At 40.0% G+C, this 144,179-nt stretch overlaps 6 protein-coding genes and 1 long non-coding RNA gene across 16 annotated transcripts; 5 read left to right on the forward strand and 2 right to left on the reverse strand.

Annotated features, from left to right (window-relative positions):
* The first annotated feature begins 631 nt into the window (after positions 1 to 631).
* cacng7a (calcium channel, voltage-dependent, gamma subunit 7a) lies at positions 632 to 41,798 on the forward strand. Of its 3 annotated transcripts, none has more exons than XM_051391078.1 (7): positions 632 to 986; positions 10,142 to 10,276; positions 15,982 to 16,177; positions 18,874 to 18,960; positions 23,428 to 23,568; positions 33,988 to 34,133; positions 36,908 to 41,798. In XM_051391078.1, exons 2-7 carry the CDS (start codon positions 10,184 to 10,186, stop codon positions 37,418 to 37,420), a joined length of 1,176 nt encoding a protein of 391 aa, XP_051247038.1. In that variant the 5' UTR covers positions 632 to 986; positions 10,142 to 10,183; the 3' UTR covers positions 37,421 to 41,798. The 3 variants fall into 3 exon arrangements, with proteins under 3 accessions (XP_051247038.1, XP_051247039.1, XP_051247040.1); XM_051391079.1 differs by having other exon boundaries at positions 10,147 to 10,276; XM_051391080.1 differs by lacking the exon at positions 10,142 to 10,276 and having other exon boundaries at positions 633 to 986.
* A 6,325-nt stretch (positions 41,799 to 48,123) lies between these two features.
* LOC127357920 (voltage-dependent calcium channel gamma-4 subunit-like) lies at positions 48,124 to 70,015 on the forward strand. 4 transcript variants are annotated; one of them, XM_051390504.1, is made up of 6 exons: positions 48,124 to 48,219; positions 53,126 to 53,476; positions 58,779 to 59,030; positions 61,899 to 61,982; positions 64,584 to 64,724; positions 65,235 to 70,015. In XM_051390504.1, exons 2-6 carry the CDS (start codon positions 53,446 to 53,448, stop codon positions 66,095 to 66,097), a joined length of 1,371 nt encoding a protein of 456 aa, XP_051246464.1. In that variant the 5' UTR covers positions 48,124 to 48,219; positions 53,126 to 53,445; the 3' UTR covers positions 66,098 to 70,015. The 4 variants fall into 4 exon arrangements, with proteins under 4 accessions (XP_051246464.1, XP_051246466.1, XP_051246463.1 ...); XM_051390506.1 differs by having other exon boundaries at positions 48,148 to 48,219; positions 53,129 to 53,476; XM_051390503.1 differs by lacking the exon at positions 48,124 to 48,219 and adding an exon at positions 48,226 to 48,517.
* An 8,350-nt stretch (positions 70,016 to 78,365) lies between these two features.
* Positions 78,366 to 90,913, reverse strand: LOC127358224 (voltage-dependent calcium channel gamma-6 subunit-like). Of its 2 annotated transcripts, none has more exons than XM_051391180.1 (7): positions 90,821 to 90,913; positions 87,742 to 88,550; positions 85,617 to 85,727; positions 85,257 to 85,365; positions 82,556 to 82,630; positions 80,644 to 80,781; positions 78,366 to 80,516 (listed from the first exon to the last, which is right to left on the reverse strand). In XM_051391180.1, exons 2-7 carry the CDS (start codon positions 87,949 to 87,951, stop codon positions 80,296 to 80,298), a joined length of 864 nt encoding a protein of 287 aa, XP_051247140.1. In that variant the 5' UTR covers positions 87,952 to 88,550; positions 90,821 to 90,913; the 3' UTR covers positions 78,366 to 80,295. The 2 variants fall into 2 exon arrangements, with proteins under 2 accessions (XP_051247140.1, XP_051247141.1); XM_051391181.1 differs by lacking the exon at positions 90,821 to 90,913 and adding an exon at positions 90,358 to 90,591.
* Positions 90,914 to 102,328: 11,415 nt separating this feature from the next.
* Positions 102,329 to 122,144, forward strand: LOC127358261 (neuronal pentraxin-1-like). Of its 2 annotated transcripts, none has more exons than XM_051391242.1 (6): positions 102,329 to 102,389; positions 111,049 to 112,252; positions 115,484 to 116,282; positions 117,025 to 117,278; positions 118,992 to 119,171; positions 119,887 to 122,144. In XM_051391242.1, exons 2-6 carry the CDS (start codon positions 111,509 to 111,511, stop codon positions 120,094 to 120,096), a joined length of 2,187 nt encoding a protein of 728 aa, XP_051247202.1. In that variant the 5' UTR covers positions 102,329 to 102,389; positions 111,049 to 111,508; the 3' UTR covers positions 120,097 to 122,144. The 2 variants fall into 2 exon arrangements, with proteins under 2 accessions (XP_051247202.1, XP_051247203.1); XM_051391243.1 differs by having other exon boundaries at positions 115,487 to 116,282.
* Positions 122,145 to 123,480: 1,336 nt separating this feature from the next.
* Positions 123,481 to 129,357, forward strand: LOC127358210 (C-type lectin domain family 6 member A-like). 3 transcript variants are annotated; one of them, XM_051391148.1, is made up of 8 exons: positions 123,483 to 123,529; positions 123,627 to 123,701; positions 124,212 to 124,340; positions 124,610 to 124,699; positions 125,821 to 125,985; positions 127,277 to 127,428; positions 127,947 to 128,071; positions 129,177 to 129,357. In XM_051391148.1, exons 2-8 carry the CDS (start codon positions 123,641 to 123,643, stop codon positions 129,325 to 129,327), a joined length of 873 nt encoding a protein of 290 aa, XP_051247108.1. In that variant the 5' UTR covers positions 123,483 to 123,529; positions 123,627 to 123,640; the 3' UTR covers positions 129,328 to 129,357. The 3 variants fall into 3 exon arrangements, with proteins under 3 accessions (XP_051247107.1, XP_051247109.1, XP_051247108.1); XM_051391147.1 differs by having other exon boundaries at positions 123,481 to 123,701; XM_051391149.1 differs by lacking the exon at positions 124,212 to 124,340 and having other exon boundaries at positions 123,481 to 123,701.
* LOC127358212 (uncharacterized) lies at positions 128,968 to 130,116 on the reverse strand. Its single transcript, XR_007882395.1, has 2 exons — positions 130,029 to 130,116; positions 128,968 to 129,318 (listed from the first exon to the last, which is right to left on the reverse strand). It is a non-coding gene; the product is annotated as an uncharacterized LOC127358212 (long non-coding RNA).
* Positions 130,024 to 132,642, forward strand: LOC127358211 (cytochrome c oxidase subunit 6B1-like). Its single transcript, XM_051391150.1, has 4 exons — positions 130,024 to 130,177; positions 130,807 to 130,929; positions 132,065 to 132,165; positions 132,473 to 132,642. The coding sequence occupies exons 1-4, from the start codon at positions 130,081 to 130,083 to the stop codon at positions 132,524 to 132,526; spliced, it is 375 nt and encodes a 124-aa protein (XP_051247110.1). The 5' UTR covers positions 130,024 to 130,080; the 3' UTR covers positions 132,527 to 132,642.
* The last annotated feature ends 11,537 nt before the right edge of the window (positions 132,643 to 144,179 follow it).

Genomic DNA, 144,179 nt, shown 5'->3' on the forward strand with positions numbered 1-144,179 from the left:
TCAAAGTCTATAAGATGATCAAATAACAATTATTCCTTCATGTTAGATTTAAACTGATCATGTAATAATAAACTCATTGGGGCCTCCTGACTAACACCACTTTACATTATTGGTCAGTATTACTATTTCATCATAATAGTTACATCACTTTTTAAGTAATAATTAGTAGTTAATGTCGCATTATCCGCGCATTCATTACAACCAAACAGTTTTTTGACTCACGCAGAGGGACATTTTCCAACAGTGTGTCAACTTTTGATTTTAGTGGCTCCCTACAGAAACAAAACTGTCAAATCAAACCATTCGAGTTCGTTTCATTCCTCTGGCTCCCTGCTGGAGATTTATTCACTGCTGTCAATCATTTTCCTCAGTTATTATAGAGGGAAAAATGGACGCACGCTCACACTACAGATCCATGTTTGGGTGTTTTGTTCATTAATGAGTTACACGATGCTAATTGTTGCTGTATGTTTGAATCAGTCATGCTGTCAGCTTGCATGATGTGTCCTCAATTCCAGCCAGCACGCTCTTATGCCATGCTGTCTGTGTGCGTGCGTGTGCGCGCGCGCGTCTTATCCCTCTAGCCTACATCACTGTACCCCCCTCCTCCTCCTCCTCCTCCTCTCCTCTCCTTCACACATACACACACACTCCAGTCCCACCTCCCTATACCCAAACTACAGTGAAGCCCATTCAACCGATTCTCCGCATTGCTGGAAGAGCAGAGTGAAGTAAAGAAGGAGAAGGAGGAGGAGTGAAAGAGGGGGAGAAAAGAGAGGAGAAGAGGGGAGATACGGGGAGACACGAAAAAAAGCGAGAGTGTGTGCGGTGACTGGCGAGAGCAGGAGAGAGGGAGAGAGAGAGAGAGAGAGAGAGAGAGAGAGAGAGAGAGATAAGGGGGAAACTGCAAATTTGGTGGCCAGGCTTCCCAGTGCGCACAGATCTCTCGTCGGCTGCACCGTCCGACCAGCTCTCCGCTCCGCAGGGTGAGTAAAGCTTCTGCTGCCTTATTTTTAACTGCGCCTTTCCAAACCCTTCATTCCACCCATGCAGCCTATCCCTCATCATTTCACATCACCTCACTCTAACCTCCCCTCCTCTCACATCTGTTTTAAAGCCACTCGCACTCTTTGAGCTTGTTGAGGCGAGCTCCGCTTCTTTGGCTGCGCACGTCAGGACTTCTATTTCGGCTGCAAGGATGAGAAATGATGCTCATGCATGTGACTGTGTGTTGACATACAATTTTAGCCTCCCTCGTCCTCCTTAAAAGAAGCCAGGGATGTTGTATAAGAGGGAAGCCTCAAGTCTCTCTCTGCTCACCTCGGTTTGAGGCGAGAGGAGATGTGCGCTGTGTAGTTGACAGCCGTTGATGAGTGTGTCTGCACGGCTGTTTCCTGGCCTGTTAGCGGAGGAATGTACTGTACAGTGATTAGTGTGGCGCATTTGGAAGGAGCGCGCTGTTACACTGTACAGTCAATGTAGAGTCTGGAGAACAGCACAGTAAAGCTGCTTCGCTCCCAGCGGCGCGCAGTGTGTGTTTCAGAGAGAGAAAGAGGAGAGGAGAGGGAGGAGAGACCAGGAGTGAGGCAAACATGTGTGAGGGTGAGACTGTGTGCAGATTTGTGTGTGTGTGTGTGTGTGTGTGTGTGTGTGTGTGTGTGTGTGTCTGCTCTAAAAACTCTTGGCTCCTTCTCGGGGAACCCATCCTGTGATACTGTTCCAGCAGACTGCAGCACTTCTTATTGGGTCCATCTCTCTCTCTCTCTCTCTCTCTCTCTCTCTACATATATATGCATAGTGCCTGTGTGTGTGTGTGTGTGTGTGTGTGTGTGTGTGTGTGTGTGTGTGTTGTGGAGAAGAAAGCAGGTTGAAGAGCTTTTTAATTTCCTGCTATCTCCAGTCGGCATTCTGGTAATTCAAGTGAACTAATGTATACTATTCTGTTAAAGACAAAGGGAATCTGCACAGATGTTCCTGCTCAAAGGGAATCTGCATGTAATAACAGAGCAATACTGTAATATGATTAGAAACTGTGCAAAATTGTGATATAAGTTACAGAATCTTAGAATAGACCTTATAATGATGTATGTAAAATATGTGTGAATGCTATTTTTCCTTCCAAATGTAATGATATTACCCCAATTTTCAGAAAATCAGCAAAAGAGAAATGCAAATATATGTGCGTTTTCATCCACTGCTACAAATATTAGGAGTTGGTTCATCGAGATCTAGCAGTGATGGCAGTAATGCTCCAGTCGGGTGCCATAATACAATTGTAGAAAAAGAGGGCGCAACGAGAGGACATAGTTAGAAGAGAGGCAGTCAAACCTCAAATGAAGGAAAAGAATGATGATGAAGACGGTTACGGTCTCCTCATTCCACACGATGCCTGCCAACATTTTTCGTCTCTTTGGTGGAGCGGACACTTCACTGCACATCTAAAGGACCAGTGGGTAGGATTTAGTGGCATCTAGTGGTGAAACTGCAGATCGCTTCTAACTGAACACTGCTTGCATACTGTATTTGGTTACCTGGGAATGAGAACAGGCGGTGTGTAGAAGAAACTACGGTTGCCTCAAAATTCAAGGTCTTAATGCCAGTGCTTGGTTTGTCTGTTCTGGGCGGTTGAACATGCGGCCTTCCCGGAAGGCGACCTGTGGTGTAAATAAAAACATATCATAATCAAACCGTTATTCAGATGATTATACACACATTATATTCCATTGCTGTCAGTAGATCAGATGTAGAATGCAGAATAGATGTTACACCCTGGACTTTTAAATCACATGCTTCATGTACTTCATGATTCATTTTATTTGCTGAATCTATTTCCATTGCACATATTGAAATTGCGATATTTCTTTTCTTAGTTTCTCAGAATTTTCAGTGTTTCTTCTTAGTTTTTATTTATGCGCAAATTGAAAATGTGCATAAAGACAGGTGGATGGAAACCTGCCTACAGATATATGTTACAATGGAATGATTTAACCTTTAGCTAGTGTGCGAAAGCGTTTTCATTAGCATTTGCATACATGTCATGTGGAATGGAAAATAAAAGATGGTTCTCGTGGTTATACCTCGCAAGCAGTCTAACCTTCGGAAATTATCTACCAGTAAGTATTTTACACACAAATCAATAGTTATCTTGTGTTGAGCTGCACTTCTATGATGGGCAGAGTTGGACGTGAGGGAGTATAAAATACTGTGCAGCTCAGACACTTTTTTGGGAAAATCCACTGCTGCACAATCATTTGAATTATTCTTCTTTGACTTTCTAGCTGACTGCATTAAAACATTTGTAGACCTCCTTCGGGGCTTGTTACAAGTGCAATTAATACACTGAGAAAGGTAACCCTCACCCGGCTATGAGGAAGACCTTGCTTGAGTGGCCTTGTGAAGTGAGAGTGCTTGCAGTCAATATTTTACTTTCTAATATTTCATTTTCAACATCAGTTCATGTGGAATAAGCAGATGTAGATCAGAATAGTTAGCGGGAACAGTAATAGCATCTAACCATGTGAGCATTGCCTACCCTTAACTGCAGAACAAGTTTAAAAATGAATGTTTCAGCCACCTTAATCCTATAAACATCAGGGACTAGTATCAAAGGACATGGTTTTTAACATTGTTGCCATTTTGCAACAATCCAGCAAGATGAAATCCATCTGAGAAGAAGAATTTGAATTCTTCACAAGAAAACCTTTACTGTTCTCCTCTTCATTATTATTACAGTGGCTTTCTTATGCTACACCTAAAGTATAATTCCTAGCTACAGTAAAAGCACAATGACAATAAAAGCACAATTAAGGAAATGTAGTAAACCATAAATTGAGGTAGAATTAGACAAGGTTGGTTGAGGGAAAGTGGGTTTACCTGAAAGACCCATTCTTAAAAAGTAGTAGAATAGGCCTTGAATGAAATAATTAGTTCCTCTTGAAAGTATGAGTGGGTTATTGGGGAATCTCAAAAGCTTGTACAGTGGGTTAGAAGGTCTGGTATAATATACAAACGTTCGGTGCAGAGATGTATACAGATTTGCACAGTGCTTGTATGAGACGTGAAGCATTATCATTGTCAGATGGCGTGCAGCTCTCTGAGGTGAAGGGAAATGAATCACCCACGAACTTCAGTTGTTTAAACGGTTGATTGATGGCATGAGTCACCATCAGTGGCATGGTCAGTGCTTCATTTCCCACTGGGGTTACTCAAGGTACTGTAAAGTCCTTGAGATACATTTGTCCAACAGAGAGATAACAACACGTCTCTGCTGTCACATTAATACCTTGTGACTACAGATTTCGTGTTTTACAGCAAGTTCAGCAACAGGATCATTTGGCTGTGACAAATTACCCCCTCTAAGGCTGATGAAGCCTTATCCAAGAATTTAAAAAGTTTAAAATTGGCCCAATAACCACATTTGTTCTGTTTTTAACCTCAATCCTATCAAGGTCAAGGAGGTCTAGAGCACACCTCATTAAGAAAAAACTCTATTACAAAATAGTCGCAAGTTGTTAAAGCCTGACCCAAGACTGGACATTATTAAAATCTAAACTTGCTACTGAAAATGTTGTTAATTGTTGTTTTTGTGCATAAATTACTGGTAGCTTTTTTGTTAATGATGAGACTGTTTGGTTAAATTCAAATAAAACCACTGTCAAATTACAGCTAAAAATAAAATAGAAAACTACACAGGGACAAAATCTTGCAGTGATTCTATTGAAGCAATGACACTGGAATCAAAAGAAGAAAACATGGATGATAATTTGTGGTTATATAGGAGAAGGCAAGAAGAAGGGACTTGTAGAGACTACAGTCCTTGGAGTCATACAGCAATGCAGAAGTGGTTGATTGATTGAGTTTGTCCAAGAAAATGATGCTGGAAGCGTTTGCTCTGCTATGTCTCTTACTTCCAAGAGACTTAAATTATCCATTAGGAAAACTATTGCATTAGTATTTCTTCAAAGCAACCTATGGTATTTTTATTTTTTTCTGACAAGTGATCTCATGTGGCTGTGTTAATAAGGACTGTAGTAAGCAATTGCAGAAGTAGCTTGATATCACCCCGAAGCATGAGGTTGGGGTGGATGGTTGGGCATACAGAGCACCTCACTCAGAAGTTAGAGATTGCTATTTGCATCTCATTTCCTAACTGTCAGCACTGATTTCTTACAGCCATGGCAACAATCCTCTCCTAATTTTGACCAAGTGGTTTTAGTTGCATGGACCAAACTGAACGGCAAGCACAAAGATGGAAGATCAGAGAACACATATATGAAGCTTTTTCTTTTCTTTGTAACGTTTTTTGGAGGGAAATTGCATGATGTCGCTAAGGTTGAAGGACTTGTTGGAATTCAACATGCTTGAAACAAACTCATTCATATTGTCTAACTACATCTACAGACATCTAAAGCTCTGAACGGCCACATCTGAATGGCAGAGCAAAGAGCCTGACGTCATAGCCTCCTTTTGGTTACATCCCACAGCCTTTCCGATCTCTCTCCAAGGACTGTGTGTTTTGCATGTTTGTTGTCTCAACACAATTAATCCTACAAATGAGGACAAGGGAACACACTTTCATACTGTCTCTCCTCAAAGGCATTCATAGTTTTGCACCCAGTTGTTAATACAAAAAGTGGAAAAAGTAGTTGGAATGACAAAAGAGGGCTTGAGAGAAAAGATCAAAGCCTGCATACTTTCTTTCCTCAGCACACCTTGTCAATCACTCCATGAAGAGGATGTAGCTTTCAGATTTTTGGTTTCAGAAAGTTACAACTGTTGGAATTAGCCCCCCCCCCTTTCTAGCCTCATCAGAGCAATGAAATGGGATGTAGCATATAGTAAATTAAACATACGAAATCCTGAAGTATGGCAAATACATCTTTCTTCTCAACAAAAGCTGTCAGTGCAGTTGCCGTCCAGTTCATTTAATACTGACGTGATGCCGGATTCAACAGAATCACTTCACGAAAACGCCTCAACGGCCAATGAGGTGGCGTTCCTTTGTACAGCCATCGTATCAAACCTACCCCATGTTAGATAGGTTGTGATTGGCCTGGCCAGAAACAGGATGGTCTTGATGGGAGGCCGGCCAGACGCATCTGCCAGAGCAAATAAAACATGAGTTGCAGATTTGTCTGGTTCCCAGGCTTGGCAGGTTCATGACGAAAATCGGTACCTAAAGAGAAATCAGCGCAGTCAAGTGGAAAACAAGGCTGTTTTTTCTGACAAGCAGACAGTTTGGAGATGCAAGTTTTCCACCCAACAGCAGTGATATATTTTCCGTGTTTGTATCATTCAGAGTTAAGGTCGATTCCCCCTCTGGCCAAAGTCAAATGTGACCTCACATTATACAACATTCAAACTGAGTGAAGGTGAGTGAAGACGTGTGTGTGTGTGACTGGGTGGTGGAGGGTTTTGTGAATACTGCTCTGCACAAGTACAGGCATGTAGGATGTGTCACACTTAACACTGCCTGCCAGCTGTGGTGCATGTGTGACGTACAGTATGTGTGTGTGTGTGTGCGTGTGTGTGGTACAAGGACTTTCCTCCATTTTTTGGGCCAAGGTCTTTCCTTGTAAGCTCCCTTTCCTTTTCTTCTCCTCTCCTCCGTTATCCTTTCACTGTATCTCTGCTTATCTCCCCCTCTATTTTATCTACCTCTCCTCAGCACATTAACAGTCTATTGCAGGCATTCCCTCATTTTCACTAGTGTGTGTGTATGTGTGTGTGTGTGTGTGTGTGTGTTTTCTTACCCGCCGCATAAGCTAATTATCTTTATCAGTCCAGCAGTCGTTCTACAGACTACAGGACGAGGGTTTGTTTCCCAAAGCTTTCATCGTCTTAAGTACCGCTTTGAGAAATGAGAGTCCTCTGGCGGCTCCCTGAGACATGAACGTGGTTCAGCATCATTCTTAGGGATTGTCTCATCTGGAGAATTTGATGCTATTTTTAAAAGATAAGTTGTTTTTGGTATTTCAGAAGTAATTACTTTTTCTTGAATAGCAATCACTTCCTCATTCAATCTTCTTTCTTTGCTTGCTTTGCTTTTTCCTCTGTCTCTTCCTTTCTTTTTTCATCCCTTACTAACTTAACTGCTTCCAGCATTCAGCTCATTTCACTCTATTCTTACTTTCCATAATCCCTTTGACCTGTTCTTATGTCTCATACCACTCGCCATCCTACTGCTTTCTTCTTTTCTTCCTTTCTTATTCCCCTTTACAAATGAATGTGGAGTTATTTAAGCCAATAGATGTATCTGATCCACCTCTGCTCATTCCTGCTTCTGTTTCCCTCTTTCCTTCCCCCTGCCCTTCTATTCACCATCCCCTCCTGTATGACTCCTCTCCCCTCTTTATCTTGTCTTCCATTCTTTCCATCTTTAAATATCCATCTCCTTTCCTGCCAGTTGGCACAAGCCAGCCCCTCACTGCTGACAGAGGGACATATTGCCTTCTCAACAGAAAACACCCCCCCCCACATACACACCCCCACACACACACACACTCACACACCCACCCTCCCCCAAAGCTAGCAAGCTAACCTGGGAACGCCATCTGTGAAGCCCCGCCCGGCACCATGGGACGTGTAGTTTCGTGATGCTCAGCAGTTGATTTGCCCCGCTCCATATTGACCGGCCGTTGTTGCAGTCTTTCTGCTTCATCTGATTCCCTCTTTTTTTTTTTTTTCATTTCTTCACTTCCTAATTTTAGGAGCCAAACTTTTAATCCTCTCGGGTTGACTGGTATAGTTAAGTTTCCTAGAGGTCACAGATGTACTTAAATATTGATACATTCTGGTGTCCGGGTGCTTGTTGGATAACAGTATTTGGGAAAATTTCTTTCTCAGTCAACTGTAAAAAATATTGATCAGGTCTGGTGAGGTTTTGTTTATGACTAATGCTCCTTGAGTTTGGCCTCTCCGGAGCAGGCCGGCAGTCAAGATGTTAGAAATACTGTGGTAATAAGTCAAAATTCACTGAATACTAAATCCATTTTAATTAATATAGCTTTCACCTAAGCAGTACAAATTTAACTTATTTAATCTAAAAGTCAATCAAAAGTAAATCAGGTCAGTCAGATCTAGCTTTTTAAAAACATATGCTGCCAAATTTCAAGAAATTACTGAGGACATTACTTTAGTCTCTTCAGTGCTATAGATACAGCCCTGTGCTGGAACTCCGTTATTTACTCTGTTGTTTAACATGGAAGTGGTCAAAGCCCAAGCTTTTTATTTATAACTGCTGTAAGAAACCAAATTCGAGTAGGCCTATCCTTTTTTAGCTGAACTTGTCGCTCAAGTGAAAGTTAAAGTCAATAAAAACCTGGCTTAAAATCCACGTATTTTTAAAATAACGTCACTGATTGTTGCCTGTTTAGTCAGATTGATTCATTTAATCGTATTTAATTGAAGTTTAAAAAAAGGGTTTAAAGCTCAAAAACATTTCTTCATGTCATAGTAAGAAGCTGATTGAGAAAAGAAAAAGTTTTGCTTTTAACAGACTGAGAGGTAAAAGTTGTACCGTGATCTTTTCCCATATGATGACTCATTCACCACTTTTTTCAAATGTGTCCAAATTCATTATATCCTCTATTAATCCTTTATTATCGCTTCATTTTCATCTGATTAAGAATTTAGTTCAGTCCACCTTATTTGTGTCTTTATTCATTAAGTGAGACGCACAATTTTCAACACAAACCCGTCACAATAATCACATAGCTTGTTGATAGTAGATAAAAGACGTCTCTCAGACTATAGTGCACAATGGGCTCTTTATTAAGTAAATGGCCTATTTCCGGAAATTAATTCATATGTACAAAGCTCCTGATTAAGGAAACTTATTATCACTCCTACACTGACAACCGTGCTTTAATGCCTTAATTAGCAACACACACTCACATTCATTAAGTTGGACTTCATTGAAGATGCTTCTAAGCCTCCAATAAAATTTAAATTAAACCGAATTAATAATGAATCCAAATAAAAATTTAAATCGCTGACGACTATTGTTTCGAGCCTGTTGCTTTGTAATGAAGAAGCTAGGAGGTGGATTAAATTTAACCCTTGGCAATGTTCATTTTTACTTTTGGAAACTGTGCTGAAGGGACACAGATGGTTTGCTAACAATGCCTCAGGTCTGTGATTATATAAAGTCATTCCACATACCATTTTATAATCGTTTAACCGGGAAAACAGACAAATACTCAGATTTTGATGTGCAACAAGATGACTGGCAGCAGCCAAAGTAGATAGAAGATAAATCAAATGAAATCAGTGAGCATTTGCCCTGCTGATATGCCTTTGAGCATGAAAAATAAGCACTGTCTTCTCCAGGATATGCGGTACTGCAGCTGACCCCAGACCTCTGGCCTTCCCTTCCCTTACCTCCAGGAAAAGAGCATATCGCAGACATAAGTGTATAAATAAGAGATGTTTACTTCTAAAAATACGTGGTACAGCAGTCTCCTGTGTTCGAGTCAGCAGCTTTGTTGACCTAACTATCCTCCCCAACCTCTTTCACAAGAGGTTTTTTGGTCTTTCCTTCTCAGAGTCAACAGTCAGTATTTACACGGCTACAGTAAACAGGCCTTTTAACTGTTTGGACAAACAAGGACAGTCTCAACAGCGTACAGAAACTGAGACGAGAAAACATGAAGAGGGGACATTTTGAAAGCTGACACAACATGTAACAGTGATTCAGTTTGCAAAACATCAAAAAGGGCTAAAGAGGAGGGTGTGGACGGCCCTGGTCGAGAGACAGAGAGAAAATGAATGAGCGACAGAAAGAGTTTATATTGACAGCAGAGAGAAGGAGAATCAGGCTTGTTGGGTGTTGTGAGGATTTCAGCACCACAGTGATGGACAGCTCCCCAGGAGGCTGCTCACTGCTGGATTCTCCTGAAAATGTTTCTCATGTAAAATGGATAAATATTATTATTATTATAAATATTAGATAAAAAAAAATACCAAGACTTGTGGAATAGAAACATGGCTAGTCTCTTGCAATGCCTAAAATTTCATTGAATTAATTATGCTGCTTCCAAAACGATCCTCCTTTCTCTAGTTCTATAACCTTTCCTCCTTCACATCTTTTACCTTTACACTTCCTTCCTTCATTTGGAGGCTTTTTTCCTTTATTCGATAGGACAGCTGAAGATAGACAGGAAAGGGGTCAGAGAGAGAGGGAATGACATGCAGAAAAGGGCCACAGGTCGGACTCGAACCCATGGCCGCTCCAGCAAGGACTCAGCCTTTGTACATGGGGCGCCAGCTCCACCAGGTGAGCTATCCAGTCGATCCTTTTCCTCAACTCCTTGTTCTTCCTCCTCTTCCTAACCCACCATCTTCCTCATTTCATCAGGCTTCCAACTCTTCTGACCTTCCTCTACACTTTCTCATTTCTTTCCTCCTTCTCTCTACTCCTAAATCCTTCTTCACAAGCATCCACCTTCTCTCCTCTTTCCACCTTCCCTCACCCCTTTTCCCCCACATCATTACCTCTGACTGTTTATTCCTAAGCACCAGTGCTCCATTCATCTGTAATTCATTACATCGCCTCTGCTCTTGGATTCTCCCAGCACACACACAGAGTTAGTTAGCGGCTGGTGCGACCTGGGAATTGTGGTTATTCTCAAGGCTTAAACTACAAAGAGAACCTCATCCCAGCCTATTTGTTGTCAGCTATCTCAGCAAATACAGGCTTGGTTCAGTTATGTGTGTGTCTGTGTGTGTGTGTGTGTGTGTGTGTGTGTGTGTGTGTGTGTGTGGAGAGAGAGAGAGAGAGAGAGAGAGAGAGAGAGCTCTCTAATATTTGATGCACTGACCCACTGCAACAGCTCTTGTCCTCCAAACCCACATTTTCTTCAGGCTTCCGTTAAAGCCACAGCTCTAAGACTAAAATATAAGCATGACTAAAACTGGAAAGATTTATTTTGGGGGATGCAGATATTGTGCTGATCCATCAGAAACCCAACATATTTTTACAGATAATACGGTTCCCCACGTGTAGAAAAGATTGAGGCCAAGTCAAACCATCTGCAGTGGTGTGCTAGCCACGGTTAGCCTAGAGCTAAAACTAAATGTGCACTGATGTCACGTATTTTTTCCCTATAGCTGTTATCTGTAATTGAAAAGTATTAATTTTGATTAACCAAATCTAATTTAGTTTTTTAATCCACTAAACCGAGTGTTTGAGGATAGGCCTACTGTATTTTCTTCTTACAATTCCTTTTGATAATCCATAGACTATAGTATTTGTAAGTAGTCTACATAAATGATATGCCATTGATTTGATTGGAACAGACAGCTTAAGCTTTAAAAAAAGACATTACAACCTTCTTATGTATTCCAAAGTTTGCAGCCTGAAAAATTTCAACCATTTTCTTCTCAAAGTCACTGTTACTGCAATAACTCTGCCTTTTGTAGGGCAGCAAGTTACAGTTTGTGCCTTTCAGAGAAGCAAAGGAGTTATATAAACAACTGGATCTCCAAATTGAACAATTCAAAGAGAACAATCTCCTTCATCCGTAGTGCCCTTTCATAAGTCTGAAAGTTATTATACTATGTATGTTTTAGTCAAGAGAAACAGCATGAATTAAGCTATCTGAAAGCCTGTGGGGTGTGACAGTTATCTGAGTCCTGCAGGTACTCAGCTCTGTCTCTTCTGCTCTAAGTGGAGGATGGATTTGTGTGTTTTGACTCAGCAGCGCTGATCGTCTGACTGCCTCTCATGTTGAGCCTGACATTTCCAGCACTAAGACTGATGCTTATTTACACGAGCCAAGCACAAATCACCTTTGTCTTATTCAGAGGATGTGACTTTCTGAGGCACTGACGTCTCGAAGTGTCGGACGTCTTTCAGTGACGTCTTTGTGGTTGACTCTGCTGGCAGGAGAAAGTCACACTGCTTTCTCTTGCCTCCTTCTTCCTGTACTTTTAAGACAAGCCAACTTATAAAACTCTGCATGTTCTGCTGCAGTTTTGATATATTTCAGGGATTGTATTGAGCTGTAGGCCCTGCTTTGAAATTCATGCGTTGCCTGAAAAAAATAATACAAGTTGGACTGTCTGTCTCCCACCACAAACACACATAAACCCTTTTAAACCACGTTTTAAATATTTATAACTTATCTACAAGCTCAGGTATTTGAGACTCATACATGGTTCTTGGTTGAGGTCACACCACAAACCTCAACCATTTTCAAGACCTTCAGCCAGCGATCAAGCCTCCTCTGGGTCTCTACTTTGTGTGTGTTGTGTGTATGTATGCTGTTCTTCATGTGTTTTGTTTCGGTCACATGTGCACACGTGAGTATTTGCACGTACTCCACTGCATACCTGATGTGTCTGCCATTATCTCTGCGGGGGATTTCGATTGGATGGGTTCACCCGAGGCGAGGGGTGTTTTACCATATCAAATATTTGTAACGCGTGACTCATGTCTGAGTGAGCGAATCCTCTCTGACACCGCTGAATGTGCTCTGCAGCGTTTCGCTTGAGTGATGAGGTCACTCCTCACTCTCTTCCTGCCTGACAGCGACTTTCTTTTTGCTTCTTATCTCTACGGTTCTGATCTTGTCTGCCGAGTTCATTTTGTTCTCGGCTGTTCTCTTATCGGCTTCGCTCCTCTCTTTCTCAGCCTCATAAACAAGGTCTTAAAAGTCACTGAACCTCCTTCAAAATCAATGTCAGGTATTGGTAGTCAAACACGAGGAGGAGGTTAACTGTAAATATTCTTTTAAAAAGGCAATTGTAAAAAAAAAAATGTGTTAATGCACTGCAAACATAGCAGGTTTTCTTATTTACAAAATGACATCATCAGCCTAACTTATAACCTGAAGCACCTGAGTTGTTGAAGTTTCTCTGACTCCTCTTACACTGATTTCAGTTCAAGTCAGTAACTTGTGTGACTTGTGTCCTCTGTGTTGAGTAACTAAACCCCTAAACTAAACCTTTTTCAGCTACTGTATATATTTGGGTAGCAGTGTTGTTGATTGCTTCAGGTCCAAATAATGACATTTTAGTGGCTTATAAATCCTTGAGCTATTGCAATTGATTTTAACTTATGGCTGATCGGGAGGCAGGTGTTGTATGGTGGCAGCTTTCATCACCAACTAACTCCCCCCCTCTCCCCGCCCGCTCCTAAAAAACCTCTCCCAGCTGCAAACTGTGGCCTGCTATGTAGCCGTAGCCTGACACTCCCCGACAGACAGTAGAGAGTTATCCTCTCTGATCTGCTACCTTTGCTTACGTTACAACATACGCACCATACAGAAACTTTAACAAACAGCTGTGAATGTGCTTCTAGTGACGAAGCTCCAGCAGACTCTCTGTTTCCAGTGCAGATATGGAGAGTCTGACAGCAGCTGCTCATGGCTGGTTAGCTCAGTTAGCTCTGACTACTTACAGTTGTATTCCTGCTACACTGAGCGGTGGTCAATCTGGCCGGTGTTACCTCCCACGTCACACACTCTGTAGTCATGCCACGCCCCCTATAGGATTTTCCTGTGCCGTCCTCTGTTCTGTTTCTTAAATTTGTTGAGAGGGAGGGAGCAGAATGTAGGGGTTTAGTACATTTTAAATCTTAACATGAACAGATGAAAATGTTTTAGAACCATCTTTTTGATGCTCTTTAGAGTCTGAACACCTCCTGGACAACTGAAGTCACATAATGTTATAATATTAAAAAGTGCATGCTGCCTGGAGATTGTAGTGGTTATGTCTATAGCACAATTCATGTAAAAGATTCAAACCAAATGAAAACAATGGCATTTATAAAAGCAAAGATTTCTGTGATAAAAGACAGAAAAGATGGAATAAAATACAGGATAAGAAAGCAATGTTTATATGTCTTAGGATTTCATTTAAAAGTGTCTACAGATGTTGAAACCGTAAAGTCAGATAAAGCCTCCCAAAAACCTTAACTAAAAAACAAATAGAAAAAAACTAATTCAGCCACATCTTAGGGGTACCAAATGATATTGATAATATATCTTGACACCCTATTTGTCGCCTTATGTGGTAGAGTTTGTCCATTAATAGCTCAAACTTTATATGTGTCAGTATTTCCATAAATTGTGTTTACTCTCAGCACTGCAGACAATTTGTATTTTTTAAATGCACATTAAGCTCACGGCATGTTCTATTGAACTGTATTAACATGGTCCAACTTCAGCTTTAATTAATAGTTTGTGCTGTGGCTGCAGGTGATGTGAACTGCATGTGGCCTGGCTGTTATTATAATTGTAGACTTGCAGCACACACAGGCAGGTTATATGACTGTCAAGTAATTTATTCATATGAAAATAGTTTCATTGGACACAAATTTCAGACAGTAATATAGAAAAATAAAGGTCTGCTAGAAGAGCTTTGGATTTAGTGGGACCCATGCTTGTTTTTGTTCAGTCCACCTGTGTTTTACCAGAGCAGAGCAGCACTGTGTTTACAGTTTTTGGTTAGCACTACAGAAGTCTGTGATGTTTCACGCTTGCTTCACTTACAGAGACCACATCATGGTGACTGTGACCTCCATTTTGACTGGATGGATGAGGCGCTGTGTGTGTTTTTGTGTGTGTGTGAGAGAGAGAATGCTTCTCAGTGTGTCAACAGCTGAAATGATGCATGGCAGAGGCAGCGTCTCTGCCACCTAGTGAGTGTCAAACTGCACTGCATGTTACCTGGAAGCCTGATAAACTGGTCTTGCCTGCTGGATACCAGCAATGGCTCATTAGAGGATCACAGGGGCTGTGATCGTGGCCAAATCCGTTATGTTTTGTAGTTTAAGACCAAAAGTACTCTTAAAGACTGAATATATTCTATCACCATTCCAAAATTCATTTATAATTTATAATTTATTGTAAATTCTGTATATTTAACATTACTGCTGGTACAATCTTCAATATGTTTTTCTCACCTTCCAGGCACAGTCGAAATCAAGCTGTTTCTTTCTGTCTTTCTTTCTTTCTTTCTTTCTTTCTTTCTTTCTTTCTTGTCAAAGATTTTTGTTTTTTCTTTGTCTCCGGAAGGGATTACGCACTGATTCAACTATAAACAAGATGCTTTTGTTATTTTCCAAGATTCCTGCAGGATTGATTAGAACAATCATTGTCTGGGTGCAGACATTATTAAACTCACACTAAAATATTTGAGTCAGTCAGTGTAAACTAAATATACTTTTCTGCCCACCGTATAATGTAATTTGCTTGCATTCATTACATTATGGTGTCATTTGAAGACTTCTACGCCTCAAAAACTTTCTGTTGAATTTTGGGCTTAAGATGACTCAACGCCTGTTTTTTTTTTAATTCCCAGAATTTCTTAAATTCAGAGCATCATTTATCGTCTCTTGGCCTCCTTCTCTGCGTTGTTGTTTATTTTCTGTTTATTCTATCCACCAGTCCTTGAATTTTACTGGCATTTTATGCTTTCTGTTCCTTGATATGTTAAGAAAAAACATCTTAAATCCTCGGGATTGGTGTGAGGAGCTGTTCAGTGCACTAATTCTTTAAACGATGAGGAGAGCTGGATTATTTTGTTGATATAGGAGTTTGATATTTTCAACACGAAAACGTCCAAGGTTGTTCTCTCTTCTCTTCTTTCATCTGCTCTCCTGTCCGATATTACATACATATTTAAAAGCTGGAGTCAATGAAAGTCAAGAAAGATTTAAATCAAAGGCTCCTTACTCTTGTTTTCTTACCTCCCTCGTTTGCTTGTGCATAATTTAAAATGTAAAATTCAATCAATTAAATCAATCTTTGTCTGTCCCATTACCTCTTCTTTCTTGCATCTTGACATGTTTTTTTGTTTTTGAAGTCCTCCATCTCTCTAATCCTTAAACAAACAGAATACTTTCCTCTGTGCTGTTGTCCCTTCTTCATGTTTACTCATTTAAATCCAACACATTTCTGAATATCCTCTCCTCCTCTTCAGCGCGCAGGCTGAGCCCACGTCTGACTTGCACGATTGTTCCCTTTTTCTCCACAGATGAGTTCATTCAGTACGAGGGCTCTGACGCTGCTCTCGTCGGTTTTCGGGGCCTGTGGTCTGCTGTTGGTCGGCGTCGCCGTGTCCACAGACTACTGGCTGCTGATGGAGGAGGGGATCGTCCTGCAGCAGAACCAGACCACCGAGGTCAAGATGGCTCTGCACTCCGGCCTCTGGAGGGTCTGCTTTGTGGCAGGTTGGTAACAATTTCATGTCACTATTTTCTGTGGGTTTATCTATACATTTGTTTATTTGAATTCTAATTTTATGCTGTTATTTGTGTGGAAATTGTTCATATTTTAATGAAAATGAAAACAGTCCAGAAAACCCCTCTTTGCAAGGAAGAAAAACCTCTGAAACAGCACGTAGACCAAATGTGAGGCTAAGGCTATTTTCACAATGAGTTTGTTTGAGTCCCTTTTCCCCATAACCCCCATAATTATCAGAGTGTGACTGTTTACCACCGCTGCCAGGAGACAAGACTGACACCAGTGTCAACACACAAGTTGTTGTGATGTAGAAAAATGGACAGCACGGGCGGGTGGAGCCACGTGAGCATGACAGAATGGAGTGCAACCAACACAGGAGCACTCTCGTCCTAACCTGCCTGCGCCACATGGTTTGTTACACAGAACCATCAAGAAAAGCCCCTTTGCTCTTCTTTCAATGAAGAAATACTCTCCAGTTCTGATGTAACTAATACTTGCTAGCAACATCTACGCTAACCTCTATGGGTTAGGGTTAGTTATCTTCTCGCTACGTCACACGGGCCAATTGGCGTTAAAATGGCCAATCGGCGTTCTTTCAGGGAATACTGAAAGAACGCCGATTGGCCCGGTACAACCACACCATGACACAAACACATAGATTGAAGCCTGACAAGATGGATTCTCTCGTGATTTTGTCGTCTTGTGAGTACGGCTGTCTCACAAGGTTTCTCATCTTCCTTCATAAAAAAAGTAGATCACGTAGGCCGAAGGCCAGTGAAACTTCAAACAAGTGATCTCAGTGGAGTCGCTGGTGGATTCCCTTGCAGAGATACATTCTGCACTGATACATGGCAGCAAATTCCCGGTGTTGAACAACAAGCGATCTTCACACTGTCGAGTTTGGAGCCCAAAAGAGAGGAAGCTGCCATATTATCTGTGTGTGGCATCATCCGAGTTTACATGTATAAAACCACAGCATAACCCACGAGACAGGGGTCCATAATGTGAATATGTTCGCTTCAATTAACTGACTGAGATTTGAAACCAAGAATGCAACTAGGCACTAAACTGACTACAGTTATTGAATAGTTACAAATAGTTATTGAGTAATTCCCAGTGTGTGCTGGTTGGCTGATTGTTTTTTTTTCTTCTATCTGTTCATCATTTGATTCTTTATTGTTTCGGATTTCCAGTGTTTGATTTCGGAAACAAGGCAATAGACGCTATTGTCTACGTTTCTTTTCATTTTAATGCATGTGAAATAATGTTGCTAACCTTCCTACAGTGCTCATTGAGTAATAAAGAAAAGTATTGTGTCTAACGCTCTAAAGCTTCCAGCGTCATCCATTTTGCAAGACCGTGCAGATTAACTTCGCTGTGCTCCTCCCCGCTGTTGCGACCGGGCAGGCACAAAAGGGCAAGAATGCTGCTAATGATGTTATCGTGACATGAACACATGAGCGCATTAAATGTACTCCTGTGAAAGAGTACAGATTGCATTCTGACTACACAATACCACCGTTTGAATGGAACCAATCAGAGCACTTAGTGCAGGAAGCCTCGGTGGTTCATGTTAAAGTGCCCTTTCTTTTCACAGCTTTTCATTTCAGGGTGACACGCCACTGATTTTCCACGTCTGTTTTGACCTGTCAGACTCACTGCCATTAGCTAACCATAATAACCCTTATATAAGATGTAATGCTAATGACTTACAGCCAAAGATCATGTTTAAATTGAACGTTCAATAGCGATAAACAATGAGACAATCAGTTAAGAAGTAATTTAAAAGATAGATGGATTAAAGATCACGGTGCCCCAACAGAAAAAACAAGGATACGTTTTCATTCAGGCATGTATTCAAACACACACAGCAGGGTGGAGACCACAGATACAAATAACTGTCCTTATTGCACTAGCTGTCTCTGTGTCTCGGGTCATGATGGTGTTGCTCTGGGGAGGCGGCCATGTTTGTGTTTCCCTGTTGTCTGACGCCTGGTACAAAAGGTCAGAGGAGGAAAACGCTGGTGGCATTTAGAACGGCCGTGTGTGTGTGTGTGTGTGTGTGTGAGAGAGAGAGAGAGAGAGAGAGAGAGAGAGAGAGAGAAAGAAATCATGTTTGTCTGTACATGTGTGCATCATTGTGTTGACATTTTTTAGTGTGTGTATAAATGTCTGTTTGGTGTGTGTTTGTGTGTGTGTGTGTGTGTGTGTGTGTGTGTGTCCTCTCTCTCTGTGCCTACAGTTTGAGGTTAATCGTCTTGTCTGTATTCAGCTCCTCTCTCTCTCAGCTAAGACCTTGTTCTTTCCCGCACCTCCTGACCTCCATCTGTCTCTACCTCTAATTCACTTTTTCTCTCGCTTCCATTCTCTGGCTCCCTGTTTTCTCTCTTTTCATTTTCTCTTTTGGGGTCTGTTTATCCTCTCTCACCTCTCTTTTCATTCATCCTCACTAAATCTCTTTGTTTGTCTCCGCCGTCGCTCTGTTTCTGCCTCTCTGTCTGCCCTTTCTCGTTTTTTTTATCTCGGTTTTTGGTTTGTTTATTTATTCTGGTTTTCTTTCTGTATGCAAATATTTCCATATTGCTTGTGACCCAAAGAAGACTCAAATGCCTCCTTCTAGTCTCTTCTTTCCTTTCTTAATACGGTCTTTCTCTGTCTGTTTCTCTCTCTCTCTCTCTCTCAGGGCCAGAGAAGGGCAGATGTGTGGCGTCAGAGTATTTCACCGAGCCAGAGATAGAGATCACGACAGAAAATACAGCCAACATACTCAGTAAGTCGCATCCCCCACATACATACAGCTCTGAAACTATACTAAAAGTTAAATCCAATATATATGTCACTGCTTGTTGTAGAAATTGAGCTCCAGTATAGAAATTTGGTTATCTTTTCCTCCAAAAAAAGATAGAAATATTGTTTATTCTTACATTATTATACAATTTATGTGAGGTTCTTGAGGTTTACTAGGTGCTGGACCTCACATTTAAATACAACTTCAGTACACCAGAATCAGCACACTTATATTCATTGTTCTACTAACAACAAGGCAAAAGCATTAAAGAACACTTAGAAGATCCATATATATATATATAGAGAGAGAGATATTCAAGTAATTAGCTGCAATGTAACATCCTAAAATAAATAAAAGTTTATTAACCATATAGAATGGTGTACAGATTCTGAGGTTAGGAAGGGAGAGTGAGGTCCACCTGTGAAGAGCTTAATAAAAATTGAAAAACACCAAATAAACAAGATTTATTTCTATTTTACTCCCCGTCTGTTTTCTAACTACTGACAGGATGAGGCAGGAGCGAATTCACACATAGTAGATGAGATTTAATCGGGATCAGGGGCTATTGAGGTCTAATCAGGCCGCTGTTTGTCGCCAACAAATATTCCCCAACTCTGTTTGTGATTCTAGTAATTTACTTAGAATCCCAATATTGGTGGAAGAAACTCAGAGTAGAACTATGTTCTATATAATCTGCTTTCATTTGTGGAAGAAGTACTCAGACTGTCTACTTAAAAGTCCAGTGTATAACATTTAGGAGCATCTTCTGGCAGAAATGCATGATATTCAAAAGGTATGTTTTTAACTAGAGAGGCCGCCACAGAGGCCACCATGTTGAACTGCCATGTTTCACAGCCACCGTAGTTTCTACTGCACGTTTGGAATGGGAGGATGAGGCAAGGGGGTTGTTATCAGCAACTTTCCTGCTTAATGCCACTAAACCCTACACACCCTAGTGCTTTAAGTAAAGGCAAAGTAAGAGTACAACAATATTAGCACCAAAATATACCAAAAGTGAAAACAGTCATTATGCAGAATGGACATCTCAGAATTACTATAATTACTGATGCATTAATGTGACTTCAACTTGCAGCTGATGATATATAAAAAAGTATTTATATACTGCTGGGTAGCTTGTGAATTTCCCCCCGGGGATTAATAAGATTGAACTTTTTTATCAACAGTCAGAATCTGCAGAGTAAGTGACTAAAGTTGGAAGATAAATATTGTGAAAAGTAGCAAAAGATTTAAATAATACATAAATTACATGTACCTTAAGTACAGCACTTGAGTAAATGTAGATATATTTTCACTAAACCTTTTACAGAATAATGAATTTATAAGTTGCATTGCTGTCAGTCAAAATCTTTTAGTTTTTTGGTCAACCTGAAGGAAATGGACCGAGACAATGACCCTGCTTCTTAATAAACCAAATAGAAACCCAGTGAATTATCATAAACACTGCTGAAATCAGTCAGACAGTTTCCCGCAGGTCATAAAAAGTTGACATTTTGAAGATACATGGATTTCACAGGACAACTATGATATGTATGCCTATTATAAATTCATTACATTTCGTGATGGTAACTGATTCAGTTTCTTACAGTTTTGTTTGATTTCACAACTGAAAGGTTACCTGAACTCCCAACGTTGGCCAAAGAACCTGTGAAGAACTATATTTATTTTTAAAGAACACTGTATACTGAACTTTTTTTGTTTGATCAAACAGAAAATGAATGTCGAGAGCTCACCGGAGTTCCCCACGGAGCGGTTTTGTCTCTGAGCTGTTTTAATGATTTAAGATGTTGACACTGTGAACTGGCTTCAAAGTGCTCGGTTTGTTCTGTTTCTTTGAAGTAAAGCACAAACTGTTGTTGGGGACACCAAGGGAGGGGAGGGTGGGACATTTGGTCCGTTTAATGCTAGATAAATGTCCTCAGGTAGACACTCAGGTCATAACACTGTGGTGGCATTGTGGGAGAGGTTGCTGAATAAATAATAACATAACCTGGAGTGAGCTCCAACAGACCTCTGGTTGTAAGTATCCAGTGGAAAACTATACGAACTGGAACTCATTTTTTCCCTGTTTTTTTTTAAATAATCATGTCATCAGAAAATAGGTGTTTTATTTATTCTTCTGTGTGTATTTTTTCTACATTTCCCATGCCATGTTTTGCTGGGTAAACACTTGAGTATCTCCCAGCTCTTGGTCAAGTCAAGTTAATGCACTTAACCTTCAAACAAAAAACATGGTAGATTTTTTTTTTAGGTTCATGGCTAGAATTATAAGAAAAGGATGAGTCAGTGTCTTCACACTAGCGTGCTACAAAGCTAATGCTAGGTACCAACAGAGAATAAGTAACATAAAGATACTCATTATTATTATATTCTCAAAAGCAAAAGTGTTGAATGCCATGCATCCCAATGTAGATTTCAACAACAAACCAAACACGTTTGCAGCTAATTTGAGTCTGACTTTAAAGCTGCACTAATCAATATTCCCATATAATCTAATCTAATGATCTAATGAATATGTGTAATATGAAAATGGCCACCTGTAGTGATAAACCCACATATCACCCCAGTCTGGAGTTCCCCTCAGATCTGTTTTAGGGTCATTCAGCTCATTGTTTTGGTTTGACATGAATACAGTTTAACTTGGTTGGACCAAAAAAGCTCAAATAATGGTTGACAAAGTTACGCGACTAGCTTTTTAACATTTAGCAGGTAGATATTTCTCCCAGGAGTTGGTGAACACCAACACAGAGCTAAAAGAAGAGTGAATATTGGACTCCAAATTAATGATAATGCTGATCTGCATTTGCTTTTGTTTCCTTTACTGTAAGTTTATAAGTCGATATGTCAGTGTTGTGTTTATAGCTTTTCTGCTGCCTGCAAAAGACCAAAACACTAACATTAATGCTGCTTTAAGGATTAATCACCAATTATTGATTTTTTTTATTTTAGCCAATTAACCTTCTCTTATCCGGGCCGTTGACATACCGCCATGTTTACATTCCACCATGTTGGATTTAGTACCCATACCATACATCATTGGAAAGCTGAGAATCTCGTCTATTTATTGATCAAAACACTTTTTGGATACAGTCACAACAGCAGGCACAATCGGCGCCTCAAACTAGCGGGCAAGCAATCATAAAATTGAGCCAACTCACCCAAGAAGCCTCATTGTAATCCTGGAATCAGTAATAATCCAACAAAAACAGTCCTGTTTCATTGCCAAAGGTCCAATATATCCACTCCAGTAAGATTTATTGTCCATCTGCATGAGCACACAGATAAATGCCCATGGACAGCTGTTTTTGTCATCTTGTTAAGTGTTATCTTTTAAATGAGACCAAAACCATGCATATACTGCAAATGGTTGAAGAACAGCTTTTAATTTACTGTGGGTAAATGTTGTTTTTAGGCGTGTTTAGGTAATTTTAGCATTATATTTAATATATGCTATAAAATTAGTGATTTCAGTGCTTTAGTAGTTTTATGGCAAACAAAGTTGAAGTTTTGAAAAGGAACCAAACCAACTAATATGTGCAATGACAAGGTTTTATTCATGTTAGATATTTTTATACAAAGCCAGATAATGAGGAGAGATTGAAGAGATTGAAGCCAAATGCATAAAACGATTTCAAGAAATCAAGGCAAAGAACACTGAGAACTAAACACTGGGAACGGCTGGAGCGCTTACGACGAACTGGCATTGAAACAGGGGAACACAAAGACTAAATACACCAGCGAGGGAAGGATAATGAGGCACAGGTGAGACTGATCAAGCAGACACAGGGGACACTGAAAACGGCGGAAAAAAGACGAAGACAGGAAGTGAAGTGATAGTGAGGAGACAGATGATGAGGTCTTTCAACATAAAACGGGAAATAAATGAACTAAAACCCAAAACCAACAACAAATTACAGATTTAAAAAGTTGAAACTGACAATTTTGGACTTGCCAGGCAATGATCTTAGCAGTGGAGGATGAGGTGAGGGATCAGTCCTCTGGTTTAAAGTTGTTTTGATCATTGATGAAAGAAGATAAGAAAGTAAATCATTTTAAATGCAACATCATTGTAAAAATACACAAAATAACCATTTTGCTGCCCTTTTTAATGAAATAGATGAATAAATAAAAGATCAAAAGAAAGGTTTCTCACAAATAACTTTGTTAATATTCATACTTTGTTATGTCAAACTTACTCACATCTTTGCCTTCAACAGTTTGAACACTAATAACTCAAGAAGCAAGGTGATAACATTTTGAATTATTTATATTTTAGACCTTTTGTTGCCTCTTTAAAGAAGGTTCATCTTTCAGCTCGGCCACTCCTTTCAGTTCTTCATTCATAGACATCGTTCTTCTCTGCAGGATCGTATTTTTATCACGTCTGTCCTTCTCTTGCCCTCTCCTCTCCAATTCCTCCCTTTCCTGCAGAAATGGTCCGTACTGCCACTCCCTTCCCCATGGTCTCCCTGCTCTTCGTATTCACAGCCTTCGTCATCAGCAACATCGGACACATCCGACCGCAGCGCACCATCCTCGCCTTCGTCTCCGGAATATTCTTCATACTGTCAGGTACCGTGCACATGGAAGGAGCATGTATACCACAAATCTGTTTGTAGAGAAAAGTGTGTTTCTTCTGTTCGGTTTAAAGTTTTTGAAGTCAGAAGAGACATCCTCAGCCCCTGCAGAGTGAGTCTTGTTCGTAAAGTGGAATCATTCATACAAACCTTGTTTTTTTTTGCACTGAAACAAGGTTTGCAAACAATCAAAAACTCACAGAGCACAAATTTTATACTCTTGTGGAACAACTAGTGACTCCAGGCTTTTCTTGTCACGGTTTGTTTCCATATTTTCCAATTACTCCGCTGTGTGTCGTACTCATTGCAAAGCAGCCTGGGAGACAAACCTCAGTACACAGTTTGTGGAGAACAAAAACATTCTCTAGGAATGCAAAATGCGTCTTGCTCAGTGTATTTATGCCAAAAGTCAAATCAAATGAGCTCAGTCCAGCTAATGGGACGGATGCACCTCCTGTGAGGAATGTCTTTTGGTCTTCTTGGCTGGACATCTACCAGCTGTTCTCAAAGGTTTATGATCAAATAATAAAACATGAACCGTCCTCAGCTGCTCTCGGGGCTCTTTTTCCTGCCTCGCTTTAAATTGCAGGCTTTCCAGTTTGGGATGATGATGTTGAAGACTTAAAACTTGTCCTGTTACTACAGATAAAAAGGCTTTAGGGAGAGTGTTATATCAGAGATTTAAGAATGGCTGACGTTACACTTTCTGGTATTACTTTTTCATGTCTCTGTCCCCTCACTGTATGTTGTCTACGTCCTGCAGCAACACAAACAGTTTGGAGCACGGCTTTTCTTCTTTTTTTTTTTCTTTCAGCCGGTCAGCCGGTCATCCCAGGATGTATTTGTTCAAGTACAAGCAGATTACATCACAGCTACATGTAATATTACCACTATGTGTGCAAAGATGAGTAACACCTTGAAGATAGTTACTGTAGTCCTACTATAATGCAGTAAAATGTCATTTAATCAGCAAAGTGCAGACAAAAGGGTGTGGTATAAAGACTGCTTAGTGTAGTGTATATGAAAAAAGAAGACATTTTAAAGGGCAGTAAAGAATTAATTTCATAATAGGCCAAAACACATTTAGACATCAAGATAAAGACATTGGCAAAATTTGACTGAAAAGCTAATCAGCAAATGTCAGCAAATACATTTTGTGGAAACATTACAAATTAAAAGATGAAAAATATATGCACACACTGCACACACTTACTCATTACCAATTTCTTTGTCATTTTACATGGACATAAAGAAACAGCACCCTTTCCTTAACAAACTGTTTCAGGAATCTAAACCTAGCAGCATGTAGGATGCAGTACACAGACCCTGGTGTGTGCTTCGTCCAACCAACCTTCCAACCTAACCTCCCTTTTATCACTTCTATGCAGTATAAGGGGTCACCCTTTATTGATTTTAAAAAATTTTGCCAGGCAGCAGTGTGTTTCCTTCCAAAAATGTAAATCTGATTAATATATAAAGGTACTTTGTAGGAGACAGAGTTGGAGTTGGAAAGAAAACTTACTGGATCGAATCCTGTCTGTCCGAGTGATGAACACTCTCTGTTACCTAAACAACTATTGCTACAGGAGCCTAGTTCATCAGGACTGTAGAAGCAGGAAAAAAGACTGAGGTATGGTACAAGACCTGTGTGAAAGTGCTGAACTCCTCCCTCACCTGTCGGCTTAAATAAGATGTTAAAAAGCAGCCGAGCAGAAGAAGAGGAGTGAGCTTGTTAAAAGTCAACATTCTTCAAGGTTAATGATAAAAAGACAGCTCAGTGGATGGAAGACTCACTCTGCAGCTCTTCTTTCCTTTTCCCAGTTGACAGCTTGTCAGACCTTACCTTGTTCTTGCTGCTAGCTGAACAGTGAATGGGATTTAATTCCGAATAATTGCTCTCAGCCGAGGGCGCTGCAGGACAGCGGTGATTTGATGTTTCGCTGCAGGTTGTTGGTAGAAAGTTTCAACTTAAACCAAACAGTCTGGAAAGCGACTTTGTTGTAGTTTGACATTTCAATCATAAACTCTGTAATGAGGATGGCTGGTTTCCTTCAGGATGACACCTTTTTGGTCTGAGACAAAAATCTCCCATAATCTCACTGCAGTAAGTGGACTGGACACCAACCGTCAGTGCAGTCACACTATTCCAGCCACGTAGCTGAAAGCCTTAAGTGCTGAGTGGAAAGTTACTGGATGAAACGTTCGATCACACTTATTCTTTTTATAGACACACATGGCAGTCTATTTAAGAAAAGGGAGACTCACCTTCCCAATGTATTAAATTCATCAGAAATGATGTGGACATAAGTGGGTGGATATTCTTCGGTACTCTTTGATTTGGGGCTCTTTTTCATGCTTTTGTCAGGTCCCTTAGTTCCAGTGAAGAGAAATATTAATGCAACGTCATACAATAATATTGTACACAATAGGGAGCGCCTGACTGTGGTAACATTTTGTAGAAGGCCCTTTCTTGTTTTGGCATGACATTGTCCCCCGTGAACAAAGCCAGCTGCATAAAGAAACTGTTTTCCCAGTTTGGTGTGGAAGAACTTGACTGGCCTGCACAGAGCTCTGACCTCAACCCCATCTAACACCTTTGGGGTGAACTGGAACAGCGACTGTGAGCCAGACCTTATCACTCAGCATCAGTGTTGGGCCTTACTAATGCTCTCATGGCAGATTGAGAACAAATCCCTGCAGCCAGTTTCAGCATCTGATGGAAAGAAGACTAAAACTAGAAGAGTGGAGGATCTTATAGCAGCAGATTAATGCCCATATATGCATACACACATATTCATGTAATAAGTGTGCACATACCTTTTGCGTAGTGTTGTTTGTCCCAACAACAACCAGCTAAGCTTACTGGAAAAGGGAACATCATTTTGAGTTTTTGCACTTATACATATAACCACAGCAGAATTAAAGGTATTCTGTGGAGTTTATGGCAACTAGTAGTGTTATGGAACAGTGTTTTTGTGAGTAGGTCCCCATTTTGTGCATGAGTATGCAAGTGGCAAAATATATTCCTGACAATTGCTTCTACTAAACGACAGTCTGTGGTGATAGCATGCCAAAATAAACAAAGCCAGCAAACGGGGAGAAGCTGACTGTAAACAGTGCAGGTTTGGAAATATTTTTCAAAAGTGGGTTTGCAAATATTTTATGATAAAGAAACAGGTTTGTTTGGCCTCAACAACACACTCAGAAAAACCCAAAACTAGGCACGAAAATCTGCAGGCAAAAGGGTCTAAAATAGTCGTCACAGACAATAGTCCTTATCTGTGAATACGATGGCCACTGGGAACGAATTAATTGACATTAATTCAAGTTTACCACAGCCACTGAAAAGTGGCAGTGAAAGGTCTGCTGCTTTCACTGCCACTTTTCAAGCCTATAGGCGGTGAGTCAGTGAGTAATAGATTTTCATTATTACTGTCAGAAGTGTTCCACCACAGTACTCCATCAGTTTACTATAAGCTTGGAGACGAAAATGAAAATGTGATGTGGTTTTAGTCTTTTTATGATGGGTTGTAATTTTAAAAGTATTAACTTTTAAAGTATTTAAGCAATAATACTGGTCACTAAGACTCTAAACAAGCTAAGTATAAACTGTTAACAGTCCTGACGTGCTTCAAATGAAGTGAATAAGACAAAGAAAAGTTCCTCTCCCAGAACAGTTTGCACCTGTAATCTGTTTCACTGAGGATTAACATATGACTAACCAACGTCCCCTCTGTCACGTTGCTGAAAGACCAGAGCTGTGAAATCGTTCACTGAGCTTTCTGTTTTGTTTGTATCAGAGTCCTGTTGGGAAGGAGAGTCGTTGCAGCCAACAGGGTGACATCACTTCCTCGTGTCGCTGCAGGACAGCCGGGTGACGTTTTCTGGTCGGTTACCTCGAGTGCAGGGTCGAGCGTTCCGCTGATGAAGCGGTTGTTGGGTTTCTTTCTCTTTTTTTTTGGACCTCGTTAGTCTCTCTCTCTTTCTCTGAGCAGACAGGATGACATCACTTTCCCATTTCACCCTTTTATTTTTTTGCATGAGGGAGCTTTACCTCACAGATGCTAGCTTAGCATGGTGGACTGCTGACTGGACATTTGGACTGACATGACAACCATTGTGTCATAGGAATGTCACCGAGCCAAGATGGAGAAAGACATATGCACATACATACGCCGTGAATTCATGTGTTTTTCACCCATTCACATACAATGACATTCAGATCTGGACATACAGCAGATCAATGTGTGTCTGCAGATTCAATAACCAAAGAATACATGGCCGACACGTGCATACACACACATTTAAAATCAGCATTTACACATTAAAAATGGAGGACATTAGGTTAACTTCCAATTTTAATTTAAGTTTATTTATATATTATATTGGTATTTTAATTAATAATTGTCTTATTTGATTAAATACTAATATTATTAAATTATAATTAATAATATGACTATTAAAAATGAACAATTCACATAGAAGCATAAAAAAATATTTCACATGTAAAATTAGACCATTTCACATCTGATAGGTCAATTAATATATCAACATAGTGTATGTAGTGTAGGGTGACAAAACTTTCACAAATTTGACAACACTTAAATGAATACACAAACAGAGAAACACACCAAAACAGCTTTGGCAACAGCAGTTTGCAAAGACGAGAGAACATGATTGATATTTTTAAAAGAAAAAAAATCACCTTACAGCAGAAAAAAACAGAATCAGAGAATAAACCTGCATCGCTTTTATAACAGGAATGTCTCTTTCAAAAGGTAATTTCAGCATCAAGTAATTGCTGTGCAGCTTCTGAGAAGAAGAAAAAACACATTTCCTGTCAGAAATAAATCTGTCTGAGAGTTCACGAAGAAAGAACCGAGCCCAGAAATCAATGATTGCCATTTTCACCTATGAAACAGCAGAATGACAAAGCTTAAGCTGGATTTATTTTTTTCACACTTATTTTTTTCTCATTGTTTATCATAAAAGAGAAAGTTTTTCAAAAGGTAGCACAGCAATTATTTCACACACAGCAGGGGAGTTAGAGGAAAACACTGTGGTATTTTACAATGAAAAAAACTGCACTGTTTGTCTCAGTCAGCATGCATGAATGTCCGTCATAAAAACTGCTCATCATGAAAACTGCTGGTCCACAGTGCACCCTGAGGTTACAGCATGGTGGCTGTGGACCAGCTGTTTCCTCCCATTTCTCCTGTCTGTCCTTCCTCCAGTAATTTCTCTCCTCCAATTCTGTCTCTTTTTTTCCCCTCTCTGGTGATTTTCCCCTCTCGCTCTGTGAATATGTGTGTGTGTGTGTGTGTGTGTGTGTGTGTGTGTGCATGTTCAAACACTCATACACATACACGAGGCTGTTGCTGAGATGGGCATTCAGCCACAACACTGCCATCTGATGGCCAACAAAGGGAATTACAGCTCTCTGGTTCATTAGTCTCTCCCCTTTTCACAATAACACCAGTTTGACTTATTCTCCATATTTAATGGAAACGACTGATAACACTGCATTTAAGTAGCAGTTTTTATTATACAGTCCTATCTCTGTGTTCGGCACTCTTTTCATTGTCTGGTCGTCCATCTGTCTGTGTTACCATTCATACTAACCAATCACTTTTCAGCTTTTCTTGAAGCAATTTAAATTAACAGAGAACTGATATTATAAAGGAGACAGTACTAATGTCACACTGTAAAATTACAAGTAAATTATTCCTGCATTTGTCACTTAAGTAAAAGTAGTGCCTATGGAAGTATAATCAGGAAATGTACTTAACGTATCAATGCAGAAAAATGTCCCCTGTGACTGTTTTACTACTATATATTTTATATCATTAGATTATCATGACTCATGCTTTAATGTAAAGGCAGTATTTTACAGTTGGTGGAGTTGAAGCTCAGTTTGAACTATTTTGTACAGTACTGCATAAGGATTATTTTCATAATAGATTAATAGCTGATTATTTAGTCCATTAGCTGATTGTTTAGGTAATTGTGACAGCATTTCTCACTATATTCTGTTTTTTACAAACTAGAGCCCACAGAGACACTTACACAATGCTTATTTTGACAAATCAACAGTCCAAACCTCAAAATCAATGTGAATACTTAACATTTTTTAAATAAAAAGCAGGAAATCCTCACAAAACAATTATCAAACTAGTTACCAATTCATTTCGTAGTAATTCATTTATTGACTGCACTTGTATAAACTGTTAGGTAGTTGCACTTATAAAAAAATACATACATATGAGCTCTTCATATGTTAATTTGTAAAGTAATAAACCTGTAAAACAATTGTAGTAAAGTAAAATTCACAATATTACCCCGCATAGAAAGTAGCATGAAAAGGAAATTTGAACCTACAGCACTTGAGTTAATTACATTCCACCTCTGCATCGCGGTCAGTCCATGATAAAGGACAAATGAAACATAGATTTTATAAAGTGCACTTTGATATGTCAAGTTTTTTTATGTTGGGGCAACAATTAGCACCTACTGGTTAATTGTACAGAGGCTGGGAGCTGCCATGCTCTTCTTTTGTTCTCCAAAATCTTAAATCATAAAGAATTGTGTGAAAGATTTACATTTTGCCAGGAAACAAGAAATGATCTGCATTTTTTTGTAACTGCATATCTACATAATGCAAATATCATTATAATTGTCTGGATAAAGAGTTGTAAAATAAGAAATGTGTCCATGTTACATATCCTATTTCTGGTTTCTTCAACCCGTCTTCACTCACAGGACACATTTGTTCCATCACTTAATATCGAACAAATCTCCTGCATGCCTCCTTAAGGACTATGTGTCTCCTGCTTTGATTAGCCCCATTTTGCACAGCTGCGACACCACACAATGCCAGTGTTGAGCAGGTATTTCCAATCAGGAGCAGGTGGTGCTCTGCTAATCTGTTTTCAGATAAAGATTCTCTGTTGGTTAGAACAGCAATACCTTGTTTTTCTGCGTTGTTATAAATTATGTACGACTGCAGGCAGATCATGGAGCGTTTGTGCATGTTTTTATTAAGATGGCATGTATAAAGCATTATAAAAACTTCTATATGTTTGGGGGTGTCCCTGTTTAGCCCCATACTCTCACTCTCTCGTCTCTCGTATCCTTTGGTTTGCTGTGTGTCATCACTTAATTGAAATAATATATTATTATAAGGAAGGTTTTAAGACTAGACTAGGTGATAATGAACCCACTTCAAGGCCCTTACCAATTCAGTTGGTGTAGAGCTACTGTATAGTGTTGGATTGTTGCCAGAGGAGGAAAATGTACACACATTCTTTACTCAAGTACAGATACTAAAAAAGTAGTGATTCAACTTCTTTACTCGAAAAGTACAGGCTGTGGAAAAAGTACAGGCTCTGTATTTAAAGTATAACATTAAAAAGTACTCTGACTTTCCTACTGGCTGTTTCTGTGCAAAGCTAACTGAAACCTCAAGGAGTGTCAAGTCTCCCTCTCGTGTGCCTCATCTTGTTTTGTCTTTTGCGTCCTTTTCATCATGTTACGTCTGTCATGTGTGATATTCTTCGCCAGATCACAAAGTACAATTGGTAGTGTTACTAAGAAGAGACAAAGACGTCTCTCTTTCGTTCGTCCATGTTTTGCACGGATACTGCCTCCACTGGCGCAGGAACAAGAGGAACCACATGCAACAGGCTGACCAATCACTGTTGTGGTTAAGATGTTGTATCTCTGCAGCCCTGGCATGTAGTTACATTTTTAAGGAGGAGCACAGCTGAGCCACAGAGCCTCTGCGACACCCTGACGCAGGAGCCTAAATCCGGCTTAACATATTTTCAAATGAGAGTCCGTGTAGGGTAGTGTTTAATTATTTCATTTGTCTTTAGCATTGTTGTGCATGTTAACATATCTGTGATCGTTTCTGGGAGAAAACGAGCTGTAAGGTGTCTTTAAGGGGAAGCATCTTTGCTGTGTTTAGTGTGTCAGAGTTTCACTGCTGGAGGATTTTGGAGGTCAGCTGCAGTGGTTAGTCTGTCGACAGGGGAGGAAGCACTGACACACTCCTAATGAGGGTTCACTGTATGCATGTGTGTGTGTGTGTGTGTGTGTGTGTGTGTGTGTGTGTGTGTGTGTGTGTGTGTGTGTGTGTGTGTGTGTGAGGATTTGTATACTTTAGTGTGTATTCCCATTTATGTGTGTCTTGTGCACGAATCTGACCGCAAGCACAAGTGCCTGTTATTGTGTGTGTGTGTGTGTGTGTGTGTGTGTGTGTGTGTGTGTGTGTGTGTGTGTGTGTGTGTGACTGTTCTTGTTTATCTCTTTACCACAGCACAGCCTGTTGTTGGGGTTTTCTCAGCCTATTTACAGTACAACGAGGACACGTTATCATTAGCTATTCCAGCTACAGAGCGCGCGCACACACACGCACAAACACAAATACAAAGAGACTAAAGCCCCGTTCAAATGGGATTGGTATTACAGGGTAACAAGGGTAATGCAATATTAGCCTTGCCACCTCCTGGTTTTCTAGTTATTTGTAGTTTGTAGTGCTTTTGTGAGGGATGGAACAAACAAAAATAACTAAATGTCATTCTCTGCCTCTTCCTTCTCAGTTTGTTGACCTGGTCTGACATTTTACTTATGTTCTGTTTAGCATTACACCTCTTTCAGTCCAGAAAATGCACCCAGGACGCACTTTTACTGAACACAATATTAAACCTACATTTGATTTGACTGTACGTGACTCGACCCATGGTGATTTTTAATTTAACTTGCATGAATTTCGTTTGACCGAAAATCAGGCGTTGAAACAAGAAGATGGTTCTGCCTTTGCCTGGCTCAGAATACAGGAGTTTTGAGTCACTTTACCTCAGATTCACTCCCCCTAATGATCAGAACAGATACTTCCTTGGTCGCTCACAATGTTTGGGACCAGATTATCTGGTAATGGGGGGGGTAATAGATCCATTCTTAAACCTGCAGACCTGCTGGAAGACTCATTACTCATTGGTAGCACACTCATCTCCTGTAGACTTAATAGGTGGCATTATAAATGCTGTTGCTTGCTGCACCTGTAGTAAGCTTGAGTCAGGTGTAAATAGTATTATAAACGATGACTCATTAAGTGTCCCAGTGAGTCTTGTCAGTGAGAGAGCGAGCACAGTACCAGAGCCCCTGGAACTGGCTCACCTAAATGCAATAATGCCATCAGTAACACTATCAGTTCTACCTTTTCCTGTTTGGACAAGTCAGAATGTGTGCTGTGATCAAGATAGTGACCGAGTTTCACTTCTTCTTTATCATCCTACATGCAGTATTTTCCAAACTTTCATATTTTGGCCAAAATATAGTGGAATAGACATCTCCTGATTTGATCCCTGCACAGCTCTGCTATGAACATCAGTAAATTGTAGAGAGAGGACAGAGTCTACAGGGTTCACACAGGTGAAGAGAATATGACTAATGCCCAGAGTTCGAACTGTACCATGGCTTTTGGGGGAGCTTACTTGTTTGTTTTTTAGTTGCAATTAACATTCATAGCTACAACCATGTAGGTCTACTTCTGATATTTAATACTCACATATATACATCAAAAATAGCCTAATTTTATACATAATCCATGATGATAAAGTTACAGAAAAATTCATGGCAAAAATAGCATATTGTCTGTACTTTAGTATTAGTATTGTCAAGGACCAAAAGTTAACAGCATGTTAACTTTTTGGTAACTTTTTGTTAAGAGAAGCCAAGCTCCCCCTGGCTCCCCTGTAGTTTGCACCCTGCTAATGCCTTGAATTAGACCGGTGTTTGGTCGTGATGATACCTGGTTAGCTGCGGGGGGGGAATACTTGTGAGAATGTCAATGTGTTCCTTGTGGCTGCCGCAGCATTGTGTTGCTACGATGCTCGCTGTGTCAGAGACTCGACCTGACAGACTACTGATTGGCTATGACTGGTCCTATCAAAACGGAGGTGCAGGGGACCGGGCTGTGATTGGGAAGAAAAACTGACTTTCTTTCCTTTGTTCACTACACTGTGTTTACAGTTGTGCACAGAAGAGCACTTTGTGCTTCTATTGGTCAACATTTGGATTAGTCATAGAATTCATCTTGGAAGGCAATAATACTCTAACATGCTTGTCTCAGATAAAGCGTCCACTATGACACACTGGGCACAACAATTTATTGTTTTATCACGTGCAATGCCCGTTTTCATTCCTGATGTCCTTTAGGGCTGTTATTGGGCTGATATCATGTAGTGGACAAAGTAGGATCAGCAGCATTGATAAAGCTTGCATCCCCTTTTTAAAGGCAAATGGGAGAGAGGACCTCCTGAGGGTGCAGTACATCACCGTAAAACCCTCTGTATTTGTAGAAATAACAGTATGAATACTGTATGTGTGTGTGTCTGTGTTTGTGTGTGCGCAGGTCTCAGTCTGGTGGTTGGTCTGGTCTTGTATATCTCCAGTATTAATGACGAGGTGATGAACCGTCCCAGAGAGCCAGAGCAGTTCTTCCACTACCGCTACGGCTGGTCGTTCGCCTTCGCCGCCTCCTCCTTCCTGCTTAAAGAGGTAATCGAAGAACAATATGCACAGACACACACTCAGATGTAGTCGCACAACACATGCAAATAATCACACACATAAAATCCACAAACCAACACACACACTGCAGATGCGTTCGAGTAAACTCACAAACGCACACAGAGCAGTTCACAGTGACACTAATATGCACTGATGCTTAACATTTACTGACGCTACGTAACGGACAAAGGACTTAATGTGCACAGACACACACACACACACACACGCACACACACACACACATGCACACAGATTGTTGGGAATCTGTCTTGGTTGTCGACCAACCGGCGTTTAGATAAACACACTAAAACATGTATAAACACTGACACACAACTTGCTTGTAGCTTGTTGAAATACAGACTTATTCAGCTAAACACACACACACACACACACACACACACACACACACACACACACACAAATTTAAAAAGTGCCTGCGTAGGAGCCCGTCATCCTGCCTGCATCAATATTCATAAATGTTAATAGCTTGAATACTTGAGGGCAGCAGCTCTGTCGCAGCACAGCTTCATATGCATCAGAATATTCCTTGCTGGGGGGGGGTGCTCTGCTACTCCTTCACAATCCTTCACTCCTCTCTTTTCATCTCTGTCCTCCTCTTCTCGTTCCTCACTTTTCTCCTTCTTTTCCTCCTCCAGTCTCTTCCCTCTCTCTCTCTACGTGTCCTCTACTTTTATCGACTCTCCTTTTTTTCTTTTATCTTCAGTTCTTTAATCCTCCGTTGTCCCTTCCCCTCTCTTTTCTTCCTGTCTTATCTCCTCCCCTCTCCTCTCGCCTTCTGTCCTTTCATCTTATCTCCTCTTTGTCTCTTCTTCTCCCACTTCATCTTCCAGCATTTCTCCCCTTCTCTCGACTTCTCTTCCTGCTCCTTTCTTTCAGCTTATTTCTTCCTCTACTTTTGTCTTCTCTTTTTCCTCTCCCCCTCTCTAATCCTTTATTATCTCTTTTCTTTTTCTCCTATCTCCTCTGTTCTATCATCTCCCCTCCTTTTCTTTTTGTTTGTGTCTTCCCTCAGCTCATATTCTCTACCTTTGTTTCCATTCCTCCCTCGCGATCCTCTCTTGTCTCTTCTTATCTCCTCCCCTCTGTTCCTCCTCCTTTCTTTCTGTTTTTCTTCACTGGTCTTGTTCAAATCTGCACTGGAGCTGCAAAACATGGGATTTTCACACACACACACACACACACACACACACACACACACACACACACACACACACACACACACACACACACACACACAGACACCAACACATTCATCAGTATTCCAAAGTTTAAGGGCGGTTGTAGAGATGATGTTGTGGATGAATAGTGAATGAGCTGTGAATGCTCAGCGGATGCCCGAGTGCAAACATGAATACATTTGTGATAATAGCTCATTCCACCAAGGAGCGCCAAGGCTTTTTGTCAACTCTCTGCAAAATTACTATGGATTTGTTTAATTTTTTTCCCCTCCTGATGGCAGTGTGTTGCAGTGTAGGGAGGAGGACGGTGCTGATTCTGATGTTTTATAAAAGCTTTTTACATCAGGGAATTTGCTGCAATGTCTGCAGCTCATTTCGATTCCCTCCGGTAATACAGATGTTGAGATTTCATGGATGGAAATAGACACGGGTCTCGTCTCTCTCCATCTCAATTTCTGTTTCCCAAAACGCACTCTCAACACTGTTTGATGTACTTATTTATTCATCAGATCCACTTTGTTTGTATGACTGTCTGTCTGGAACTACATAAACAGATCTGTTTATAAAATGTCCAATTACAAATAAAATTGCAGCCAGAAAGTAAAGTGATCAAACTATTTTGTATAATGCTTATATATTTTAAGAAGATAACTTTATTTTGTCTGATTTGTCTGGAGAAGTCATCCTTGCTGCTTCTCAACATAAGAATGTAACATAAAACGAAAGCATAACAGAACAATAAAAGTTTTGTAAAATATGCCTGTAAAATGTGCCTACAGGAGTAATACAATTTAAGAGGGAAAAACCATATTTGCACTCATTCAGTGCATAAAAGCAACATAAAAGCTGTAATAAAAACTAGAAAGCACCCACAAGTACCCAGACCTTCTTCGGGGGTTCATAATCCTCTGAACTTATTGAGTGAATGGAACATTTGTAGAATCTGTGAGTCTGCATCTGGATCCAGTTCTGCAAGGCCATACACAAATATGAAAGACATTCATGGCATACATTTGACATATTTCTGTCAGTCAAGTAAATTCCTTATGTAAGAAAATAAAATAAAAAAATAAAAAATAAAAAGCATTTCCACAAAGTTGGTGGTGACAAAAGAATGGTCAAGTTATCCTTTTATTTTTTTTATTTTCATCCTATTATTCAATAATGTTGTTGAAGTCAAGTAGAGGTGTACTGCAGGGTGTGTCAGTACGCCATAACACCCCCGTTGGGGTGGGTTAGGCTATAACCTGGGATGCCGCCACAGGGGGCAGTGAAATACTGCTTTGAAGCTGGAATTTAAGAACTCTTTAAAGAGTAACTCTAAACTAGAATTAAGAGGGAAAGCATAGCTGGATTGGTCTCTGTAAGTTGCTCTGACAACATCCAATATCACAGCTGTGATGTGTGGAAAAAGCATGTCGCCGACACTAGTTTGCAGGGCAGGCCAGATTAAAAGATGGCTGCAGCTGCTAGAAGATTGATGAGAAGAAAGATTTGAGAAAGATGTATGACATTGCATTAACCATTGTTTCCTGTGTATTTATCAATGTCTCTATGTCCCAGGGTGCAGGAGTGATGTCCGTCTACCTCTTCATGAAGCGTTATGCTGAGGAGGAGCTGTATAGGCCTCATCCCGCCCTCTACCGCCCCCGCATGTCCGACTGCAGTGACTACAGCGGCCAGTTCCTCCACCCGGACTCCTGGCCTCCACCACAGCGGGGCCGCAGTGCCTCTGAAGTCTCTTCCGACATCTCCATCCAGCTCAACCAGACGCCACCGCAGCCGCCGCCCAAGGGGGGCAGCGGCTCCCACCCGACGCCCTCTTCCTCTGGGCCTTCATCAGCGGCCAGCTACCAGCTCCAGCAGGCCTCCTCCTCCTCCACCTCCTCCTCTTACCCACACCCCCTCCACATGGCCGCCACCTCCACCCTATCCAGAGCATCCCACGCCCAAGCCCACCCTCACCCCCACCCGAGCGGGCCCCCGCCCCAGTCCCTGCCCATGGCGGGGCCACCCTCAGCCGTGCCTCCTCCCCGCTATCACACGCACATGCGAATGAGCGCCTCGCCATGCTAGGCTACATACGCAAGGGAAGGGGAGGGAAAACACAACTGGGGGGATTATATTGGCTCCGTTACAGCTCTTACACACCATAAGACAACACACACAAACACAAATCCTGCATCCTCGAAGTGTGTGGGAGGAGGGATGCAGCAGAGTGGATGACGAGGGGAGGTTTAAGGAGATCAAAAAGAGGAGAAAAGAAAAGAGGGGAGGAGGGGAGGAGAGGCAGGTGGGCGGAGGGATGACTCACTGCTGATGCCGAGCCCAAGACGAAGACAGACACTTAACAAAACTTTCAACACGCTGGGAGGGAACATGGGAGGGGAGGAGTGAGGGATACGATGATTAGTAGCAACAAGACGTTTGTGGGGTTTCTGACGGGTACATTCATCATCAGGGCCGTGATACACAGGCAACAGTGTGAAGCAGCACAGGAAACAGGAAACTGAATCATTTCCAAAATGCTGTCCATTCACAAAAACAACAAAGAGGGTAAACAATATATCTGGCTTTAATGTTATTATCCGTTCATCAAACAAGGACTGCTTTTCTTGGGAAAGACTTTTAAAAAATCTATCATTTCATCTTTTTATAATTCCATGGACAAGGTTGGGAAGGTTATTTCATAACATCTTGATTCCTTTTGATTACTTTCTAAATAAATGTTGAAAACAAACTAAGGAGAGCAACCCCTTTAAAAACTGAATTATAGAAGTGTTGCTGTTACTGTGGCATTTGGGTTTTAGGGAGAGGTGGTGGATAAAAAAACACAACAAAAACTATCACTACTGTACAGTACAGGTCCAATGTCGCACACAGCATAGGGGCCATCAAGGGAAGATTTGCTGTCCACCAGCTTTGTACCATTACAATGGGTAATATATACAAATGAACAATGTTTAACTAACTCCATTTTGCCTGCACCCAGAGCTCCCCACTCATTTACCGCTTCATTTGCCTCTCTCGACCTGATGGTCTGTGGGTCTAGGGCTGTTGTTCGAGCTACAGGTTGTAATAACAGCATTTTTTGATGCCCGCCTCAACAGAGGGTCGGATTGAGAGCAAGCACCCAGGAAGAGCAGGAAGAGGAGTTTTATGGTCGAACCGTCTGTTTCATTTCGCTATCAGAATTTGATCCATCCAGTCCGATAAGTGTAGAAGATTTGCAACATTAAATGATTTATGCCCACTCAAATTAACAGAGGGATAAACCCGAAGTTCGGTCACAGTGGCGAATAGAGCGTGTGCCGCTCTTATCCAGGTGCTTTCTTTGCAATGGGAAGTGGCTTTTTTGGCTCGAGCAGCCACTGAGCAGCTTTCATAGGAATGAATGGAGCACTGCCTCCAAACATTATTCATTTGTATATACCACCCATAATCTAAAGATACAAGGCTGGCTGAAAATTGGCAAAAGTTTCCCTTTAAGATAGCGACAGCTGATTTAAAAAAAATGTCTGTTCAGAATGATGTGTGATCGGTATGGAAGTTTGTAGAAATTATCTGTGAAGCAACAGAACATCAAACATTTTCAGAATGACAGCAGTGAATTGTACTGCTCCAGTAATAACAGCCGCATGACGAGTCAGCACAGATTTTAGTGAATAGAATATGTTCAAATGTATTTGATTTATGTATTTATTCTACATGTGCACAGCATTTGAGTCAAAACTGATATTGTATTGCAACTGTGTAAAGAAAACCAAGTTTAGACCATGTTTCCCAGCCCTACTCAAGACTGTCGTAATGATCATTTTAACCATTTTTTTCAAAATGTCCTCCACAATCACATTTATTTTGTAAAAAAAAAAAAAAACTACCATGTTTTACTATATTACTTCCCAACCCTGTTCATGAAAAACTGTATTTGAAAAAAAAAAAAACAATATGATAAGGAATGTTCATATTATTATAATTAATAAGTATTGCTTACAACTTTTGCCCATGTACCATGACCTACAATCACACCTGTTATACACACAATCGGAGGTAAACTGTATATGCATAGAGATTTATACTTCAGCTGTATAGAAATTCTTCTCCCCCCTCTCCTACGTTCTTGCTGAAGCAAATGTTACAAAAACGTAATCCTGTACGACTATCATGGGGTGTAAATACTACAGTATGTTTTAGGTGTTTTAGCTTTTGGATTTTCTAAGCTGTTTGTATTTTGAGGGGAAGCTTTGGGGATGAATGTTCAACATTTTGTGGAAAGAAACCGACGACGTAACAGACTTTTTAAAAGTGCCGAGTGCAGTCGGAAAGCTTCTGTGGTTTCTGTAACATTAACCGAACAGGGACTGTCTGTTTCCTCGGTGATCATGGTACAATCAAAATGGCTGCCTTGGAGTTTTGACGCTGTTGCCATGGAAGTGAGAATTACATTTCTTAGGTGTGTATATAATGATACATGCAGATACAAGAAACCAGAACTCTTAAAGCCGGGTTCAGATTGGATTCCATTTGAATCCATTCAGTTCAGAAAAGATAATTAAACTTAAAACACTTAAACTAGACTTACCTGTTGGCTCTACTGCTCAGTACCTGACTGATTATGAAGTATGTAACAATGGTAGAAAGTCAGTGGAAGTTTCAGGTTTAGAGCTCTTTAAAAAATATATGTTCATGCCAACTCCCATATAGTCAATATCATTGACATATTAGACAGTTTGGAGGTTTACTCAGAATAATAAAAGTTATTCTTTTTACTTATTGGAATGACGATGTGCTTCCTGAATTGACTGATTTGAAATTGAATCTAATTCTTCCTGGTTTTACATAAGAAATAAGGTTTATATAAAGGATAGATGGCACGTTGATGAACACAAGCTTACATGGGAAGCAAACTGAAAACTGTGTGCACTGTGACAGATGGCATTGCGTTCCACTTCTCCTCCTGTTGTTTATTAATGTAATCAGCTTAGCAATCTATAATTGGAGAAAGATTATACATATTTTCACCAAGGTCTTGCAGGGTCCAGAAAAGTCCATATCATTTATAAAATAATAATATAAATAATAATTTATAATTTATTTCAGAGTTGAAAGATCTTTTGTCTGGTGATAAGAGGAAAGATTTATTCAGGAAATGTTGTCTAATATCATTTGCCTGGAAATACCTGAGAATTCAGCTCTGAGACACTTACCATAACCCACAGCGTGGGTTTTTGCCAACCTCTGAAAGACACTCAGCAATCAATTGAAGCTGCAAGCAGCGATGAACAAGCCCTCCCAGTAAGCGTGGATATCATGAGTAGACCATACCATGAAAATCCCATGTAAATCAGAGTATGATATGTCATACAAGGCTTACTTCCTGTTTCCAGTAGGTGGCGCTATCTTTAATGAAGTTAGGGTTTCCTGGAGTGTAGTGATTCTGATTCTCAGCACCTCTAGCTCCTCCAATCCTCGCTGACTCAAAAGTGGAGGTCATTCTTGACCTTCAAAACGGCAGTTGACAAAACAATCAGGGGTGTCCACTTACTTTTGTACAAGTTGATTAACATATTTTATACCTACACACAGAAAATAAATGACATTGACAACAGATTTTCAGTTTGATTCCCATTGAAGTTCTCATGTTGCACAGTGACTTAAGGTGACAAACTTAAAGATTGCTTGTTTTTGTAGCATATTAACGATCGTGCCCAGCATAGGGCATCGTTTGTAGCCATTTTTAGACCTACGGGGGAAAATGTTAAGCTTACAACCTGTGGTACTGTTAAAGAAAAAAACAGTGTAGCAAATTAACTGCGGTGTTAGCATCTTTTATGACTATTTGCTATATGTGGAAATTAAATAGGAAATCATTTAGCAGCTGAGTATGAGAGCTTTTTGCTGATGTTTTGAGATGTTTATTTTAATTGCCAAAGCTGAGCATTCATGCTGTGTAGTGAGCATACACAAGCACCACAGACACACAAACAGACATACACAGATATATTTATGTAGCCGACTTCTGGAGGTTTTTCTCTGATACGAGTAAATCAGAAGCATCAGTGTTGTTTTGAGGACATCACAGCAGAAAAGCAGAACTCTGATGCAGTGAAGCATTTTTTGAAGTGTTTACTTCCTTTGTTCAATGCAGACATTTCTTCAAACTGTGATAAAAAAGGTGTAAATATTCATACTGAACACGCTGTATGCAGTCTACCCAAGACGTGTTTACATGATAAAAAAGGTAGAGAAGTTTACATGGTCGTATATGTTTTGAGTCCAGTGACATTTTATTGACTCAATACCTGTCAAAAATCGAGCATATAATTCATGTGAGTTCAAACAAAATTTGTTTTCATCATTCCTGCAAACGTGCTACTTGCGGGAGTGTGGTTTTTATCTGCCAGCGGTGTTTTGTTAAGTTTAAAACCAATAAAGCTTGCCTGGTTCCAGCCTCCTTATTTTGTTTTTATCATATTTGCTCGTCGAACACACTCATGGGAATTCAAGCAGTGGTTAGAAAGCAAGGTTATTGTACATTATTTAAAATCAGCCGTGTCTAACGTTTTTTGTTCTTTGATGAATAAAATAGGTTGAGATTGCAGCTTATAATGCAAATTAATAATGCCTGTTACAAAATGAATAGGGAGGGAGAAAAACACTATATATATATATATATATATATGTCTGGTTCTTGTCTGTATACTTTTCATAAATTAGTTTAGCACATATTATGTTAAGCTGTATTTACACAAAGTCACATTTTTCAGATTGTATAACTACTGTTTGATAAGTTCAGTCAGGACCACTTTCGTCAAAATATCTTATATTCCAAGCAGAATTACATTTGGCGGTATGGCTCTGTTCTGGGACCTCCTTGTCCTTCCGCGTGCCTACGTGGAAAACCTTAAGGCAGGGAGAGCACACCTCCCTGCCCTTCCATGTGCATACATGGAAAAGTTTAAGACAAGGAGAGCGGCAGCAGAGACCCCCCAGGGTACAGAACAGAGCAAGCATCAATGGCAATCAGAAAATGACATTGATTAATTAGAAATATAAAAAGGAGGAGCTGGGTCGGAGGTGGGTGCAAAAAGGCTTGTAGAGGAACAGCAGAGATAGGCAGGCAGGCTAAAGCAGCTTAAATAAGGCGCCATGTAGATGTTAGCCAATTGGATGCTTGAGGAAATCAGGTGAGCTGTCAGCTGACTGTGCATGGTATCCAATGGGAAGCTTAGAGGAATCAGCTGATGTATGTTTATGACTAGCTGTGATCGTATGATATAGCTGTAACTGAAAGCTAAGCCTGACTTCGTGCCCTGCCTGAACTAACGCTATGCTCAATTTATTGTTCATATTTACTCTTGCATGTTTTACAAAAAAAAAACATTGAGGGATGTAAGGTGCTTTTGACCTATTCAATTAATTTCCCTGTGAATAATTATGATTAAATTGATCCATTTAGCTAATTTGAATTAACTACATGGCTTAAGCACTTAGAGAAATACATCAGGGTCACAGAGCTGCTCCTCATTAGAGATGTTCAAACACTTTCAGATTTATTTTTACCCACTAATTACTGAAATCGCTCCTTGGTACACATCAGAACAGAACTTGAAAACTTAGGTTGATTTTAGATTGCTAGTTGTTCATTTCAGTAGTTTTCATTGTAACATTAATCATTTGGCCTACCCTCTGAACATGTGTAATGCGTTGAAATGCAAAAAAAAAGAAAAAAGGTTACAAAGTGATTCACAGATCGATTAGTTCTACAAACATATGCATGTGGTCGCTTATGTAATAATCGCAGGTAGGAAAATGAGATGCATTATGGTGCATTATTAAAGCATGAGTCAGCCTTTGCATAACACTTTTGAGGTTGTATGCATTTGGAATATTAAGAGATAATGAATCATTATATTGTTTTATTACAAAGCATATCACAGTACTATCATATGGACATATTATATGACATGGGGTGGGCAGCTTGTTACCTGATCCTTGTTATGTGAATTGTTAGTTGGAGAGGTAAACCTTTAATGAGTAAGGGAAGATGGTAACTTCAGAAATAAGGGAAATTACTGTCAATACGTACTGCTCGACTGACACCTAACTATGGCATCCAGAAAAGGATTGCGGGTGTCCCCAGACTGCTGAGGTTTATTAGAGATTTCATATAAAAAATTGTTTTGTTTTTGGTTATTTTTCTTGTATGTTTGCCCAAAAACACATCATGCACAAATCTCTCTCTTCACAAATTAGTCCTTGCAAATGTTTTGTAAACGGTAGTAAATCCAGTGTTTTTCTGCCTAACATACAATGCATTTGTGACAAAATGAGGAAGAAAATTAATGTGTTTACAGTGAAATCCCACAGGGTACGTTATGAAAGGTGTTGCAGGTGTTTTCACTTGTTATTCGACCTCTTAACAGTTTGAACTTGGATGGGTACTGGCTGCAGATAAGCTGAAGTCTGAAGAATCATACAGCAAATCTAACAAGGTGTTCCTGAGAAAAAGTCTAATCAGCCTAAATAACTATCTATCTATAACTGAGAACACCTGTGCTGGTGCGCAGTGTATTCAGGGAGAGCAAACAGAGCTGTTGTTAAAATTCTCTGGTCCAATTTCATTTTGGACAACCTTATAATCCCTCTGTGATTTCAGATAACTGGCCTGACACTAATTATAAAGTTTGCAAGCTCCTCTCAAACTTGATGTTACATGGGAGTGAGAATGACGTAATGCTGTCTGCACCACTGAGCTCCCAGCTGCACTTTTCATTTCAGCAGCAGGAACAGACTCTTCTGATCAGAGGAGGCAGTTGCAAGCATTTTGTGGGGACAGATCCCTATTTTGGCAGCTGGTCTGTCCCAATTTTGGCAAGTTATTTAGAGTAGCTTGAACACCAACTTGTCGCCTTAACGGCAAAAAAGGACTGCTTATAAAATGTTATGCATCCTGATGAGCCAATAAAGGCTGGCTGAGCCAGCAGGGAGCAGGTCACAGGGGTGATTTGTTGATAGGAATCAGGTGTGCAGGAGACCCAAACTCACCAAAGATGCCTCCTGGGTAGATGAGAAAAGCATGAAAATGAACTCTTGACAGCTGGTTTGCCATTCAGGTATACAGGTCCCCGGGCTCACCTGACATTTTTACGTAAAACAACACAACATTTAGAAATGCAATATTCAAACTTAAGGGATATTATTTCTACTACAAAGCTGCAGGTAACTTTAATAAAAATGAGTTTTTGGCATTATTGCTGAAGTTTTCATTGTGTTAAGTACATGCAAACCTTTGAACCGGATACACAGTCCCCTCCGACCCCCGTGGGATCTGTGCCCAGGGTCCATAGTATAGAAAAAAGCAGTTCAAACAAAACTCTTCTCATCTTCACAGTAGGCATACTTTTACTTGTTGATACTTATATATATTTGCATTTAGAAGTTTTTTCTGTGCTTGCCATTTTATTACAGTCTCCTCAGTCTTGTGTAATCTGCTGCTGCCCACTGTGTGACTGGACTGTGAATGTCAGTGGAAGTTCTGGCCGACTGGCTCTTACTGTCGCTACAGAGGGGCACTGCACTTCATTTCTAAATGTTTGTCTTGCTGGCCCGGGCATTGATTTCCTCTCCGTCTGTCTTTATTACTCTGGCTCCCCTCCTGTGTATAACCCCACCACACACATACACACACAAACATCTTAACTCTCCCCTTCCCCTGGCAACCTTCTGATCGATATTGACTATCCGTCTTAGTTTAGCTCCCTCACTGTTCCTTATTAAACCTGTAAAGGCTGTCTTGTTCTACCTGTCTGTTTTCCTTTCCACGCTCATTCTTCTCTCCTGCCTTTATTCTTTCCTAGTAGCCTCCCTGTCTTGTTTCTTCTGCCTCTGTCTTCTCTGCTGGAAGGCAACAGAGAAACAGAGGGAGCATCACAACAGTATGCACCTGACGAGGGTATTAAGCAGTTACATATTCATGATGTTCTGTTGCAGCTGAGACTGTACTGAGGCCAATCCAAAATTAATTTTACATGAAATTTAATTTTTTCACACATAATACAAACATGCAATGAGATGTTGACAACTTTCTGACAGCTTTTGATCAGGAATAGATAAGGCTTCATGTAATAATAATAATAATAATAATAATAATAATAATAATAATGATGATAATAATAACAATAATAACCAACCCAATGTTCTGATCCTGCTGGTTGACTGGAGAGATCCATAGTTATAATACTCCTTATTAGTGAATGTGGTGGTGGAAGAAGTACTCAGCTCTTTAACTGAAAGTAGCCATACCAAAGTGTAAAAATATTCTGTTACAGGTTAAAGTCCTGCATTCAAAAGTAGGCAAGTAAGTAACTCATAATACAAGATGGCATTTCAGTAAATAAACTGTAAATTATACATAGGCCTACAATAACAATACATCACAATGTATTTGCGGCTTATATTTTGCATTCTTTCATCTGATTCTGCAAAATATCTGGTAACTGAAGATATTTATTGATGCAATGCAGCAAAAAGTACAATATTTCCCACTGGGTTGTAGTGGAGTAAAAGTATAAAGTAGTAGTAGTATAAAGTAACGACAACAAGCAAATAAACGGTAGGCCCCTACGTCATTCATCTCATTTATCTTGGACTTTCAATAAACACAGAAAAACGGAGCAGGGAAATACTCAAATAAAGTACAAGTTCCTTAAGTACAGTACTTGAGTAGATGTACTTAGTTACTCTCCACTGACTACTATAACTAGTCTATTTGCCACCAGCAGTTGGTTTCAGTTGAACATTATGTTGCTATAGCAACCCATATCCAAGGCAGTTTAACTGACATTAATACATCCACAGTTTTGTCAAAATTGTAGTTTTCTTTGTCAAATATTGACAGAAATCATTCTATCTACTTTCCAAAAGCCCTTGTTAAAAGAGTATCTGTCAGCACTCTTTATTGTAGCTGTTTGTTTGATCACTAATTTGTGATTTAGGGTTAGGGTCACAACTCATGTGTGTTCTCCCCTTCTTTGTCCAGCCGGGTTGTGACAGTCACCTACATTCAGTCATAAAGGTTAGCTGTGTTGCTACATTCTAAGTAACTTCCAATCCGCTGCTGGGTTATGTGTTATGTAGGCTAGCTATTTTATTGTATTATTTTACTTTTACTCTGTGTTGGTCTGAATGCCCCCTGACACACCTGGTGGAGACCTTCACCCTAAGTGCACAAGTTGGAAGGGTGTTTAGTTTGCTAGCTGTGCACCTATTGATAAAGCAAGGGCAGAACATTATTTTCAATAATACTGTTATACATTAATGTAGTGTAGTCCTAAAACGTTTGTTGATTATGTAGCTGTTTTTCCATTCAGAGCTTTGATAACCCTTGCATAATAACTTAAAAGCATTGCTTTGACTTTGATGGATGTAGATCTCGACACAGTGGCACAGTGTTGACTTTTACACACATTGATTACCTCGCTGTGTAGAACACACTTATTGATTTTCCATTATTATTATCAACCAATAACAGACAGATATTACCAAACACATATTCAGACACAGATTTACATTAAATATTCAAAAACCCGAATAAAGTTTGTGATCCAAATTCCAGAACGTTTTTGGAGCTTTTTAAAAGGGAAAATGTCAGCAGCTGCAGCCAGCAATCACTGAGTGATCATCAGCCCCCTGCAGACAATCCCTTTAAGAATATTAGGCACTCCTACCTGCCCTCGAAGTTCAACCCCACTGTGCTTAATCCATATCTTGATTGTCAAGAGGACATTAAAATAAAATGTAACCCAACTCCTCGTCTTCATCACCTCTCCTTCATAACGGAAGTGGGACAAATGAGCAATGTCTGGTTTGGGGAAAGAGTGGCTCTTAATGTTTTGTCCATTAAACATACCGTTGTGGGTTTTTACTTGGGGGCAGTGAAACATATTTATATATATTTTCCAATATGAAACCTTTAATTTGCACCCTGTAAGTTAGTAGAGAAAAGATTATTAATGTTAACTTTGTTGCTGTTCGGGGGACCCCAAATTTAAGAAAAATTTAAAAAAAAAAAAAATTTTTTTCAAAAAAAAAAAAAAAAAAAAAAAAAAAAAAAAAGAAATCATCCCGGCCACAACAGTGCGTGTAAGATCCAACCAAAACCCCTAATGGCATCACACAGCAAAGCAAATATAAAAGGTTTTTATTTATTAAAAGAAGTGTGCGGAGGGGATGGCGGTTGTGGTCTGAATGAAGGAGCAGACTGGGCCCCTGAAACATGCAGGTCATCACAGCCTTTTGGAGGCCCAGGTTAGCCGTTTCCAGGGGACCCAGAATTTCTAGCAGCCTCCCTGCTGTTGTGTTCAGATTTGACCCGGTTTTCCATATTTAGACCTGAGACACATTTAGACACGGACTTGTCAGAGCTTGTGACTTTTGTCTGAAGACATCAGAAGGATTTTGGTCACACCTCTGTTCACAACTAATATTAAAGCACCTGTTCGCTCAGTCTGCACCCTCCTCATCACATCTTCACTGCCTCACCTTCAGGTACAGAGGCGGATAGAAACTACAGAATGAAGTGATGGACTCTCTCTGCTGGTGTAAATGTTGACGTGATGAGAGAGCTCCTGCGCAATTTGTTCCATCTGAGATTAAATCAACAAAAACAACAACTCATTTCATTAACCCTTCATGCAAACACACACATGCGCACAAAAAAACACATAACATCCAGACCTGACATTCTTCCTCTCCCACCTCCCAGTACATCCCCCCCCCCACTCTCTCTCTCTCTCTCTCTCTCTCTCTCTCAACCTTCACGCGCCTCGCCGCCACCTGCGTCAGAACCGGCTGCAAAAGTTGCTCATGCAAAGGTAAGCTTACAACTGATCAACATATTCATCAATCTGATCGCCAATATCCCACGGCTGCATTTCAGGCATTAACGACGTGGCAGCGTATGAATCGGACCCGTGTACGCATGCTTAGGGCTGGAGAGGAGCGCGGCACATGCACATGTACACATTGTCCTCTCCAAACAACCATCTGGGAACGGCTGCGCACCGCTTTGCATTTGCTTATTTAAAATAGTTTAAAAACTGCTTTTATCAAGCAAAGCTGCTCATTGTAGCTCAGAGTGAAGAAGACGTGCGTGTGAAGACGTTTTATAAGGTAAGAAAAGCTGTGGTGGGAAAGAGCCAATATGTGAGAAATGTAAAGATGCAGTATTATAGTGAAACTGTTAAGAGCCTGTGGAGATGTTACAGGAGATTAAAAAAAAACATCACATAAAATATACATTATGGTCAAACTTATTACCACAGACTCTCCATGTATATGAATTATTAATGTACAATGATTTTTGTTTATTAATTATAACAAAATGGAGCATGACACCATCAACTTGACGGGTGAGTTGCATTTGTTCTGTCCTTTGTTAGAGAACAGGCTTTGTTATAGTATGTGTAGGATCCGCTGTGCAGGCGGGATGTACAGAGTGTGGGCTCCAGCTGGAGTCTGGATTTAGATTCCACTGTCTGAGTATTGAATATTACTGAAGGAAGCAACCTGATCCTCCTTCCTGACCACTGAGTTTATCTTTGCTCCAGCTGGGGTTTGTGCACAATATCCATATATTTGATTCATAACAAAAAATAAAATACAAAAATAACATGAATTAAAAAAAGTTAACTTCTCCCTCTCAACATCCCTTTTACTTGAAGACTCCTATGAATATAGCCAGATAATTTGCATAATGTAGGAGGATGGGTGGTTATTCTACCGTATTATATAGTTTTAGGGGAACACAAGGCACACAATAAATCATTATGATGTTACCATAATACTTCTGCAGGAAAGTCTGTGAAACTCAATACTAACATATTCCTATAAAACCGTATCTATCCCTTAAAATCCTTTAATATTTAATTATCCAAATACCTTAGTATGGTGTAGTATTGCATTTTATAAAAACAGACAAACAGACACATGGTCAGAGAGAGAGATCAGATCTAAAAAATGTTCTCATGATGTGGTTCTGTAAGGTGGTATCATTAAAATCTTTCAGCATGTTTTATAGATGGATATTTTGCACAGTCATTACAGTATTATAGTGTAATTCTAACATGTAAACAGGGATACACCCTTTTCACACACCAAACACAGGACCATTCATCCCATCATGCCTCTGATCTCTCTACAGACTTGCTGTTTGATGATGACTCGCCACTACGGTGCATTATGATCATGACCAATGCTCCAAACAGCTCCTACACTACGTCCATGTTCTGCTGCTGCTCCGTATTCACAGCAGGATTCATATTGTCGCTGCATTCACGATGCAGAGCATGGCTGATTTGTCCTTGAACTTTTATTCTCTGCATTGTGCATCTGTGCTGCCACCGGCAAGCCCTTCCAGCATGTGTTTGTTCCATGTTGTGCTGCGGGAGCCCCCCTCTTAATCAACACTGTCAGCCTGAAAAGGAGGTTAATTTTAGGAGTTTTGTGCACAAAATAACAACCTCTGAGTTCCTGGTTTTGTTTTGTTTGTTGTTACTAATCACAGGCCCTCCCAGGGGTCCTCCAGGCATTTCAAGGGGTCCCAAAACACAGCAATCAGATGAAAGCTGAGTGTAATACTGAACTGTTTTTAGCTGCAGTTCCTCTAATAACCACCAGATGGGCTATTCAATAAAAGTCATACTATATTACTGACAAAACTCTGAAATTCTCTGTTAACAAACAAAATCAAAAATAGTTCTCATTATTAGTTTGATATTAGAGTAGGCTTTTGTCAAAATCCTGTGCATGTCCTATTTGACATAAACTGCCATAACTTGTGTAACAAGTGTAGAGCACATATTAACTCAAAGACTAAAGTTTTCAGCTTCAGTTTGACAAAGTTGGCAATGGTCTGTCTGTAGATAGATGACCTTATATGATGTGTAAACAGCTGATTGTGGAAGTCTGCAGCCACCCAAAGGTTTTGCCACAATTACACTTTTCCCTTCATGGAATCAAACCATTCATCTGATTGTAGCAAACATCCATATAAATGCCTGCAGTAGCTTGCAATAATCATAAGCATTTTTCTCCATAAAATGTAGTTTCTGGTTAGATGTGCTGTCTGTTGAAAGGCTGTGTTGCTTGCTTATCCCACATTTCGCTCCATCGACACTCAGGAAACCAAAAGTCAATCTTCAGAGTTTCTCTTTAGAAACCTGACAGTGATGTGACACATCAGTGGTTTGTCTCTATCTATGGGTCCCAAGCAAAGGATGTGTTTAAATGCTACATGAGCAAACTTCACACTTGCACTTGGCACTTTCACTAGGACTTTTTGAAAGTTTAAAGAGTTTTTCCAGCCAAAAATCATGCAAGACAACGTTAGATGTCTTATTATTCTCTGGTGGGGGTGGAGGTGTTGAAGAGTTTCAGCCAGCGTCAGTGTGCACAGTTTTCTCTGGATGGACTCCTTGTTCACTTGCTGCCATAAAAAAGCTTTGATTTCTGCCTGTAATTTTGATTCCTTACTCACTGTTCACTGAGAGCAGTTCCCGTTAGTGACTCCACAACAGCAGAATCTGCTTGGTCTTATCTAAAAAGGGATGATATGGGAGACTCTTTTCTGTGGTAGTTTATGATCTAGCCTTTTAGCTGGGCATGCTTTAATATAAAAAATAGAGAAACTAAAGAGTTTTATTCCAGAATGACAAGACAAAGACAACCGTTTTATGCTGTGAAAAACTGATTCACTGCATCCTTAACAATTTTGGTTGAAACTATTCAAATCTCAAATATTGCCTACAGGAGTGTCAGTGTTAATATTTCATTACAGAGACAGCTGCTGTGGCTGTATGTGGCTGGAATGTGTCCAGATGTCACACCTTTCTTGCTGTTAATCTGCCACTAACAGTACCGACTAGAGGTCTTCATGGGTCCTCATGGTTAACTAAGACCCAACCCAGAACCCAAGGGTCTTTGGTCTGTGTGTCAATATGTCTAATACCCGTCAACTCAGGTCAGGTGAATTGGCCTAATTATCCTTGGAGACAGGTCCTCAGGTCCCTTTGTCTTCATTTATGCAAGTCATATTGCTCTACTTGTGTACTAGATGTGTTTTGTGTCAGGAACAAAATTTTGGACCCGTGAAGACCTCTACCACAGGCAAACATTTTAACAAATGGGCAATAAGTCCTCCAATCTACATGAGAAGATATGTTTGTAATTGCTTTCCAAAGCAACCCATAGCAATTTGTGAAGGTAAGTAAGGTAAGTCAGACAGTTGATTGTTGAGTCTTATTCCCAGGTTGTGAAACACCTGTGTACCTACCTTGGGTTGGCCCAAAGCGTCAGTGTTTGATGACCTGGGAATGAGACTCTCTTTCTCCAGAATCGCTTTCTGCACCTTTAATGAAAATCTGTCACGGTAGTTCAGCCTTTGCTCCTAATCGCAATTCACAAATCTGATAGAGATCCATTGTCAGTCAAATGCAAACATGTATTTAGGCATTTGAATGTTGTTGTTTTTTCTTGGGAGTCTCTAAAGGCAGGTTTATGGTCAGAAATGCCTCTAAATATGCTGTTGACGTACAAAAAAAAGAGAGAAAACTTGGGATCCCCTGCTGCTTCTGCTGCTGGTGCCTTTCATGTGGATTTTGGGCGCCCTGCAGTTTTGGCAACAGCTTGTAAAAAATCCCGAAATAAAAACCCCAACAAAATCTGACCCTGTGTCAGTGCTGACAGGGATTTTCTCTTCAGCAAGTCTCTGCTCGTTGAGATGTAGGATGCGAGTTCAAGCAGCTCTGCTAAAATGCCCTCGAGCAGGGCATCAAATACCCACTTGCTCCGGATCTTTCAGCTTTGAGAGATCGGCATTGTGCATTTCAAATCATGAAACAGCACTAAATGCTTGTGATTAGACCATCGCACCAACAGGAAGAAAGTTGGATGGATGAAACATGCAGAGACACTGTCACCACAGTGCTAATGACTCACAAGTCTGTCATCTCTCCTGTGAATGTTCATTCTTCATGTATTATAGGCAACCGTGTACATACAGAACATGAACGTGTGTGTGTGTGTGTGTGTGTGTGTGTGTGTGTGTGTGTGTGTACAGGTGTGTGTTTCTATCTGTCATGTATGACATCGAGGCTCCTCTGCTCACCAATGGAATTCACACACTTTTTTATTTTTTTCAATCTCAACAAAATCCTCTCAGCTGTTACATCCATCCCTCTACTCCCCCAACACACACACACACACACACACACACACACACGCACACACAAACACATATACACACATACACGCTCACCAGCTCCACCATAGACTTTGGAATTCACTGTTGCCATGGCAATGGAATAGAGCACGCTCTCTCACATCGCCTGTTCTTTTCTATTGCTTTATCTCTCTCTCTCTCTCTCTGTAGAAGCAAACCAGCTTCTCTTGTTTGACAGGGGGCTCGTTTTTTGCCGTCAGCATCAGGTTCTGGATGTTTGTTTGTTTGTTTGTTTGTTTGTTTGTTTGTTTTTTCAATGACATATTATCAATCTCATATAGGAAACACGTTAGTTTGGGAGATGCTTCGGTACAGGAGCATCCCCTGGTTTCAAGACTCATGTCACGTTCATTAATCGACACCATCCTTTCACCCCCTCTATCTTCTTATCTCTTCCTCTCCCTCATCTTCTCCTTGTTCTTTGCTTCTCTCCCTCTCTTTCTGTTTTTCTTCTCACTCTCTCTCATCTGCTCTCCCCCCCCTTTTCTTCCTTCCCTCAGTAGCTAAGATGACTGCCATGACAATTCAATGAGAGGAGCGGACGCCAAGTGAAGCATCCCCCGCTCACTGAAAAGGAAAGAAGGAGCGCTCAAGGTAAAGAGAGGACAGGGAGAAGAAGAAGAAGAAGAGGAGGAGGAGGACGCAGAAGAAGAGGAAGAAAGAAGGGATAAGAAGAGAGGGAGAGGCAGAGGAGCGAGGGAAGGAGAAGAGGAGAGAAAGTGAAGGATAAACGGTGGATGGAGGCGGCTCGGACCGGGGCTACGGAGCGCTCTTCACCGACGAAGAAGAAGAACAGCAGCAGCAGCAGGGGGGAGAGGAGATGGAGGCAAAAGGCAGAAACATGCCCCCAGGTAACACACACACACACACACACACACACACAGACAGAGAGCAGTCGTGCATGTGGTCTCACACTCACACACAAAGCAAACAACCAGATGCACATGTGGGGTCTTGTATGCATACACACACATGTATATAGATTTTCAAGCAACATTCAAACACACAGACAAGCATGGACAAACACAATCGTACAGGAAACCACCCATACACACACACACACACACACACACACACACACACACTCGCCGGTGTGTGTGCAGAGGTCTGGATTCAGAAGGCAAGTGGTTTTGATTGCGCTGGCATTTGTGTAACCAAGCTAAACGTTTGTTAGATGACAGAAGGGAGCGCTGACACATTCAGGAATCACGCTGTACAAAAAAATGACTGAAGCAGCTTTTGCAATACTGAAATGATCTGCCTGAAAGTTGAAATGTCATTCACTTTTCATAACGTTGTCTTTACATGCACTGTGGCTCTGGACTACAGATATATATATATATATATATATATTTATTTTCAAATACAAAAAGCAGCCTTGGTTGGTTGGATCCCATACATTTTTTTGAGGAGGTTAACCAATCAGGATCAAGCACAGCTAGGATACTAAGTGTTGTGTCACCACTTTTATTGTCGACACTAGATGCAACTGAGTTTTGTTTAAATCAACATTGTTGCCTGAAATGGCTTTGTATCTGCATCCTGAAGCATTTACACATGACAAATATGCTTGAAGTAAAAGCTGGGCTCATATAAACCGGCCATTTAACTGACTTGGGTTTAATATATTTTTGTATTTTACAATTCACCACTTCCATCTGTGGCCATCCTCAAAAATGCTAAACATACTGTGTATTAGGCATTCCAGTGGCTAAGCATCCATGTTGCAGCTTATTTCAACACATAAAAAGCTGGCTTTTGACCAACTAAACTGAAAGATTTGTGGAAACCAGTCTGCTTATAAGGGTTGAAAAGACCTCATTGAAGCTTTTGAATGTCGAGCAGGAATGTGACCAATCCAGTGTAAACATGGAGGATGCCTGTTGGTGCCATATTGCCAGGTTGTTTTCCAAATCGACTGTTCATTTTTAATCTACAATTAACAGCTTTGTCTTATTCGTGATATTTCTCTGTTAAACCACATGATGCTGGTTCCAGTACTGCTGTGATGTTTTGCTATTCTGGGCACTGAATCATTTTTAAATTGATTTATTCATTTCATCCTTAAATCAATTGAATCCAAGCAACACAGTGATTCTGGATATTAGTATCACTGTAGAGTATTTTGTTCCTCAAATTATTGAATAATATGTAAAGATACAGACCGGATTGCAGATTTTGTAAGTGATAAATAAAGACTCAAAATTTTAGAACTTAGAATAGAAAAAATAAAGTTTAAGTAAAGGAATATTAGTAACAGATAACAGTCAGCAACACAAATGCAAACTAAACAATACTCAGGGAGAACTGCATTAATGCATTACAATGAATTAAAAAATTAAAATCAAAGATCAGTTTTAAGCAATAAATATTTCTTGGCATGAAACTATTCACCCTGATAGATACAGTGGCGAAAAGTAACATTTACTCATGTACTGTAGTTAAGTACAAATTAAGGAAACTTGTACTCTAATTATTGAAATGTTCTGCTATTTTATATTTCACAGGCTAAAATTTTACTTTTTGCCTTCAATACATTTCTGCATCAATTATTAAAATTCAGTAGTAACATATGTATTTGATCTAAAATGGATCATGGAGTACTTTTACTTTTGATACTTAGAGTATATTATATTACTATTTTTACTTAAGTAACAGATGGTAGTTCCACCTATGGATTGGTGTTACCGCAGTGATGTCTTACCTTATGAATATTCCAGCAGGCAGGTCAGTTTCAGGGTCAGAGTAGCAGTGGTCTCTGTTATTTTGGGATTTGTGTTGCCATGGAAACACCCCTCAGGCCAGCTGAATTAGCCAAATAGTTTAAAAGCCCACACTTGGATTGATATTCTCGGTGCAATCGATTGTTTACATTAACCTCCCATTTGCCACCGTATGATAACAGATATTGTAGTTCAGGGTTTTCACGACGTTAAATCAGTTTTCATGCATTTGTCCACCATTTGTATTCAAATGGCTGAAATACGAAGTAATTAATTGAACCTATGCAGAACCCCAACCACCCCCCCCCCAGTCGCCCCCTCCACGCTCCTTGGATGTTTCATTTATGTTTCCTGAAGCACAACAGATGTGTTGTAGCTCAATTTCCCTCTTGTCGTCCCTCTCACTGTTCACCTCTCAGCTTCGATTTATGTCTCCTCTCTCCTCTCCACTCGTCTGTTCTTGTCTCATCATCCACTGCTCTCTTGTCTCTTTTACCCTCCTACTTTTTATTAATGTGTATGTAAGCCTCTATACCCTGCTTGCTTTTATTTCTGGCTCCTCTGCAGTTGCCCTTTAGTGTCTTTTCAATTTAAGCCTATTGATCGTATCAGCAAACAAATTCCAAAGAAATTTCTTCTATACCTGCAAACTCTGCTGATATTAACGCCTCTTGAGTCTTTTGGAAATCCAGGTTTTGACAGGAAGGTCAGAGTTAGACTGTGACAAGGTGCTGTGGAATATACAAGGACTATACTCAAAAACAGAAAATCTTGGTGGACTACATTTTACCTACTTTAAAAAAACTAGCTGCATGTTGTCTAGATTAACTCAATTGAACACAGTGCACTGAATACACCTGGTAGCTGCTGGGTGCTAATCAAAGTTACACAACCTTGCCAAGAAAATGATTTCCTGCAGTTTGACCATTTCTTTTTGACATGTAGCAATATCGTTCTCAGCATGGCTTCATGGCATGTCTATCAAGTAAATGTACATAGAGGAACACACACATACACACTCATGCACCAGCGAGGACTGCGTAGCAAAGCAGGCTTTTGCACAGCTACAAAGCTAACGCGCTATAAAGCAATGCAGTCTAAAAAGAAAAGCAACAATCCAACCTACAACTCTAAAATTCTCACACATTCTTTCGACCGTCCCTCATTATTAGTCCAAAATCCCCCAACCTGAGGCAGTAGTCCCTTAACAACATGCTCAAGCAGAACAAAATTCAAAGTTGTGAAAATGTCTTATAGATCACATTGTCTGTTAAACCATACAAAGACCACAGAAGCATATTCATTTAAACAAAATATATTTTAATATTATTTTCACATAATCAGTGTTATTTCTAACAATAGCCTACAGCATATCACTGAACAATTCAATCAGGTCTGCCCCTTCCTCTGTAGAAAATAATGGATTAAGAAGCACTTTTCTCCTTATGAAAGTAACAGCACTGATTGTACAACCAATGAGAATTTGGTTGGACAAGTGGTGTATATCAACCAATCGACCAGACAGTGTCCGTCCTACCATGTCCCTGCTGATAGAAACCACTGATCAATGAAATAATGCATTTTGTAAATGTATAAACATTTTGGTGGAGATTACAGACAGATTACAAAGCTGTGTCTCCCAGCAGTGTGCAGTTCATTTTTGTAACAATATTTTGATGTTTTATATTTTTGTTGATGCGTCGGGGTCGGCATTTTGTTCTTCTGCTGGTCGCCTGCTGCCAACATTTCTTTACTGCTTCAGGCTGTGTACGCTGTTTTTTGATTAAAAACCGCTCCAGTGTGCTCACCCAGAATGCAATGGAAAGACTCAACCTCATCAGTAGCTCCCACCAGTCACCCACAGTAGCCCATGGGGGACAGCAGTTCTATTAATGCATAAATATTTGACAGTGCAATGCATGAATTGTGAACAGGGTGGAATGAAAATATGGTTACGATTCCTATTTTTAATATCCCATGTTTAATTTCATGGGCATTTTTGAACTGTTGTGGAAATAAAGTACTTATACAAGAGTCAGTTTAGTTTCACATAAGCCTGAATATTGTAAGGAATGGACTCTTTGGCTTAGTTAGTTAGATAGTCTTAAAACCAATCAGTAACCTTATAGGGAGTATAGGGTGACCATAACTTTCGGACAGGTTAAAGAATCAGTCTTGTGACCAGAGATTGGATGCCTCAGACGGACATGAGTGCAGGAAAAGACACCACAGCGACTGCAAGCAAAGAAGCTCATCCATAAGTCACATGAAATATGATACTGATCATTGTACTGTGCAGTTTAGGTATAACTGTGTCAAACTTCCATCTGTTATCAGTTACTAATGGATGGAAACAGTAAATAGTGCTCCTGAGTAATCTGGAGCTTTAAACAAAATCACCTGATGCAAAATCAGTGCTTTTTCTCAGGATCACAATTCAATGTAAAGACATCCTTCACTGATTTCTCTGATGTCTATCCACTGTTAACTTCCATAAATCCCTATGGAAATCATATAAGTAAGGCGTTCTTTATAAGTTTAGCTCTGGCAGTTGATTGTTGCCTGTGCATACATGATTACACTGCAAAAACGAACAGCCAATAGAGTTTGACTTTCCATGTTACAGAGTCACCAAGTAATGTTTATGTAATTCATTTTTAAGGTAAAACCACTGACAGTATATATAATGGACAGAGCTTCCAGGTCTCTGAAGATGGAGACATGACCCAACTTCTCACTTGATTTATTAGCTCAGTAAACAGTTTCCTAATGAGTTTATGATCTCAATCACAAGTCCTCTTCCATGCAACACAATGTTCATTCCGTAAATGATGGTCCAATTTAGAGTAGAATAGACCACAAAGCAGGGTATGCTTTAGGGCGTGGCTACCTTGTGATTGGCAGCTCATTCTCAGTGAGTCCGTCCAGCTCACCGCACCAAACTCAGATCAAACTGTCAATCCAGGCTGTGCTGATCAAATATGAATCAAGATTATGTTACTGCATTACCTGTTCCTGTTGAAGGTTGAAAGCCAATGAGAGCAGCACAACTCACATTATGTCACCTCCACTGGCCCTGATAAACCGTCATGGCTACAACCATAATACCAAAATCAAGGCTTTAAAATGATACTCCACAAACCAATGGGTGACGCCACAATAGGTTTACACTCGCACAGGATTTTGGTGTAGCCCTCATGGGAACATTACACTTCCTGTTTCCTGTGTAAATATTAAACATTTGATTTGTGATGAAGATTAAGATTATGCTTTTATTAGACCTTCAGACACTAACCTTGGATCATTAAAGGATGACACTAATTCTGGTCACCTACGGTTGCTTGGCACAGTTACTGCCAGAACTACAGTGTTTTCATGTGCACTGGTATGTGATGAAGAAATATGATTTTGGTGTCTGTGTTCTTGTCAGATATTAGTTTCCTTCCCCGCCCAGCGATGGTGTGGTGTGAGCGGGGCATCCAGGTGCTGCTGACTACTGTGGGAGCATTCGCGGCCTTCGCCCTGATGACGGTGGCTATCGGTACAGACTACTGGCTGTACGCCCGCGCCTTCATCTGCAACAGCACAGCCAACTCCTCCCAGGAGGACTCCAACAATAAAGATAAGAAAGACCCTGGGGCACTCACCCACTCCGGCCTCTGGAGGATCTGCTGCCTGGAAGGTACAGCTGGTTGCATTTGTGCATGTTTGTGCATATGTGTGTGTGTGTGTGTGTGTGTGTGTGTTCGAGGCTGTGGACACCTTTGGATGCAATGGGGGTTGAACTTGTGTAGGTGTTTTCTCATGCGCTGGTCACTACTGGAGGGTCTTGTGGAGGTCAGTGTGCTCATCATTGTAATCAGAACAGACATAAATAGGTGTCCCCTTACTCATGAACACACACACACACACACACACACACACACACACACACACACACACACACATACACACACAGCATGATATATTGCTGTACTTCAACTGTACTTCTGCTCCTCAACCTTCATTACAAGGTGCTGTGCTCATCTGCACATAACCATAGACAAAAAAAAAATCCATGCATCTTTTTCATGAAACAGGTGCCTAAAATAAATTTTCTGCACAGTCTAACTTACAATATAACAATTATAACATGTGACGTTGACATTTATAACATAATACAAATGCAATATGCACAAAATAAATGTTATATTGCAACTTAGATAGTGTGTGCGGGAAGTCGTTTTTGCACATAATCATAAAAATGTGTCATAGTCCACCAGTTCAGTTCAAGAACCAGAGCTTATTTGGTGGAAAAAAGGAAACCCAACTCCTGATCCGCACTTCTCTTCCTAATAGTTCCTGTTTGGAGGCGAGATTGCTGTTGTTTTTTAATTATGTTTTCAACACATTTTAGCTTGGTTGTTGGTCCATAAATCTGTAGTTGTACCTTTAATGCACTATGATACCAGGACATGCTGTAAACATGATAATAAGATGTTCAAAAAGTTAATGTGTGTTTACTATTTTTGGTACATCTTGGCATTTGTGCACAATTCAGATAAGAGGATTTCCAGATAGATCTGAGCTTTGCCTCATTTTTCCCCCTTCTGCACTTGTTCTTTTACTTTGATGCGCAGACACACACAAACACTCATACTATGCATTCAACATAAAGCTCATCATAATGCCCCAGAGCTCAGATATGAGCGGTGACTCATTCAGTGACTGATTAAGTAGTTTTCCTGCGTTTCTGCAGCTGACTGACAGGTTTAATGGGAGAGGACACACACATACATAATAAACACACATAGAAGATGTTTTCAGGAGTTTCCAAGAGAAGGCTATTTATTCTAAAGGTTCTTGTGTTTTTGTTAAATGTGTGACATGTTGCATCTTAACACCGGTAAATTACCACATTCATTTTGAGGCATTAGAATAATTATCATAAACAAGAGACCGGCATCAAGAACACCAGCCTTTTCACTGCGTTTTCCACTGTGTGCAATCAAGTCTGACATGGAGGGAAATTTGTTCATCCAGAATGAGTTCATTAAGTTTAATAGTTTTTGCAAGCTATGTCATATGGAAAGACCTCTTGTTGTTCAGATGCGGCAGAACATTGACTTTTGTTGTTGCCTGGTAGGTTTTTTTTTAGATACTCTGCCCTTCTCTTTTTAAACCAGTTCCTGATTCTATTAGATTAATAATTCTTCACTCTTCCATCCGTGCTGTATGTGATTGCCTTTTTTTAAAGGATCTGTTTTTACTTCATGTTTTTCTTTGTTGACTCTTCTTTTGTGTTAGCCTTAAGTGTCCTTTTCACATTCTTTTTAATGTTTTTTTTCCTCGTATTTTATTGCATGAGAAACATGGGATCTCTCTTTTCCTCTTGATGTTTAGTTTGTCCATGAGATGCAGAAATAGCTGTCAACAAACAAATCAAATACTCCCTGTTCTTCCACAGCTAAAGCTTTCATATTGTGTGGTAATGACACATGGAGGAAGGAGTGAAAAGCCAACTCACTGTACGTTGCCATACAGATGAGAGGAGGAAGACGGCATCGCATTTGTGCATAAGAGACAATTATAGATTATCATTGTTGATTTAATTCTAGTTGATTTAGGCATCATGAAGAATGACTCCAATCTGGTCGGTGCCAGATTTGATAATCAGGAAATAAAATCATATTGATTCAAATCATTTTCCTTCTTCTTCTTCAGCATCCTAATCAAGATTTTTTTTTTTTCTATCACCACCATGAGGTTAGCATTTTGGGTTTTGACTGAAATGTCTTGACAACTATTGGATGGATTGAAATGTATATCTATACTTAGCCCTAAGATAAATTGTAATCATTTTAATTAGTCCAATATGTTGAAGAAATACCTGAAGAAATACATTCCAGTCAGCATCAGCTGTGCTAATTAACAAATGGTAGCATGCTATTGTGCTAAACCAAGATCATGGACATGGTAAACATTATACTGCTGAACATCAGCATGTTAACATTGCCGTTATGTTAGCATGCTGACTTTAGCATTAGGCTCAAAGCATCGTGCAGCCTTCATCAACTATTTGTCTGATTGGCTGGTGACAGAAATCTGCAGTCACTTTTATTTTCCTTACACTCACTGAGAGCTCGGATCTGTCTTTCTGTGTTCATCTTCCACGTTCTGCATCTACAGTAATGTTTCACTTTCTCATTCGTTCATCTGTTTGTCTTGTCTTTACATCTGTTAGCCTGTTTACTCCCTCTTCCTCCTTTTCTATTCCCTTGCTGTTTACATCTCTTGCTACATATCTTTCTCCCTCCCCTATGACTCCTTTTCTTCCCCCCTCTCACCATTAAATTTTTTTCTTTTCTTGTTGGTCCTGCCCGTGTATGTCTTCACTTTCTTCCCCATTGCCTTCTCTCTGCCTAATCTTGCCTTGCCTTGTCTCTCTCTTTCATTTCATTTCAACATTCTGTCTTTCACCTGTCTTCCTCTCTTCCTTCTGGTCTTTACTTTTTTCCACCTTCTTCTTTTTCCGCACCCTCACCTCCTCTTCCTCTTCGTCTTTTTTCAGGCTTGAAGCGAGGTGTGTGTTCCCAGATCAACCATTTCCCAGACGACGCAGACTACGACCAAGATGCTGCAGAGTATCTGCTGCGTGAGTGACACGCACACATTTACAAAAGAACGACAAATGCACACAGACATGCGCTGGCACACACACACACACACACACACACATTCAGCCCGTAACTACACGTAGTGTGCATACACACATCTCAACAGAACACAACACACATACACACACTACAGTCTCCATCACACGCGGATACAGAAAGGACAGAAGGGGATGGTGGGCGGACATCAATGCACGGATGTCAGATTCAAGCAAAGTGTTCCTGGAGGTGTGTGTAAGTGTGTGTGTCTACAGTGTGTGTGTGTGTGTGTGTGTGTGTGTGTGTGTCTGTGTGTGTGTCTGTGTGTTTAAATGCCCAGGTGCATGGGGTTGGGAGTCTGGGGGTGTACAGAAAGCTTTTTTTTCCACAGATGGATTGAAAGAACAGCCTTCACTAATGGATTATTTTCAGCTCAGGATTCAGGTTTCACATCCTGCCTCCATTGTGATGGCAAATTCTGTTCGTACAGCCCTGAACCTTTTGGTTTACAAAGTATATGTTCCATCCATACATTATATAAAGGTATCTATTTCTGCAAAGGAGGCTGTGATGCTATCTTACATTCTCGCTTCTGCTGTGCTCTGCAACCTTGACTGAACAAGACAGCTTTTATCTCTCCAAGGGCTGCACAATCCTTTCAGTCTGTTTTAATAATGGACAATGTTTTAAATTTAGAGTCATAGACAATTATGGGATATGTGCCGCAGATGTTTTTAATTCTAGTGACTGCTAACTGTTAATGAGAAAATAATAAAAATGTTCAAAAATGCCTTAGCTTGCAAACTCTTATATCAGCCCCATAAACTAAAGCTTCTTCCACTGGTCCATCAACTTACTTTCCACCAAAGTCTAATGAGATCTATCTAAGTATTTGAAAGGCAGCAATTATTTTCATTTCCAAAGAATAATCCACCACTTTTTTATTAATAGATTTTTTTTTTAAATAGCAGAGAAAAAAAAGTCTCAGAGCCAAAGGTGATGTTCTCAAATTGCCTATTTCATTCAACCAAAAGCCAAAGATAGTCAATACACAAATATATGTGATAAATGTAGCAAATTCTAACATTTGAGAAGCTGGAACAAGCACACGTTTGTCTTTTTTGCTTGCAAAATGACTGAAACATAATTTTTCTGTTGATCGACTAATCTCTTATTGACTTATCATTTGAGCTCTACTGGTAACAAACAAAGTAGAACTAAACATCCAGCCTCATTGGAGGAGGCAATTATCATTTGACTAATTATTCTGTTGAGGTCCCACATAGTAGGTTTGTCACCTGAGCACCCCAAAGGTCTGAAAATCACCACAAACCCCCTACAGCTCAGCATTTGTTCTCATCATCTACTTATGAGAATATCAGTTAATTGTGCTGAAGAGGCAAACACCGCCCACACTGTCCCTTTTCCTGTTAAAAACTAATTCAGAGAATCACTTGCAACCACTGTTTGACATGTCTGAGAGACCCTCCTATGAATATATGCTCATCACGGCATTATCTTTTCCCTTCAGAGGCTAACACAGCTTGAAAAGTCACCTTGAAAACTTGAAGGCTCTGCTATTCCACATGTCCCTGCCCGAGATGGAGCTATTCAGCATTTTAATCTTCTATAATGTCTCTCTACGTTATCACTACTGCTTTAAGTTCCTGCAGAGAAATGTACTGTAGAGGGGTTTTAAGTGAATCTTTGGCAGCCATTCTGAAGGTCCTAAGCTGTAGGGTAGCAGTGGCTGTGAACTGCTTATTAAAAGTCAATAGATAAGGATAAGGAAATTATAATTATTGCTGATATAGGTAATTGATTTTATGTTTCATACCTGCTGCCCTCGCCCTGTAGTCAGTAGAGTTGAATTTCAGGTCACCAGTATAGGAGATCTACTTGTTTACTGGAAAAGTAGACCAAATAACTCCAATTTGACAAACACCAAATTGCTCCTGGAGCTCGGTGTTCTTCTGTATGTGACACTGTGTTGTCACTTCCATGGAACAAAAAATTCATAGTGTCATTCTGAAACTCCCCACGGCAACAAACATTTTATTATTTGTGGTATTTGTGGTAATTGCCCCTTGGTGAGCAGGGTGATGGTCATGTTGCAATCTACCGTAATATAGACTCAGCCATTATTTTAAGAGTATTGCAGCAGTTTCGAATTGCAATTGTATCAAGTTTGTGGACCTAGTCCCTAATATAGGTCAGTCTCCAAAGACACTGCATTCTACATTTCTAATAACTTACTAACCTAACCCACATGTCTGTAAAACTCTGCAAAAGACATTATGTACTAAATATTATGTAGTAAACTTATATAAATAGATAGCTGCTGTTCCAGAGCCAAGTTGTAGTGTCAGCTATAGCACATCTTGGTAACACCTTTTCTCCCAGAGTGTCACAAGGCTGTTAACTTTGCACCTTCAAATGGTGTTGAACCTCAGAACAAAACCTCACTAATTGTACTACATTAGGAAAGTACAAAATTAGTCATTTTTATACAAAACAAAGCCCGGAGAAAGTTGACAGAGTTGAGAAACGATGACATTTCAGTACACAAGATGACATATTTCTGTCTGTGTCCTCATCTGCAGGTGTGGTGCGAGCCTCCAGCATCTTCCCCATCCTCAGCGCCATACTGCTCCTGCTGGGTGGAGTCTGTGTCGCTTCCAGCGGCTTCTACAAGAGCAAAAGAAACATAATTCTCGGAGGAGGGATTCTCTTTGTAGCTGCAGGTACGACTACTGCGGCCTCTGTTCTTTCACTCATTGTTTGGAGATAGTAGAGATAGAGAGATAGAGAAGTTTCCTGTGGATATTCTTATATATATGTTATATATGTTAAACTATACTATGAGTTTGAACTAAAATATGGGTTTGAATTTTATAAAACAGGAACTCATAATGTCCTATCTGCTTTTGTATTTCAGTTTTGGTTGGAAATTGTGTCTGCTGGCTTTGCCGCCTTTAAAACATGCCTTTGTCTTTCCAATCTGTCTTAATAAAACTGGAATTATACTGTGCTATTTCACATTTAGCTGTTTGAGACCGATCACTGAAATACAGGCATAATAAGAAGTTCTTGTGTATGATATGCAGATTGACTTTAATATTATGCCCGCCTCTTCTCTGTTTAATTGAGAGGGAACAGTTCCAGTATCGCTGCCTGGAAAACAATTTAATGAAGCTGCAGGTTAATTTGTCTCAGGGGAGCACTTACAGTAAAAGTCTTGTATATTTCTTCAGGCCTCAGCAACATTATTGGAGTGATCGTGTACATCTCAGCAGCACTGAGCGACATCTCCCCCAAGAAAGATGAGGACAAGAAGTGGCACTATTCCTACGGCTGGTCCTTCTACTTTGGCGGCCTGTCCTTCATCCTGGCCGAGATGGTGGGTGTCCTCGCTGTTAACATCTACATCGAGAAGAACAAGGAGCTGCGCTGCCGCTCTCGCACCGACCTCTTCAAGAGCACCACGCACGCCATGCTGCGACTGCCCAGCTACCGTTTCAGACGGCGCTCTCGTTCCAGCTCACGCTCCACCGACCCGCCGCACTCGCAGGAGACCTCGCCCATTGGTGCCTCCAAGACCTTCAGCCTGCCACCCTCTGCCCCACCCTTCTCTGTGGCCACCCTGCCCAACCCACACCACACCAGCAGCGGTGGAAGTGGAGGAGGCGGCGACATCTCCATGTACACCCTATCAAGGGACTCCAAGCTGGGCAGCCTGGGAGGCGGTGCCCCACCTCTCTACGGCACGGTGGACCGCGCCACGCTGTACCAGCTGCACAACTACTTCCCAAAAGATTCCAGCAGCAGTGGCGGAGGAGGAGGAGCAGTGATAAGCAGCGGTACACTCCCATCTCACTCCAAGTCCAACTTGGCAGCAGCAGCGGCTGTAGCCCAGAATTCAGCACCGCTGAATACATCCACATCAGCCACCACACCAGCCCAGCCAGCTCCAATATCTACAGCCACCATGGAGCGAGACAGGGACAGGGACAGGGACAGGGATAGGGGCAATGTGGGAACCCTGGACCGACTGACGGCCAAGAGGGACAGGGATAGCAACTCAGATACACTTAATAGGAAAACTACACCAGTTTAAAATTAAACCTCAGAGAGTAGCGAGAGATGATAAAGAGAGAGTGTTGAAACAAAAGACAGGTCGAATTGAATTTAGAGAGACGTTAGAGATGTCTGAGTTGAAAGAGAGGAAGAGTAGGGCTGAAAATGTGTTGGTGACACTTCAATGGTAATGTTTCTGTCCTTGAGCCTGGGGTATCTAGCTGCCATAATTACTTACCAATATCATAAACAGTCATAAAACACCTGATATTATGTGCAAATTCATGACAACTGCCTTAAAATGGTCATGACTTTAGCTTCAAAACCTTGTTTGTAAGTTGATTATACAGCAATGGTGCAGTGGAGGCTTCAGCACAAGCAATTATTTTTTTTCTTTTTATTTCAGCATCACTCCATTTCACACTGTTGACCCGAATCCTACACATACAACTGGGAGCTTCCCAGTTAAACCAGCCTCCCGGTGCAGTAGTTGGGGGTTAAGTGCCTTGCTGAGGGAGAGGGGAGCTCAGTAGTTATTTACTCTCCCCTTCCACATTTTGTCAGCTGCTATGGGAATTTAAACTGAAACTTTAACAAGAAGAACCGACTAAGCTTTGATTTTGTGATTTGTAAGTCACAAGACCTTTCACTTAAAACTCAACTGGTTTAAAAGTGAAAGTTTTTACACATCTCGGCATCCAGTTTGAACTTGAACTTGAGGCGTCTTTTTACCTGCAAACCACCAAACCAATGCTTTCTGGTCTTTAAAAACATTATAAATAAGTGACCAGATGGTGTAAGCCACAGTTCTGTTCACATTTCTGTTTTAAAAAGGACAGAGAGCCACAGACGGGTACATTCAGCCAAGTAACAAGCTGCTCAGTGACGAGTTGACTGTCAATTCATGGTCAACAGTAGCTACTTAACCTCTGGTCCTAAGAGAGTGACCTCAGCCATATCTAACCTACTGACACACACACAAACACACACACACATACGCACAAGAAGAGGCTGACACACTGTGAGCCTATTTATTTTTCATTGTGTGTCAAAGGTAATTACAGTGACAGATGGGCATTCTCCACAGTCCTAGAGAACAGCATAGCCATACACTTAAAGCTTCACGCCTCCTTTCCACCACTGCCAGTTGTCACAATTTGGTTAATCACTGCAACAAATGTCCATCTGACCAAGTAACTTCATCTGACTTTAAATTTCTAGAGTTGATGTTCAAATGTGTGAAATATTTTCGGAATTGTGGCTAAATGGACGTAGACTGCTTCTTGTTTAAGGAAAATGTCATTGGTTTATAGCCAGTTTGCAAAGTTTGACGCAAACTCTATAATGTCTCCCACATTATACTACGGCCATCCATCCATCGCCACAACCCCAAAAAATAATTTTGAAGCTCGTAAACTGCATCTCTATTTGTAAGCAGGTAAAAATGACAATAGTTGAGGTTTCTAGGAAAAAATGATTCAGAAATGTCAGTAGCTGGCCAAGTAATTCTTTAATTATTGGTATTGATCATCAGCACTTAAAACAGCTTGCTCATAAATTATGCTCATTTTGTGTCATCAGATGTTAGAAATGTTGCTAAATGCACCTTCAAAGTCGATGAAAAGGACTTGTGAAGATGGACCTTTATGCACTATGTGATGTTTAATTGCCAAAATTGATCCCAGGTTTTGTATGACTGTTTACGATGATAATTCGATACCGAAGGCTACAAGGCAGCATCCATTGAGTGCTCCTGCAAAGGGCTGCAACCACAGGCAAAGGGGTGGGGGTCAATTCAGTTTACACTCAGGGGGTGGTGTTTTAGTTAGAACTTAGATCAAAAGCTAAAAAATTAAAATCATGTGTTACTCCAATATAAGATATGAACCATCCTCACTTATTCTATAACACAAAATTGAAGCACATTATTTGGTATCAAAGAAGTTCGTTGAACAATTAATCTTAACGGAATTTCTAAAGAACCAATCAGATTTTGAGCGCAGTATATCTTTGAGGGTGTTTTTGAAATGTCGTTGGAGATAAACTTAAGTGAGGAAAATTTTCAAAACGCATGTACTGCATACAATTTTAGACTGAAACCTTTCACATTTCCTAAATCTGACTATTAGACTGATACACTGAAGTCTGAATGCATTTCTGGATCGGCTGCATTTGCAAATGAATCCAAGCCAACCCTGGTTGACGACAAGTTGGAGGAGGGGGGAAGAGAAAAGAGCACAACAGCTAGCTTCAGTCCCCCTTCCCTCCGTCTCTCTTTTAGCTATAACTATATAATATTTCACAAACTAGAATAATAAATGTATTATTGAGTATATTATCGGTCCATTCACTTCAAGAAAAGCACATAATGTCTGTAAATGGTAATCTTTGGGTTGTCTTTTCATTCTGAGTGATTGATCATCTCTAGGTTACATGAGATTGTAACTCCTTGAGTATTAATATCATGTTGCTGGTGTTTCTATGATCGTAATGGTTATTGCAGGGTATTTATACATTTTGAAATCTTTTCTTTTTGTAATTTTTTTATATTCCTTTCAAGGGACAAGGAATTTTCTTTCTCTTGCTTATGTACACTAAAGTCAGTGGTGTCACGTGGAAAGCATGTGCACAAACGTGAGAGGGTGATAATGTGTAAATTCATCTTTGGATCATTTTCATTATTTCACTCATTTTATTTATACAGGGAGAGTTGACTGAGCGTGCATGCTCTTTTTCAGTAACACCCTGCTTCATCTTAACTCTCACATTCACACTGGCACTTGCCCAGTAAGACCAGTCTGCGGCTGGTTACTGAGCAGCTTCCCTGGAACACTTGGGGGCCACGTGCCTTCCTTAAGGACACAATGATAGTTGCTAAAGAAAGCAAAAATGTTATTTCATTTCCTCCATCTTGGTTGTTCCACCCAGTCTAAAGACTTCTAGTCCATTATTTCTTTCAAATATCCCATTCTTTTATTTTTACTGTAAATGTTATTGTTGCACATGCAGTTTTTCTTTTATATTTCCATGTAATTATTACCTTACTACTTTTGTACTTTTTTCTTTAATTTTATGATTTTTAAAATGTTTTTCTTTTTCTTTAGTGTTATTACTTGTATTCGTAATTGCAATTTACTTTGTCTTTTTTCCTAGTTTTGACTAGTCTGACTTTTTAATATTCCTCCACTGTTGCTGTTCCATCATCATTTGGTCTTTTTCCGTGCAGACAATTGATTTTTTTTACTTTATAAACATTACCAACGTAGCCTAATAATCAGTGTTTTTTAATGTTCTGACTAGTGTATAACTGTAGGCGATAGAATTTATATTAATCTATTTATTTTCGTGGTGGTATGTATAGATATTCTTAATGTTATATTGTTTCAGAGTTCCTACACCTGTAACTTTGGGCTATTAAGGCTTCACGCCTGCCTGTGGCATATTGTGAGTAGCCTAAGTGCTGGGATAATGGGCTTAATGTCTTCTGTGTTGGTGTTGTCAGTGGTTTTTACATGGTAAACAACAAGTGCAACAAAATACATCAGCCTCATGCTTCTGAGAAATATGTGAATTGTTACAAAATCACTAATTGAACACCAACACAAATCCTAAACATTTTTTGTAAAGTGTTTGTGAGAACTTGGTCAAAAGTGGGCGTTCTGTTCCTTCATTTTCTATTCATATCCTGATGTGAAAGCCATTTTGAAGGCATCGTAAGTCACCAGCTCCTTTTCCCAACACTAAGGCTACTGACACGAGTCAAACCTGAAACTCTTCAAATGGAAAACTGGTATATTTCCACTCAGCAGACCGATACATGTAAAGAACAATAAGGAAAAGGGGAAGCAATACAATATACCGATCCTCACTGGAAAAGACAAAAAATATAAGGTATATATACATATATATACATATATAAATATATAGTTATATTCAATAAAGTTCTATATGAAAATGTTGTCGTGTCATGTGAATTATTGAGTGAAAACAACATCATTAGATACTTCTACTTTTACTTAATTATTGTATTTATTCACCAACAATTCCCAGGTTTCAGTGTCTCCCAAACCGACCGATATGATCATTACAAGAATGATTCAAATGAGTGTTTTCTGATCTGCCACATATGGTTAAGGTTTCATTAAGTTAAGCCACCTAAAGCTACTCGTTCAAGATTAGAGAAAAATCATGTTTTAAAAAAAGAGTGCACACAGTAGAGTGCATGTCTCTGCCAGACAGCAGATGGTAAAACACCTACTGCAATGCCACCACAATTGCCAGATGCAACCAGCAGACATCTGCAGTTTTTAATAGTGTTTTTGTATAGTCTCAGTTTTCTTCAGGATGCATAGAACAGTGTATGATATTGTACCGATCTCCCTGGGGTCGGTTAACTGTATAAGGAAACAATTTATATATAAATGTTATCATTATATTAACATTTTATGTATTTAGAAGCAACAAGGCGGCTTTATAACAATATAACAGATATAGAAATTCATTCATGCATCAGAGCCTGCATGTCCCAGTGGAGGTTGTGGCTATTCAGAGGGTCAATATTTTGGCATAAAGCTGATTAGCTCTGTCCCCAGTAACTGAATTTATTTCAAACATGTAATGTGATTTGGCCGAATCCATCAGGAAACTCCAAGCTCCCATAAAAGCTCCAAATGTATTACATTTACTACATCCAGACTGCAGTACCTTGATGAATTCCTTCTGTGCTTTTGGTGTGTGCTATGGGTGTCAGATGCAATGCTACATGATGTGGCAGGTGTTGCTTTGGTATAACTATGTCACACTACTCCTACCTTTGCTACTGACAGACAACAGTTATTATTCACATAAATACAAGACGTTGCTTGTCAGATAAACAGATAGATAGATAGATAGATAGATAGATAGATAGATAGATAGATAGATAGATAGATAGATAGATAGATAGATAGAAATAATACCGTAAAAAAAAAAAAAATTATTTGACCTAAAAAGGGAAACAGTACAGACGATGACAGGCAGTAATTAAGACGGTGCGGTCTCTTAATAATGCTGAGATGTCTTCTCTGGAGAAAAACACAGGGAGGGACTGTCAGCCATGGGGAAATGTGACAGTTTTTAATCCCACTGACAATAGATCTGCTGGCAGAGCACACTGGAGACTGAGATGTGTTTGGTTGAAGCAGCGAAGAATGTGATTTGGTGTCAAAGTTTTAATTAGTTGGCCTCTCTGTCTGAAATCCTCCTGACGCTACAGTGCCGCCTTCACGTCTTTGTGCAGCAGGAACAGACACAGCAGCTCCGCACTGACAGCTTCTATAAAGTGAAGACATGTCCCTGTATTTCTGCATCCATACCATGTCTTTGTAACTAAAGCCATTAGGAGCCTGTGGGTTCACTGTAACTCAGTCATTTTGTGAAGAAAACCTGCTTCTTCTGCACTCTATTCCACGACTGAACCCTGATAGTCAGCCTTGAAGAAACTGAGTATTTTGAGCCTTGCTTGGTGGTTTAGATACACGTAACTGCAGTTCCCAGTAAACTTCATGTCATCAATGTGTTGATCATCAGCAATGGATAGAACATCACTGGTTTTTGATTGGGAAAGCTATTTTGAAAGGCAGAATAAGGGACGTGGAAATTGAATCTGTATTTGTAACTCTTGCTCTTTTCTTGACTCAGCAGTTTAGATACAGAGTCAAAGGTCCATTGATCTAAGATGGAGGGTTCCCTTCAAGGTAATTATAAGAGAGATTAAAGTGGCTGAGGTTAAGCTGAACTTTTGGTAACATGGTTAGGGTTACAGGCAGGGTTGCTGACCATTAGATGTGCTCTCATTAAAAATATGAGAATGTGTGCACATGTGTGCAGTGACGCCCCCAGAAACTTTTAATAGATCTTGGGGTGGCAGACCAAAACCAAAAGCCGGGGGAAGGGTCAGAGTGTGACGCAGTGACGGACAGTTGAAAGCAGCTGGTTGGCAATGCATTTGTTATACTCAAATATACCATTAAAAATATACATTTTTGATTTAAATGAATAGTACCTAATGTAAAATAACAGATAGAAACATATTATTTGTGTGGTTGACCCCAAAATCAGTCTACAACCCAGCAAAGTGCACTGCCCACGCATTGCTTCTGCAGGCGATCACTACTTGCCTGGATTTGCATAGGTGCAACCGTACCATTAGATTAAAGAATGAGTGAAGAATAAAACATTACAGTAAACCACTGAGGCTCAGTGGTTACTGTCATCTCACAGCAAGAATGTTACAGGTTATGAATCTTATGTTTCTGAGGGGAATTTGCAAGTTTTCCATCCACAGTCCAAAGCAATGCAAGTTAAGTGAACTCAAATTTGCCTGTGGTTTATGTGTGAATGGTTCTAGGTGTTAGATCTAAGACAGCTAGATATGTCATATGGCTTACAGTCTTACTGTGGTACTGTTTCTTTAGTGTAGCTAATGCTTGGGTGAGCTACTTTTGATGGATTAATGGGCACCATCTTGGAGTTCTCATAATCCATTGCCTGCAACCCGGACACAGAATGCATTAGTGGATATGTGGGAAAAAAGAACACGTAATTGTATGTTTCCCTAAAACAGACAGTTTTTCTGTCTGTGTTGTCAGGTAGGAACCACCATCATATCACCAATGTGTGGTCAATGTCTAGCATTTAATAAAAGCCCATTATACAGTAACCCTTCACAACAGGGCAGTGTCTACACTGGAGTTCTCCCATGGCGCACCTGGCTCTCCTGTATTATTATGTCTGAAGCCAGCAGCACAGTTGTCGTACATACAGCACGATACGATAATAGCTACCGCCTTGTGTCAGCTTTCATGAGTCAACAGGAGTCTGCCACCTGTGAAGACATTCTGCATTTTAATTTCCTCTCTTCATTCAGTCTGATGCTCGCTGTCCAGCTGTCTCTCCTTCCAGGGCTCTTTGGTGGTGAAGAGAACATGCCTGCAGTCACTGATAACGGCTCCAGGCTCGCTGACAGACGTCCATATGCCGGTGGGGAGGTCTGTCAGTCAAGATTACATTCTCATTTCCTCCACTTCTCAAATCCTTCTTCATTCCCAGAGAGGGAGATCCCAAGACAGGAAACCTAGGCTCTCTGAGTAATACTGTCTCTCCTCAAACACACATTGAACTCCATATAGACATGGTTCATACTCTGTATTTTTGTAATGTCAGTTGTGACATTCACTCACGTATGTGCACATTAGGATTAGGCAAACACCAACATTTGAAACTGCAGATTACAGGTATTTCTAGTAGGATACAACATTTAACTGGCAAATGTCATCTTATAAATTCAAATAAATGTAAAGTATTCATTTGTTTATTGTAGCGATTTTGTTTGAATTAAAAACACTGAACAATTTGATAAAAAAAAACACAATCGCATTTAAATGATATTCATTCTGGGGAATCTGATAAAAATGTCACACCGGAATCAATCAAGGTAAAAGGAATCCTAGATGCATTCACAATATGGCACAATGTCTTGACAAAGGCGAAATCAGATATTGGATGTATTTAAAGTTTAAAAGCAAAACACTTACTGCTGGATATCTGACATTTGATAAATGACAAACATACACACTGGGATCATTTTGATAATACTTACTGAGTTTATACACAATCTATGTATTCTTACTTTAATTCTCTTTTTCTCTAAAGATCAAGTTCAAATATGTCAATACAAATATATAGTATATGTAGAAGGTGTTATATTTCAGCCAACACTTGTTAATGAGGGCAAATTTGTAACACCAAACCTTGACTGAATCACCATTGTCACTGACTGAATCAGCAGCATTTAGCTGTGGTAAAAGGTTTAGCTGTATATGCAGTGTGGTAGTGGCTGTGGGAGGGGGATGGGGAATGGTAGCAGAGAGTCAGGTGTTTGGAGACAGCAGTTCATGTTACTGTAGTGTGTGTTTTTAGACAGGCCAGGAGACATGTGTTGAGGCAGATCAGAGTTTTGGTTGTGGAAATATTCAAATGAAAACCTATTTGCATTGGAGTCTAAACTATTCTAACCAGCAATTCTTACATTCTTACTGGTTTCAATCAGTGTAGATCATATTCCACTTTTATGTAATACTTCCTTCGGTTATGCTTTTTAGGAAATGTTCAACCCACTCTCATCCAAGGTTATCCAATACAGACGCTTTGTCACGCCCCCTTTGCTTCTCATATAGTCACACATGGCACCCTTTGGTCTCTGGATGAGACACACCAGGCTAGATAGAAACAGTCACAGTTTGTTTAGGTTTATAATCAAAACTACTTGGTTATAGGTTTAGCAGACTGAAATGTTCTAGATTACATGTTGTCTAAATATTTCTTTCAGTAATTTGAAGGCCAGAAATGTCTGTTTGTTTGAATAGGTTGTGAATTATGTTATTGTCCTGTGAAAATAAAACCTTTGTGACAATGCATTTTCGAATTTTGTAAATGCTTGAATTTGCTGTAAAAGCAGCATCATTTATTAAACCTATAAAGGAACATTTAATACCTTCAGTTGTTCTCCAAAATTTGAAATCACCAAATTTGCACAGGAAGATGTTTGTAAATGTTTTAGCGATACAGAATTGTTTTTCTTGTGTAAATCTCTTCATCGTGGGGACTTACCTGCAAGTTAGTGACAGATTGGTGGTTCCCTAATGTTAATCATTTAACTTTATGGTTAATACTACAATTACTACAGATTTGTCTGTGAGTGTGCATTAGTAAAGACATCTGATATTCACTTACTGACTGAATAAAGCTGTACTTGTCCATTTTTTTTAGCTTATTTTGCATCAGCATTTGTATGACAGTTGTCTAGATGTGTGTGTCATTCAGGAGATCTTAAGTTGATGTCTCTATGATACTGCAGACATGTAGTGTGTAAGAGCTGGACACCGCTCTGTTTGAGTTGGACACTTTAAATCTCTGTCTGAGTGTGTGTTAACTGTAGAGAGACCAGTTAGGAATGTCCAACTAACTTCTCCCACATACTTCTGTTCTGGGTTAAAGCCAATAAAGCTGCAAATATTTAAGGACTTAATATCAGTTTTCGTCAAGTACACTCTTGGAGGAGTGTATTTTCTTTCTGGTGTATTGGATGACGTTGAGAGTGAATGACTTTTGGGGGTGCGGCATAGTAGGGGTCTGGCACTCAGCACCTTGATATGTAAAGTGTACAAGCAACATGAGACTCTGAGAGTCTATCCTCCACCATCCAAACCATCCGTGAAAATACAGGTGGATCAATCCATAAATTACAAGACATTACAAGTGGAAGGAGGTTTGTGATAGGGTCTACATCTGTTTCAGAATATTTCTTTGAGCTGTGACAATCCACTTCACTTCAGTTAAAATGGCAGATGCAGTGATGGATTAATTACGGACAGACCGATTAGCCGGTTTGCTAGGTTTTCTACTTAGCAAGTAAGCAGTGTGTTAGAAGTGGGTGGGGGAAATTATCACGTGCTAAAAGAAATCGTGATCATTGTGATTGCAATATTATCTTAAAAAACATAAACATACTTACAGACTGACATATAGTTCCTATGCTAAGACTGACTGACGTGATGTGCATTCTTTTTGGAATTATATAGTCTCTAGAAGTGTGGGATACAGCTTTTCCCCATGGTCTAATCTTAAAAAAGCAAACAGAAATTGCAATACATAGTGATATTGAATCGTAATAGTTAGTAAAAGGATCAGTCTGTAGGATTTAGTGGCATGTAGCGGTGAAGTTTTCAAGTAACTGAAAACTACTGGCGTCCTGGGAATGAAAATAGGCTGTGAAGTGTGTAGGAAAAACTATGGTGGCCACGAAAGGCCCTACAGTCAGTGTTTGGTTTTTCCGTTCTACGCTACTGTAAAAGACATGGCAGCTCAACATGGCTGACTCCATGGAAGGTGACCTGTGACATCTATAGATATAAAGGACTCATTCTAAGTTAAAAACAATGCTTCCTATATTCAGGTGATTATACACTAATTAAAAAAATAGTTATGCGTATTATATTCCATTTGTGCCAGTAAATCCTCCTTAATGTTATACAGTGAACCTTTAAGCATCGTAATACCTAATGAATTTGCACCCACGTATCCAATCAGGGGATAAACACAGGGGGAAGGAGGAGGGGCAGGGTTTGTAGCACACTTTGCTGACTCAAATAGAAAAGTTGTAGCTTTAACAACTTCAGATCTGTGCTCACTTCACTTCATGACTCAAATTAATTTGTGGAGGATCATTTGATTCTCTGCGGTGCAGTAAAGTGTATTGGATGACGTTGGGAATGTATGACGTCAGGGGCTCGGTTTAAATCAGACTGTGCTCACGCTGTGAACGCTTAAGTGTGTATGATCATATTAGTGCTTTCCTGCGCACACAGGGCAGAGACACTGTGTGTGTGTGTACAAATGTATAAGTGCACACGTGTATTTGAACAAGTGAAATTGAGAGTGTGTTTATGTGCACAGCTTGTCTCCAGGTTTGCGTTCTCCTGCCACGTCGGCCCTATTGGCCACGGTCTATATTTAGAGAGGAGGTCGTAGCCAAACAGCATGGGAGACGCTTCAGAGAGACGTGAGCCTGGAAGGAGGTCAGCGTGGTGACTGAGATGTGCTGTGAGCAGGATAACAAGAACTGAACCGGTGCTAACGTTAATGGGGGGAGAGGGGGTTGAAAACCATGAGTCAGAGCAAATCAAACACTATTTTCACCATTTGTAACTCTATTTACCTTGGTGAACTTCAGGGTCATACAACCATGCCAAAAGACCATAAAAAACAATTGACCTGTCACAAGTAATGCAAGAGGATTCAACTCTACATGTAACGTGATAATATTGCCACGTCTGGAATCTACTCTTTATGCTGACTTCAGATGCTGTCGGAAATATCAGAATTATAACTTGAGCGTTCATGGCTCATATAAAGAAGAAGGTGAAAGGGCCATGCTGGTGTTCTGGAAGTCTAAGTATGTACTGTATCATATAACAGCATGGAACATGCAACTGCAACATCCTGAGTTCAAATTTAGCTAGGACCTTTGTTGTTGTTGTATGTCTAGCCCTCTTTCCCTCATCTCCTATCCTGCTGCTGTTCACAGTGGACTGTCTTATAAAAGGGGGAAATGGCTCAAAGCTAATGTCCACAACAACAAAAAATGACCGTTATATATTATATATATTATATTATAGTTTGGGTTTAAATTGGTAATTTATCAACTTTGTTAAAATATATAATAAATCTAAGCCTAAAAATCAAATAAAAAGCAGTGACTGTAGTGTTGGGCTGTTTGGGCTATATATTGACTGTGATCCACAAGATTGGTATTTGACAAAGACTGTGTTCACACCCGGTTTGTTTTCTTTGGTCCAAATCATGACAGTAAATGATCTACTGTTGCACCTTTGGTGTAGCCTGTTAGGATTAACTCTGCCTTATTACAAAGGAAAACATTGGGTTCCCTCCAAAACCCGACCGGCAGGGTGCCAGTCTGAACCAGTTGGCATTCATTTCCACTCCATTTAAATTCAGCCCCCAAAGCAACCACTGTGCTGCACATACGTACACAAACTACCACCACATAATCTTTAAAGCAACATTATATAACTATTGTACCTGTATTCTACCTTATAATAACAGCTATACTATCATAATAGGGAGAATGGTCCCTCTGTCATTCCCACTCTGAGTCCCAAACACCTTTGCTCTGGTGTCCAAGTACAGAGAAGTGCATAACGCTTTACAGCAGAAAGTCATGCATGACAACTATGCCACTGATTTTGGTGAAACTGAATCATATTCTATAGAAAAAAATTTTCTGGTTTACATGACTCTTGCTCCAAAAAGCAAAGCAAAAGCAGTAGTGGCCAAAAATTTGTAGTAGTCCAATTTTTTAATCCAAATGTTTCAAAAATAAAGTTCAGAGTTCAGAGCAGAATCATTGCAATTTCACATTTGCCCTATTCGTGTTGCAGAATTCACATCTAGAATCTAATCGTGTGGAAACCTAGCTCCGATTCCAATGTGAACGCGTCATAACTTAGCTGCCTTTACCTAGTTAGCTCAGTTGGCCAGCCTGGGAGCTCATCAGCACACTGGGGGAGTGTTGGTGTTTACACTTCTAACACAGGAGCTTTGGACTGCTGGGATAACGAGATTGTGGGGTCAGTTTTATGACAAGGTGTTAAAGGTTCATAAAAACAGCTTTTGAGGATGCAGCGACTGTGAGCTGAGAACGTGTTGAGAGTGTAGAATAAGAGAGAGAAATGAAACCTGAGAGAGGATGACATTAAATATTCATGTCATGTTTAATAATAAAATGAAGTCATTCATACTCAATCGATTCAGTTCAAAGAAGTTGCAGAGACGGTTCACCTTCCATTCAGGCACAGAAAAGCACTTTGTTCTAACATGAGAAAAACACTGAAGGTAAAAACATGGAAGCATCTCAAACTTTTAGCTGATGTAAAACTTACATCAAAAGTACACCCTACTCCACTCTAAATCTTTACAATATTTTCTAGTTGTATGTGATTGTCAAGCTATTTCTAAAGTGTAGCACCTACCTTACACTTGATTTAAAATATGTCATATATACTCTTATTATAAAGTACTGTATGTCTGCAATATGATGCATGTGACATCCAAATATGATACTAATAAGTTGTGTTCATCATTGCGCTTATGACCTGACATAGATAATAATATATAGTGTGTGTTTGTACCTTTACAAAATTAGAGCCCTGTCAAATGACTATGTAATAAATGTGTTTCTAATAAATTATATAAGCCATTGATATCTAAATCTTAGTGGCAATTGATGAATAACAAGACAACAAAACATCCAGCGTATACCATAGAAAGACAGCTCTGCAGACAGGAAGGCATTTTAGGACAAACATAATATTGCTTTTTTCACACATCACTGAGAAAAAATGAGTTTCTTGAACGAGGTTATCAGATTGGAGGTCAATAAACCGTCCCGTTCATTCAGTGTCATTTTTGTTTTTGGGGATGTTGATGGTCATCTTGTTACCTGAGCAGGGCTGTGATCCAACAGATGGAAGTAATCAAAGACGCAGTAAATGATCAGTGTTTTGGGCACAACTACAGTATTTAAGTTAATTTTGTTGTAAAGTTAACATAGTAAAGTAAAAAAGTAAAGCTAGCATATATTTTCTGTACATCCAGTCCTCTAGGCCTTTTTTTTTTTAACTGAAATAAAGGTTAATTAGTAGATAGTTTACATTTTAAGGAGTAGTCCATAAGGTTAGAGTGAGTAAATTAAAGAGCCAATATGTTAAAATTTTGGTACAGTTCAGGTTAACCAACTACAAACATTTTAGCTAGCTTAACAAACGTTGACTTAAATCTGCTACACTCTTTAAAGGACCAGTGTGTAGGATTTAGTGCCATCTAGCGGTGAAATTGCAGATTGCCACTAACGAGCACTGCTGGCGTCTGTATTTGACGACCTGGGAATGAACACGGTCTGTGAAGTGTGTAGGAGAAACTACAGTGGCCACTAATCTACAACCAGTATTTGTTTGTCTGTTCTGTGCTACTGTAGAAACATCAAAAGCAAACAGCATACCAATGAATATTATAGTGCATTTCTAGCTCCTAAATGTTACACACTGGACCTTTAAAACTGTTTTTGTCAAGTATTGTTTAACAATGAGTTTATATCAAAGGAGTTGAAGGGCTAACCTGTTTTTAGAAAAATACTTTTCCTTTATTGAATGAACTAACAGTACATTTCCTCCACACCCTGCAGCATGATTAGTAAGACAATACAGGACTGTTTCCCAAACACATCTGAGCATTAAGATAACCATATTTGATAAGACTAAAAGGGATATTTCTCTGCACCGTGGCATTGTAGCTGTTAACACCTCAACAATATTCTGTCAGATTATGGGGTCATAAATCAAAGTGTTCTTATCAATAGTCAGGGATAGAGAATTACTCGCGGGGAAACAAAGATAAAAAAAAAAGGGTGAAGATATTTCATACCAAACAAGAATATTGTGATGAAAAGATAAGTATTCTGTGCATGGGAAACGCCCCATAAACATGCTTAATGATTCTTATAAGTTCACAGAAAAAGCAATCTCTTTGCTAAGACGTCTTTGGGAAACATCCACGCCCCTCTGCACCCTCCCTCCTCACAAACAGAAAGGGCAGATAAAGTGCAACACCACCTCTGGCCCACTAACTGCTGCCGTCCTTCTGAGGGAGACACCTCCGCCAGGGGCTGTAAGGCAGCGCCAGCAGCAGGAAGAGGATCCCACCCACGATGAGGACGGCCCCTGCACAGCCGATGCACGACACTGACCAGGAGAGCTCGTGGTGGAGAGGAATCGTGTGGTCGCTGGCTAAGAAGGCCAGGACGGACTGGTGGAAAACCATCAGGGAGAGAAGCACCATGACACCTGTGGAAGACACAGCAGATTGTTGGTCTCTAGCAACTTCTACTTAATCAAGAAAGATCTCATACACTCATACACTAAAACCCTGTTTGATCCAAAAGTTCCCCAGTGTGTTGTTGCCTATACTGACCTGACAGAATAAAGCAGACGGACGCTGGCTTGAGGAAGAATATGATCTCTTTACTGAGAGACATGGTGATGCAAATGGCACCCATCACCATCAGGAACAGGCTGAACAGGGCCAACATGGCTGCCACCACATTCAGATCTGCACGAGGAAGGAGAACAGTGCTGTTTACATACACTCTAATATTCACTATAATAAGAGCACCTGTTGATTTTGGAACTGGACTTATCGGGGAAATCAAAGGGATTTGAGGTACATTTGATAGATTTTCATATTTAACAGGGCAACAAGTTACCACACCCAAGCCTGGAATACACATACCGGTCCAATGTGACAGTGACACATTTTGCAGCACCTAGGCGTGGCAATGTCACGTTTTCAACACGTTCTCATTCTGCAGTCAAGTTACCAATAATAAATATGTAACATCCAGTTACACTTTCAAAATAAAACTTGCTGAGGTCGCATTTTGGTGTACTTTTCACGTGTAGGCGAGGCAAAGCGTGACACTGACACAGGATCCTCTAATGGATCAGCAGGTCTATTACGTTACGTTTTGTTGTGAGATTGGGCTGATAACACAGATCATTAGGTATTATACAGATAGTATAGATACTATTGTATCTAAAGGTTTTTAGAAAGCCTGACATTTCTCAAAAAATCCACTTAAGTTGCATCCTCAGGTTTTCCTGTAACTCAATTCAACATCAACTGTCAACACATTGCATTGGCCAATCAAATATGTGTAAGTGCACGTTCCTTTCATTACTTTGTAGGACCAGAAAAGAAAGATATGTTAATAGAGATTAAGAGTTTATTAGTAAAGTAGTCGTCAAAGCACTGGGAATTTTTTTGGCTTCTAATAAGCCTGCAACCTCTTGGATATCCAATCAGATCTACTTAAACTGGGCTTTATGGATTGTATTTCATCTTCTCATTTCCCTTTCCCATTTCTCAGACAGTGTTTCAGTCTGAAAGTGTCCAAATTGCAGGTATGATACCCTCCCAACTCTCAGCAATCAGCTTGTTTGACCGTGGTCATCAAAAAGCTGACTACTTGATCTGACTCTGGAATGGAACTGGACCCAGAAAGATTAAATCTAAAGTCTAGAAGTATAAAAGAAAACATTACATGCACATTTATACGCTCAGAGTTTAGGCTCATAAAATCTGCTTATAATTGATCATGTGACATTGTTTTTTTGTGTTTGGTCAGGTTTTTGAGAAAGTCATCCTCAAGAAATTTCCTGAAAACTAAGCCAAGAGCTACCCGAACTTTAATAAGTATTTTGATCGTAAAAGAAGATTTACATGAAGACTTTGGTGATCTCAAATCACAACAAGTAATGCTAGTACAGCATATTACAAACTCATAGCTGCATTTATTAAATCACTACATTGAGGCCTGTAGCGTGACAGTGATGGGGCACCAGTGAACAATGAGATTTTAATGTACGTCTGTCTCTCTTAACTCAGCTTATGGCACTGTGTGATCTTAATACATTATGGAGCTGCCAGTGAAATGAGAGGTTAGACGGCAGCTCGGAGACACTTGAACGCAGCGTAGGCGGAATAGATTTCAAACACTCACAGAGCAGACAATGGCCAACCTGAAAGAGCGCGGTGAGGAGGTGAGAGGAGACATGGAGAAAAGGAAAGGATGGAGAGAGAGAGAGAGAGAGAGAGAGAGAGAGAGGGATGGATCGTAGGGGCAGATGACAGACAGAGGACTGAAGAAAAGAGAAAGCGTAAGAAGAGAAAGATGAAAGGGCAAAGAGGGCACAGGGGAGAGAGGGAGGCAGCGAGAGGGAGAGGTGGAGAAGAATAAAAGGGATAAAGAGAGGAGAGAGTGGGCGGAAAAGGTGGGACAGCGGTTGAGAGAGGCCAGGAGAGCCGAAAGAGGTGTGTGACTCACTCTTCCTTGTTGTCTTCTGAAACAGCACAGCATTTTCCCCCGTGGTGAAAAACTTGAAGTAGGTGCAATTTGATTCTGCAGGAGCAAAAAAGAGGAAGAGAAACAGCTACTGTAAATGAGAGAAACACAAACACTGACAGGTAATCTGCTGTGGTTGCAGACAATCTTGATGAACATCTTATTGAAATTCATGGAGCCACGTTTTTCTCAGCCCTGCACACTTTAAATAATTCCCCATCAAACATAATCAGCCGTGAACGTCAATGACAAGCTCAAGGTGACAATCCAATGCTTCCTGCACAATTAGCATTCCTCCGTCCTGATGATGTGTTACAGTAATTAGAGTTTGGCCATCAAATAGAATGTGACACCTCTATCTGTTCCCTCGCACATTTTGTGCACACATGCAAGCAAAACACGCACATGCATCACTCTTAATTAGTGTGATCAAAGCCATATCCTCAAAGGGTTCTGGGTTGTGTTTTTTTCCCACTAAGACAGTAAAGAGCTGCACTCAAATCCCATTGACAAAATTCAAATCCCATCACAAATAAAGGTTGACCTGCCACCTGGCTCTGCAACCAGCCAAGCAGACAGTAATTGGACTTTCCTCTCACTGACTACAGAACATGTGAACACCTTAATCCATTAAGGAAGACATGGTTCATGTTGTTCCAGCATGGGTGTCTGGCTCAAATAACATGAATAGTCTGAGGATGGGTCACTTGAGACAACAATGTAGGTTCAGTTCACACCAATGTCACCAGTTACCACCACGCTGTGTATGAATGTCCAGTGACTACATGTAGATGATGTCATTCTATACTTTAATCAGGTAAGAAGAGACGCCTTTGTATATCTCATGTTTCCTGACTGTTTTTAACTTTTTATTTATGAAATGACGGTGTAGCAAAGATACCCAGTGGGTTAATATTAATATACATTTTAGTGACATCTGACTTTGGGTCCACAGTGTTTATAAATTAGGAGTATGTAGTTTGAAATTACCAATACTGCATGTTTGCACCAAAAAGAGAAACCACCTATTATTCTGTATTTGCTGGATAAATAAAATAAAATATTCAAAGTTTCTGTAGTTCCAATTTATTACGAGCTTAAATGAAGCTAATGTATGCTCATATAAACACAGTGATACTTTACTTTTGAGGAGAAGCTCTAATCCAACCATGCAAACAAAATCCATCAAATGTAGGCCATTGTGTAGGCAAAATGGTGTAAAATCATAGCAACACAGAAATGTAATATCTCCTGCATGTCTCAAAAAGTCCCGAGGTACACTGCAACCCCATTAACCACTAAGCCAGTAGTTCTGTGTAACTATCTGTCTTCCTTTTGATGAAAATCAAACAGGTATGCTGTCTGACACCGATGACGAACACACACAGAGCTCCTGGTGGACTTTTCTCAGTCTGTCTCTGTTTTGCTTTTTATGTGAGTCATTCTTCAAAAGGGGAGTTCATACAGGTGAGTCATGGAAAAAGGGAGCGATACTGCAAATAGCTTTTATAATCTTTTGCCACACTCGACTAGTCCACTGTTAGACGGCCGTACTCAATTTCACCCCACAGTCCTACATTATTTCCGTTATTCTTGCATCAGTAATAAGAAACTTGTAAAACTTTATTTAGCTAGACTTTAACAACCTCTAACTGGAAAAGATGGTGTAATGAAAATGCTCTATACTTTGATTAATTTCCCATACTAACAATCTTAATGCCACATCACACAGTTTCTTTAAATTATTTACTTTATTTAGTTGTTCATTAATATATAAATATATTTTTCTATACTATTCTTGTATATATTTATTTGGCCCATGACATGCCAAAAGATGCCTGTCGCTGGTATTCTCCAACGGTCATATACATTGTTTATGTTAACTTCCAGTTAAGGCAGCGCCATGTAAAGACAGAGTTTTGTTGAGCTCCCTGCACATTGAATTGATTACTTTGCCATATTGATCTTTTTAAGTTACATAAATAAATCCCCAGCCTTTGGATAATCCTTCACCTGCTCTGGAAAAATGCAGAAAAAACTCCAAGGAAGCAATAAGTCGGAGTCAGAGACCAACGCTCCTGAAGCTAATGCTAATGCTTCCCCAGTAGAATACGTAAACAACACGCCGGACAACCAACTAGCAGTGCTGCAGGACAATGAGTCTCGAGAACAAGCCAATGTTGGATGAAAATATATGTTATTTTGGGAGTCATTCTCAATCAACCTATTCAGTCGTTTAGGTACCTGTTGTTTAGTAAAGTATGTATTTAAGCAAGTTCTCCCTTGCATGGGTGGTTTCTGTCCTCGTGGGACTTTAAATGAGGACTTCCAAAATCCAAATGATGTGTCCCCTCACTTGACCCAAAAGCAGCTTGTGTACTTACTCTTTGACTCAGACTATATAACAATGACTCAGGCCGTTAGTCAGCTGAAGCATTCATCCAGCCAGCCATCAATCCGTGAGCCAAGCATCATTTGTCTAGCCAGAAAGTCAGGTAGACCACTCATTCATGCTAACTCTCTCCCTCAAACTGAGCTGTCCAACAAGCTTTGACAAACATCCAGTCAGCCAGCTGGTCCGTCAATCATCATCTTAAGAAACTCCCTCCCTCACACAGACCAGTCAAACATCATCAAAGTTAGACAGCCATCCACCCAACCAGTCGGTAAATCTTTGAGTCACCTCCGGGTAGTTCAGCGGGTCCGCAGCTCTCTCTCTCTGGGTCGATATCAGCCACCCACAGGGTCTTGGTGCAGCCCTTCCACAGGCCGTAGTGAGCCGTCAGACAGGTCTGCAAAATGAAGATCAAAGAGGGCTGTCAGAGACAAGACCAGCAGTAATATTCTTTTTCCATCCATCACAGGGTTTTGCTTTAGACATCAAACAGCGGTTTATTTCTAACCAGAAATTACTGTTTATGTTTTATGTACTGCAAAAAACATCCATGGACAAGTTAATAATATCTGAATTTGTCTGTGGAAATAACATATGAAGTAAGTTATGAACAACAATGTACAGTAATTGCATATTCCAGTGTTTCACCTGGTTGTTATAGAAACTCTTCGAAGGTGCCAGCTCCACCCAGAACTCTGTCCCCACCCCAAGGACTGTCAGGACTACGCCAACAATGGCTACAAAGAATGCCAACTTGATCTGGTGACAGAACACAACACAGAACAGCTTCAACAACAACAGGGACTTGAAAGACATTTTGCAATACTGAATTAAAGAGTAATTTAAAAGCTATTACTTCTATCCGCAACCATTTATTGGCTGTATTCCTGCCATTTACGGTGAAGGTCCAGTTACAATGTCCTTTTAGCTCACTTATCCTTCTATCTCATGGCCTTTTCTATCTAAACTACTATATCATTTATTTAATCTTATGTTATATCTTATGTTTTGCATCTTTTTGACTTTTTTTATTGTAAAGCACTTTGTAACTTGGTTTTGAAAGGTCCTATATAAGTGAAATTATTATTATTATTTAGCCTGTGCCTTTTCAACTGCAATAGGGTTTGTACAGCTTGTGATTCCATTTGCCATATTCAGGTTGTTTATTTGTCTGGGTTTAGTGTCTAACAGGCGTCCTCTCTCAGTAGGTAGCTAAAGCTGCTGCTAGCTGTGTAACTTTGGCAGCTCATGAGAGATATGTCCTTGGCATGCTGTTAAGCTCAAATGCAGCCCATTCATGGCAATATATTCTGTGTATTTTGTGTGACTTCCTCCTACTACAATGTGTAACGAGTGGATGTAGTGCATTTTACCGCTCTAATTTGGTCATATAACTTTAAATAGTGCACTCAGCTGTTAAGCTATGGCACTAAAATAGCATGTATAACTAACAGAATTTTATATTCTTTTCCTATTCAGACTATGGCAGTATAGAAAATGACTGATCCTCTGATCCTCCACCCAACACAATACCATACAACATAGAATGAAGGGGTTGCTTACTTTAATTCGCCAGTTTCATCGGTGTCTAGCTGAGCTCAGTTAAATTATACATTGGCAGGTGCTTAAGTGCTTTCTACACATTTTCTGTCAATCTGCGATTCTTACCCGCAAATCATACTGTGCTAATGTTTAAGTCTGAAATTATAAATCACAAATAAATTGCTGGGAAGAACAAGTTCAAATGCACATAAGCACCTCGTCTAGCTTTTTATTACCAAGGCTGAACATGGGGATTGTTTCCGTCACATGTAGATTTTAGATAAATGTACTTTATGAGTGCAATAGGACATACTACAAAGGTGAAGAAATTAGCAAATTAGAAAGTATATACAGACATAGGTGCAACAAAATATACAGACAATAATACAAAACACTAAGACACAACAAACAGAGGCTATGGTTTTTATTTAGTACAGATTTTAAGGTTTTGTCTTAGAGCTGCATATAGCCATTTCGTATGTGTTTCTGTGCATGTATGAAAGTGTGTTGTGTATTCATAATGAGCATGTATGTGCGAGGAGGAGGATGGGGGGATTAAATATGTTGTGTTGTTATGGTGATTTCCTCAAATAGCAGTTAGTGCCCTTGCAACCTCATTTTCTCATGCACTTACAGTGATCATGTTCATGACATTATTTAATGTCTGTAATAGTTCAGCGCATTGGAACTGGGCCATGATAGGCTGTGCTATACAGAATAAGGTAAACTGGGAGCAGATATCCTATACTAATGTGCAGTGAGAAAGTAACAGTACCAAAGGGACAGAACTATCTCTGCATGTTGTTTTTAATGTCCTCAACAGATGAAATATCAACCATCAAAGGGGCAGTTGAGATCTGTGGGTGATAGGGGATAGAAATATTTCACGATGGTAATCAATTTGTAGGTATATGTCAGAAAGTGATGAAACTCAACTGGCTGCATTATCTTTGAGCAATTATATCCCCAATGAACACCTGACAATTAATATTATTCTTTTGGTTACATAACATTTTATCTTCTTAATGTCAGAAAACTGCATTGAGTCTTTTGCAAATACTTGTTTTCTAACATTAGAAGGCATCTGCTCTTATGGGCTTTTTCTTGCTCTGTGGAACAGCCTGATGTCAGTTGAAAAAGAAGCTGTGTGATTGATTGGTTCCATTAATTCCAGAGTACTTTCATACAGCCTGAGGGAGAACACACATTCACACAATATCAAATCAGTCACCTTCCCTTCCTGGGCCTCACTCATGGCGTGTCCTGTTGACGTCGCCCTGCGGCGCTTGTTCCCACCAAACGTACTGCGTCCAGTCATCAGGTTGGTCAGACCTCCTGCACCTTGGGGTGCTACTCCCGGAGCAACCCCTCCCACCGTTCCTGCCGCCGCCGGGCACACCGTGCGGCCCTCCTCATCAGTCACCAAAAAGGTAGACCACATGATGTGACACAGTAAAAAACAACTAAGACAGCCTAGTGGGATTCAGTTTGGCAGCCGAGCTTGCTTTGAGTTTTCTCCTTTGACAGTGATGGTCGAATTTGAGCAATGGAAAAATTGAAGACAGGAACAAAAACAAAGGAAAACTGTTGTGTATTCTCAGTTTGTGCCCACAAACAATCAGGAAACAGGAAAAAAGAGAGTGAGACAGTATTAAAGTAATATAATGTCCAATAGGTGTATCTGATAGAAAGGAAGGGGAAGGCACACAGAGGTAGAAAGATAAACTGAAAAAAGAAAATAACGGGCAAAAGAACTAACAGCAAAAAAGCATGATAGAAAAACAGACAAAAAAGTTTAAACCCAAAAAGTTTCCTTGGTGTTGGAAACCAAACATACGTCTCTATAACTTTAGCAGGAAAAGGCAGGAATCAGCCTTCTCTTGAGAAAAAGCCTCAGAAAAAATGGAGGCGTTGATGACAGATGCACAACTGATAAATTAATCATCCTGGAAAAAGAAAATGCCAGAAAACATGTGTAGAAAAGTGTCGCCACTTAGAGTCTGTAGAGGTAGAAGTCAGGAGTGGATGACGTGACGCTTCCTAGAGATGAGAATGGAAGGAGAAAAGAAAGAAGGAGAAAGTAAAAGTAACTAACCATTTAGATATATAATCACCTGAAATTGAGATCCTGGTCTTTTGTTCACATAATGTCATCCACCGTATATTAAGAACAAATGTATTTGGAGGAATGATGCAGGCATGGAACTTGCTGCAAATTGTACATTTCATGATACAAACATAACCCTAATGCTAGCAGTATTGTGATATAATGCATGCTTGCCAAGGCAAATAGGGTTTTCTGGGATTCATTGCTGCCAAAATTATAAATTAACAATGACCAAAACTGCCAGTAAGTTCAAATTAAAAGCACTGTTTCCTCTGTAATAGTGCTGTGTGAACACAAACAAGTCTACTATAGAGTGTGAAGACAAGAGAAATTAACAAAAAAAACTGAACTGTGAAAAAGAAAGAACTGGTGAGAGCTTCCTCCAGTCACATATGATTATCTGTGCTGTCTGTTATACTCTTTTCATTAGGACAGAAAAGCAATATAAAAACACTTAGCATAGTGAAATCACAATCACTTATCTATTTTGAGATGTTATGTGACAGCAAACACTTAGAAAAAACACTCATCATACAGGAATCATAACCTGCGATCTATTCTGAGACGCTGTGTGGTATACCTCGGCGGCAACAAAAACACTCATCATGTTTGAGCCATAACCAATTATCTATTCCGAGAAGCTCTGAGATGGAGAAGTCACGCAGATACGCTGCCGATGAATTGAATCTTAAACCCTTTATGTCTGTAGGGTGAATGAAACAGCTGTCCTGTCGCGTTCCACCAGGATGTGGTGACAACAGACATGACATGCAGCCCTCCCTCTTGTTAGCAAAAATGAAACACATCCCCCGGGGAGAACACATAACTTTACTTTCACATCACCGTCTGTCTAGTTAACAAGCTACAGAGTGCAGGTTTAGGGTTGTTTTCCACCAAAGTTCTTTGTGAGACACAGATATTACAAAACAGCACAGTACAGTACATCACATGTATATATATATTTTCTCACATAAATACATTTTCACTCATAAATGTATCTCATATCCTGTTATTAATTCACATCTCACATCAAACACGTGATCCTGAGTGGAGACATGCAGTTGTGTTCTTTGAAAATATTTCAATAAATAGAAGAAGATCGCATTTCTATTGCATTTGGTAAATGATCAAATAAATCTTCAAATTAATTAGATAATCACATAAACTGAAATAATTAGATTTGACTAATGATAATTAATAAATTGACCATTCTAAACAAGCAATTGCTAATCTAAATTAGCACCATCACACCATCATTCCAGTCCAAATATTAAATGTAACTCAGGAACTGATCTTCTGATACAACAGATATTAGGATTTTATCATTACTAGAAGTAAGTTTTAAGCTAATGGTCTAATCCAAAGAGCTGTACAATGAGAAGCAGGTAGGCATTGTGCATCTTGCTCAAAGGCACTTTGGCAGACACATGCCTCAGATGCAGGTATTTTTTCATTATATGTTTATTTATTTATTTATTTAGATTTATCGTACAGTTATCTCAGGGAGAAAGTATATTTCTACCTAAAAGTAGAGTGCATTTAATTTGTCAAAGTCGCAGTGATGAACATTGGTCATTACAGGCTTGCATACATAAAACCACAAGCAAAGAAGACAACAACAAAACAAGTTTCAAATCTGTTATTACAGAACAAGTTAATTAAATGTTGGTGATCAAGAAAATCAGCTGGTACAAAGTGTCAGTTAAGAATGTTAAATAAATTCATCTCTGCTCTCCTTACTCGTCAAGGCTGCGCACGGCTCTCCTTATACGGCATCCAGTTGGACACATTGGAAAGTAGCATAGAAGCACGAGGAACAAACTCATTACAGAGGCTGTGACCGGCGACAAACACTCTTCAACAAGTTCACTCTCTTAAAATATCTTTCTTACTCTCTCCAAAAATAAGCGCACATGGAATCGGCACTGAGGAGAAAGTTCCTGCCTTATATCGTGCAAACAGCAAACTCGACTTCATAAACACTCTGAACAGGCAACGTTTGAAGAAGAAGCCAGTTCAGCTTTATTTCCCCTACCAGCCAGCCAACCCCCCCCTTAAACAGTTCAGCAGCCAGAACATATCATGCTGAAATTAGACACATTAGTTTTATTTTTTCACTCTTTAACACGTGCTGCACGCGTGCTTCACAACGCTCGCCGCCACCTCACAAATATCACAACAATGATATTAACAAGTTGCTGACCTGGTTTTTGTGTGTGTGCTTCTGTTCGGAGTGACAGAGGGCGAGGAGAAGAGAGAGAGTGACCGAGGGAGGGAGAGAGGTGGATGGGTGAGGGAGGGGAAAAAGGGGCGGAGGTCAGAGTGGGAGTGGGTGTTACGTGTGTGGGAGGACTGGGGCTATAAGACTGTGCATGTGTGTGGAGGTGAAAAAGAGCATCAGCTAAATGCCTGTATGTGTGTGCGTGCCTGTGTGTGTGTGCATATATTTGTGTTTTGTGTGTGAACGGTGTGTGTGTACCTGTGCACATGTACATATAGGGTTATATATTTGTGTGTGTGTGTGTGTGAGTGAGTGAGTGTGTGAGTGTCTGTGTGTGTGCAAGTGTGCTTGTGTGTGTGTGTGTGTGCTTGTGTGTGTGTGTGTGTGCTTGTGTGTGTGTTTGTGTGTGTGTGTGTGTGTGTGTGGGTGTGCATGCCTGCGTATTAGCTTGCAGGCCTTCATATCTGTGTGTGTTCCCTGAGCCAAGTGCCTAAAATGTGTGTGTGTGTGTGTGTGTGTGTGTGTGTGTGTGTGTGTGAGAGAGAAGAGAGAGAGAGAGAGAGAGAGAGAGAGAGATATGCAGTCACACTGTAGCTTCTGTAAATGAATCTGTTTGTTTATGCCAACGTGGACAGTTGTGCTGGACAGGTCTCTCAGCTTTAAAATGTACTTGTGTGGAAATGTATCACAGCACACACACGTACACACAACCCCAGCTCCTAAACTGTGGTGTGTATGTGTATGTTATGCCTCCGTCCTATCTATTTTTGCCCCCCACCTGTTAATGACATTAAAGCCGACCCAGGGGAAAGGGCTGCAGCAGGGGGCTTGTGTCAGCTCGACCCTGGCTGTGAGATCATGTCTGTGGGCAACGCTACGATCCCGCTGATTGAAGAGGGAATTGTAGATTCAACACCTCGAAAACAAGTAGCGTTGCCGGTCGGCTCACATGGTCGGATGTTGGAGCCGTGAGGTAGAAATGAACCGGACAGTGAATACCTCACACCCCACTGCCTGCTGACACGTGCAATGCAGCAGTTTAGCAACAGTTTGTTTGTACTAACAGACATATTTAGGTCTTTAAAAAGGGTTTTAACAGTCTATAAAATCATTTTAAAATGTTTATGTGTTCATAGTGTTGTGCTTTTGTCTCATCTTGGGTTGGATTTTGTCAGAGAGGAAACTCATTTTATCAACCTTTTGTTGTGATGCAATTGCATGACTTGAATAAGCCATTTTGAGCTGCCCCCCAGGGTGGTGTCCCATTGGTAAAAAAAATCATCTTCAGCTTCCTCCGGTCTGTCAGAGAGAAGATTAGCAGTCATAGACATTTCCCAGTGTGATGATGCAGCATAATGTAGGTGTTTTTTATGTGCAGTCGTCTGTGGTACAATAAATTGTTTCATATTAGAAGACGAAGGACCGCCCATTGCAACACAATATATACGTATATATATTGTCTAACTGACTGGCTTTAAACAGTGGCAAAAGTATTCACTCAATGATCTGATCAGAGGGTCAGCAGTTGCCCGGTCCTTCTGCTGCCTGAGAAGGAGAGACAGTGAGAGAATGCTGCAGTCAGATGTGCCTGGCATTGTGATAAATGGTGTGTGTGCAAGCAAGAAGGTCAGACAGACAAGAGAGGCAGAGATGGACGAGTGAAGATAGTGAAAGATTAAGTAAAAGACAAGGAGAACCAAAGAATGATGGACACAGAGACAAAACAGGCTCAGACAGTAGCCTCACCACTGAGCCGGAGCAGCCAAATTAAAATGCACAGCATGCGGAGGTGGACGACGGAGGCTGAGCAGTTCTGAACCATCACCTGATTACATTTGGGGTTTTAGCCCTGAAGCTACTAGGAAATATTGGTTCAACTAGTAAACGTGTTATGACTGTTGAATAGAAAAAGGTACTGAAGTGATTAAATATGATGAAATGATTAGTATATTATAAGTATGATGTAGTATTCTCCTTTGGAATTTTAACCTTCTGTTTTATCCCATAAAGAAAAAATAGGTGATGAGGTAAATGCATGGATAGCTTCATTTATTTCTAGCAATATATGTTTGAATAAGATCTGTGGTTTTGTGATTTGATAGCAAGATAAAAGAACAGATTTATTGATTTATTGCTTTTTTTCGTTCCACTGTGATATTGCTAACTTCATTACACCCCCTAACTGTTCAAAAGTCGTTAAAAAATGCAGCATACCTCAACTTTGTTTTACCCTGAAACAGGAAAAGGTGATTTCACAGCAGACTTCACAGTGTTCTACTATTGGTCTACAAGAGAGCAACTGAAGGTTAGGACAATTGGACATTAACTGTTCAGGGAAAAGAGAGCATTATTTATTCACTTTCTACTCCCAGTTCACCCAGCTAATCATAGGATATGAACCAGTGACCTTCTGGTGTGCTGACTCCTTATCAGCATCATTATCATTATTTTCCAATAAACGGAGCAAAAAAAAAAAAAAAAAAAAAAGCGTAGTCATATATCTTTTAAGTAAAACTGCAGTACTAACTCTGCCTGTGCTTCGGTCCCCAGTGCAGTGGGGAACCCTAACCATAAGATGGCACTACCTAGCAGGAAGGCATGCAGGGAGGGAGGGAGGGGTGGAGGGTGTGATTCTGAGCTGTTCTGATCCTTCAGACCTGCAAAGAGTGAGGACACTCAACCCTGAACTTGTGTGTTGCGGTGAGGTCTGATGCGATTACAACAACGCAAAGGGGCAAGAGGATTCATTAGGATGTATGACCTGTTGGGGATGAAGTCCAGGTTCATGTTTAAAGACTGAGCATCTCCACCATTGCAACTCTTTTCACATTTTGTATATGAAAACTTGAAAAAAAAGTTTTGCCAAAATGTCTATGTTATGGTAAGACAAGGCCAAGTTTATTGGTTTATACCTTTTTTATCACAGAAATCATTTAAAGAGCGTCACAGCAACATATAAAACCACAATGAAAAAGAAAATAAATCAATTCAAGTTATTGAAGATATACCGTTACAGTCCAATTGTAAGTTGTTAGTTAGATGTAATATTTAGTTCAGATTCAAGGTACTACAAGCTAACTGCCTAAAAGGGGCCTATGGGATCTTACTAAAGACATTTTTATCATTTCAGTCATTAGAAAAAGTATTAGTAGGCTAGTACTTGCCACAGTTTTTGTCTTCTATTATTTATCATGTAAATCGAGTCACAGACCTCATCAATTGTCGATCTTGCAAAAACTCAGTAGGTTGTCTAAAAAACCTGCTGCTGTTCTACAATCCTCTGAATATTCTGTCAATCTTAATTAAAAAATATTCTGTCTGCGAGAAGGTTTTTAACCTGTTTAAGTTACAGCTCATCTTCTGAATCCAAATTATGTCTGATGATCAATTAATGTCTGATGTATCTTTTGTTGTGGGAACAAAAGGAAAATCTCAATAAATACATAGTTTAATTTAAGAAGTAAGATCATTATGTTACCACAGTGAGAGCACTGCTGTGTCAGCAGTTGCAAAATGACTGAAGCTGGCTACAGCTACATTTCTTGTGCCTCTGTGGTATGGGTTAAGGCAGTGGCTGATGCAGAGAGAGAGATCAAGAGACTGAAGAGGAAAGGAAAAAAAAGTTTGGAGTGCAGAACAGAGAGATTTTGAAGAAATAAATGGTGATGATGGCAGCCTGCTGGTGTGCCTAATTAAGCTCACCTCTCAAATTGTGACTCATAACGTACAGATGTAGGCAGAAGCACATACATTTCCTCTGCGACCTTGTTATTTACTCCCTCCACCATCTTTAGTTGTTATTGTATAAAAGACAATTAGACATAATCATCCATCTGTGTCAGCGATGACCTGCAGGTCACGGTCCAAATAATCATATGTATAAAGTGTTCCAGTTTCTTGATGATGTGTTACGGTAATTATGGCAGAACAAAACTCAGACAAAGGGAGAAGCTTTCAAGTACCATTCAATTTTAATTTAAACACACAGTAGAGAAATCGTTTTTAAAGTGTGTTACATCATCACATTTTTTGTAGGACTTGGGGATAAAAAAAACTCATCGTTTAAAGGAAAAGTCAGCATTGAAATAAAATTTGGTGGCTGTTATTTGACACAAAAGATCAAGTCACATTTACACAAGACCGAGAAGTAAGTTAGCCAATAAGAACGGATATCAAAAAGAAACAAGTACAACAAGAGCATTATATGTTACTGTCCTAAATACTGGAAGAATTATACTTCTATTCTACTACACTGTTCTTTGCTATCTTTGACATGCACTCGGAAACCTCCGCAATTGAATAATTGTCAGTGCCCCAAAGACCAAGTGCATGTCAGTACCTGAAATCACAGCTTTATAATGATCAGAGCCTCACTCCTGTATTCTGTTTTTATTATCAAAGATTACTTTATTTGCTTTTCAATGGGTAACAATTTAGGAAATAAAAAAGGAGAAGAATGTGTGAATGAATGTGTATTTTCAGAAAAACTGGAGCAGAGGTCTGTTGTTGTCTGGTTAAAGGGTTGTTGGACTATTAGGCTTTCAATCCAAAGGGACATTTTTAAGACTATTGGGATTCGTAATAAAGGGCCATCAGAACAATGGCCAGTCCCCATCTGGCTGCAGCATTATTAAACTTTGTGTCAACACTTGCTCAAGGTTAGACCAGGTTTGGTTTAAAACAGAATTGCAATTGCAATGCAAAGAAGATTGAGTTCAAAGGTTTGTGAAATTTCGCACAAGACCAATACATAGTTGTAAATTTCTTTGGGTTCATTTTTATTGTCTTCATGCATTTGGTCAGCAATGAAGTCTCCAAGCTGTAGCATTGATAATGGTATTTTGCTTTGTATGCTTCTTGATAAAAGAAAAAGAAAATATTGGGTTCACCCAATTTTTGCAATGTGACAAAAGAATAGTGAGTTTCACCAAATGTGTTTGAGATAGGATCAGAATCATTATATATGAGCAAAAATATTCCTGCTTTTGCCTTGCACTTGATCATACACAGATGTTATTGGTCAAATGCTAATTTCAAAGGTCAATTTAAGAAGAAAAAAGTTTTTCAGAGGAAAAGTTTTTCCATCACACCAAATTGGTTCCAAGAAACAATGAGAATACAAGCACAAGTGTTTGGTTTCATGCAAATATCTTGCACTTAAGTGCAGACTAGGCATGGGAACATCAGTCAAACACAACAAAGCCCTTCTTAACTTCAAATGTCAAGGCAGTTTTGTGAGGCTGAAACAAAATATGTGAGCAGAAGAAACTGCAGCAAAAAACTATCATTATGGTAACAACTGTTTTTCAAAAGCAACAAAAGCTTGTCTTATTTTAATCTCTTTTTTACAACTTTGCCATCAAATAGCTTAATTCAGACACATTTATATTCACAAACTCTCATTTTTGCTCACTCACATGTCCTCTCTCTCACTTAACAAAAGGCTGAACTTTTAGAGGTTATATAAGGCCATTTGTAATGGCACTGCAGCTCCTGAGCTGTCAATCAAATGTTTTATCAGATGATAAAGTTTTCTAATCCACAGTTTGAACAGAAATATTCAAATGTATTCATAGTTTCATTCCTGTGTGGTTGTGTTAAAGTGCTTATCTCTCTCTGAAAACTATTATGTATCTGTCAGTCCTACACTGACTGGAAGGCCTTTACCACATGAAGAGCTTTGTTTCATTCTGGCAGGAATACATTTGGGAACAAAATAATTTCCTGACAGCTATCATTCAACAGCACTAGAAAAAGGGGAACTGGTCTGTAAAAATAGCATCATTTTACCAAGCAGGGCCTCAACATACCTGATGTCTGTTGGAAGAGCAGTAATAGTTATTAGGTCTGTCATCAGTCATTTCATTTGCATATGGGGACAGAAAATATAAATTAAGATTTTTCCCTAGATACAGTTTATAGAGCCTCAAATAAAACAGGAAGAGTTAATTTATTTAAAAGTCAGTGCTCCATTTATTAACTATTTTCTGCAGCGCAAGTTTTGGTTTATTGCTTTAATTAAAGAAGACTCATTTAGCATTACATGCAAACATCCATGAACTATCCATGAAAAAATATATATATATACAATACATTTTAAATACAATAATGGCCATGAATTTGAACCTACTAAAATATGAATTATGATTATGATGATGGTTCCCTCACTTCTTCTCTAAAGTATACCAAATTTCAGGTTAATATGTAAAAGGTAATGGGGCAATTAGTAAGCAGTGTACCTAGGAAGTGCTACCAGGGTCCCTCATCATGACAAAACAACAAAGAATTTGACTATGCAGCTCTACTGAGCTTTTTAGCATCTTTAAGCTCATTCTTCTGGTTTTACATCCCATTTAAGTCTCAGCTCTTTCATCAACCCTGTTTCCAGCAAGAACAAAGTAGAAAGGAGAGTGAATATTGGACTTACATTCCTCAACAGAGATGATAATGTTGTTAGCATAACAACTTCATAAGGTGATAATCTGTCAGGGCTCTGTGTCTGTCAGCAGTGTAAAGTTACTCTGCCCTGAGTTTTGAGTTCTGGTTGTGTGTATCCAGCAATTTTCTGAAGGCATAGGATGCCCTAGATCGTAATTTATATTTCCAAAATTAAACTGTTATTCATTCAGAGTTGGTAAACACAGCAACTCTTTCTTTTGGTTGACTATGATTGCCCAGAGTCTTAGATTTATTTCCTACAGCACTCCCTGAGCAACACACTCAACCACGAGCAGGCCAGGGGCCCTTTCACTATGATCAAATCCTTTGAGAAGGTTATAAAAAGAAACTACACAATTTTTCCACTTCCTGTAAGTGCATTATCACTTCTAAGAAGCTTTCGAGGCCCCAACTTTAAAGGTTTGCCGCATTTAAAGCCTGTTAAGATGGTAATTTGCAGTGGGTTTGTTTGGGGTTAGTGACTTTCAGGTCTAAGACATTTAGAAGATTACTGACTTGTTTGAAGATTACTTTCAATTTTTTACATCCATCAACTTTTGGGAAAAGTAACCATCGCCAGGAGTCAGCGTGTAGCATAACACATAGAGATGGATGTCGTTAAGCAAATAGAAGTATCCTCACAATATTACCTGAATCAGTTTTTAATAATAATAATAAACTGTACTCTGGTCCTTACATATATGTGCATAACTTTTTATCTCAAAGGCATATTAATAAGACAGTGACACTGAGTGTTGTGGGAGTGCACAGTGCTTTTACTTACCTATATAATAAGAATTAAAGGATTATACTTAAAAATTAAAAGTCTACCGAAAGGCTGACTTAAATCAGTGGTTCTCAACCTGGGGTCCGGGGACCCCCCAGGGGTTCTTGAGTTGGCTCCAAGGGGTCAAGATAAAATTGGGGAATATTTTTCTATTTCACTATTATTTTATTGACTAGAAATTTAATCCAGTGAGAGAATGTATAAGAATGCCATCTGCCATCAATCTACAGTACAGGCTGTCTTATACTTGACACATGTTTGAGAACCACTGACTTAAATTAATATAATTTGTTATAAGAGCAACATAATAATCCCTATTAAGATGTTACTTTTTAAAATGGCCACACTGACTATAAAAGTATTATAAATGCATGTTTAGTGTTTTTAATTATTTATTTATTTTGAATATTTGACAAATGTGTGGCTTTCAAACACAATATCAAGCCAAACACTTCATTGCAGCATTAAGTAGGGTTCACTTGTATGTGTCAACAGAAGACACATGCATATTGTGTTTCTAGCATTGTGGATAAGGTGATGCAACAGCAAGTTGTTAATAAGTCAGAATGAATGCCAAACAGTAAACACATAACAGCCAACAATCCAGGTCTTTTTTAACTACACTCTGTTTTATTTTTACCATGTTTCTATATCTGGAACAAACCATAGAGGGCTTTGCCATGATGACCTAATCTGAAGGTTACCATAATAACAGTTAAGTGGCTGGCTGGCTTGCTGGCTTTCACTGTGCTGCCATAACCAGAATAACTGGGGTCAGAGCAGGGGAAAAGACCTGGATTTAGCCTGCCCTGGGGTTAGGAGGTCAGCCTCACACAGTCTTATGAAACATGCTTATGCTAAAAGAAAGTCCAGACCTGCATGTAAGCTGTAAAATTTACTGTTGACTATGTGTCAGCTTGACATGACACATGGAATATATCTTGATCACAAACACACATGTGACATTTATCAGTTTATTAAGAAAGTGCAGGGTTGAGTTGACATTTTCACACACATGTACATAGCTGGGGTAAATACTAGTCAGAAGAAGAGCTACGGGATTCTGTTTGCAGAGCTAGACAATGAGTTCTGCCTTGTGCACAATTAGGTCAAAATATTTCCAAAATGGACTCGCACAGTTTTTTGCCTGAAGGCTTGTTCACCAAGCAAAACAGGATGGATTTAATCCACAATAAAATATTATTTATAAGGATAAAACTGCAAGCAGGAGTTTACCCTAATGCAGTGGGCAGAGAGATGCTTTTCCCTCATCATGAGAAATTAATAAGCGTGGAAAATTTTAATTTTAAAACCTAATTTAAAAGTTGTATCCATGTTCTTTCTGGACCCCAGCTTAAAAGCTTTGTAACGTTTAAAGCCTTTTGTGATGGAAATTTGTGGTGGAATTGGGGTTAATAAGTGTCTTGTCCAAGAAAGATAGAGACTTAATTCATTTTTCAAATACTTTTCTATGGTTTTTACATGGGAGTTTAAAGGACCAGTGTGTAACATTTAGGAGGATATATTAGCAGAAATGGAATATAATATTCATAGGTATGTTTCATTAGTGTATGATCACTTAAAAATATGAATCATTGATTTAGAATGAGCAGTTTTTATCTACAGGAGGAACAGCTTCTCTTTTATTGAGTCTGCCATGTTGAACCCTTACGTTTGCACAGTAGCCCAGAATGGACAAACCAATCACTGGCTCTAGATAGGATGGCAAGCAGTATTCAGTTGGTTAGAATCTGCTACTTCACCACTAGATGCCATTAGATCTTCATAATATCTGGTAAAATCAGATGATTTCCCATGTATGTTTGAGTCAGTTCTGATGTTAATGATGATGCATCAAGATATTTCCAGACCTTACAATAAAGTTTAAATTCAGTATCAAACTCAATATTCCAGTGTTTTTATGAACAGTCAAAAGTAAATTGCAGGTGATGGAGAGAGAAGAGGGAACAATGGTTTCCTTCTACAACCAATATAGACATACAGGGAGAAATCCATCAGGGAGGTGCAAACGCAGAAAGCTTTTTCTACACCCACAAGCAGTTGCAGAAAATAGACCACAATGCAGTGCAGACACAAGACCTGTTTTTGGGTAGCTTTCAATTTTTTTTCTAGACTGAAACTCACTTAACTTTCACACTTTTGTTCTTACTATCACTACCACTCTCCACCTACACTTACAACCCACAACTGAATACAACACATGAACTGTAAGGCCTGTTCTGTAGGGGTTGCTACAAGGGAATTGTACGAAATCACCAGTGGTGCACAGCAGCTATAGACATATATATATATAGTAGTTTTATATTAGTTTTTACCTAACATTAACATATTAGCACTGTATCAGCTTCTTTGTCAGAGCTTGTGATCACTGCTCAGCAGTCTGTTTCTGCCTGAACCTGTCTTCCTATGCCCTTTGGGTATAAACTGAAGTATGTTGGATAAGAGTTGTGCTGAGACTGTCCTTCCAAGAAGAAAGGAAGCTTCAGTTGTTGCACATCACAAAACAAATTATTTTTTATTTTTTATACGATTATTCTCAACAGTTTTGTAAAGCACGCAGACATTTCTCCCTGCTATTAGATGTGTCAGAAAATGCTCCTTTATGTTCTAAAGGACCAGGACAAACAACTTATTTATTTTGGACAACTTATTGGTTGTACAATATGTTTTAAAGTTCATGCTGGTCTTCCTCTGGCTTTGTCTGTGTGTTCTCAAAGTTCAGAAAAAGTCCCAGAGTTCTCGTTTAGAATGTGAACCAGTTTCGGTCAGTGCCTGATTCTGGTTTTCTGCCTGTTCCTGTTTCACCACCAGGGCCGAAACCTGTACACAGCCACCCGGAGCAAACCTGTTAGCTTTTCATGAACCCATGTCTCTTTTACCTGAACAGGTCTATCCTACCAGTCCCACCTGTCTCCTATGCCATGACCATCTCTACCAATCATCTGGGGGTTTCTCGTGGCTTGAATAGTGGCGAGAAAGGCCACTTACAAATCTACATCCCTTACATTAAGGGCAGGTCTTATGTTACACGATGGTCTCCCCCCATCCCTCTCTGTAATGGAACAAACTGAAGATATAGGGAATCACTTTGTAACACAGAGAGAGCTTCAGTCCTCAGTCTGGCTTGCGAGTCTCGTGATGGCAGTAAAAAAATGGCAGTTGGACCCTCCTGTCGTGTACCCACAGTGGTCAGCATGCAGCTACCTGTTTTTTCCCCTCAGACAGGCCTGTCCTGGACTGTGTCTAATATATAACTGTCACAACATCCAAGGGTGGATTTTCTTTTTTAAATCTTAGAAAAATCTCCACAGTACCACAGAGGACATTTAGACTAATTACAGATAAGCTGCACTGCTTATCTCCTATTTTGATGGGTCTACAGTCTTGTTACACATTAAAGCAGTCTAATAACTGGAGGCTTTCTCTGTCATCTTAATGAATATTCTCATACAATCTCAATTTATTTCGCCTGATTGGAGATCATTACATTCCTGAAGAACTGACAAAAACACCAACAGCCTCACTCCGATCACATCTTTGGCTTCTTGTGTACTCTGATTGCATCATTAGTAGGTCTGTGTACCAGCCAATCAGGTATGTGGGACGTTTCCAGTCTGAATCTTCTGCCATGACAAGGGCAGGTTCCACCTCCTGTGTAGCACTTAAAATTGCATATGTTGTTGGGCGTGGTTAAGATTCATGGGGGGCGGGTTAAGGCTAGAGACTCAACCTAATCTTCAATTAAAAGGAATTCAGATGCCAAGTGATTGGAGAGAATTCAAATACAGTTTGACCCAGCTCTGGGATTTCAAAGCAAGTGCTTACAGTCAGTTTAAGACATTGAAATGTGTTTACAGAGTAAAAACAAATGGTTTAAAAAGCACAAAAGAGGATGAAACAATTTGCAAGATTAGTATTTTTTGTCAGTTTACTAGCGTCAGGTATGGTAGCTTGACAATGAATAAAACTGAAGGTGGCCTTTTTGCTTATTTTGCAAAGCAGGCATTTTCAGCCATGAAACAAATCAATGGCAGAGTAAAGAATAAATTGTTGTTGTAGTACAGACATTCAGGTTTGCATTATAACATATTCACAAGTCCATCTTAAAAGTGAGAAAACCTGAAACAAAATGACAGCTATCAACTGGTCTGATTGAACATACAGTAGAGGGGTGTGTGTATGTGAGAGAAGAGAGAGAGAGAGAGAGAGAGAGAGTTAAAATTATCCACCTAAAGCCAATCCTCCTCAAGCTGATCAGTGTGCCGAATGGACTAACCAGCTTCAGGACTTCAAACTTGCAGGCAGGTAAGAAAACTTTTGTTTCTTTTTCACAAAACTAAATCTAACTAAACTAAACTAAAGGATATAAATCCTTTGTAATTAATTTACCAAGAACTGAACAATCTTCTCGTTTGAGCTACTCGATCAAGTTTTGCTAGAGCACAAAGTTAGAGCTGAACATCTCAGGTAGTTTGTTTCCAGTGATGCAGATGATGTAAATACTGCTCCTACAGACTCAAAGAGATGCTAATCTTATATTTGTTCAAATTATCTACAGTTTTCAGGCAAACTTGCGAGTACATGTTGTGGTTATGTAATGCACATAAGGATTTTCTCAAGGAGCCAGAATTGACAGTCGACCATAAGCTCCAAGCTTATGTGATAAACATACACACTCCATGTATAGCACAGAAGTAACGATAGCAGTAATGTCTGCCAAAAATATATCTGAACTCACTCTTGAACAAAAAACTACCTTCAAAATCCATTTATTTACTGGCTAAACTTTGGCCCTCAAGAAAACCTTTGAGAAAACAGACTCAACTGAAGTTCAGGCACACTGTCTGTTTTTGGTAAAACCTTGCGTGCATTTTGGTGATAAAACTAAAAGGCCCATCACTTCAATAACTGCGTCTCTTCTCAGTCGATAATGGGTTGCAGGTTAGGCTAAAGACACATCCTGAACTTAGCAGAATCACGTTGCTTGCATGAGCGTTGCAGGGTCGGGATAAGAAGTTGTGCTGAGATAAACTGAGTTAAAGTCTTTATGGTTAAAATACTTGAACTTGAATCTTCAAATACCAGTTTACTTATACTGTACATGTGCTCATTATCATTTACCTGTTTGATGTTTAGAGACAAAAGGAGAATTACTGAGGTAAAACCTTTTAAAGAATTCATTAGCTTTGACTTTGACAGGCAGTATCAGTAAAAGCAGCACATATGTGACTCAATATGATTCAATTAAACTCTTTTTGTGTTTGTTTGTGTGCTGGTTGGAGTTCCCAGACAGGTGCATTTTCTTTTTTTTAGTGCCAATATTTTGTGGCAAAATCCCTGTCTAAAAGATTTAGCAAATACTGTTTGTTGTCTGGACACAACAATATATTTCTCTTGTTTACGTCTAACAACCCTCCCCCCTCCGACCCCACCAACATGTCCCTGCATGTGCCACACCTTCAACCTCGTCTAATATTCAGTGCTGTTTTGATGAGCTTTACATCACGTGCGGCTTAGATCTGTGTTTGACACCTCGTCTTTAGCCTTCATGAAATCGCCTTATGTGTTTGAACAGCTGGAGTTCACACACATAATTACACCCTTCTAAATCACATTTAAATTCTACGAGCAAAGACACTCAGTTATGCGGTATCTGTATTTTTTGGGGGTATTCTAATATTTGTTGAACATGTTGAGTTGGTCTTATAGTTGATATTGTATCAGTTTGTCAAAGGAACTGTTGTGGTTCATAAATTGCTGTTTTAATTAAAATTTTACAACCAACTTGGTTTTTAACATCAGCAGTATATGCGTCATACACCATAGGGGCGTCTTTTGTTGTTGTGGCCGCTGAATCTTTTCCAGTTCCCTTTGTGTGTACCTCACTGAGACTTTGGCCCGGTTGGTGCAGTGCTGATGAGGCCACGTGCAGCCCTGAGACCTTGGTTTGACTCTTCTTCATTAGTCGCAGCGAGGCCAGAGACAGCTTACAGGAGCCAAACAAAATGTGAGGAGATCCATCAGCCATCAGATCAGAAATCCACTTCCTGACAAGCGTGACGCCAGCTCTCACTAAATCACTCACAGCCAAGAATTAAGATAAATGATGGTATTATTTTAAAGATTGAACAGTGATTGAAATCCTTGGGTGATAGGTATATAGTCCACCTTTACAGACAGGATCCTGGAAATCAAATATGCCTAGTATTGGAAAATTTCATCAGTTCATTCAGTATGAGCAGAAGATAGGAGATCCAGTCTGTAAAAGTGTAAGTTCAAACCTTTTGTCTTTGGCATCAGTTGTTTTTAAGGATGAGTAAAATCTGTGTGATAAAGTATCTCAGTTGCACTGGACAGTCCAGACCTTTTGTGAGAAACCTGAGCTCCCTACAGTGTAGCTCTTGCACTAAGCCAGTGTATTGTCACATTAGTCGGTTAGTGTTTTCACTCTCTCCACTTGAGCCTGAGAGCTTTCCACGGCATCACAAGTATTCCCAGACGGCCTGGCAACGGTGACCCCAGGCAGGGGAGTCTCTGATGAAGCTGTCCCAGTGTCAACTCAGGGAGAGTTTCTACCTCAGGGTGAAGGGAGGGCACTGACCTCATCCAAAAGAGCAGCAGGGGTTACCCTGAGTTCACTTAGGCCCAAGTTCACTCAGGTTTTTTGTCCTCTTAAAGGACCAGTTTGTAGGACTTAGTGGCATGTAGTGGTGAAGCAGAATGCAACTGCTTGAATACAGCTCAACCTTCAGTGTGTAGGAGAAACTCGTGAAAAACACGAAAGGCCACATCAAGAGTCAGTGTTTGGTTTGTTTGTTCTGGGCTACTGTAGAAACATGGTGGTTCAACATGGCGGACTCCAAAAGAGGACCTCCCTCCCTAGATAAAACCAGCTCATTCTTAGGTAAAGAAAACACAACAATTCTTATTTTCAGGTGATTATACACTAATGAAAACATACCTATGAACATTATAATCAATTCCTGACAATAGATCCTCCTCAATGTTACACACTGGACCTTTAATGTTGCTGTGGGAAACTTAAATCCTAACCGTCTTCATGATTACTTGACTTTCTAATTCCTTTTCAATTGGCTATCTAATAACATTTTGTAAAATAAGCTTAAACTTGATGATGCATAATCCAAATCATAAACATGAACAATTGGAAACTCTACTATATTTTGTTTTTTTCACATTAAAAGGTTTGGTAATGGTAATGTCTGCACAATAATCCACTTGTGGCTGATGTTATGGTTACAGTTGGAGCTCGTTTCATGTAACTTAAGTAAGTCATGGATGGATGCTACAAAAGGAGAGGAGAAATTTGAGCATTTACTATTACAGTTAGACAATGTGTTGCCACCAGGCTCTGTTGCTTTTGTAGACAGTCTGTTCAGGGTAATGGATGCAGTTGAGTGAGATGAAGGAGTACACTTTTGTGAAAATTACAAAAGACTAAATTACGGACATCAAAATGCTCTAAAATAAAAAAGTACAAAGGTGCAGTAAAGCCACTCAGCGCATGTGGCACTTAGCGGCTCCACGGTAGAAGGCTGTCGACCCGAGCGGCTCTGAACTGTAATTACATGTAGCTGTGTGAATGTGAGGCGGGATTGGGTTCAAAAAGGGAATCGGTAACTCGTCTTTAGCCCTCTTCAGTTGATTTTAATTGTGGTTGTTTTATGGTGAAATATAGATAGAGCTTTGTTTTTTATCCACAGTATTAGTGTGTGAGTGGGCATATTTGCATCCAGTTTGTTTTTGTTTATAAGAAGCTGTTGTTGCCCGACTTGATATTATTCATCGGCTGGTTATACGCTCTTAGCAGAGATATGTTACCCTATTATTTGCAGGGTCAACAATCAGTTTAAAGCCGACTTAGACTTGATATAGTGATCTGTGGGAAAAAGAACATTTTATTAATGGATTTGCTTCGGTGCCAAAACACTGTTAAAGAAACAAATAGTAGAAAAAGTATTGATAGTTATATTTATCTGGTTCGGGTTAAACCAAGGATTTACTAGGAGCATTTTAGTCATATTTACCAAGTTATCACATAGGTTGGAGGATGACAACAAGATAGATGGTGTCAAAGTTACAAAGCAGTAGTATTACACCAAGATAAACTGCTGTGACATTATCTTGGATCACAATGTTGGGTCTATTGTTAGAAAATCATTAAAGCCAATGAAACAGAACTCTGTCACATTAAAAAATGATGGAAATGTATTTTAGCTTTGCTATATTGCAGAGAAGTAGAGGACACGTATGCAAAACTGGACCTTTCAAACCGAGACATAAATCAGCACAGTAAATTGGCACATATGGAGTTTTTAAATTAGGTCATATTTCATCACCCTCCTGACTTTGATTGACTGCATGGGCCCAGTGGTAATTACAGTTAAAAGGTGATAGGTGGACACTTTTTTTCCATATGGACAAAGGTTTGTACAATGATATGACATTTCCAATGTAGTATGAGTGCACTTTGAGTGTCCTGTAACAGAAAAGTCCAAATAAAAGAAACAACAATCAGTCCTCACAATGAAAACTACAGTTCCTACCTAGCAAAAAGTAGGCACAACTAAAGGTCCTTACAGCTAAACATTTTCTTAAGTAACTAAACATTCTCATAACTAATTTCACAAAAAAGTTCCACACAAAGAAATGTTCACACAATGTCCTAACAACCAAAAGTTCTTAAAGAGAAAAGCCCTTGCAAAAAGACCTTGTAACAAAAAGTCTTTTAAATAAAAGATCCTCATAACTAAAAGTTCCCACAATGAAAACTTTTCACAACATCCTCATAACTAACTAACTAACTAACTAACTAACTAATTTATTTCTCCCAAATAAATGTCCTCACAACAAAAATCTTTCATGGCAAAAATACCCTTCAGTTTAAAGTCAGTAAATTCTCACAACTAACACACCTATACATTCTTACAGTCTTTTCTTAATTAAAAGTTTGCACAATTGAAGTTCCTTGTAATTTCAAGCCCTCGTGAGGAAAAAGTTTCCAAATTGAAGATCCTCACAGTTCAATGAGTTCATAACTAAAAGTCCTACAGAAATAGAAAAAGGTATTTATGAGTGTTAATAACTGAACCCCTTTATTCTCTCAAAAAATATTAAAGTGTTAACTAAGTGAACACATTACTGTGAAGAAAATGGCTCAGACTTTGTCAGATTTAACAAAGGCTTCAGCACTTACATAGCTTGTTTATAACGAGAAAGCCAGATGGTAGCTTTTTATCAGGATGTACTGACAGATATAAATACTGCTGAAAGGACATTAAAGACCTAAACAACCACACTTTTTTTTGAAAGACTTGCCCATGAATGCACTCTGATGCATTTTGTTTTGCATAACTCACTGAAAAGAAAGTTTTAATAATGGAAATCATCAGTACATAAGTATACTTTCAAAAATGGTTTATGCTAATAGAGTCTTTACCATAAGGCTGTTATAGTGTTTCTTATTACTTTAAGTGAAATTTTGATTTAATTTAGAGCAGTCAGTTATTGCCTAGATAAAATCCCCCTGATAATGTGCAGTAGTGACGAAACACCTACTGCCCCAGCAATCCTCAAAGTGTCAATTGGCTTTTTTCGTGTCACGTTCAGACGGACACGACTCACCTCCACACCGAGTTTACCGTCCAGCTGGAGCACCATACAGGGAGGGAGGGAGGGATGACTCGCGTGATGTGTTGCGTGAGGCAAAGAGGTGAGCTCAGGGCCCACACAGGAAGAGGAGGAGCGTCTTTAAGCTGCAAGGAGAGTAACGCCACCGGTGGGACGTATACCTAATGAACTTTAATAACTGTGCAAGGGGCTGGGAGTGAGAAGCTAAACATGCTCATGCACAAATACTGTATATACACGATAACATGGGTATACTTTCACAAACTCGAGGCAAGCAAGCTGAGGTTTTTATAAACCATAAAGTTTACTGACATTTTCAGAGCTTTTTATAGAATGCGTCATACTTCCAAATCATAATAGTTTGACAAATATGAACTCTTTGGGGTCTAGTCAGTGCTTTTCATCTCCAAATGATGAGTGAAGAATCTCATCTTTAACACTGGAAAACATTACTTATAGTAATATATACATACATGAACAGATCATCAAACATAATGCAATTATAAGTTAAATGTAATACAAATTTAAAGGAAAACTGCAAACCTCCCATGAAAATATGTGATTCATAGTTGCTGTTGATTGCCTCATAATGATCACTGGATGCACGTCGCGCACACGTTCTTCTTCTGCAGTGACACGTGTGACAACAATGGCTTGACTTTGTGGGTGGGGGATCAAGTTCCTATGGCGGTGCTGCGACCCTGCAGCCAATCCCTCGTTAAATAGCAATAAATCCAACCAATCCTATTAATCTGTCACCCTTGAGAGGAGGAGGAGAGGCAGGGAGACGTGTTCCTGTGGCCTGCCCTGCTTCCGCCGAGGAGCTGCTGTACTGTGCCTTCAAGGGCCACTGCGAGCCTTGCTTGGTTGTTCTGGCCACTGAAAATGGAAAATTACACAAAGAAAAGAGTATAAATTATGACAAGAGAAAAAGAAATATATATATTTTTTTTCTTCATCTAAATAAAAAATGAGAGAAAATGAGAGAAAACAACATACAGGGGGACATTGGACATACTGTATTTGCCACATTTAATTTTTTTTTGCTAAATTACATCTCGTACAGGTAAACCAGAAAATATAAAAATTTGAAATATTTTGCATGTCAGAACGATTAATTGTATAACCCCTGTATTTTAACATATAGTTCATTTAAATCATAAAGAAACATTTAAACTGGATAGAAATAGTTTGTAAAGGACAAGGTATACAGCTGCTTATCATAGAAACACTCATCATTGTCCTTGGTAATGCTGTATATGAAGAGATGCTCTTAGGGCTCATGTGCGATGCCTCGTGCCTCAGTGAAGTATCATGTCTCCTAAATCTCCTCTAATGTTGTCTTTAAGTATCAGACAGCAGGGCTCACTGTCAGATTAAGGTCCTCATCTGCTGGCTGCATGCACCTCTGAACGCCTCATTAAACTGCACTCAGTGTACTGACTTTGTTGTGAGATAGGAAATGCTTAAGGAATCAGTACTGATACACCTGGCAGCATTTGACACCAAGCTGTAAAAGTTTTAGCATCCCATGATGATCGAAATTATGTGGGCAACATTTTTGGCATTAAAATTGAAAATGCTAATAATATGGCTGTCAGCCAAATGTACAGAAATAGCTCTTCTGACAGTGGAAGTATTCTATATGTTTATCCCTCCATCCAGGGCATTGTTTCATTACATTTGATTATAATAGTGATTGGATTATGTTTATACATAAGACATAACCATTATAAATTATTTACGTGTGTTGTCTTTGAAAATAAATCTCGAACAGAAAGCAACAAGTTGTCACACCTAGATGAGAAAATAAGTAATTTAATTAACCAGAAATAATATATACATACAGAAATATAATAATACCACATAACCCCCCATAAAATCTAAACTTTTTGTATTCTTTCTGACAAGATATAACATTTAGATTAGATACATTTAGACGTGCTTATAGGCAGATTTTGATGCTGTTGTCAGAATAGCTCTTTTCCCTTGTTGTTTCCAGTCTTTATGCTAAGCTAACCAGTTGTTGGCCTCAGCTTCACATTTAACATACACATACAGATGTCAGAGACGGTTTCAATCTTTTCATCTAATTCTCGGCAAGAAAACAAATAAGTATATTTCTCAAAGTTTCAACTACTTTAACACTGAACATAAACCTCTGAAGTTTGACACTGTCTGCACATATAAGCAATGATGCCACAGAAAGTGCCTGAGAGACTCAGTGGTTTGTACTTAGTGGGTGCTCTGGGTGTTTGAACTAGTGATAGGTGGAGATAAGAGGCTTAGAGTGAACAGCATCCTGTGTGTTCTGAAACTTCTTCTTGGCTTTGCATCTCGCTCTCTGGCTGACCCTACAAGCATGTGGAAGACTCGACTTATGCTGTGACAAAGATGGAATGTTTTTGGACTAGTTTTTTCCAACAGGAAACATTTAAATAGATCACTTTAATTAAATCTTACAGTCTGACTTTGCCATGCTGTCCGAGGGTGGACGAGTTCTGACACTGATTCATGAGGCCCTGGTGTGAGTGACTAGGCTGCACAGGCCCACCCATGTTTCAAATGAAAACCAGCTTTCATTATGTGAATTGCTGGGCTGTGGTTTTGGGGCAGATTAATTGGCTGTAATCTTATTACACTGTGGCTCGCTACAGTCTTGACGACCCCCCACTGGCCTCCCCCTGAGCGCTGTCTACCTGCCTGCTGGCGTCACTGTAGTCGGCTCAGTACAGACAGGAAGTGCTGACAGACTGAAGGGGCGATTTGATAATTGGAGATGAATTGTTTATGATGTAGATCACCTTCCACTTACGCATTCTCTCCCCGTTATCTATCTAAACATATTCATATCTATCTATACAACCAGTATACTAGTATACATCTATTTATACGCATGTTTATTTCCCTTAATTCAGTTGTGACCCAGATTCCCTTTATTTAAATCTCACTCTGTCCACTCCTTCAATCCTATAAAGGACCAGTGTGCAGGATTTGTTGCAGATTGCAACCTTTTAAGAACAGCTCAGTCTTCCAAGTGTGTAAGAGAAACTATGTAGCCACATTTTGACAATGATTTATCAAACGTGTTCTCTAGTTGTTGGTTTTTTTTGTTCTAATTGGTTGAAATGTAAATCATGTATGCTTCAAACTTGAAATTACACTCAATAACATCAGTGATTTTAAAACAGTCAGAAAATATTCCAGTTAGTCATTTATTTTCTATTATATCTCAGGTTTTCTTGACTTGTTTTCTTCATATCTTGTTTTTTCTTTTTCTTTTTCCTTTCTCTGCACTCTGATGGGTGGTTAGAAGCCGAAGTTAAAGGGAATACTCTTGGCTGTCAAACACAGGAGGTCGTTGGAGCCAAGAGGAATCACCTGGCTGGCGGGGGCCCAACACCTCTTCCCAGAGACAGCAGAAGGACCTATCAGGATATATCAGCCCAGCTCTCACAGCTTGTTAACTTGCCATGGAGCCAAGAAGCCTTGCGTGATACCACAGGGTTGTCTTTAAGGCAAACAGCTAAGGAGTTTGGCAGGACCCTTTGTGTGCTTTTGGAATACTGCCCTGGAGTTTGTGCTATTTGTCCTCTAAAAGGGATTTATGCTGTCTGGGAGGAGATTTTATCTGCGATTTCATTGCTGACATGCTTTGCCCCAACACCTTTCAATTCAACGCATATGACCTCCATTCATGGTGTGCGTCACAACAAAGCTAAGACCTGGGAAAACTGTCATCTGTCAAGGAATAACTTTGACGCAGGCCAAATATGGCCAGAGACGTAAGTCCTCTGAGCCTCATGCCTTCGTCTGCAAGGCATCAGCAATGGGTTGGAGCCTCTCTGGGCTTCGTCCCCCCCTTTGTTCCCCTACGTTCTCTAATTTTTTACTACTTCCTGTCATGTGCAGCAGCAGCAGGCAGTTTGCCCGGCATAGAACATGACTATGGAATTAGCCCCAAATTTGTTTGCACTCCAATTCCCCCAGAAGCTGACCCCAGTTGTTATTCTCCACCCAGTGTGCCCCATGGACCAAGCACTAATGGCCACACTAACGGCCACAATGGCAGTAATCGGCGAGCAATGATGTCCGACGAGGCCAAAGCCACAATCTTGCACCTGCGTGAGAGCCTTGTGAGGCAAAAGGAGACCATCCTGGACCAGCGGGAGACCATCAGAGAGCTGACCGCCAAGCTCACCTTGTGCGAGGGCTTCGGTGGTCACCATAGTGTTGGTCACCATGACAACCACCATGAAAATCATCACGACAACCATCACGATACCCATCATGATAACAACCATGATGATCACCACGGGCAGCACAGCAGCCACCATACACCATCACACCACGGGCCTTCGACGTATCACAGCAACGATCACCACTACTCCCACGGCAGCCACAGGTCGGATCCCCACCACAGGAAGGGCTCGTCATATGGAAAACACAGCTCCTTCTCCCCTGAACAGACAGGCAAAACACTGCAGACACTGAAGGAGAGGCTGGAGAACTTGCAGGTGAGTGCAAAAATCTGCAATGCACACTCAGATAAAAGGCATTATTTGTGCCACCAGTACAGTACAGTACAGTTAAGTACTAAAGAAGACTAGTAGCTTTGAATTCAAACTTTAATGGTGAATATAATAAAACATAGTATAAGCAAAAAAAAGTAAGTGGATCAAATTAAAATAACTAATAAATAAGCCCCAGGGATGTTTACTGACACACATGGTAGGGAAGAACAAGGTAAAATAAGCTACTTTGTTTAGTTTGAAACCACAATGGGGAGAATAAATGTGTTTTTTACAAAGGTACTGTGTATTAAAAAGCTAGTTTCTGAATGTAGACAGTCCCATCCACATCATCAAATTCAACTTCCTGAAGCTGTCAAACCAAAAGTCATATTGTGTGTAGTCAGTTGTGCGAAATAGTGTAATGTTCAGAGCCCGCTAATGGAGAATGTGCTTTTAGAAACGAAATTGGAGGAACAATACCAAGATTTGCACTAGATGTACTCCCTGCACCTCACAGTTTTGAATGTCAGTACATGGCACGGCTGAGAAACAATACAGCTGCATGTGATCATTTCATATCTCTTCTGCTTTGTTATTCCTTTGGTGACCAGCTTCTTGCTCCAATATTGAGAGTTGAAGCTCCACATTGCTTGTACAGGTCGACCTGCACCATTGACTTTCTGCCTTTTATCTGCAGGCATTGCAAAACATGGTGGAAATAACAGTCAAATAAAAATTACATCTTCCAGCCCCAGGGAAATTAACTCAAAAGCAGTAGATGCATTTTGGGATGTTTATTCTGAATGGTTAAAAGCAAGAGTTTTATTCTCCATGGCCGAGCTGGAGTTTACTATTCAAGGCTAATACACAGGACACTTTGTATTGTAGTTGTGTGACAGCTGAAAAAGGGCCCAGAGAGACTTTACATAAGAAAACAAAAGTCTGAAGCGAGGTAATGCTTATTTCTAACTGATTCAACTTATGATGTAGACTAAACTATCCAAAGAAGGCAAAGGGTTAACACATTTCTATTAACATTATTTCACTGTCATGAGATTCTGGTCTTTCTCGAGTTCAGGGATCTGTACTGATTCCTACAGAAGCTGTTATATTTTTTAAGAATTAAGAATTAATCCAAGAGTTTCTTGTCTTCGCTATACTAAAACGCTGTAGGGCTCGTAGGACACAGCACTGTCTCCTATCTAAATATATTCATAAGGCTGTAACTAAAGCTCTGATGTCTCAGGTGAAAAGGGTAAAAATTCCTCAAGAGTTATACTTTCTGCACCATACAAACAGTTTGAAATGCTTAGTAATGTGTCTGCAGAGAAGGATTGAACAGTCTGCAGGGAGGCAGAGGCCTATCAAAGGTTCGACTTAATTGGGGTCGTATTTTGTGCCATTAAAGGTCACAAGCTCAACCGCCGAATCAGCTGCCGGTGATTTCTGCTGCCAAAAATACTGTAAGATGGGTGTGTTTCATGAGGAAGTAATCCATAGGTTACTGTTTATGTTCACTACATTAAAAGGCCATTTTTTGGTTAATAATACATATTTTTTATTTCAAGTAGGTTCTTCTGGAACAACAATTTTCAGTAAGATTTCAAAGTTGGAGGAGATTAAGAACCAATGGTCACCCAGCAGCTGTTTGTCTGTTGTCTCTGAGCCATCGGACACTAATGTCCCCTCAGAGCTGTTCCGGTTCTCAATCCCTGGATATCGGTAGCCAAGCCCAAACTTGAACAGAAAGCTGCTCTAAGTTGCTTAGCCCTCACCGCTGACCTCAAACATCCCCTGTGTCAAACAATCACATGATGGGGTGAGAAGAATTAAGCCTAGAGCAGGACGGTAGTGTGACGGAAGAAGAGGGAGGGTACCAGCCTCTCTGGTCATCAGATCATAATATTGTTATTTGTAAATTCCTTCAGTGTTTATTCATCCTGGTTGATCGCATTAAGATTAAGGATCTGTTTTCCCAGGGGAACTAGGCCAAGTATGTCAACTTTGTATCACAAGCCAAAAAGGTTGAGAACCACTGATCCAGACATCTAAAAAAAAACTTTAAAGTATTAATTAAGTGCTCCCTGGGAACTTTTGGAACTGTTGTTGTTGCTTTCCTAGAATTTTTTCCAATTGTAGAAATATGCGATAGTATGTAATGTATTCTCTAAAATGTGTTCCAGCACCTAAAACATGTGCACTACATGTGGTTCTGCTGTCTCACTTATGTTACATCATTTAATGATGCTGGTGTCACATTGCGAGACTAAAACCCTGCTGCCCGCTGGCCTGTGAAAGCCTTATTATCAGTGCAGGTGGTCTCAGGCCATGCTCGGGAAAGTGTTGCCAGAAATCCCCTTCAATCTTACTCGAAGGTGTGAGACAAAACAGAAGCAGAGCCAGGATTTACCTTCCATCACTCCCTCCTCTAACAGGATGTCTATGCCACCAGCCTCTGGCCATGCGCCTAAGAGCGCTAGCCAGCCTCACCTCCAATTAGCTTTATCCTCCCTGACGAGGCTATTAATCGTGGCATGCGCTGGCAGGGAACAAAGCCGGATTTGAAGGCGAGGATGAGCAACGGAGAGAAAGGAGGAGGACTGAACTTAAAGGGAGGGGCCAAAACTATCCCCCTGCAACTTTAAATGTCACACCACAGTTCTTTTTTATTCGCTGCACATCATTGAATTTACTGCAATTTGTTGTGATTTTCTAAAAGCTTAGAGTTTGACAGTTCTCGAGGTCTGAAAGTTCATTCTTAACCTTGGAAAGTCTCAATTTCATCTCATGGTCCACTTACTAGCCTTTTCTGTATCCCACATCTTCAACAGCTCAAGTTTGCTCAGTTGTCATGTGACTTTGGATTTCTTGTCCATGTTGGCTTAAATGTAAAGAATGATGTTGTGCCCCTGCTCACAAGTCCTTCCTGCAGTTTGATTCCAACCCTGTGCTGCATGTTATCCTCTCTCTCTCTCTCTCTCTCTCTCTCTCTCTCTCTCCATTTTTTTGTTACTCTCCAGCTGCTCTAAACCTAGCAATGTATCTATGTGTACAGGGGTCTGTCCACTCAGTGCTTCCTTTTATTTAATATTTTCATCTACAACTTGATAATGATAAAGGTTTACACTTCTAAAGCCATTATTTGACTCATTGTATAATATTCAAGTGTTAACTGAATCCTACATTGCCTCCACTGTGTGAACTCTGGAAGCTTGACCGATCTGTATGTCTCAGCAGGCCAGGAATTCCTCCAGCTCCTACTCCAGCTCCCTGAGGGAACTCCTCCAGCGGAAGATCACCGCTCTGGAGGAACAGCTGCACAGCTACTACAGAGATCACCATGACTACGGTCACCATAACGACCACCATGATGATCACCATGACGATCACCATGACGACCACCACGACGACCACACCAATGACCACCGTGGTACCGGTCACCGTGACGACCACCACGATGATCACCGTGGTACCGGTCACCGTGACGACCACCACGATGACCACCGTGGTACCGGTCACCGTGACGACCACCACGATGACCACCGTGGTACCGGTCACCGTGACGACCACCACGACAGCCATCGTAACAACCACCACGGTAGCCACAGGTACAACCTTCGCAATGGTCACCACAATCGCCATCACGACTACCACTATGACTCGTACCACAGCCGGCATCATGGTAACTATGGCAACCATCGCAGCATCCACCATGATGACCACCATGATGACCATCATGATGATCACCACGATGACCAGCATGATGACCTACATGGTCGTCACGATGATCACAGTGGCGGCGATCACCACGGTGATCACTACGACTATCACCACGGACCAGGACACTACGATGACCATCACGATGATCATCATGATAATCACCATGGCAACGACCACCATGACGACCACCACGGTAACGATCATCCACCACAGCGGCTGCCTTTCAGCAGCAAAGAGACAAGTCTGCGGGGCACAGGGCACAACAAGCTGGAAACAGTGCTCAGTCAAATTCACCACGGCAACAGTGACCACGGTACACACAGTTTTGTCATAAAAAGGTTTTTCTGAATGCGATTTGTATCTGTTGAGGACACCAGTGGCTTATTTCTGTGACTTGAATGTAATCATAAATGGAAAATTCTTCTATGAAAAAGCTAAGAAGCAAAAACTGGATTCAACTCACAAATTCAAAATGACTCACTCAAAAAGACTCAAGAAAAAAGAGTAATAAATTAAATTAAATGGAGGCCATTGTCTTCATTCATTCATCATTTGATCATAAATTACATTTCTGCAGTCCCAATAGATCACACTTAAATTGCTTTAATTTGATTATTTTACATGTAATAATTCATTCTGATTATATCCTGTGATCATTTTACTGCTGGGCTGCATTTAAAAGTCTTTTTTTTTTTGTCAGGGAATCTTTACTAATCTTTACCTTTGAACTTATAAACAGACAAAAAGACATACAGGAAGAAATTAGGTTCTCATGTCAATGTCCACAAGAGTAAAAGTCAAAATACATATAACAGTTAGCTCAACAGTATATAAACAGCTACAAAATGTTGTTGTATTAGCTACTATGGCTGTGAGTATTTGCTTAGTCACAGATCTGACAAACTGGTGGACGTAACAATGTCAGACAAACTGCTTTAGAACTTGTAGAAACCATTAGCGGCTGCAACTAGCAACATGAGGTTCAACTGAAACTGCTGGTGTTAAAACAGTATGTACTTATACATATCAATGACCAAAATCTATATCGTCACCAGGAAACCAGAAGCTAAAGCTGAAGAGTCCCAACGCATTCCTGCTCGACTTCCCGATGAGAACCAACTACATGTACGCCCGGATGAAGCGGTCAGTGGTCAATGAGATCTTTGCCCTGACAATCTGCCTGTGGCTGAAGGCAGGAGCAGGTCCTGGCCTCGGTACTCCCTTCTCCTACGCCATACCTGGACAAGCCAATGAGCTGGTGCTTATTGAATGGGGCAGCAACCCCATGGAGCTGCTGATCAACGACAAGGTAAAAGAAATGCAGTAAAAAGTGACATACAGAGACAAGGGCCAGAAAATGTTGACAAACCCAGATTTAGACACTAAAACTCTTTATTTAAGCTGTTAAACATTTAATTGTTAAAGTTGACTGTAGCTGTTCTTTGTGCCCCTGCTGATTCTGGTACAGAAAACACTGGTACTGCTGTATGTTAAAGGATTAAAGACTTAAGACTGTCTATGAAGTTCTTATAGAGGAATTTTCCAGTCAAAAAGCTGCGTCTCTGAGCTGTAGGAGACCAGAGGATCTCTATCACCTCAACAGTGGAGGTCAGAGTTACAAGGAGAGGACAGTGACGTCAGATTCAGGAGCACAATATTAACACAGAGCCATGTTGTGCTCCCAGTCACAGTTTAGTCAGATGAAGTTGTCAGTCGCCTGACAGTTGCTTCTTTTCAGGAGTGTCAACGCTCATTTATGCAGCAACTGTATAAGAGTTAGCTACAACAGCCACAGTATTACCATGTGGAGACCATGATTGGCCAACTTGGTCTTCTTGTGTTTCGGATTATATCGGACTGTGTATGTGCATCAGAGGGGCCGTTTACACCAAAATCAAAAATATGAATTTACTTACCTGTAGTGTCATTTATCCATCTAGACTGTTCTGCTGTGAGTTGCCAGGTTTTGGAGATATTGACAGTACAGATGTCTGCAATGGAACCAGATGGCACTCGGCTCGTGGTACCATCTGGTTGGAATGACAGTTCATGATTCAATGAGACGTTGACTTGTACACAGAATCCTAACATACAAATGTTACAAACCGTTAATCTTAATCTTTCATTCTCTGAAAAGCTGATTCCCTTTTCCCATAAACGGAAGACAGATGTTTGTCTTTTTCCCTTCCTTGCCCCAGTACTGTGAGCAAAAGAGCTCAACAAACAAATTAACAAATCAATTAATCTGATTATCGTAATTGATTGGCCTAATTGTCTGCAGGAGTGACATTACCACAAGGGATAAACTGTCATGTTTGTTTTGCTTCTAGTCACACACTTGGAAGTCATCAAACTGATCAATGACACAGTTAAATGATCTTCAGAATGCAGATTAATCTCAGTCTTTAATTAACCTCATAGAGTTTATAAGGATGAATCGAGTGGCGATTCTCATATTGTACTAATCAACTCTCTCATTAGCAAGCACTTGTGTGTTAAGTTGTCTATCATCCAGGAGAGATTATTCATGGTAATGTGTTTTCACAGTGTTAGAATGACATTTGGGAAAGAAGGTACAGTGTTTTTGCTTTTATTTTCTTGATAAAACAAAGAAAAGGCTTTATTTCTGTCTGGATGCTTGTATACAATTAAAGGTGGGAAATCAGAGATCAGGAAGTCTGCACTGTTGTTGTTACTCCTCCAACATTTCTTAAGTCGTAAGGTCAGGTCAGGCCTCACTTATGCCATTAACTTATCACAGGCTGAATCTTTATTTTAAATGAACTTGAAAGAAAGATATCCACAACCTGGAAAAAGTGTAAAAAGTTGAACTTTGTGAACAGAATTATTTTTCGCAGTCATAAATTAATCCTCAATTTTCTTCAGATAAATAATGAAATTTGGATCAAAACTTTACCCTCAAATAATGGTGGTTAAACTAGAACAGCGGTTCCCAGTATGGGGTCGTGGCATTCCTTGTCCTCACTATTCATGGTATGTCTGTCTCCATCTGTGTGTTTAGGCGGTGACATTACCCATAACCATGACAGATGGGAAGTGGCATCACGTGTGCGTGACGTGGTCGACTCGAGATGGTATATGGGAGGCCTACCAGGACGGGGTGAAGAAAGGCTCAGGGCAAAACCTGTCATCCTGGCAACCCATCAAACCAGGAGGGACCTTCATCCTGGGCCAGGAGCAGGTAAGACTTACCTTATGCTTTCTGACAAAGCTTAAAAGTGCAACAAATGCAGGTGAACACACGTTATTGGGCACATTGTCAGACAGTAATTCCTATTTGCACTATTACATGTCCTGAAATCTCATAAAATGTCATCCAAGTCTGGGACCTCCCATTACAAGAAGTTCTGGACCACTAAGAGGTTATGGTAAAAATAGTATGCTTGCTCACACATTACATTAGCCCAGTAACCCTAATAATTACGATTCTGCACCTCACAATTTAGTAGGGATGGCTCGATTCTGATGCCACAACCTTGAGTATTATGCCAATAGTGATACCAAGCCTATACCTATGAGCTAATGGCTCATATGAGTTTACATCCGATCCAGTGATTTTGCCTGGTATCAGACCAATACTAATGCTGAGTATGGTATCAGAACATCTCTTTAATTTGCTAAAGTTCATTGCCAATCTATGAGGTAATGTGTCCTTTATTTAGCAAGGCAGAAAGTAAGGGTATGGGGTCGAGAAGGTGGGTGGTGACTTACATGCAAGATCACCAAAATTTCTCATCACAGAAATCCAATAAATGTTTTCCTTTTTACTACTGGAACGTGAACCATGAGCTTTTCATCTCAACCTAGACAATGTTGTTCTCGTCAGTGACCTCTATGTTCAGATTCAGTCCATCCAGCATTTTTGATATTGACCTGTTCTTCACTGATCCTAACAGGACACGATGGGAGGCCGCTTCGATGTCACTCAGTCCTTCATGGGAGAGTTGTCTGATCTCCAGTTCTGGTCCAGAGTCCTGACTCCCACTGAGATCTACAGCCAGGCCACCTGCGGAGGCCACCTCATTGGTGATGTCATGTCCTGGTCGGAGGAGTCAGTGGAGCTCCACGGAGGGCTCACTGAGTTCCCATTTGAGCCCTGCCACTAAGGACTGACGTCATAAGCCCCTCACCCAGAGCTGTATCATCATCACCCCCACATTTCTGATTGCATAGCCATGTCAAGAATAGCTGGAGAGTGGGAAAATGTTATTTTGTCATGGATCAAAGTTGGGGAAATGATTTATTTCATTGCCTGCTCTGGTTTTTCATCATATCGGTCTGCAGAAGTTTAATAACACAAGCTCAGCCATGGGCAACAGACGGAGCAAGGAGTTTCTTTTGCTTTTGCTATGTATTTTTGCCATTCCTGTTCGATCTTTTTGCCTTCTCCACCTACACCCTCACTTCTTCGCTCTGGCGCTCTTAGCAGGACGGCTTTCAAGTCTCTAAAGAGCGCAGGGCTTTGGATTTACCGGCTGTGTGGTCATGACTACGGCTGCTCTGAGAGATCTTACACACATAATAGGATTTCAATCCATCGGAACAGGTTCAGAGGTTGCTTGTTGCCATTAGCTTGCCTGCACTAGGTTGTATTGTTTGGTATGTGAGCAAATAAACATTACAGGAGGTGAAAGAGTGGCTGAAAGGCACAGGATCGCTTACAAATAAAGCCACATGGAGACCTGAACCGTGATGATTTATAAATGTTGCTAAAGTACTGAAAATCGAATATCTGCTAGTGGTTTTGTGGAGACAAAGGAGTAATCCTGCCGCAAGACATTTTTTAAAATGCAGAGAGATATTTTGGCAGACTGTTTTATACTAGTATTTCATATTGAAAAATCTACAACAGGCTTTTTTGTAGAAAGAAAACAAAAAAAGTGTAATCCACGTGTTCTCCATAACTCTGAAGTGTGATGTTTTAAATTTAAATTTTTGTATGTGGATTCATTTCTCTGTTCAAAAGTCAAACGGTTGCTCAGTGTCAGACATGACATGTCACGGCCACGAACCACCTGACTGCATCAGTACAGTGTTAAAGGTCTATCAGCATGTCACAGCGGTAATGCTGATGTCTCCTCAGCAAACCGGTGGCTTACAGCAGGATTTACCTGTGGACAACTGATCTGATCCTGCCTATTTCTGACCAGCTCAAACCACATGGCAGAGTCAGACACACAGACACACACACATACACACGCACACACACACACACACACACACACACACACACACACACACACACACACACACTTGCACATGCTCAGTTGGATATAAAGAAATGAAAAGAGACATTGTTGATCCCATGCTGTTTGTAGATGCACCTTCATGTTTTTATAACAAAAGAGGTTTTTGTACATGTGAATTATATCAGATCAGTCTGTTTTAATTATTAAGAACATTTATTATGGCATTTCTCATATTGTAAATAACTGAATAAGTACATAGCACTTTCTCAACCACTCTTAACCCTGCATTTGTTTGTAAAGCACATATTTTGGAGGAAACTGTTTAATATGTGTTTATTTTAACCCTGTGTAATCTGAGTTAAACTCAGATTACATCCTGCGTTGAACTTTCTTTATTGATAGGAAAGAGGGGTATCTGTTGTTGCCATGGTGATAGAATCTCTCAGCATCAGGACCACATCATCCCGACAGTGTCGCACTACGGCTGTAAATATCTGCAGAATGTTTCTTCGACTGTAATGCCAAGACAAGCAGCACTTTGAAACCATGCTCCCGTTCTCTCTTATGATAGTGGGCCAAATGCATGTGACATGTCTTTCATATGTTTCTCCTGTCTTTGTTACATAGACTTCAGTTCATACACCTCCTCCTACTACCGAATTGTGTAGTTTGTAAGCTGAATGTTGATGTAAAACATATAAAAATATGATATACAACTTTATGCATAAAGACTTGCTTATTCTCGCCTTTGGTGTACATTTTAATGTTTATTAGGTTTTTTGTTATGTTTATCCTCATCCTTGTGTCTTTGGCTGTAAATATTTAAAGTATTACATTGTGTTCAGTCTACAGTCCCTCCCTCATGTGTAAGCCAAAACTATAAGCTGAATTGTAAAACTTGAAAGAAGAAGAAAATGGACTGTAAACGCTGTCAAATATTTGTAAATATGTCAGGATTTTGAATAAAACTATTAAAAATATTTTATGAAGTCAAACTGGACTACAAACTAATTTAATTTTGCCCTGCACAATATTGTAGAATGCACATGTTGTATTGTTTTTGTGATTTATTTCAAATAGCAATTCAGCAGTAGAGCTCCAATGGAAGTGTGTGAAGTAACACACTGATCTGTATCTTTTTACTGAGCATCCAAACAAACAAATGCTCCCAAATTAAATGACCAAACATGCCCCCTCTTGAACAACACAGTAGAATAATCGTTATGGTAACAATAAAAGTAAATCATGGTTGCTTAGGGCATGATTGTAATCATGCTTTTAAAAAAGCACTATAACATTGTTACCTGACTTCCTCCTTTGCTCCCAACATAATTACTACGGCCACTAGAGGCCTTTGTCACCTAAATGCATGCCAATAGGATTCTGAAATGACTGATGCTGTCGTTCTTCAGTCTCAAACAAAGAGTGACCAGAGAGGATTTACACTGTTTTAATATAAAGGACTACAGAAGATAATCAACAATGTTATCTGATGCGGAATATTTAACTTACAATCAAATGCTCTATTCCACATTATACAAAATGCAGGCATACATTGTTACCTGTGACTCCCATGTGTGCTGATGCACAATATGAATACCATGCAGGAAAGGTGGAACCCGCCAGTAGGATGGAAGTGTTATGATTGAAAAATGAAAGCCATAAATAGTATCAAAAATGAGGCGTGATATCTTAAAGACTCTGAATTTAAGAACAGAAAGAGCTACTTCAAAAAAATCTAAATTAAAAACAGCAGATAAAGCCAAAGCTAAAGACACTCATCCTGGACAAAAGAAGAATATCCAGACATATGTCAACTATAGTAAACACTGGATTAACATTTGGGAAAAGCAGGTGCCCCAGTTAATGGCTAATCCTGATATAAGTACGTGGAGGCCGCTATGTGGTGCAGCATTTGGGTCCAAGACAAATTTCCCTATGGAGACAATAAAGTATATTGTATCGTATTTGTATAGTATCATATCGTATCGTTTTGTATGATCGGACCATGATTCAAAATCCAAATAAAGTGCAGCTCAAGTATAGGTATACTTTAGGTGTGAACATTCCTGTATTACATTGATGACTTACAGTATTTATCGACAGCAATTTAAAATATCGTAGAAATGATGGACAAAAGGTGATGGGGACTTCCATGGTGGCTATAAGGGCACATCAGCTGCTGAACTCTTCTGGCTCGTTTGGTTATCAGGTCCAGTCCTGCTTTGCATATACGGCTGCAGGGGAGCCAGTATTTTCATATGAGACATTTAATTGTACATTAAACACTAACCAGAGGAACACCGGGCTGTTCTTTTATATCTGCTTTTGAGAAAACAAAGGCTTTCAGGTATTAAAACAATATTTGAGGACTCAGAGAAACAGCTGGCGGAGAGCCAATATGCTTTAATGCAGCAATTACTTAAACAAAACCTTCATGCCTGTAGGAACCGATGAAACCATGGGAGTGAGCAATGGATCAGCTCTGCTGGAAGAACAACAGGAAACATCTGCAGACAAAAGTAATTTATTTTTCTTTATTGCTAAATAATTCTTGCTTAAGCCACGTGTATGCATTTAACTTCAAATGTTTACGATTTTAAGATGCATTTCAACAAATTGTTCATTATGAAATCATGGTCTTAACACAGCAAATTAAAGGCTTTGCACTTTCCACAAAGATCAAGTGCATTAAGTGGATTTTTTGAGTGCTTTAAATCTAGCACTGTTTTACTTTAAAATCATTTACTTGAATGGACTGTGTCAAGTGGGTTTTATTATTACATTAGCTGATGATTGTATTAATTAGCTGCTCTTTCTGCTAGAAAGATGCAGTGAATAAAGGTTCTGTTCCAAACAACAATACCAGCCATAATATAAAAACAGCCAATAATATGAATACTTCCTCTTATCCCCAGTGATGTCTAGCCATGTAGATAGTTTAATCTTTATTTGCTGAGGTTTTGTGAAGTGCCACTTGTTGTGTTTAAAGCATCAGGGTGACATTTGAAAACTCAAACGTTTCTTTACAGAAACAATATCCCAGTTACTGGGGATAATCCACAAACCTCGCTGCCAGGGGGCGGCTGAAGTCTCAGCAACATTCTCAACACTTCAGCAAATAAAACTGAAACTCTCAGCATGTCTGGATTCCATTAGAGGTAAGTGTGTTACATACAGCTGTAGAATCTCATGTAATCTGACATTACAGTCCTACAGTATAACATGCTTATCAATAGTGCAACAACAACCCTGCCTACAGTCTCAGAAACCAGCATCAGCCTCATAGAGACAGGATTTACTGCTGGTCTGTTGGGCTGGTTTGGGTGAGCTGACTCTGTATGTAGTATTATAATGAGCTCCTGCTGAAAATAGTAGTCTATGTGAAGTTTAAGAGTTGTCTTTTTGTCTCTGTTGCTGTGTCTCTCAGGTTGGTTCAGTGAGTACAGACAGCTGGCTCATTTCTTCTCTCTGCTGTGCTTCCTTCTCGTCATCGTCACTCTGCTCCAGACTTTCTGCTGTGAGTACTTTGTGATGGTTGACCCGTCCAGGGAAACAGGTGCAAGTTGACTGAACTATACTTTAAATGCATACAGGAACATATAAACGAAGAATTTTGTAAACAAAATACATAAAAATAATAAAAATAAAGATAATAAATAAAAAAAACTATCAAATAAAAAGATAGTACAACAGCAACAAAAGAAAAGAGAAAATAAAAATAAATGAATAAAGACATATTTTATAGGAAGAGATATTCAATGGAATTCATATTTGACATCATTTATAGTATATAGTAAATTATGTGATATAATTCAGAAATAGAAAACATTCTATTAAGATTCATTTAGGTTAACATTGGTGTTTTTCTATATATTTTTTTTTAAATCAATGAAAAGAACAAAACCTGCAATGTGTTAGTCCATCTCTAAATAACACTGTGGGTCTCAGCCCCGAGCCCATCGGTTCCTTCTGAAGACGTGGATTCGTAAGTTCAGTAATTTCCTGAAACATTCAGTTAGACTATTTTCAGTGGCAGATGAATCCACATCTCACAGCTCTAGTGAGTTTTTGGGGCAGCAGGATGGTGTGATTAAGTCAAACAAACTACAGTGTGTATGTTGATGGTAATGGAGTCACCCAGTGCAACAGTGTGACTCACTGATGTGTTTTTTATTGAACAGTGGAGCTCTATGGCACCGAGGAACATGTGTTAGTGGGATCTTGATTTGTTGACATAAAGTAAAATGGTGTGGAGGCATATTTTTAAAAGCTGAAACTTCACAGCAGCCATGAACTGATCATGTCTTCATTTTGGCAAAATCCAAAATATTCTATACTTTCGTGCCAGCAGCTGTCATTTTGTCAGAAATTGAGACGTCATTCTTTTCACGTCTTATTTTAGACTGAATGTCGTCTTTTGAAGGTTTACAGAGAGGATTAACTCTTTATGTTCCTTCTGAATGGCCTCATCTTTTTATTTTTTTATACCTCCGCAGTCTTCTTTGTTTTCTCCCCGACACATCCTTTATTATCCTGTATCCATGGAAACGGGTAATGGAACATTGTGAATGTAATTTTCTGTCTTTCTGGGTGTGTGTGTGTGTGTGTGTGTGTGTGTGTGTGTGTTTGATATCACAGTGGTTCAGATCACCTTCCTGTTCCAGTCACAGTCAACCCTGCAGGAAACCAAACTGAGAGATCTGACAAACAGACTGGAGAAGCTCAACCAGTCGTATCACCTCCTGTTCTCCCAGTACCCGGCTCTGAACCAGTACTGCCCAGTCAGCAACTCCACCACTGGTGGTAAGCGCTGTGTGTGTCAGGTTTGAAGAGGACCCAGGCTTTAGACATTGGGAGTCTTCTTCAAAGAGCTGTTTGAGGGTTGAGACTCATTACGGACAAACCAAACTGTAGCTCTAGATAGGGCTTGGAAAGAAGGGTGAAGCGAGAGAGTTGCAATACGCCACTAGATGCCACTAAATCCTACACACTGGACCTTTAAATTATATTATAGGTTAAAGGAGCAAATGGTCTGCAAGTTCAATGCAATTTATCATATAAAGATTAATGTTATGTTTGGTCAGGGACACAGTGGCAGATATTAAACCCAGGTAAACTCTTTGAAATGAGGCTGAAAGCAAACTCACCCATTTTCAGATCAACTGTGTCAATCAGTGAGGGGGTAAGTTCCAGCTTGCCCCCAGTTTACCAACCTCTGTTTACTACCTAAGCCCTGGTTTTGGTGTTTGGCATTGTTAGCTTAGCTTTTACATTTACATACAAAATTAACACTTTCACTTCATCAACATCTTGCTTTAGCTTTTTTCCCTGCATCAAGAAAGAAGGAAAGAAAGAAAGAAAAAGAGAGTTCTGTAAAAGTACCAGAATAACCACGAGACTGAAAATCTGAAAATCTATTTTATATTTTTTGTGTCACTGTTGATTTACCCGTCGTTCGGGCGAGTCGGGCTCTCATCTGCAGATTAAACACAAGGAATTATTTGCAAAAACCGTTTGACCCAGCAGCTCTGATTTGCATAGTGATTTGCAAAAGTACACAAACAGTTCAAGCATGACCACGTCAGCTTCCCATTTTGGATTCAAATAACAGGAATTCTCTCTGGTTTTTCCTCTCTCACTGAAACTATAAGTGCCCACTGCAGCGGACATCAAGTATTCATTGCACTGAACTATATATTTGCTTTATAGCATTTTATGTACTTTATGTAATACACTTTTATGTCAAATACTGATGTACTGCATTCATATTTTGCAAGATTGTTACAATTATGCATAATGTACAGCAGTTAATTTTAATACACACAGATGAATTAAAAACACTGGAGAACATGAAGACAGTGTTTAGTGTTTTGGTGTATTACGACACTTTTGAATTGAAAAAACTGTAATTCTTGCATGAAAGGCCATAAAGTAGTCGTACAAGGAAGTTTTCACAGCTGGAAAAAATCATATCACAGCTGAAAATTGAGTCCGTCTTGACATTTCTGCTGTGAAAAGGTCATTCGGAGCTTGAAGCAGATTAAAACACAGCAAGGATACAATTTCATTCATCCTTCTGTCTTTTTTCATCCAGAGAGAGCGTGCAGACCGTGTCCAGCCGACTGGACGCCTCAGGGGGAGAAATGTTTCCTGTTCAGTCAGGATAGGGCCGACTGGATGAGCAGCCAGTACCGCTGCATGGCACTGGGAGGCGCTGTGGCCACAGTCAGGACAGAGGAGGAACAGGTGAACACACACACACACACACACACACACACTGCCCTATTATTTTCTAGGTTTATATATTTAATAAACCCATTCTGATTCATTTTCTTCACATATTTCATTCATTACTTTATTATAAGTGTTTATGTTCCATCATAATACCAGAAACATCACTGGAAATCTCTGCTAATATTTTTGTGTCAGACATGGAACTTCATTAATAATATTTCCAGCTGTAAACATTTGAGATGCTTTCCCTGAAATATCAGCTGTAAGATTACACATTTCCAAGTGCACACACACACACACACACACACACACACACACACACACACACACACACACACACACCATCAGAGAAGTTAAGAATAGATTTAAGACCTCCATGAAATATGGAGACGTCTGCAGGAGCTGCTTAAGGTCATCTGAGGTTTTGTCTTTCACTGTTTTACTGTACGTGTAACACAGTTTATGTGCTTGATGTTCCCAGTTGAGATGTGTTTGGGGGAGGTGATGACATTTTCTGACATGTTTCCCAGGTGTTCCTGTGGAAAAAGGCCCAGAGTCTGAGCCAGGGAGACTCGTACTGGCTCGGGCTGAGGAGCGGTGGTAGTGACGGTAGCTGGCAGTGGAGCGACGGCTCCCCGGTGGAGAAGGGACCAGAGTGAGTAATGACAGGGAGAAGGAGGAGGAGGAGGAGGAGGAGGGTTGAAGAGGGTTTAACAGGGACAAACAGGAACAAACAGGGCTCCTGAGGCGACGAGCCATCAGACGCTGATCTCTTTTCCTGCAGCTTGAGAGTTCGGTCACATGTTGCTGGTTCACGGGTGAGGACACACAGGTGTGATGATCCCCTGAGCAAAATATTTGTATTGTGAAGAAAAAAATACACTCTAATACACAAAACAATTAAATCTATTGAGTCTGTGCAGATTTAGACATACTTTCCTCATTATTTAAATATAAAAATGAATAAATAACACAATAAAATACACAATGAGAAGCAACATACCTTAGAATAATAATGTGTATACAATAATCAGTTAAAAGGAAACAAGACTTAAAGTGGGCAGTATCAGACACTTTTATGTGTGTTTGTTTATATATAATATACTCAAACATTAAAATCCACAGAATGAAACATTTCAGTCATTTTCTACTAAACTACTCTACAAAACTTTAAAGTCACAGTTAGTTCATTTTAAAAAAACATAACCCTACATACTTCATTTTAGTATTAGGTTTTATAGTCACTACTTATTTTAAGAATTGTATCCTATTTAATGTACTCGAGAGGAAATCCCAACATATTAAATATGAATATAAAAGTTCTTTATATAGATTTAATATATTTAATTCTTTCTCAGATATCACAGATATGAGTTGATATTTATTATCTGTGATTAAATATAAATAACACAAGACCCAGGCTGAAACTGAATAGATTGACAACGAGCACAAAGAAGTGACCCGAAAGGAAAGGATAGAGAGATGGGTTTACATGCATGTTCTGTCACCAGAACGGCCCCTTTTTAAAAAATTATTTTGTACACATTAACACTAATTCAAGTATTTATTAAGTGAAAATAAAAAAGGAAGCTAGAACTATTTAATTTTACTATAGTTACAGTATCTTCAGTTTTCTCTTTGGAGCGACTTTGATTACATTTGCCATTATGGGAGGGGACTGAAAGACAGCCGATGTATTTTCATATGGAGGAGTAGTGGTTGCCATGGTAACAGATTAATTTTTTTTTTTTCTTCTGCAGGTTTCGGCTACATGAGCCTGACAACAGAGACAGCAGGGAGCTGTGTGGTCGAATCACCCCAGGAGACGACTACAGGAGGAGCTGGTACATCTCCAGATGTTCCAACCAGCTGAGGAGGATCTGTGAGAGGAGACAAGCTACTCTACAGTGAGGGGAGGGGAGAGGAGAGGAGAGGAGAGGAGAGGAGAGAAGAGGAGGGGAGAGGAGAGGAGGGGAGAGGAGAAAACAGAAGAGAAGATATCAGAAGAGAGGAGGCAACAAAGCAGGAAAAAAACAATTAATATATAATTAATCAACCAGATTGGTAAGAAGCAATTTAGTTACATGTATTAGTTGTTCTAATAATAATGATAAAAATAATAATAAAATAATCCTTTTTTGTTTTACATGTTTGTTGTTCACATTTTTGTTTGTTTTACTTTTGTTGTTGCGGTTTTGGGATTTTTTTTTTTTTTTTTTTTTTTAGCAGGAATCTTCACAACACACCAACAATCATTAATATTTAACTAATTAATCCTTCAGGTCATTTTATGACATTACTGCACTGACCACAGGCTACAAGAAAATAATGATATACAGTGTATAAGCACAAAACATGTTAGAACTAGGTCCTCAACCACATTTAATAGCTCTCAGTGGACCTTGTGTTAAGATTTCCACTCAGATTATTTTCCAAGGTCAAGAATGAACTTTAAAGCTGAATATTTAAGCAGATGAGGGCGAAGTATAACATATTTTTATTTTTATATTCTTTAACCCATCCTTTAAAGGTGGTGAATAATGTTAGAATAATATAATATAATAATGTTGGCATTAGGCTGCATTATAAAAGAAAAAAGGCTGCTGTTGTACCTGCACGCTGCGTCCAGCAGGTGGCGGTGCTGCCTCTTTGAACACCACCTGAATGGTCACTTCTGTTTCCCGACATCCTCTGCGACTGTGCAGCCCTTCAGACGTAAGGACTCAGAGGGAAGGATTACAGCGGAATATCTGTGGGAAAGGTAAACAGTTTTATTTAAGAATACTAACAGCATTAAAACACATTTATCTCAGTTGTTTATCTCTGGCTAACAGATAGATCCTACAGTGAATCATTAGCATCCAGCTTATCTGTTTCTGGGTCGAGATTAACGTCAGAGAACAGGTTTATAATTGTAATTCATTTTAATAAGATTGTATTTTTGAACCAGTGTTCATTTTATTCTTCACAAATAGTCAGTGAACAGTTAGCAACTCTTGACTAACGTTAGCCAAACAAGCGTCAAATCAAAGCGTTCCTCTATCTTTAGTATGCAGACGCGGTGCGCCGAACTCCTTTTGGAAAACCTGTGTTTTTTTAATTTCTCTCGTGTTACTGCTGAACGCTACATCGTACAGAAAAAATAAACTTATCTTATCAGTCATTAAAGTCATCTGGTAAATTCGGCACCCAAAAAAGTGACTAAAACTGGCATAAACCTAGCAAATTATAAAGTTTACTACTTGGTGCTTGTTGCCATCCACTGCACTGTGCAGTGTGTTTTGGGGCTAAAAATGCCTTATCTGTAAATGCACATCCACTGTCTTTCTACTGTGTCTAATCAGCGTCAGTCCAGTTCAGAGATGTTCACATGCGGTTGTTCCTCTGCAGATATCCAGCAGCTGAAGATGCCTGATCATATCGATGAGAAGCTCAAGAACTACAGGACGGCTCCATTCGACGCCCGCTTCCCCAACACCAACCAGACCCGCAACTGTTTCCAGAACTATCTGGGTAAACCAGACCGCCTGCCTCACACAGTTTACCTCACATACACGGGTCCAGACCCGGTCAGAGCTGTTAAATATTCATCCTTCAGGTTTTTCTTCAGGTTTCTTCATACCTTACCTTCACTGATGAAGAATATCTGCATGTTTCCTTGTGTCAGACCAACACAGGGCAGTTCCCTCCTTTCCTCTCATGCTGAACACAACCTGAACTTTTAACCAAAGCAGGTAAAGATGGACGCGGGTCACATCTACGTCAGAGCCACTTTGCTTTCCTCTAAATCCTCCGTCTGCATGTCTTCCCTCTATCCTTAACATCGTTGATATTGCTCAGCTTCGGTGTGTTCACGGTGATGAATTAATGTGGGAATGTCAACCCTCATCATCCGATCACACAAACGCTTTTATGTGCCATTGTCAACTGTACTGAGCCTTTCCAACATTGTCCTACTGGATTTGTCCTCTTCTTAAGAGCTGAGAAGAGCTGAAACCCAGACATTTTATCTTAGCCCCAAAATTCATTTCATACGTTCTTGTATCTCTGAACACGTAAAAAAATACATTTAATTTGTTCAAATAAAAGCGTCTGGATTTCAGTGTTGAAACTTACATGAATCAGTCCTGCTTCTGCTGCTGCTGCATTATTTCAACAATGCTGGTTGATCTGCTGGAGAATGATTGCACCCTCTGTTAGTGTATCAGCCGACTGAAGAGGTGTGGGAGTTATAATTCTGTCCCAGCCTTCCTCCAAATCACATTTTTATTGTTTTGTTTTGTCTTTATTTTGTCGGGAGGACGTCTGGTAGCGGCTGTATTTGAGCTTCATTTCACTACAGTTTGGATGAACGGTTTGTTTAACCCATCTTCAGTATCGATCACTGCGGCTTGCCTGCTGATTTTCAAAGTAAAAGTAGCTATAAGAGAGTGCTTTGTGAAATTACACAGACTGAATGAGGGCATGATTGGAACCTAAAGTATGTAGTTAATTTAAAAAAAAGTTTCATCCATTATTGAATGAATATATCACATGGAATTTATGGGACGTGCTGATTCAGACTAACGGCTCTCTTGTTCGGGGGTCGCTGCTGGCTGTTTATTTCCCGCTCTGACACGTCTCGTCTTTCTCTCTGTGTTCCCTGCAGATTTCCACAGATGTAACAAAGCTCTGTCCGCCAAAGACCAGGACACAGCTCCCTGCATGTGGTACCAGAGGGTCTACAAGAGCCTCTGCCCCATGAGCTGGGTACGTTACACCAAATATATTTTCAAACCAGGGACCTACACAGAGCCACATGAAGGACTTGACACCTAATTTGCTAATCCAGACTCTACATTTACATATTTAGTCTGCTTTCAACCATAAATACACAAATGTCTCTCTGTCTCAAGACAGAATAACTTCATATGTCACTTAAGCCATACATTTTATCATCTATCTGTAGAAATCCTACCTACATGATGTCTGGTATTAAGGTCCAGTTTTTACCTTAAGAGTGATATCTTGGTCCGTCTTTAAGCCTTTCTCTCTCTCCTCTTTCTCTCTCCTGCAGGTTCAGAAATGGGACGAGCAGGTGGAGGCGGGATCTTTCCCCGGGAAGATCTGAACAAACACATTCCTCTCCATCCCTCTTTACCTTCTATTCACTGTAGTATCTTAACACAAAGCATCTGCTTTATCTGTACATAAGCAACTAAATAAATTATATAATGTTATTGTGAACTCCTTTTGTATTTGTCCTTCTTTATACTTGATAATGATTCCCTGCTCAAACTAATGTGGAGAACGTCCCCCTTACATCAGCCAGCTACATAACCAGAAAATATGAACGTTAGAGCCAGAAATATGTATATTTCTTTTACAAATGTGAGCTTTTATTTTGAAAAGTGAGAATAATGTACCACTTAATAGGCCCCAGAGTCCTCCACAGTGTAGTTAAATGAATATATATATATTAAATACTAATCTGCAGTCTTTAAGTCTGAGTAGTGAAGAGCACTTTCATTGACACTGACACTGACACTGATGGAGATATCGAGGTATCAGCCGGACTGACGCTTCTCTTCTTATTTTTGGTGTTGAATTTTGGCACATTTTACTGTTTATATATTGTATACACCAAAATTGTGAGATAAGAGATGACCTTAATATAGGCATGATGGAGACATTAATAATTAAAACTGAATTGATTTTCATTTATGTAGCCTCAGAGGGTTTCGTGCATAGGAACGGCATACGAAACAGAAGGGCAAAATGACATAAATAAAGTACCAATATATTAAGTGAAGACAAGTTATTAAAAAAGAAGCAACTGCTTGTCGAAACGTAGAAAGTAAAAGCTGGAAAAAACCCAACACAGATTCCATTTAGTAGCTGGTCCAGAGCTTTAGATTATGTCACATGATCTTCATCAGCAGACAGGGTTTGCGCAGTTGTCATGAAATTGTAAGATGGTAGAATTTTATGGTTTCACAAACACTAACAGGACTTCTCCATATTGACCCAAAAGTCTGACACTGAATGTTTATGACTGGGGGAAACACTGAGTGAACAATCTCACCATGAGCTCCATTCAGCAGCTCCAAACTCACTCTGACAGAACTGAATCACGCTAAAGTCATTGCATAACCATTTTACACAAACCTCCATGATGTGTACAGTCAGCTGACTTTTGTTATTGTCTCTGAGTCACAAGCAGCTCATAAGACTGTGGGCCCTGCAGTGCGTGCAGTATTTGATACCCTATAGATGCACTTCTACTTGGCCAGCTGCCCCCTGTGGCGGCTGTTCACAATCTGTCTGCAAATACACAAAAAGCTTTGAAAAGTAATCATTTTCTACAACTGGAGCATCATCCGAGCCGCACCGCATGACCCGTTGCCTCAGTAACGGACCGCGTTGCATCAGCATCCGCAGCATCAGCACCAGTCACCCAGCGCTTACTGTCAAGGTCGCCAGGCGAGAGGCATCATGGGAAGGCGAGGAGGACTCCACAGGGAGAGGGAGGGAGGGAGGGGTGTGGGGTGATCACAATCATATCCTCACGACCCCTCAGGGACCACCCCTCCGCGCATGCGCCCGCGCTTTCGTCAACTGAGCTGACCAACTAACCGAATAAAAGGCCGCAACCATAATAGGAGCTGGGCGCCGCCGCGGCTCACGGGACGCGGTGATGATGTAAAGAGAGACACACGGAGTCCTGCACGTAAACGCGGAAGGGCGGGGCAACGGCACGACATCCCAGCATCCCCGTTTTTCATAGGTTGATGGAGTGGCTGAAAAAAGAAATAAATAAAAAGAAGTGCGTGCGTTTACGTGCGGTCCTCCTCGCAGCTCCCGCATGAGAGGAATCACAAGAGAAACGGAAAGCGACCCCTGCAGCTCACCGAGGGCTTCCTTTGTCCGGCCCGGGACTCCACACAGGTGAGAGGCACCTCACTGTCCGCCGCAGGCAGCGTTAGCACCGGGGGCTTTTTATCGGACCGGTCGGGGTGGGAGAAATCTACAGCTCGCTCCAGTTTGACACCACAGAAAGAAAAAGACTTAGGCCGACAAAATGTCCTCTCTTTTATTTCCCATAGCTTCAGATATGAGCTGTATAATGCATGCTATCGATTATTGGTGATCGGTTTCCTGCTGGGATGGAGGGGAAAGCGGTCGTGCCCTTCCTGGCAGAGCCGGCTAGTACCACGGACAGCGCCTAATCAGGTGTGTTCCTTTTCTTGCAGCTGTCAGCGCCGGCGGGCGGGTCCTGCAAAGCTTTTAACCACCACCTGAAGATCTCCTCTCTGCATCCCTCAGTTGGAGTGAAACAGTGGCCTGGTGATCATCCAGCTAGATCTCTAGAAGATGGAAGGGCAGGCGAGTGGCTCTCTTTCTTCATATTCTCTGAAGTGGTTTTATTTAGGGTTGATTATTAACTTGGTGTTTAAAGTTAATAATGCATTCATGAACATTTGAGGTATTGATTGATTTCAAGAGTTCAGTGGAGTTGTGGTTTCTGTATGTGTGTGAGCAGCGTCTGAGCAGGGCTGTGTGGGCGGTGGGAGCCTGTATGTGTACCATAATAACTCTGTGACTCACACATGAGCGCTGCAGATGTGTGTGTTGCTGATGTACTTTGTGATGGTTTTCAGTATGCATGATTGACTTTTGATATGATGTATTTCTGTGCTCAGTATCAGGTGAGGAATTAATGTCTCTCCTGTGTATTAAACATCCTCAAAACAAGAGACAGAAGCGGGAAAATGTGTTTAATTTTCTATTTATTCAAGCTTGAGTGAAGAAATGTGTTTGTTTTAGAAGAAGGGTGGAGGATTTATGTATTTCTTCTCCAAACATTAAATACGATCTTTTTACAACTACAAATATTTCCACAATGCCAAACATCACAGTAAACATCGCATTTGATGATAAATCCGTCATTGTAAAGGTTTAGACTCCACTTTCTATAATTGCAGTAGCATAAGATAGACCAGAATGCAATGCAGCTACAAGAAGCCTCTTCATATAGCTGAAAAAACACACTCGTCTCTCTAGCTATGCTGCCGCTCTCTGCACGTACACATATTACCCACAGACGAATGCACGTTCACACCCTTCCTCAGGGATTTGCTGAGAGGAACTCTGGGAACTGTTGAAAATCAAATTAGAAGTGGAAGCAGATGAGAAGAAATTGAATTAATCTCATGTAATTGGTGATGGATGTGATTGTCTCTGATGCTCTGTGTGCTTTGTATGTATTTGTCCTTTTGTTACATTTCTTTTCTTTGTATCTGCTGCTCTCTCGAGGTCTATGATCTCAATGAGATTGATTCTATAAATAATTATGTATAAATTAGAAGTAGATGAGGCAGTAGATGGAGATCGCCCAAAGTGGTTATAATAGAAAAAGTAAAATAGACTGTGTTTTTATAAAATAACTCCATCATCACCAACAGAGGATATTTAACAGTGTAGCACAAGGACAAGTCATTGTCATATTTCTATGGGCGTTGCTTGTAAAACATAGAAACAGTCTGTAGACAAACCAACATCAGGATGAATATCTCTGGAAGTACGCTGTGGAGTGAGTGTGAAATCTTTGGACAAATTCAAATTTGCCTTAAAAGTGAGGATGAACATGCTTTAACTGTCTCTGGGTGCACAGAAGAAAAGACTAATGCTATGTTTGTGCTAAAGCCGGTTCTTAAGGGACAGCAAAGGTCAAATTCAGTGGGCAGCCAAATCACAAACATGACCTCAGACTCCCATGACTCCTGGTGTAGTAGTAAGTTTAGTTGCACCAATGTGTGTCACTGTGTGTGTACAGACTTTTCTGCGTCCCTGCCGGGCGTCCTGCCGTGCTCTGACTTTGCATCCTGCTCTTATCGCTCTTGCCAAATATTGACCAGCTCATCAATGCACGACCCGAGCCCTGTGGGACCCTCACGCCAACACCCAGCCAGTTTTCATCACCCAAAACAGGAGAGCTGCAACAATTAGTGGAGTCATCGATCAGTCAGTTGACAGAAAATGAATGGGCAACTATTTAGATAAACGATTCATCAGTTTAATCCAACTTTAAAGCATAAATGCCAAACATTCAATGGTTCCAGCTTCACAAATGTGAGAATTAGCTCCCCCTCCTTGTCTTAGTAAAGTGGATATTTTTGGATTTTGGATGGTTGTTCTGACAAAATAAGATGTCTGATAATCTCACCTTGTGCTCTTGGACATTTTAATGGACAATTTTCTCTTTTCTGCTGTTCTATAGACCAATACATCAACAGTTACTGCAGCCCTAAAACACAGCTCAATACATTTAACCTCCTGCTTTTATTTGGAAGTTGAGAAGCTGCATTGGCTGGCTCGGACCCTATGTGGGTCAGATGTAGTCATTGTGTGTTGTGTGTGTGTGTGTGTGTGTGTGTGTGTGTGTGTGTGAGTGCATACATGTGTCCACACCCACATTCACTATAGCAGGAGTGCTACTTTAGTTTATGAGACCCTGCCGCATGTGTGCGTGCGTGGCGTGGCTGCCGCGCCGTGGTTACTTTCAGCCTGTGTCAATAAAACTGTCACCTCCAGGCTGTTGCCATGGAGACGGAGGAAGGCAGGAGGTGGGGGCGAGGGAGCTTTATGGACACTCTTGCTCGGATGGAGGAAAAAGGGAGGGAGGAGAGAGAGAGAGAGACTGGGAGCTTAAATGAGGCAGGAAAGAAAGATGATGTTCGTGTGGAGTTTGAGAAGGATGATTATATGAGTCGGAGCGGGAATCTGAGTCATGCTTACAGTAATTCACCTCTAGGTGTGTGACTGTTTCCCAGTTCAAATCTGAGTGTTAAAGCTGAAAGGTATGCAAGGTCTCAGGTTGGATTTGTGTATTAGGACAGTGTGAGCACATTCTCTCATCATGACAACGGTTTCCATAGTAACACAGCATCTGTTCAGCAAATCTGCGTGCTGCAACAGGCTGCTTACTCAGAAGTTTGTCTGGAGCCGCCTTATGCAACATTTTCAGCTGGCATTCATGGAATTGCATCGTGTTTCTGCTCCTCTTCAAACAGTATGAGACATTCGATCTTTGTCATGTTTGGAGTAATGAGATTAAAATGCTTGAAATCCAGCTGAAAGGTGATTGAGCTGAGTAATACTAAACGGTTGTTCGGATTGGGAAACAAAAATCCAACATTCATAAGATTAAAAAGGATTTGAACAAAGGATTTGTCACCACGATAATACACGGCTCTATATCCTGGGATGTTACACTTTACAGACGCTAAGTAAGAGTCTGGTTCGTAAACACAAACAAGTTAAAGTGTCATTAAAGCAGCTATTCGACCTACTCACTCTTGTTGTCAATCCTTATCGACAGAGACGTTTTGGGTGCTGTCACGTGACCAATCATTTCTACTGAGTCACTGTGACTTGACAAAAAAAACAGACACGGACAGAGTCGATGAGGGAGACAGAGAAAAGAGGAAGGTGAACTTCAGGGCAAATATAGCAGGGTGGTGTGTGTGTGTGTGTGTGTGTGTGTGTGTGTGTGTGTGTGTGTGTGTGTCTCATGGGGTTGATAGATAGCTGTTCTGAGACAACACAATGAGTTCTTTTCTTACTGTCACATTTAATTAACTTTTCAATTAAGTGATGTTGATGATTTCAGACGGATGATGAAGGATCAGTCAAAACTTAAGTTAAGTTCTTCCTCAGAAAAATGTAATTTAATGTAAGCATAATTTTCCTGTACCCTAATATCAGGGCTGTACTGAAGGCACTGAGGTTTTTGAGTGCAGATTGTGATGTTTTATTGCAACTTCGGAAACATCTGCAGCCTTCCCCTCGACACACAGCTCCACTCACAGCTCCAGTCTCCGTCCACCTGAGGCGCTGCAGTGTTCACTGTTGATAGGCTTTTACTTGTGAAGTGTAACCAATCAGATACTGCAGATGTATTGTACCCGTTGCTGCTATCTGTGGAAGCTGTTGAATGACAACCAACCAACCTTCTGTGGTTCTGTTGGTGGGACGACTAAGGAAATAACCCTTAGAGACTATTGCATAACAGTGAGCTTGTGTTGCAAACTGGTTGGTTGCATTATCAAAATTATAGGATCTAGCATCTTTGGAGCCATACTAGGGATTAAAAATAGGTCAACTTCTTCTGCATCGATTGTGTTAATGTGTCTCTGGCAAGGCCCCGACTTTGTGGAAGTGCAATACTAAATTACTAACTAAATTAGGACCACTTTAAAAAAAATTTCCTATTCTGCTAAAAAACATTTTGTTTAAAATACAATTGCAAGGATTGCGATAATCATTGAATTGGTCTTAATATATGCTCACAGATTGTCATATCATATTTATAATATTATTTATATAAACCTACTGAGAGTGACTATAGAATATTATAAAGCTGCATCAGTCATTATATGGAGAAAACATTAAATATCTATAACGTTTTAAGATAAGATAAGATATTCCTTTATTTGTCCCACAATGGGTAAATTACAATGTTACAGCAGCAAAGTGGATAGAGAAAAAAACAGTATAAAAAACAGTAAAAGTAGGAAAATAATAAATAAAAAATAATAAACACCATTTACAAGAGAAAAAACTGTAAGAATCCACAAACAACAGATAACACAAAAAGTAGCAGCAGCAGCAGTTGCACAGTGAATATGGAATGGTATTGCACAGTAATTATTGCACATTGTTATTATATACAAATATTATATATATTATATATAAACATTAATTACTATTATTGATGCGGGGGGGGGGTCTACTGGGAGCAGTGCTGGTTGTAAAAAGTCTGACAGCAGCAGGAAGGAAGGACCTACGATATCTCTCCTTCACACATTTTGGGGTGAAGGAGTCTGTCGCTGAAGGAGCTGCTCAGCGTACTGATGGTGTCCTGCATGGGGTGGGAGACATTATCCATTGCTTTGCTATTTTCCTCCTCTCTCCCACCACCTGCACTGAGTCGAGGGGGCAACCCAGGACAGAGCTGGCCTTCTTAATCTTCTAAATCTTTTTAAAACATGTTTTAATGTTTTAACTGAAAGCTGCCAATTAATTAAGAAATGAGAGAAAATATCAAACTTTCAAAGGGAAAAGTCTCTATCTGGTATCCATTTTAGATACTGAATACCAGCCCTCCATTTGCAGACACACCCAGAGAGCTGCGGTGGCTTTCAGTCTGTGTGGGCTCACCGGATAATTGATTGCTTGTAAATGTCACCTAAATCCTCAGGGAACTAATGCAAACAAAGGGAGACAGCACAACAGTAAAAAGGTTATTTGGCCAAAGAGCAGATTTCATTAACTTTGAGAAAAGATTTGAAAAAAATCTTCGTTCTAAACAGATTCCACGGATGATTTATTCAATGAATGCAAAGAAGAAGAAGGAGAAGGTGGAGATTGTTGGTGCAGCAGGTGCAGACTACTGGGTGGATGTTTCTCGACCTCAAAGGGTGAAAAGCTGCATTATGACATTTTTGTGAGCATGTAATATTCAGTGTGTAGACTACCTTTCAGTTCCTGTCTAAAGAAAACATATCAAAAGGATGTCGCTGTAGAAACCACAAGCCAGTCTGAATATTTGGATCTGGTGAATTCATTTTAAAGTGAGTTCTTCCAACCACACACACCTCTGTTGCTGCATCATTGTTTCGTTCTCTGTCAGACATGATAAACGTCAGGGTTCCCACACATCCGGGAATACCTGGAAATTGATTAAAATGACCAAATATCCTGGAAATAATCCATGTTGTCTTGGAAAACTTGCTCCCTTTTCATTTCTGCTCCCTTGTCAGTCAAAAGCTTTTGGTGTCATCTCGTTTTTAGAAATGTTGTAGCTGGGACATTAATGATCCAATCTTAATCTATTGTTGCAGTTGATAAATATATGAGTTTTAATTGTAACACTTCATATTAATTGGCACAGGCGAGAGGATGAATTGTCTGTAAAATAAAATTCTACTTCATTTGAACTGTTATTTATGGGCTGTGACCAAATTAATGTTGCAGGAAAACTGTAGTCAGTTTGCCCGAGACAGCAGCTCCGCTCCACTGAGCCCGAGACTGAGACCACATCGGCTTCTGTGAGAACAGCCGAGTGTCCCATAAACACTGTGAGCAAGTGCTGACCTGTAATTGTCAAAAACTCCTGGAAAAGATCTGGAAAAAGATTTCTTAAAAAGAGTGGATTAGCTTGTCTTAGTACTTTGAAGAATGATTTGTTTGTAAAATGCACAAGAGGAGGAAAAATTGTTTGGTAGCAGTTTGTGATGCAGTTTTTTTTTGTGTGCATATTTGTAAAAAGATACACACATAAATACAGAAGGCATTCACGTATAAATGGGTTGTCAATTGTAATTTTGATATAAACTGATCAACAACAGATAAAATACATTCTTAAAATAAATAAACCAACACCAGTGTGAAAAATCAAACATGATTTGGGAAAATAAATCCTGAAAATGAACCCTTCAAATCATTTCAAGGTTGACAAAAACATATACAAATACAGGTACATACAATAAGAAAAAGAATGAATAACTGCATTAAAATAGTGCAGTTAAATGTATGAGTATAATTCCCTCTTTAAAGACATCATAGCTGAGTGGGTCATCTTTCTTTTTTCAGAAAATGAGATGTTAATGATTAAAACTCAAAATTCAGTTAGAGATGGGACATATTCGACATTATTGCGTATTGCGATGAGAAAAACACGGTATATCGTGGTGAATTTGGTGAATATCCTTACATGAGTGACTGTCTTGCTCATTAACATAAAGTCCGGTATGGATTTCTTGATTTATTTTTGAGTTGACACACCCATATCTTTCCAAAATAAGCCTGTCCTGTCGCAATGGCTTAAGGCCGGGCTTTCCCATTGTATCCTCCACAAAGAAAGGAGAACCGGATGTGTGTAAATACCACAAATTCCAAACTAAAGAATGGCAGGAAGATAAGGTGCCTATCTGAGGTGACAAATGCCTGATGTCTAAATACAGGAAAAACACATTCTACTAACTCATATGTTTCTTTTATTTCTTTTTTACATCATAATAATAACGTTCTATGAGCACTAATGCCTACTGTATGTCAAAATGTAGTTATAACGCCTTCATTATTTCGGTTCTCTCCTTACATGTTGCATATTCCTAAATTAATTTGTTTGATCAAATGACCAAACTACAGACCTGAGACCCGCTGGTACTGCTCTTCGGACAGAGGGTGGTAGAACTGGGGGAGTTAATGATGATCACAAGCTTTGACATTCTTCCCTCAGTGGATTCCCTGTCAAACATGATGACCTTTTTCAGCTAACGTGGCAGAGGTGAATAATGCTGTTTCTCCCTCCACCTCGTTCGTTCTTTTCATCCATCAGAACACCTGCTCGTGTATTATCGCTCACTTAAAAGGCATCATGATTCATCTCATGGCTCACTGGTTCGAGTCAAGGCTTAAACAGGGATTGTTCCAGGCGGATGTTTGTCAAGAAAATGAATGTGAAATTGTCACACGCTGTGCTGCCATTTCACGTCTTTCTACCCTCTTAGATGACAGTCAGATGTTGTGGTCAGTAGCTGCTGATCTCGGGCTTCAACTACTGATGCTCTGAGCTTCACATATAGGCCACATAATGTAAAAGAAATCACTGCACGTCTCAGCAGTTTCTAATCCCTCTCTTGAATAATTCCACTTTGACCTTCACATCATTTCCCATTCATGTTTCTCTCACGCCGTCTGATTGGTCCAGAGCAGCCAACACCCAACCGGCTGAAACGAACCCTGAGAAGTGCAGTCCATGCTAATATTGTGCGACCTCGCTCTGATATTGTTGTGCCAAGGGCAGTGGATCACCTGAGGCCTGTCCAGGTCTCTATACTGTCTCAAATAACAGCGGCGCATTCTGCCTCGTCAGCAGCGAGCCTGTTTATTACAGACATCAGCGCAAACAAAGACACAGTGGCCTAATTCCTACTGCTGTGACCCAGCTTGACCTGCCAGGAATTTCATATCAAGACGGGTTTAATAAACTGTGACCTTTATTGACCTCTAAATGCTGTCCAGTAAAGAACTTTACTTACTTAACTTACTTTTTATGGATTTTGACAGCTGGAAATTCCTGTTCCTGATGCCTGATGCATGCTGGGATAGAATCAAGCTCCCCATGACCCTGAAAAGGATGAGCAGTTTAGGAAATGGAGCGATGGATAGATAGAACATAATTAAATGTACCTTATATAGAATAACAAGTCCTGTAGCTTAATTTTGGAGAAACTCAACCACTCTGCAGCAGTTTAAAATATTGTTTGACTTTCAAATACCTGGATCAGTCTGCTTATTGGAAACAGGAAGCTTACAGGATAATGCCTATACATTCATTCTACTAATAAATGACCCTTTTATCAGGTTTGTAGTGGTGATATTTCCTTGGTAATATGTCAACAAATAGTAAACCTGTCCTTTAATCATCAGACATTTTGTGCTGTGCTGTTATTTATATCGCTGATAGAGCAGGTCGCCCTCTAATCACAGGGTTCATGCTGTGTTGAAGTGTCTTTGAGCAAGGCACTGAAGCACAAGTTGCTCCTGATGGTCAGCACCTTGCACTGTAGCTTTGTGTGTGTGTGAATAGATTTAAACTCCCTCGCTTCACCTTCCCATTTCAAGCCCGAAAGAGAAACTACGGTGGCCACAAAATGCAAACTAGAAAGGCCCTATCTACAGCCCGTGTTTGGTTTGTCTGTTCTGAGCTACTGTAGAAACATGGCGGCCTTCGTGGAAGATGACCCACGGTGTTCAGGTGATTATACACTAATGACAACATACCTATGAATGTTATATTCAATTTCTATCCAAAGATACTCCTAAACGTTACATACTGGACCTTTAATTTGACTTTTAACCCAAACGTTTTAGTCCTACCTTCCCTCTGAGAATTATCATCGTCTTATTTTTATTTTTATCTGGAGTCTTCCTCAGGAGAGATTGGTTGTGGTTTCTGTCCATTTTCCCACAATGAACCGGCCCAGTCAGCAGAATAACTGGATTGCACCAACTTTGGGTATTTTTGTTCTGGTGGTTGATGTTGAGAACTTTTACTTTCTTTTGGGTTTGCTTTATTACGTGACAGCTGAGGATAGACGGGGGGGTGACACGCAGCAAAGGGCCACAGGTCGGATTCGAACTCTGGGCTGCTGCAGCAAGGACTCAGCCTCGGTACTTGGGTCAGCAGCTCTACCCACTGAGCTAACCAGGCGCCCTTTAGAAGAACTTTTTTCTCACTTTGATAGTGATAATGAAATGAAAAAATGATAAGAAATAAACAAATTCATAAAGGAATAATGAAAAATCTGATCATTTAAAACTATTTTAAAATAGGTTTGATATTGTTATGACATCTCAGTATAAATGTCAGTGTTCTTCTCATTATTATGGATCAGTTTATAGGCTTTATAGAACTATTAAGTTCATTTAAGAAAAAGAAAAATAGTTTTGACTTGACAGAGGACTCTGATCAGTGTGTATTAATCTGATTTATAAATGATATGATACCTCTTATGCTGGCTCGATGAGGGTCAGATGATCGCCATGACCACAGCGACTGCTCCTTTTATACTGATTTCATTACAGAGATGAATCGAGAGTATTATGGGGGCCGGCTCAGAGCTGGTGGACGGCTTCAAAACTGAATTTCATTTGCATTTAGCTGACCATGTTCAAGAAAGAAAAGCAGTCATAAAAACAATTAGAGCAACAGA

The sequence above is a fragment of the Dicentrarchus labrax genome, unplaced genomic scaffold (genome assembly GCF_905237075.1).
Source record: "Dicentrarchus labrax unplaced genomic scaffold, dlabrax2021, whole genome shotgun sequence".
Lineage (NCBI taxonomy): Eukaryota > Metazoa > Chordata > Actinopteri > Moronidae > Dicentrarchus > Dicentrarchus labrax.

Bases quoted from the DNA above. Each gene is read 5' to 3' on its own strand.
- cacng7a (XM_051391078.1), top strand. From the start codon at position 10,184: ATGACATGCAGAAAAGGGCCACAGGTCGGACTCGAACCCATGGCCGCT. The intron at 16,178-18,873 runs GTTGGTAACAAT...TCTCTCTCTCAG, and splicing joins GAGGGTCTGCTTTGTGGCAG to GGCCAGAGAAGGGCAGATGT. The intron at 18,961-23,427 runs GTAAGTCGCATC...CCTTTCCTGCAG, and splicing joins AAATACAGCCAACATACTCA to AAATGGTCCGTACTGCCACT.
- LOC127357920 (XM_051390504.1), top strand. From the start codon at position 53,446: ATGGAGGCAAAAGGCAGAAACATGCCCCCAG. The intron at 53,477-58,778 runs GTAACACACACA...TGTTCTTGTCAG, and splicing joins AGGCAGAAACATGCCCCCAG to ATATTAGTTTCCTTCCCCGC. The intron at 64,725-65,234 runs GTACGACTACTG...ATATTTCTTCAG, and splicing joins GATTCTCTTTGTAGCTGCAG to GCCTCAGCAACATTATTGGA.
- LOC127358224 (XM_051391180.1), bottom strand. From the start codon at position 87,951: ATGTGGTCTACCTTTTTGGTGACTGATGAGGAGGGCCGCACGGTGTGC. The intron at 82,631-85,256 runs GTGACTCAAAGA...TTGCTCCTGCAG, and splicing joins ACCCGCTGAACTACCCGGAG to AATCAAATTGCACCTACTTC. The intron at 80,517-80,643 runs GTCAGTATAGGC...TGTCTTCCACAG, and splicing joins CGTCTGCTTTATTCTGTCAG to GTGTCATGGTGCTTCTCTCC.
- LOC127358261 (XM_051391242.1), top strand. From the start codon at position 111,509: ATGGCCAGAGACGTAAGTCCTCTGAGCCTCATGCCTTCGTCTGCAAGG. The intron at 116,283-117,024 runs GTACACACAGTT...TATCGTCACCAG, and splicing joins CCACGGCAACAGTGACCACG to GAAACCAGAAGCTAAAGCTG. The intron at 119,172-119,886 runs GTAAGACTTACC...TGATCCTAACAG, and splicing joins TCATCCTGGGCCAGGAGCAG to GACACGATGGGAGGCCGCTT.
- LOC127358210 (XM_051391147.1), top strand. From the start codon at position 123,617: ATGCCTGTAGGAACCGATGAAACCATGGGAGTGAGCAATGGATCAGCT. The intron at 125,986-127,276 runs GTAAGCGCTGTG...TTTTTCATCCAG, and splicing joins CAGCAACTCCACCACTGGTG to AGAGAGCGTGCAGACCGTGT. The intron at 127,429-127,946 runs GTGAACACACAC...CATGTTTCCCAG, and splicing joins TCAGGACAGAGGAGGAACAG to GTGTTCCTGTGGAAAAAGGC.
- LOC127358211 (XM_051391150.1), top strand. From the start codon at position 130,081: ATGGTCACTTCTGTTTCCCGACATCCTCTGCGACTGTGCAGCCCTTCA. The intron at 130,178-130,806 runs GTAAACAGTTTT...GTTCCTCTGCAG, and splicing joins GCGGAATATCTGTGGGAAAG to ATATCCAGCAGCTGAAGATG. The intron at 132,166-132,472 runs GTACGTTACACC...TCTCTCCTGCAG, and splicing joins GCCTCTGCCCCATGAGCTGG to GTTCAGAAATGGGACGAGCA.